Source organism: Anabrus simplex, chromosome 7, assembly GCF_040414725.1.
Source record: "Anabrus simplex isolate iqAnaSimp1 chromosome 7, ASM4041472v1, whole genome shotgun sequence".
NCBI lineage: Eukaryota > Metazoa > Arthropoda > Insecta > Orthoptera > Tettigoniidae > Anabrus > Anabrus simplex.
Genome location: NC_090271.1, coordinates 329,748,392 through 329,892,570, shown reverse-complemented (window position 1 = coordinate 329,892,570; position 144,179 = coordinate 329,748,392).

Sequence of the window (144,179 nt, the reverse complement as noted above, 5' to 3'; positions counted from 1 at the left end):
GGCAAGTCCCAGACTCTGTGATATTGAGAGCATTTGAGGAGTATTGGAATCTTACAGAGAAAATCTCGATAGAACAGGGAGAATATGAGGAAGGTTCTGAGGAGGAAGACTTTGACAGCGAGGAAGACTTTGACGGCGAGGAAGGGATAAATAGCTTAGTCGAAAATTCAGTGGAGAACTACCAGGAAGCTGAAGGCATCAACCAGTATCCGTACACCAGAAGATGAACAACTGCATAAGAGAGGAAAGGAATTTACGTTCAAAGGTCATGTTTCATCAGACGTCAAACTTAGAAATTTCGCCATCTGGAGTATTTTAAAGGAAATTCCTTGTCACTGTGCGAAATTAATTCGTGTCTTGGGGGAAATATGAACCCATGACCTTTGTGCCCTAAGAACATTATGCATAATGTAACAATTAAACTAAAAGTTGGATTCTTGATAGCATGGATTTGACACGTGACGAGGGGGTGATTACCTTCGGTCCCACGCTCTGGGGTACGTGACGTCAGCCACACGTGTCAACGGCGGAAGAATCTCAAGTCATTTTTGTGAACTATTTCAAAGCGCGTGTACATGGCGTGACCAAGCCAAGTCAAAAAATATAGTGCCTATCAAAGGGGGTCAATCATCTCACAAATCGAACCCGTAAAAGTTTTAAATGTCCATGAACACTACCGCCAGAAATGTAGCAAGCATGTAGTCACTTTCAAAACTCTTCAAATTACAGTTTAGGTAAGTCAGAAAATTTATAGAAATTTTCTTGGCGGCAAAGGGAGAGATCCGAAGAGAGGGGGTAACTGCTATAAATATGAAGGGACGCCATGACGAACTCTCCTTCTCCGGCGTTTGTGATACAAAGCGGACAAAAATTTTTTGAGCTGCTCTGCGAAATCAAACAACGAAAGTAGACTGAGTTCAACTGCAGATTTTAGCCATTGCGGCTAAGTCTTGACTCCGTGAGGAGATAGTTTTCTTGAGTGAAATAATTGTACCAGATAGGACGGTCAAAGTACTGAATAAATTCTAATGTGATTACGTAATTCGTGTGCGGAAACAATTATAGTCCATCGTGTGCGCTCAACAAACAAGTGAAGGGTATTTTCTTTTTTTATGCTTTATTCCAGGAAACCTGAAGAAAATAATAATAAACTGTGAAGCCATGAATGTAAAAATGGCTAAATAAAGTGCCAGGGTCGTAGGTGAGCCCTATGACGAACACTGGCGTGACGACATGAGGTAGGTGACTTTCCATCTTACTACCTCTAATATCTTGTCTCGTGATCTCAAAAAGTGTATTTGGATGGGGATATACGACGCAGTGGTCACCCCTACTAAGTTTTGTAAATGTGAGAGTACGACTAAAGAGTCATTTGTTTTATTTTCCACTTGGATAAAAAAAATTTTTTGAAGTCTTGCGAGTGCCGTATGATGTTGTAAAAAGTTATTGAATAGGGTTCCGAAGTGATATCACGTCCAATGTAGATCGTCATCCGTGTGAGTGTACTGCCTATATTTTGTGATGTCAAATTAAGATGTTCATTCGACGTAAAATTTTTCTGTCTGCAATTTGACGTTAATAATAATAATCCATGGTCACTCATTTTCAATCGAGTGGAAGCGCGCTGTCGGGTGAGAACCTAGGGTGATGAATTTGGTCACGGAGAGAAACGTTTTTCTATGCCCATTTTAAACTGTGTCTGACTGACAATAAAAAGATCTAGTAGAATGTTTCAGTCATTTTGTTCATAAAAATCAAGTTATTAAATACGATCTCATTTATGCGAAGTTATTCATGAGTAATGCATTGTGCGATATTAGACGTCGGGATTTCTAGTGAGGATTTTATTCCAGTTCTTTGTCGATGATAATTGTGGAGCTGGGAATCAGAGGTTAGTTTTGTTGATATGAGATTTGTGAATCAGGTTGGACCTGTCATTGAAGCCGGGACACGGAAGCCCGAGGAATGTTTTATATGAGTTGAGATGAGATGTGCGAATCAGGTTAGAGTCCTGTCATTGAAGCCGGGACATGATAGCCCGAGGAATATTTTATAATGTTGAGAACGGAAAGAAATTCATAGAAATCCATAGCGGTAATAATTGGCGACGCGGATAATTAGTGTGGGCATCTTGAAGCATAACCTGTGCATTTTGTTGGTTAGAATATCGTATTTGTTAAATTATGTCGGCAGAGTTTAAAGGGAGCATTTTGAGAAGCCAGTCAACTGTGAATAAACCAGGTGTTTCGTGTAACTGCCAAGCGAACTCGGGGGATGAGAGACCTCAGCCATGATAACTGGACAGGCGTGGAGTTGAGATGTACTGTATTCTCGGCCAGGGAAACGTTAAAATGCTGGATTTAGTTGAAATTCATAGCCGGTAATGATCTGAGTATTGCGAAATACTGTAATTGGGGACGTAATGAACATTTGAAACCACGAACTTGGAGTATAAGGAACAGAGTAACCAAATTCAGGGTTGTCCAAAATATAGAGCGATGGTCGTGATGGTCGGTTTGTCTGTGAGGGGTGTGTAAAATTTCATAAATGGTAATGGCGAGAGATGGCATCGTAATTATATGGCGAGTTGTTTGGTTTGTACGTAGATTATTAGGATATCCAAGTGTTAATTACGGTTAGGACTAGATTAGATTTTAAAGGTGTGGGATCACGAGACAGGATATATAGCTGGACATGAATTATGTAACAAATTCTTTTCCAGGCAGATAAACATCGCAATATTGAATTCACATCACAGCTGCGTAGAAATTTGTGAAGAAACCAGAGTCCGCGGAGATAAAATTTGTTGTTCGTTAACATTTCGTCAAATCATTTAAATTTATTTAATTATTAAATTCAGTGAAACCGCATTTTGAAATAACTTTAATCAAGCGAATAACTTGGAGATGCATTCTGGAAATTTTAGATTGTTTTTTCTGGGAGAATATTAAAATATAAAGTAACGTTTAAGGGGACATATCCGAAGGAAATGGATTTTTCTGCCACAAAGTTTGTGAGCATTGCTATTGTTGTAATTATTGAATTTTGATTGATTGAGCAGTGAATGTGCTGGGGATAGTAATGTGGAACTTTGGTCATCAACCGATGTAACTTAATTGTGTTTAGCCTTCAGCCTAGAAACTTGGATGGTCAGGGGGCATCAACCTCAGTGACTTAGATTAGGGCCATATGCCATTGTAGCATCATTTCCTTGCGGTCATCATCCACAATGACTTTAAAGTAACTTAGAAGATTAGATGTCGGTCCATGACATAGACGCAGGTCACATCGATTCAATTAAGGGTCCATGCCGTGGAACCACTGTGTGGCACACACCGATTGGACGGCCTTAATTATACACAGAGTCCAGAGTTCGTGTTACGAGGGCTGGGCCATAACGAATCACTATGATGGTACATGTGGTCTCACATGGAAGCCGAATTTAAGGATTTCCAGACTTTCCTTTCTTAAATGCTTAATAATTGAGACAATGGTTTCTAGTATGAATGCCCGTCAGGCAGTTACGTTAAAGTCTCACACCAGTGTTCTGACGTTTATGTAAAAATGATTGTGGTGTCCAGTGGACACAATTGACTTCTATGATGCCGTTGACATAGAATGTTTCAGAATTTTCCTGAATAAATAGGAATCTTTTAAATAGACCTTTCATTCCAGTAGATATATTAGAATTACTGAACCCTACCATTACCTCAGCAAGTGACGAAGAACCCGACACGACCCAAGAGACAGATCTCATGTACTTTGCTGATAGGTAAGAAAGGTAGGTATCCCTCAATATGGACCAAAGGGTTCAATATATATCTATTAAATTACTCAATTCTATTCCTTTCTTTACAACACTTCTACAGAAAGCTTAATGAACACGCCATTTTCGTAAAGACCGTTTAATGAAAGGAATAAACAATTGAAGAAACCTGACCCATGTCTTCTGTTAAAAATTTAGTCAAGGTATCGTAAAGAAGAGTACAATATTTTCATGACTCGTGGTATATAAGTTAGATCCGGGTTGGTTACGTGGTTGTGCAGAAATGAATACACTGTACTTTTGGCCATGCATTCTGTTTTACGCAGGATAGAATGCTTGAACTAAAGACGGTGTGAACTATTTAGATAGATATACTCTCAGGAGGAATGTGGTAACAAATTTCAGAACGTCAGGCGTCGCCTCTGGTTTGATCCTTACTTCAATTATGGAGATAGTTTAGTCATTTCAAAAAAAAAAAAATCTCGAATAATTCATAAATTTGATCACGTTTTCTTTCAGTTACCGTTATTATTTTAGAATTTGCTTTACGTCGCACCTACACACACAGGTATATTGGCGACGATAGGGTAGGAAAGGGTTAGGAGCGGGAAGAAAGCGGCCGTGGTCTTAACTGTGGGACAGCCCCAGCATTTGGCTGGTATGAAAATGGGAAACCAAGGAAAACCATCCTCAGGGTTGCCCACAGTGGGATCTGAATCCATTATCTCCTAAATGCAATCTGACAGTTACATACCCCAGACTGCGCGGCCTCGCGCCAGGTCACAAGTATTATTACAGATATGAATAGATCTCGCGTAGAAGAAACGAACGGCACCTCGCGGTACATGCTTTCAAGTTACGTCCCGACTTATATTAATTTTGTTTTGAAATTATGGAAGGAAGTCTTCTCTGGAACACACGGATGTTTACAGAGAGACACGCAACAATAGACATATTCTGTGTCAACAATATTTCCACATCATTTTAGTTAGTTTTAAGTTCGTTTGGATTTGGCACAGATAGGAGGATTTGCGGCATCACAAGGTGTGAACTAAGTCAGCGCCTAGACGTCAACGTCATGATGAATGGTATGAATAGGTTCTCCGCGTTCCCAAGAGAGTCGACAGCCTTCGCCTTTCATGTTCACGGTAAATTTGGTGCAGATTTATTAAAATATTTTGAAATTCAGATTATTTGAAACTTAAATTCTGCTACGTTTGCTTCTACATATTTGTTTGAGCAGCTGTTTTCGGAAATGAACTATGTCTAGTCAACATACACATCCTATTTCGCTGATGAAGATATTTTCGCGCTGCTGAAAGCATCTTTAACTGAAACAAATCCTGACTTCAGTGAAATAATAGCAAATGCAAATATGGTAAAATATTGTCATCTATTATGTATTTACTCTAGTCAAAATTACCAATAAACCGTAATAATTATGTGTCTAATACTGCAACCGATTCATTTGGAAGTACGTGGTGTTTGCTGGATTTTCAGGTTGCTTATCAAGTGGTTCGGACTTTGCCTATATCTGCCTTGAGGAACGTGTGGCTCGTGCAACCTTGGGCGTGCTGAGGCGACTGCTAACCATTCAGATAGAGTTCGTATATTGGGGCTCTGGTATTCTAGAAATGGATAGTACGACGAGAGTATCACCCTCAAATATAGAAGTGTCCCGCTGTATGCGAATCGACTCACTCAGGTTTATTAATATTAATGTTATTTGCTTTACGTCCCACTAATTTCTTCTACGTTTTTCGAATACGCCGAGGTGTCGGAATTTAGTCCCGCAGGAATTCTTTTACGTGCCAGTAAATCTACTGACACGAGGCTGACGTATTTGAGCACTTTCAAGTACCACCGGATTGAGCCAGGAGCGAACTTGGCAGGTAGCAGTCAGAAGGTCAGCGTCTCAACCGCCAGGCAGGTTTATTGCTTGGCTTTGTTGAGAGTTCGTTTCTTAAGGAGACGCACTGAGGTGAATCATCCCAACTCTGAGATGGAATACTGAAGTCTTCACGTAAGAGGCGAAATCGCTACCTCCACAAAACAGGGCTGTGATCTGTGGATTAGTGATAGTGTATCGGCCACTGGTCCGTCTCCGTTGTGTAGGGGTTAGTGTGAGTAGCTGCCACCCCCGGTTCTGCCACGAAAGTTAAAATTGTTACGAGGGCTGGAAGGGGTCCACTCTGCCTCGGGTGGTCAATTGAGTAGAGGGGGTTCAATTCCCACCTAAGCCATCCTCGAAGTGCCGGATGGTATCTAACATAAGCCCACGGCCGCTTCCTTCCCTCTTCGTTGTCTATCCCTTACAATCTTCCCATCCCCCCAGTAAGGCCTCTATTCAGCATAGCAGTGCCTGGGCGAGATACTGGTCTTCCTCCCCATTTTTATCCCCAGACCGAAAGTCTCACGCTCCAGGACACTGCTCTTGAGGCGGTAGAGGTGGGACCCCTCGCTGAGTCCGAGGTAAAAACCAGCCCTGCAGGGTAAATGGATTAAGAGGACGTAATAATTCATGCAAATCTCCATATCATACGATATAGGCATGTAAAAGGTCTGTGGTGACAGATTAGGAGTTGACCATTCAACAGTGTTATACTCTCTCTGTCATCTAGTAAAGTAAAACGGAATGGCCAATTGACATGCAGACAATCTAAAAAGTCTGTAACAGGGTAGCCAAGGCCCCACGATTATTATTTACCAAAAGGGACAAAGTAAAACAGTTTATTCTTTACTCTGGGTTCGGAGCATTACGAAGTATAACACCAGCGGTGATGGTGTTTTTACTTATAGTGGAAGCTCATCTTAACTCTAATCAGGAATAAAACCATGAATGTAAAATAAAGCCAAGCATTACAAAAGATGTTCAAAATACTCTCTATGCTCTCATACCTAATGCTGTAGGGGTCGGAAGAAATCAAGAGTTGATCAGGAGAAATCGGACATACCAAGCAGGTGGCCAGCGTCACGTTGCTGTCTACTTGCATTCGGGAGGTAGTGGATTCGAACCCAGTGTCGGCATCCCTGAAGATAATATTCCGTCGTTTCGCATTTTTACACCTCGCAAATATTGGTGCTGTACGTTAACCCTCTATGGCAAAACTCCTGGGAAGAACACATCCACAGTTGTAGCCCTTCAGGTAAACAAATCAATATTGAAAACATCCTACGAATGGACCTCTACATTACCTACTAAGAAATATTTTCAACATTACAGTAATACTTATTTGATTAAATATCATGTCATTGTTTTGGCGTTCAACAAAATATGACTCAGTACCTTGGTATAGGAAAACAAAATATTTCCGATTCAATAAGGAAAATGAGAATTGACTTCTATGGCAATATCCTAAAAATGGATCCGAAAAGTATAACTAAAATTATCTTCGACTATTTCTGCAATAAGAAAACCGAGCCGAACTGGTTTAAGGAAACTGAGAAAGACCTACGAGAGTTCCAAATTATAGAAGAGGTGCTTGTAGATGGATCAGTGAAGAAAATAACCAAAGATAAAATAAAGAATTTTGAGGAGAGTGTGAACCCCAAACGGCTATACAGAATTTCTGAAGAAGAGAGGTAGGCAAGATCTGAAAGGATGAAAATGTACTAGGAGGACAGGAAAACACGACTCACTAACCATTGATTGATCTGTCGTACCCCAAAGAGGGTGAAACGGACAAGAAGAAGAAGAATAAGAAGTATGAGAATATATTCTTTATTTTTTACAAAAAATTACAATCCTTTTCTTAATCATCGTTGTCCGGTCGATTAGATTAGCAGTTTGCGTTTTTCTACCACTACGAGCGCTAATGTGAGTCAACGCAGAGTTTAACTTAAGCCCTTATAAGTACATGCGGTGTGAACATTTTTCAAAAAGCAAAGGAACACCTGAGGGTGTTGAACCAAGGAACGCACTACAGAAAGAATTATGTAAATAAGTTAATTTGGAATCAAAAAGAAAACGAGTAAAGAAACATAGGCTTTTGTAACGGAACTGCAATTAGGCCGGAAGTGATTTACAAAATTTGTATTTTTAGTTTGATAGAGCTATCCAAAACTCACAATTTGACACTTTTGCGGGCCCTTAGCCCTTCAATTTTCGGCACAATTGAGCAAGTTGCTCAATGTTACGTTTTTCGTAGTAGGGGACCTCTACATTACCTACTAAGAAATATTTTCATCATTACAGTACAGTAATACTTATTTGGTTAAATATCATGTCATTGTTTTGGTGTTCAACAAAATGTGACTCAGTACCTTGGGATGGTAAGTATTTTACAGGAGAGCACTTGCGGCTCTTTTGTTCACCCGCAATGTGCACTGATAAATATACTTACGACTTTGTTTAGAATACATGATAACTTTCGGCAGTGTGTAACACGAGTGAAGTTCAAGTGGCGCTCTGATAAACATTTGTATCACATCGGGAAGTGCAACGATTCAAGTGGCCGTGAAGCGCGGTTAAAAAGATGTACATTTTTTTTTTTACCAAAGAGCGTTAAGAGACTGGGAAGCAGGCAGTTAAGGCCACTTAGGGCACTTAGGGTAGGCTATTACCTTCTGAACTTCCTGCCCAGTACCCAAAGTGGAAAGTATGTTTCCAGCAACCTATAAAGGGTTAAGGCGACGGTCGATTTCTTCCCTCTCCTAGCCCGTTCCTATCCCCTCGTCGCAATAAAACCTGCCTGTGTCGGTGCGACGTAAAGCAAATTGTTTTAAAAATAGGTCGGACATGTGAGATGGCACAAGTAAGTCTCGGTTAAGAACTGTGTGGTCTCCAAACCTCATCCTGTGGAGCGCCCCTTTTAGCTGTCTCTTACGACAGGCTGGGGGTCACGAGAGTGTATTCTACCGACCCACGTTCTCAAGCTGAGTGTCTCTAGGGTCCCCCGTTTAGTAGCATTTCACGCCAAACAGAGGGTACCGTTAATTTATAGCAATTCCTCACCCGTAGTGGTTTTATGGCTTCAAATTAGTTAACTGTGACTGACAGAGTCCAGAATTGTTATTGGTAGTATATTGTTAACCATCTCATCCTGTCAACTTGAGGCAGGGAATTACAACCATTCCGTTTAGTCCAGTCATTGAAGCCTTTCCGTTCTCTCAGGTCCCTTACAACTGTCCACGTGGTCTTGCTTCAGGCAGGCAGCAGTAAAATTAAATATCATACTGTATTATTTAAACACAATATTGTGTTAACCTGCTCACTAATCTTGTGCTGCGGAACAAAGGAATATACTTTTAAACCGTTTGAAACAAGCAATTAGAAGTTTATAAATACACCAGGAAACTGCCTATCCGAGGATGTAATGGCGTGCACGGTTCGCATGGAAGGACGCAGGTTCGATTCCCCACCAGGAAGTCGAACAACGTTTAAACGAGATTTCCACTTCTGTAGTGGCACATGATTCTGAGGTTCAATCAGCCTGCACTAAAAATAAGTAAAATTAATTCCAAATGGCAAAGGCGATCGATCCTGGAGTAAACAATCCCACTTTGTGCCTGGATTGCGGACAGTGGGAGCCTCTACCTGGCTCAGTCCGGTGGTATTTGAAGGCACTCAAAAACGTCACTTTCGTGTCGGAAGATTTACTAAATTCCGGAAACTCCAAAAAACCGTAACAGTAGTTAGGGGGACGTAAAGCAAATAACATCTATGGTTACAATATCGACAGTCGCGGGATGAAACGTGCTTGCTTTTGAGATATGGAACTTCTCAAGAGAACGCAGAACGGTGATATACCAGTAGAGGCTGGAAAATTAGCGTATAAAACATGTTACGTGATTGTTATGTTTAAAGAGCTGAGATTTGCTTCGTGCGAGGAACGGACAAAATGTTAAGGCGACACTCCGGAAATAAAACGATATTTTTACTCAATGCATGGATTTTCACGAAATTTGTGGGAATGTCACGTACATAAAAGTAGAGATATCACGAACATTTCTTTCATATACAATTAATAGTTTTCCAAAATAATTTTTTGAATTTTTTTCCATTTTTTCATGAAATTCAATTAACATATGAATGTAAATTCGTACTTAGGTAGATAATACTTCTTTTAAAAGCACTACGTATCGATTTTTCTGTACATAATTTATATAAGAAGATATATCGTACTAAAGTTTGTGTAATTTTTACGTTCTAAAATTTTGTACTTAAAAATCCCTTAAAAAACAAACCCCATGGCACTACAGCCCTTGAAGGGCCTCGGCCTACCAAGCAACCGCTGCTCAGCACGAAGGCCTGCAGATTACGAGGAGTCGAGTGGTCAGCACGACGAATCCTCTCGACCTTTATTCTTGGCTTTCTAGACCGGGGCCGCTATCTCAACGTCAGACAACTCCTCAATTCTAATCACGTAGGCTGAGTGGACCTCGAATCAGCTCTCAGATCCAGGTAAAAATCCCTGACCTGGCCGGGAATCGAAACCGGGGCCTCCGGGTAACAGGCACGCACGCTACCCCTACACCACGGGGCCGGCTAAAAATCCCTACTACTTGAAAAGATTCTGCAATCAAAGTTCTATACGCAGGTTTCTTAATATAGCTGTGATACATATACCTTACAAAATTTTCTTCCATTTGGCAGAATATTATGGGAGAAAAATGGGATTTAAATATAAAATTACAATTGGCAAACAAAGCATTATTACAGTGATGAATTCTTTGAATTTAGCGGAATAACTTCGTGACAAGGAAACAGAAACTCAGTCCATTCAATTTCAGTCATAAAACAATTTCACCAAAATGACCAGAATATCCATTTGTATCTCCGGAGTGTCGCCTTGTTACAGTTATCGAGTATGAGACTAATGAGGCGTATATTAATAGAAATTGAGAGCTAGAGCGACAATAATGAAAATATATGAAAATAATTGCATTTGAGAACGTTGAGTGAAAGAAATGTAGGAAAGTAAACGAATATGAATTACACAGATGAATAACGGAAGAACGTCAAAGCAGAGGGCGGAATTATAAATGAAAGGAAAGTTGGAGTAAAATATAGCCCGTAGGCTATCACGTAGACAAACGTGGTTACATTAGCCTTAAGCAACATGTCTGGAACATTATGATGGATTGTGATTGTGGAAAGACATAGCAAAATCTAGAAGACTTGGTTACATCTGGAGGAGGTCAACTGTTGATGATGGTAAGAATAATAATTTCGTGTGGCTATTTCTAGCCGAGTGCAGCCCTTGTAAGGCAGATCCTCCGATGAGGGTGGACGGCATCTGCCATGTGTAGGTAACTGCGTGTTATTGTGGTGAAGGATAGCATTATGTGTAGTGTGAGAGTTGCAGGGATGTTGGGGACAGCACAAACACCCAGCCCCCGAGCCACTGCAATTAACCAATGAAGGTTAAAATCCCCGACCCAGCCGGGAATCGAACCCGGGTCCGTCTGAACCGAAGGCCAGTACGCTGACCATAAAGCCAACGAGTCGGGCATGATGATGGTGATGGTGATGATGATGTTAGTGATGCTGAAGACAATGATGATTAATTGTACTGGTCATTTGAATTACTTGTTATACTACACAATTACAGTATTTAAAAATATGTAAATACGTTTTAAATAATGTCGTTCAAGGTAGGATATTTTTTACAACTTGCTTTACATCGCACCGACACAGATATGTCTTATGGTGACGATAGGATGGGAAAGGCCTTGGAGTGCGAAGGAAGCGGCCGTGGTCTTAATTAATACGCAGCCCCAGCATTTTGCTGGTCTGAAAATAGGAAACCACGGTAAACCATCTTCAGGACTGCCGACAGTGGAATTCGAACTCACTATCTTCCGCGTGCAAGCTGACAGCTGCGCGCCCCTAACCGCACGGCTAAATCGTCCGGTGAACGCAGGATTGTCTTTGACTGTAAACCTATGAATACATTCATATCTTCAGGTAAAATAAATTATTTATATTGTATAGTTAACTACTTCTAGTACTCCCACCTTATCTTGAAGAAAGTAAGACACAATTGAATTTATAAGATTTGCAAAATGATTTATTTTCTTCCATGGTTGACAGCTTGAAATTATTCTAAGGCAAGCAAGCTTGAAGTCAGGGAATTTTTTTTGTGTCTCTAATCATAATATTTGTTTTGGCCCTGCTAATCTCAAGAATATTCCCCCTAATGGCTACCGTCAACAGCTCAATTTTGACTTCCACCTCTTGACACTCGCAGCTATTACGAGGATATCATTGGCCTACCTAAGGTTGCCGATGGTTCTGCTTCCCCTCAAGATTTCGCCGCTCCAATCCTCCAACTCAGGGCAGATGTTATAGAGTATGGGAGATATGATACACCACTGCCCGGCTCCTGCCTCGATCTGAAAGGTATTGGATATGGTGCTGCTTAACTGTACATTTGCTGTGTAGTCCGGGTAGAGCTTCTTGATGAGACTTATTAGGAGGTGGGGTGTTTCCATTTCCAATAGTATATTCCAGAGAGCCTCCCCTTTTCATTGAGTCAAAAGCATTTTTTCAGTTCATAAAGCATATAGATATTATGTTGAACTCTCTAGTCCTATCGATGATCTGTAGAAAGTTCAGGAGGTGATCTCTGGAACACTTTTCTGGCATGAAATCATTCTACTCTTCGGCTTCAACAAAACTAATGGCAGGTGAAGTTATTTAATCTGACATTGATAATGTGAAGGAGGACGTTACTGGCATGTAGGACCGGGATCATCGTCCCGTAGTTATATTCTATTAGTATTGAACCCATGACTTTGTGCCCTAAGAATTTTAAGTATGAAATTTACTTTATGAGGAACCATGTCAATGGTGATGAGGAGCTTGAACATAGTCTTGATATCACGGAAGCAGCACGTGGCAAGGGGGTGGCTACCTTCATTCCCACGCTGGGATACGTGACGTCATCCGCACGTGTCGTACGTGGAAGGATACAGAAGAAAGTTCAGGGTTAATAAAATATTTAAATGAAGGAATTGGTGGTGAACGCAATATAATGAGGGTCCTGTATTTATATATAAGACAATTGGTCTTTAGCAAGACAGATTTCAGACTGCTAAGCCATTTCGGTGGATTATTTCAGAAGGGCGCGCGTGTCTAGCGTTCCCACGCGAAGTTGACAAAAAATAGTGCCTATCAAATGAGGTCATTTAACCAGTTAATTTAATAAGTATAAATTTTAAATGTTCAGGATCACTACTGCTAGTGAGTTAACAAATATATGGTTACATCCAAAACTCTTTTAAATACGGTTCATTTAAGTCGAAAAGGTTACGCAAATTTTCTTGGCGGCGAAGGGAAAATGCCTGGAGAGAGGGGCAATGGCTATAAATATAGAAGGGACGCCATGTTGAAACCCCTGGATTGTGTTATTGAATCTTCAGCGAGAGAGTTAGACTGTTCTGTAAATCAAGCGACAAAAGGTAGACTAAGTCCGACGAACAGATTTTGGCCGATGTGGCTGGGGTCTAAAATCCAAGTGTATTCAGTTCGATAAAAAGACGGTCAAGATACCGCAGAATTATTAGAAAGTTGTAAAACATTTTTTGTGTTGTAAAAAGTAATTCGTGTGCTGGCAGTAAATACCATCAGACGAGTGCGGTCGACGGAGACACGTGTGAAGGGTGTTTGTTTTCTTTTTATGTTTTATTTCCAGGAAAATAAATAAATATTTAGATGTACAGCCAGGAATGTAAGGTCGCGAGTGAGCTGAAAGATGGAATCTGACCTAAACCTAAGGTGGGTGACTTGCCATCTTACTACCTACTATATCTTGTTTTGTGATGTCAAACTTATGTGCATTTGAAGTGGGTTTTTATGACGCAGTTGGTCACCCTATGTTTTTTTGGCGAATGTCAGAAATATGACGAAAGGACATTTGTTTTATTTTCTGCTTGGATAATTTTTTGAAAAATATTGCGAGTGTCGTGTGACATGTAAAGTGTTATTAGTGAGGGTTTCGAAGCGATATCACGTCCAGAGTAGATCGTCATTTCGGTGAATTTATTGCCTATACTTTGTAATGTCAAATTAAGATATTTTATCTGACGTAAACATTTTCTGTTTGAATTTGATGGAATTAATGTAAGAAATCCATGGTTACCCATTTTCAATCGAGTGGAAACACGCTGTCCGGTTGAGAAATGTAGAGTGGTGAATTTTGTCACGAAGTGAAACGTTATTTTATGTCCATTTAAACTGTGTCTGACTGATAATAAATAATAGTAGAATTTGACAGTCATTTTGTGAAATCTAGTTTTGGAAAATACGAGATCATTATGTGAAGTGTTCATTATTAATGTATTTGTGCGTATTATGCGTCGCGGATCTAAGTATTTTTATTCCAGTTTTTTGCCAGTGAGAGCCGTCGAGTTGAGACGAGAGTTCAGATGTGTCGTATGAGTTGTGATAGAATTTGTGAATCAGGTGATTGGAAGCCTGTAAATGTGCCGGGATATGTATAAGCCCGAGGAAGATTTTGTGTAATGTTTCGGATGGAAAGTAGAACTAGAGAATCTACGCCGGTATGTACAATTATTGTAGGGCATTTTGAAATATAATCTATGTGCATTTTGTTGGTCAGAAATATCGTATTTTGTAATTATACTTGTGAAGTTAAAAGTGTCATTCTTAGAGCCAGTCAGGCAAGACGAAAACAGATATTTCATATCACAGGGGAGCGGGGGTCGTGTTTCAATGCCGTCAGCTGATAGGAGCTCGCAGCTCGAGAGTAACGGGATTTGGGTAGTGTGTTAGAATTGAGATCGCATTTCTTGGCAACGGAAATCATTATTTGCGAGATCTTGTTGAAAATATCATCCGGCAATAACGTGCAAGTTGCTGGATACTGTGAATTTGTTCAATTGAGATTGTAATGTACATTTGAAACCACGAACTTAGAGTATAATGAGTAAGGTTAGCCAATTTCAGGGTTGTCCAAAATATTGAGCGATGGCAATGATGATTGTTTTGTGTGTGAGGGGTGCACAAAGCTTCACGGAAATCTTATGACAAGATATGACATCGTAATCGGTTTACCTTGTACGACGAGTTACTTAAGGTTTGTACATAATTATCAGGGTTATCAAAGTAGTAATAATGGTTAGTATTAGATTAAATTAAAGTGTGATGTCACGAAACAACATAAATACTGGAATTAAATGATGGAAATTTTTTCCAGGTACAGGAATAAACAACCGACCATATACATCCAACATGATTAAATATGAATTACGCCAAGACCTGTGTAGGGACATGTGAAAGAAACCGTTCGTCCATGGAGATAGAATTTGTTGTTCATTAAGATTTCATTAAATCATTTAAATTCATTTAATTATTAAATTCAGTGGGAACCGTATTTTGAAATAACTTTAAATCAAGCGAATAACTTGAACATGCATTCTGGAAATCTTAGTTTATTTTCTGGGAAATATGTAAATGTTAACGTAACGATTAAGGGGACATATCCGAAGGTAATGGATTTTACTGCCACAAAGTATTGTGAGCATTTTTGTTCTTGCATTATTTGACTTTGATTGATGTAGCAGTAAATGTGCTGGAATTAGTAAATTGGAAACTTTCGTCATCAACGGATGTAACTTAATTTTGTTTAGCCTTCAGCTTAGAAACTTAGATGGTCATGGGGTCATCAACCTCAGTGACATAGAGTAGGGCCATATGCCACCGTAGCATCATTTTTCTTGCAGTCATCATCCACAATGACTTTAAAGTAACTTAGAAGTTTAGATGTCGGTCCATGACATAGTCGCAGGTCACATCGATTCAAGTAAGGGACCATGCCGTATAACCACTGTGTGGCACACACCAATTGGACTGCCTTAATTATACCCACAGTCCAGAGTTCGTGTTACGAGGACTGGACCGTAAAGAATCACTATGATGGTACATGTAGTCTCACATGGAAGCCGAATTTAAGGATTTCCAGAATTTCCTTTCTTTAATTAATAAATTGAAACAATGGTTTCTAGTAAAGATGCCCATCAGGCAGTTATGTCAAAAGCTCACACCAGTGTTCTGACCCTCTGTGTAAAATGATTGTGGTGTCCAGTGGACACGATTGGATCCAAATGATACCAATGATGAATTATTAATCATATGAATAAATAAGAATATTTTAAACAGACCTTTCATTTGAGTAGATAGATTAAGATTACTGAACCCTACCTTTACCTCAGCAAGTGCCGAAGAACCCGATACGACCCAAGAGACAGTTCTCATGAAATTTAGCTGATAGGTAAGGAAGGTAGGTATCCACCAGTGTGGACCAAAGGGTTCAGTATTTATTACCTTCTTTTATATAAGGATGAAAATTGACTTGTATAATTTGTTCGGTCATTTCCCCGTCTTCCATTTCAACTCCAACATCACCCATTGCTTTTAGGGTTTCTGCTGTTATTCCAGTACATTTGTGGTTTTGAAACTGTTTCCACTCTCTCTTGCAAACTGATCTTTGAATATTAGGTTTACTTCCCTTTCTATCCGGACACATTTGCATAGGTTTTCCCAATAGCATCTCCATGCCATGAGAAATGTTTCCAAGATCACTTCTCGTCTCTGGATTATCATCACCAGAGGGCGGATTTCTATGACCTAAAATGTATGAAATATGTAGGCATTTATGACCTAAAAACATAAAAGCATGACCTATAAAATTCAAAATATGACTTAATGAATATCATTTACGTTAAATAGAAACACTTTTATTACGATTGCTACGGGCTGCAATTAATTTAGGGTTTGAAAAGTTTTAATTCTTCGAAATCTTTAATCCAAAATCAACTAAAATGATGAATATTTCATGAACTCATTAAGGTTACACTGCACACTCCTAGGCAAGGACGGACTCTGTGGAAGACATAAACACTACACTTAGTTCCACGCAGGTTCACAAGTCCGCTATTTTTGCAGTACATTTTCTAATTTTCTACACACCCTAGATGCTATTGTTCCTTTCGCATGCTTTAATTCGTGTTCAATGCACTTTACAACATCCAATGCATCGCTTAGTTCTGCACCTGAAACTTCCAGTTGCCTGATTACTCCAGATAAGGAATTAAAATTGGACTTTATGTAAGCCAGGTCCGCTTTCAATGTAGTGCTTGAAAATAAATCTTGAGTGGTTTTTATGGAAGACGATTCTGCAGGATCAAAGGACTTCACTGTCTTCTCCACGACATCTAAGTTGTTGCAATAATACACTGCGGCATGAAGACATCACGTTATAACTGGCTGGGGAGGTAGGGTAGTGAAGGCGCTTCTCCTTGAAATTTCTGAACGCGAAGTGGTGCTTTGACAAACACTTTTTTACAGTTCGATATTAATTTATCAACTTCAGGGTAGCTACTTCTAATTTCTTCAGCTGCCCTATGCAAGGCATGTGCAAGACATGTCACATGTATCATTTTCGGGTAGAGCATTTTAAGTCCCTTGGCCGCCTTCACCGTATACGGAGCAGCGTCAGTTACAAATAGAAAATGTTCTCTCTCTTTGCCCCGTTTGGCCACAACAGATTCATTGAATTGTCGAAGAGGACTACAATGGTGGAATGGTTTGTCTTCTCTCACATGTCAGAAGGAACGTATCTCCAGGGCGGTCTTCCTTCAGCGTGTCAACGATCACATTTGCTACATATCTTCCATCCACATCTGTGGTCTCGTCTATTGAAACCCATATCTTACTGTCTCCCACGCCACGCCTTATTATATCCAAGATCTCTTCATAACAAGGGGTCAGGTAATCCTTCCTGAGAGTAGATTCGTTGGGAACAGGATGCTTTGTATATTTTTCAAGAAACTATCTGAAGCTTCGGTTGTTAAATTTCCTTAAAGGAATATTAGACGAAACCATCATCTTGCAGAGATCTTGTGAAAATTGTGCACACTGTGAACTTGATGTCGGGGTTTCGAATAGCAGAAGTTGCCTGTTTCCGAATGCAGAATATCTAGTTACACAATTCTTATGTTTTACAGTATTACAGTGTTGTTACACAGAAAAGCATTTTTCGGCAGTAACTTTTAACTCACACAATTTACAGAATAATATCACTCCATCCGTACTGAATATGTTTTCAGCGAACTCGCGAACAAAACTTCGCAACTTCCCACAAATTGAGACTTTCATATTGAGGCATATTGAAAGGAACTGGATGACTGAAGCTCCCCAATGACCAAGGTCATTCAGTGTGTTAAAGGTGGAAGAGGGAAGGACGAAGGAGAGAGGTAAGAACAATGACAAATAACTGCAGAATTACCTCTGCTTCCTTGTAAACAATAGCCCGGTTTCCAGGAATTGACCCAGCTAGCAAACAATAGCTCCTACCTGTTAGAAACATTCCATACACTACTTTAGAATGGTTCTTCAGTAGTGTATTCCAGTCTATCCTGAAAAAAAATTTCTAGAGTTTATTCTGATTTTTATAAAACTAAATTCAAATGAAAATTACCAAAATATGTTGTTATAATGATGTTTTGTTCGAAATATGCCATAAACTAAAGACAGCCTAAATGTGCATTTATATACCCAATAAAACCTGTTTAATTTTGATTATCCTGCTTGGAAACGTGTTGAAAATACAAGACTATAAATATAATGTTAAGGGAAAAAATATGACTTGTCATAGAAATCCACCCCCTTATAATCACTTATGACTTGGTAATAATAATAATAATAATAATAATAATAATAATAATAATGTTATTGATTTTTACGTTGCTGTAACTACGTTTACGGTTTGAAGACGCCAAGGCGCCGGAAGTTTGTCCCGCAGATTTTTTACATGCCTGTAAATTTACGGACGCGGGGCTGACGTTTTTGGGCTCCTTCAAATAGGCTTACCATCGGACTAAGCTAGGATCGATCCTGCCAATTGGGACTCAGAAGGCCAGTGCTCTGCTCAGCTCGGCAGTTATGACTAGAATTTTCGCTTTGAACTCTATAGTTAATTTTCGTGAATAGCTTTTGAGGCTTATTGCGACCGGCGTGTTGTTTTGACTCAGTGAATAATATATTCCTGACAACGACAGGCTTACGCAGAAAATCTTCTCACCCATCAAAAACTACAAGACTGGAAGCATGTGGCTTAATGAAGTAAAAAGGGTCTCGGCTTCCCCTGGGATGTCTGATACTGATGTCTCAGTCCGCCTTAAATTTTGTAAATTGATAAATTCGTCGTCTTCTCTACCCAAAGTTGTTAAATCTCGCAAACCGCTTTCGCGGGTAAGAAAGGAAAAACGAATAGCAGGACTCAAGAGGTATTGGGAACAGGAGCAACCATCCAAAAGGAATTACCTGTTGTATGCATAAGTCTTTTCCGGTTTCACTAAGAGAAGAGTACGCAGCATATGAGTATGACTCATAGGTCAGTTTGTTCGTCTGACGTTAACCTACCAACACACACAAGTTGAGTCCAACAACACTAGCGTCTGTGTTGTATCGTTCAGTGATCATGACGACGTTTGTGCCTGCAAAAGAATATTTGCGGCACGCATTGCTTTTCTTATTTAATCAAAAGAAGACGACTGTGGAAAGTCATCGTTTGCTGGTAGAAACATATGGTGAACACGTTCCATCGATTAGAATATTTGAGACATGGTTTTGACGATTTAAACGTGGTGATTTCAATGTAAAATACAGCGCGCTCTGGTAGACCACAGAAGTGCGAAGACGAGCAGTTGCCCCGCGAAACTGTTTATGCACAACGCTATCGCCAACAAATGATTTAAATCACGCATTGTAATTCGATAATCGTAATCGTTCCTCTGTATTGCATTCAGACATTATCTCAAAATGTATAAAAACTCACCGAAAAATTGAGTTTCATTTACCTCAGAACCTCTTTGTAAACCACGTGTGTGGCATTGCATTTTGGGTTTGAGACGACCAGGCTACTGGCAGAGACAACGTCTCTAACATATTAGGTTTTGAAATGTACTGTTAACTTTTCAAATGCTATTTGTTCTGGGCGTCGACCTAGAAATATATTTTGCCCCTACTTGCACCATATGTGAGGAACCTGCGTGTATTTGGTGAATGACGGAAGTGTAAAGTGTTGAATGTGAGGCCAGGCCAGGGATATTAATCATTTACAATTATAAATCACTGACCCGGCCGGGAATTAAACCCAGGACCACCGGTTGACAGACGGACGCGTTGCCCCCTACACCGTGGGGCCGGACTACTGTTAATATACTCATTTAAAATTTACTTATTTTTACAATTTCTTTCACCCCCTACGTGTATTTTTCGAAATCAAAAAATAAGCGTTACTTTATATTTAAGGGAGATTCTAAAAATCAATTTTCACGTCTGTAACATATTCAGTTTGAGATATAAATATCCCAATTAAAGAATTCATCCCCATTATTAGTCCCCATTAAGTGAATTTTCTAAAAAACGAAACATACGTATTTCTTTGTTTTTAAAGGAGGTTCCAAATACCAATTTTTACGTCTGTAACATGTTAAGTTGGGAGATGTATTAATTTTAAAATTTCACCCCATTTTCATTTCTTTTAAACCACTTTAAGTGTATTTTCTGGAAACAAAAATGCGTTTGCTTTATTTTTAAAGGCGTTTCCAGATACCACTTTTCACACCTGTAACTTCTTCAGATTTTGAAATATAAATATCCGCATAAAAACGATTCAACACACTTTTTTACCCACCTTACGTGGATTTTTCAAAAACAATAATGGGTGTTTCTTTATTTTAAATGGAGATTCCAAATACCAGTTTTCACGTCGTTATAAGTTTGTCAGATATAGATATACTCATTTTTAAATTCATCCCCGTTTTCAGCCCTTTATCGACTGGATATCCAAAAATCCTTCCTAAGTGAACACGTACACTGTAATACAAACGTATCCCCAAAATTTCATTTCTTAATGTGCAGTAGATTTGGCTCGGTGATGATGAATCTCTCAGTCAGTCAGTCAGTCAGTCAGTCAGTCAGTCAGTCAGTCAGTCAGTCAGTCAGTCAGTCAGTCAGTCAGTCAGTCAGTCAGTCAGTCAGTCAGTCAGTCAGTCAGTCAGTCAGTCAGTCAGAATATCGATGGCCTAGATTGAATACCTCGTATCTCAAAAAGTTCTTCCTGTCCATTATTTCCCTTAAGACTGGTCACGCCTCCCAGCCACATTTGGATATGCAGTCCTTCAGAACAATGTTCGTTGGGTTTATTTTCCTATGCTGATGCGTAAAGGAAAATGAACCTTATAAAAATTATACCCCAGGAGTTAGTAATACGTCACGCAGACATACTTTCCTATAGTACGGTACGGTAAGGTTCATTTTTCTCCACACGTCGGCATAGGAATAAAGAACACAACGAACATTGTTCTGATGGACTGCATATTCATGTGTGGCTGGGAGACGTGACCAGTCATAAGGGAAATAGTGGATAGGAAGAACTTTGTGAGATACGAGGTTTTCATTCTAGGCCATCGATATGCTATTTTATATATACATATATTTTAGAGTACATTGAACATTCTCGGATGTGGAATGTGATAATGGGTCTCAATGTTTATGTTACGAAATGAGGAGAAGGACTAAACCGCATACTCCATTCATGAATCAAAGCATAAGATGAGTAAATTCATGATGTGGGTACAAGGTCTTCACGCCATTAACTTAATATCCTATCGCTTGCCTCTTCTTCTAAAGGGGAATTAGCTATCTTACACTGCACCGTCCACCAGCTAATAATCTTATAAATAATAATGAAGAACATTAATTACACTCTCCAATACATGCATAGGTTAAGTCCCTCGCAGAACGTTCGACACACATCCATTAATTAAAATCAAATACTGAATTTATCAACTCATGAGAATAATAGCTGACATGATCTGGTTCATTATCATGAGGTTTCGTCCCGTAATATATCACTGAGTAGCGAGCGTACTATACAGGGTGTCAAAATAAGGTGCGGCCAAACATTGAGGACACATTCCTTACACGTAGAAGAAGAAAACCTATATGTATATGTAAATAAACGTGGGTGTCCGTGTACTTCATCTTTCAGCCAAAACTACCTACCGTAGACCATTGGTGTTTGTGTGGTAGTAGCCTCGAGTTTTTCATCGTGCACTATGGTGATTGCGTGTTGGCAGCTGTGGTGGTGTGAAAGATGTGGGGGGGGGGGGGCGGTTGAAATTGGCAGACTGCATATAAAAATAGACGCGAGTGCTCATATTTTTCACCATGGGGCCACAAATACCCACCACAAACCAGTGGAAGTAAGTCTCCCATCGTGCACTTGAGCGGTTGTGTGTATGTAGCTGTGGTGGTGTGGGAGATATGGGGCTTTAAATTGGCCGACTGTATATAAAAATGGACGTACGTGTCCGTATATTTCACCTTGCAGCCACAACTAGTACAAGTACACACAGTACGACGACAATCGAAGATCAATGGAGTTTGTGTGTGATAGTAGACTCGAGACTCCCGTCGTGCACTATAGGGTGTCAGTAGCTGTGGTGGTGTTGGAGATCCGGGGGTTGAAATTGGCCGACTATACATATAAATACGCGTGTGTGTCGTCTTACAGCCACAACTACTCACCGCAGACCACTTATGTTTGTGTTTGGTATTAGCCTCGATTTTCCCATCGTACACTGTAGTGGTTTCGTGTCTGTAGCTGTGGCGGTGTGGGAGATGTGGGGCTTGAAAGTGGCTGACATCTACATTGCAAGTATTAAAATGAGTGAGAACGTACTGGAAGAATCGCAGTGAGAATGTGCTCTAGAAGGCTGTGATGTGTACGCCGTGGTTCTATTTACCATCTTTGATTCGTCTCGCAGGAGTATGGTGATGTCAGAACCATAACGGTTTGCTGCTTAATTCTTGAATATAAAGCAGATACTTACTGAAATAGCTCCTTAACAATAACATTGAGGCAGTAATTCTAACCGGTAAAGAAAATGGAAAATCGGTACCAAGAATTCCATTGGTCTTAAATGATTTGTCATTTTGTTTCAAACGATTGCAATCTCCTGTGAGATTGTTATTGTGCTAATGGCTTTACGTCGCAACAACACAGATAGGTCTTATGGCGACGATGAGATAGGAAAGACCTAGGAATTGGAAGGAAGCGGCCGTGGCCTTAATTAAGGTACAGCCCCAGCATTTGGTGTGAAAATGGGAAACCACAGAAAACCATCTTCGGGTCTGCGGACAGTAGGATTCGAACCCACTGTCTCCCGGATGCAAGCTCACAGCCACGCGCCCCTAACTGTACAACCAACTCGCCCGGTTCGTGTGAGATTAGCTTAGAGCAATGAAGTATGTCTATTAATAAGGATCAGGGTCAAACGTTCCACATTTGCGAAGTTAATTTGAACCGAGCTCGATAGCTGCAGTCGCTTAAGTGCGGCCAGTATCCAGTATTCGGGAGATAGTAGGTTCGAACCCCACTGTCGGCAGCCCTGAATATGGTTTTCCGTGGTTTCCCATTTTCAAACCAGGCAAATGCTGGAGCTGTACCTTAACTAAGGCCACGGCCGCTTCCTTCCCGCTCCCAGCCCTTTCCCGTCCCATCGTCGCCATAAGACCTATCTGTGTCGGTGCGACGTAAAGCAACTAGCAAAAAAAAAAAAAGAAAAGTTAATTTGAAGGATGCCTGTTTCTCATATGGTCAGCTCTACGTTGCTTTCTCCCGTGTCAGACAAGCAGAAAATTTGTTTGTGCATGCGGCAGACAACAAGACGTCATATGTAGTGTATAAGAATGTATTTTTATGAAATGCCTTAGAATGTAAGATATTTATGTAGCACGAAAAATGAATAAAAATAAAAGAAGAAACTGAGAAAGTGTGGTCTTTTAATGCACGTCTCCGGTATCAGATAAAGAGAAAACCCAGCGAGGCGGGTTATCTTTAGCTAGTATATTATATCGATATCGATATCGATTATATCGATAAAGGGTCCGAAAGAGTTTTTTGTTTCATGTTAGAACTCACTTTTTGCAACTCAGTGCATTAATCATGGGAAACATGAGTGGCGGCTGGTGGTATCTGAAGCTGGGCGTTACACCAGCATTTTCAGTGTCACATTTTTATAGCTTACTGAAATAACAAGAAACTCTATTGTCGTTACAGAACAGTCTACATTCCTACTAAAACTGTAATATATCTGTCAATTTATTACAAGAAATAAGAGGCTAATTATGCACTGTAACTAGTTACTCTTAGTAATAATATTATTGGCATTATGTCCCACTAACGATTGTTTACAATTTTCGGAGTTCTTTTACGTGCCAGTAAATCTACTAACACGAGGCTGACGTATTTGAGCACCTTCAAATACCATCGCACTGAGCCAGGATGGAATCTGCCACATTGGGTTCAGAAGGCAGCGCCTCAACCGTCTGAGCCACTCAGCCTGAAACAGTTTCTTTTGCCTCACTCGAAATGAAAATTTGCTGTCCTGTTTTTCATTGAAGCAAGATGTTGGTAATATTGCGGGTGGTCTGGTATGGCGGGGAAAAGAAATTACCCAGCAAGTTGGCCGTGCGGTTAGGGTCGCGTAGCTGTGAGCTTGCATTCGGGGTAGAGTGGGCTCGAACACCACTGTCGGAAGCCCTGAAGATAGTTTTCTGCGGTTTCCCATTTTCACACCAGGCAAATTCTGTGGCTGTGCCTTAATTAAAGCCACGGTCGCTTCCTTCCTTCCTTCCTTCCTTCCTTCCTTCCTTCCTTCCTTCCTTTCCTCTCCCATCGTCGCCGTGAGATCTGTCTGCGTCGGTGCAACGTATATGAAACATGTAAATTAAAGAATGGAAATGAATATTACCTTTGCGAGAGGAAAGAAAGTAGGAATGAAATAATCCCCACCGAGCTTGATAGCTGCAATCGCTTAAGTGCGGCCAGTATCCAGTATTCGGGAGATAGTAGGTTCGAACCCCACTGTCGGCAACCCTGAAAATGGTTTTCCGTGGTTTCCCATTTTCACACCAAGCAAATGCTGGGCTGTACCTTAATTAAGGCCACGGCCACTTCCTTCCCACTCCTAGCCCTTCCCTGTCCCATCGTCGCCATAAGACCTATCTGTGTCGGTGCGACGTAAAGCAACTAGCAAAAAAAAAAAAAAAAAAAAATAACATATCCCCGCAGAGCGGCGCAATCTAACGGGGACATTTGGAACTGGACTTGCTGGTCTCGTGCAACTCCCTGAGACCGACACTGGCGAACATGCTACCTAATGCTATGCAGGCTTGGGCTCGCCCTTGCTGAGGTACATCGCACTGCGCTGTTCGCTAGGGAGTTGCCGTAGGAAAGCAAACCCCCTGAGTTTACTTCGAAGCCATCAGTGTTTGTTGGCCCGTTACGAAGCATTAGTACAGCGAACGACTGAAGATGGTTGATTTTAACATGCTTTCCAATAATGTTAGGTTTATTAAACTAAAAATTAGAAGAAAAGACGACAAATGAAGTGCAGAATTATAGGGAGTTGTGCAACCTGGAACAATACCACGCACCTCTCCTGGGAAACATACAAGAAGAGAACGAACCGCCATACCATGTGAATCACTTTCTGACATGAAATGTTCAGAATGTCCTCCGTTAACATTGATATCCAGCGTCGAACCCAGTCCTCGATGCGCTGATGTATCCTTCGATATTTTATTTTTCTTCGTGTGAGGAATGTGTTGTGAAATTTCGGCCGTACATTGTTGTTACAATCTGTATAGAATAGAACTGGCCCTCTGACCGAGCGATATAGGTACGCGGTTTGAGTCTTGTAGCTATTAGCTTGCATTCAGAGGATGGTGGGTTCGAACCCCACTAATGGCAGCCTTAAAAATTGGTTGTCCTTTCTTTGTACCATTTTCACGCCATAATTAAGCCGAATTTAATTTCCTATCCAGTCCGAGTGACATTTCGGTCAGCGTTTTAAACAACTCTTCCTTATAATCAGACGTTATAGAATCATCTCTAACAGAAAGCAACCTTCAAAGTGCTCTACTTCAAAGTTCCGAAACGTATTGTCTGTCGGTTTCCCTCCCTTAGGAGATCGCTAGTAGTACAAATGTTGAGACTGTAATGATTTCTGCCACATATATCGAAAGATGGGTATAATATTAATGAACCTTCACTGTAACTTGTTGTCAGCATAGATTAGTAAAACAAAATGTGTTTATTTCAACTAACGAGCTAATGGATAAATATTACGTAGTGACCTATTTATATCGGCGCGGAGCTCAAACAGAATATATGCCTAACATAGCATTGTATTATCTAATCATAAGAGACTATCTTCCAGACATATGTCCGACTCGTTGGCTGAACGGTCAGCGTACTAGCCTTCGGTTCAGAGGGACCCGGGTTCGAGATTTTAACCTTAATTGGTTAATTCCAATGGGGCGGGGGCTGGGTGTATGTGTTGTCTTCATCATCATTTCGTCCTCCTCACGACGCGCAGGTAGCCTAGGGGTGTCAAATAGAAAGACCTGCACCTGGCGAGCCGAACCCGTCCTGGGATATCCCGGCACTAAAAGCCATACGACATTTCATTTTCCAGACATATCTACTACGAAGCTGTGAATTATTCCTAAAACTTCAGTATGAAAAAGGATTCGAACCGTCGTTCTATTTTCAATTGTCGAAAACCTTAACAATTTGTCTATAATAACAATGCACTCCTGATTCTCTAGGCACACTACTAATGCAGGCCTCGTTCACCTGCACAGCTGATTTCCGCATCATGCCTCTAATTCATGTTCTGCAATGTTCATTTAATTTCCACCACAACAAATGACTTACATGACCTATCAAGTGGTACATACATTGTAACAGCACGCAATAAACAACATATTTGTGGATTTGTCCTTCCATTTTGGCTCAGCGATCCTAAGTAGTCTTTCCTGTTCAAGTTTGGCTCGTTTTACATTGCTGTCTAACAGGTGGCAAGCAGAGTAATATCGACCTTAAGACTGATACCACACTGCGGCAAACAAACCGTCTGACGCAAAATGTTTGCAGCGGTTTCGAACAACTGCAACATACAAGTGCACAGCACACAGTGAGTCACGAAAGCTGTAGGTTCATTCCATATATCAGAAAATAATTGAATATTTACAGGTTACATGTTACATGTTAGACATCTGTCACGATATTATCCGGTACTGAAAATTTCTGGAAATGGATCAGCACTTAACTGAAGAGGTAATCTGAAGTTTGTCACCCTAGATGTATTGACGTTTCCAAAAGGAGTAAATTTTGAATGTTTGCATATATATTTTCCCTTAAAAATGAAGCCAAACAATTAATTAAAATTCAGTTCTCACATTAAGGGCAAATGAGAGTGCCAGCATTTCCATTCTGTTCAATTCACCTCAGTACTTTATTGCCGTCGTCGTCGTGAGGTATTCAGTTCTGTGAATGTTTATCCCTATAGTAAATATTCTCCATTTTACTCCGTTTTGAGCAGTACGTTTAGCCTTTTCATAGCTTCATAGATTGGACTTCTCAAAAGGATGATTTTATTAAGGTCTTCCTTGATATTTCTCAAAGTTTATCTTCAAACACTTAATAATAATAATAATAATAATAATAATAATAATAATAATAATAATAATAATAATAATAATAATAATAATAATAATAATAATAATAATAATATTGTTTTAAGTACTTTTGACGGTTTATGGAGACGCCGAGGTGCTGGAAGTTTGCCCCACAGGAGCTCTTTTACGTGCCAATAAATCTAACGACAGGAGGTTAATGTATCTGACTACCTTCAAATACCACCGGGTTAAGCCAAGATCGATCCTGCCAAGGTGGGGGTCAGAAGGCCAGCGCCTCAACCGTCTGAGGCACTCAGTCCGGCATATGAGTGTAGAAAAATTGAAATAACACATAAATTAAGACATGGAAGACATGGATGTCCACTTGAGTGAAAGGTTTAATACATGACAACTACGGTAATATTATTGTTCACTGAAAATGTTACGTTAATAAATTATGTTATCATCAGCTTTTAACAAACAGCTGTTATATGACCGGCGAGCACAAGGTTCATGTAGAGTTCGGTGCCCGTGATCGTTAGATAAGCCATGCTACAGCACGTTGCGTGTCTGCCTCTCATCTGCCTTATTCTGTACGAAATGTATCGTGAGGGTAAAGCGCACCACGAGACAAAGAATATCATGAATCACATTCCGAATTGATAATCTGTCCACGAATGTCATTGTTCATAAAATTGACTTCGTAAGTTATTCGTGAATTTAATTCAAAGAACAATTCAGAACAATACAGACAAAAATTTTAAATATTAAATTAAACGCGAAAAAATACAATTTTAATCTTGTAATAATCGCTGTGATATACCCTGACCGTACAGCCAAGGTAATTATGAAAAACTTAGATATCCCTTAATATAAGTTCCATTCACCTATTCTACCACCAAATCAATCAATCAATAACAACAACAAAAACAACAACAATAATAATAATAATAATAATAATAATAATAATAATAATAATAATAATAATAATAATAATAATAACGGGCGAGTTGGCCGTGCGGTTAGGAGCGCGCAGCTGTGAGCTTGCATCCGGGAGATAGTGGGTTCGAATCCCACTGTCGGCAGCCCCGAAGATGGTTTTCCGTGGTTTCCCATTTTCACACTAGGCAAATGCTGGGGCTGTACCTTAATTAAGGCCACGGCCGCTTCCTTCCCATTCCTAGGCCTTTCCTGTCTCATCGTCGCCATAAGACCTATCTGTGTCGGTGCGACGTAAAACAAATAGCAATAATAATAATAATAATAATAATAATAATAATAATTACAGAGGAATTTCTCTCCTCTCATTCGTATATAAAATCTTCTCTAAAGCTCTACTTAATAGATTAGAGAAACAAACAGACCACCTGATCGCAGATTATCAGGCTGCATTCCGAAAAGGGAGATCCTGCGCAGAACAAATCCTAAACCTAAAAACAATACTACAGATTCGCAAAACCAAACAAACAGTAATCACCTTTGTTGAATTCAAAAAAGCGTATGATTCCATAGATCGGCAAACCCTGTTCAACATACTAGAGGAATTTCAAGTCGACAGGAAAACGAGGGAATTGATTAAACAAACTCTGACCAACACAATATAAAAAGTTAAGTTCTTGGGAGAAATTTCTGAACCGTTCGAAATCCAAACTGGTGTCCGACAGGGAGATGGACTATCCCCACTACTATTCAATTTAGTTTTGGAAAAAGTGATTCGTGAATGGAGAAAAGAAACTAAAGGCATAAACGTTGGCAGACTTCCTAAAGACAAAATTCACCTTGACTGCTTAGCTTTCGCAGAAGACCTTGCGATCCTTTCGAACAGCAGACAAGAAGCAATCCAATCCATAGAAAAATTGAATTAAATAGCCGCAAAAACCGGACTTCAAATTTCATTTGAAAAGACGCAGTTTATGGAAGGAACTAAATCAAGATTTGACAATCAACCATTAATTACCAATTGTGGAATAATTTCCCAAGTAGACAAATTCAAGTATCTAGGTGAAATTATTCAGCCAGCAGGGTTAAATCAGGAAGCTAACAACTAAAGAACTGCTAAACTGCAAAGGGCTTACAAAATCACACGGAACAGGTACAACAAAAGATGTATATCAAAAAATGCAAGCCGTGTGCGTAGAGGCGCGCGGCTGTGAGCTTGCATCCGGGAGATAGTAGGTTCGGATCCCACTATCGGCAGCCCTGAAGATGGTTTTCCGTGGTTTCCCATTTTCACACCAGGCAAATGCTGGGGCTGTACCTTAATTAAGGCCACGACCGCTTCCTTCCAACTCCTAAGCCTTTCGTATCCCATCGTCGCCATAAGACCTATCTGTGTCGGTGTGACGTAAAGCCGCTAGCAAAAAAAGAAAAAAATGCAAAATTACGACACTACAACACAGTCATCAAACCAGAGGCACTTTATGCATCAGAAACACTGATCATTGGCGGCAGGTCACAAATGAAAAGCATTGAGAAACAAGAGAGGAAAATTCTCAGAAAAATCCTAGGACCAAAGTTCGAAAATGGAATTTGGATGAAAAAGAAACCACAGGAAATTTTTCAGTTCACAGAAAAAATCACAGATACCATCAGAAAGAGACGACTAAAATTCTACGGACACCTGCACAGAATGGATAACAACAGGGTGACAAAGAAAATTCTAAATCCAGCTCTAACCCTGAAAATCCGCAACAATTGGTTAGCTGAAATTCATGAAGATCTAAAAGAAATGGGTATTGAGGACGAAACCATTCAAGATAGAATGAAATTTAGAAGCTTAGTAAACAAACATAAATTTGCAGAGAAACCAACAAGAAAAAATACAGGTTGGACAGAAACACGCAGAAAGGAACATAGTGAAAAAATGAAGAGATATTGGGAAGAAAAGAAGAAGAAACATTGTGCAAAATAAGTTCAAACGCGCTCCACAGTTGGGCACAACGAATCAAAAAAAAAAAATAATATTTTAACTCTTTGGTTGATTGGCCAGCATAGCGGTCTTCGGTTCAGAGGGTGCCCTAAGGTTCTATTCCCTGCCGGACTGGGGACTTGAGTCGCTTCTGTGTAATTCCGCTAGCTCTGTGATTGCCATAATGTCCCATATAAAATACACAACCAAACACCATATAAAATTTCATCATAGGATTTCATCCCTTGCAGTAGTTTAGGGTTGACATTAGGATGTGCACTCCACCGAGAAACTAGGTTAAGAATATACTGTACGTAAGGCACATATATCGCCCGCTACTCCAACAGAGTGTAAAAAAACAACGGATAAACAATTATTAATAATAATAATAATAATAAATGTACCGTGGGTACACCTTCTCCGGCCAGTTAAACTGCGCGCCTTCTATAGGGCCATCTATGTAAACTAACCTGAACTGATGTAGTACAAGATTGTTTGGTTTTCAACTGTTTGATGTCTCTACCATCGGTCTATGTGCCCCTCTGGCGGGATCAGCGATAATTGATTCTTAAGGGAAAACCGATTTTTGCTATCGCCTAACTTTAGTTTTTGAAGATTGTTTTGTTCATGTATCAAATTTGTCAACACTTCTGCTGGTTCCTTCTCCAATATCAACCAACCTATCATAATTTTGTAAATATTTTCGCTAGCCTATTATAATCAGGTGTGTGCACAATAATACAAGGAGCTGTCTGGCCGAGGCGGTAAAGGCATGGTCCGTTCTCCCGGAAGTACGTGGGTTCGAATCCTCGTCAGGAAGTCGTAAAATTCAAGAAACGAGATCTCCACTTCCGCAGGTGCACATGGCCCTGAGGTTCACTCAGCCTACACCAAAAGTGAGTACCAGGTTATTTCCTGGGACAAAGGCGACCGGGCGTAGAGCTAACCACTCTACCCATCAAGTGCCGAGGTTACGAATAGTGGAAGCCTTTACCTTCCACAACTCCAAGGGTCTTCATGGCCTGTACGGAGATGACTTTGCTTTTTGTACAATAATACAACCTATCAGTAAAAGGTTCTGGAATCTTCCCCTCAAATCTACTATAAAAGCTGGGCGCTTTAGGGCCGTATTGTCTTCTTCTTGCTCCAGTTAATTGAGTGCGGCGTGTTCTAACGGAGGCAGGGCCGCGAGTGGCATTCGGAAGACCCAGCAAAGTAAGGTAATGGCAGAATTTTCATAAACATGTGATAGCTTCCGCAGATAGCTTGACGGAAAAGTTTCAACCTCTTTCAGTTCATGTACATTTCTAAATCTGTTGGTTTCAATATAGTATTTTTTTTTTTGCCTGTCTAAGGACTCTGTTCTATTCCCTACTGCAAAATCTGTAATGTACGGGACCAAAGAGTGATTACCCTCTGTTGATTCCCATTCAACTTGGTATTGGGTGACTAAAGTTTCTAAACATCTAAAATTCTTAACGCACTCTTGGTGTTTAATGTTTCTCATTTAGTCACCCTGGTGTAGAATAGGTTTAGCCTCTCTATCTTTGGGCTAAAAATCCACTTAGGGTTTTAAATATTTCTAGAAGTGTTTCGCCTCCTTGCATTTTGTCTATGGCCGGTTACAACCAACAGTTTCTTTTGTCATTAAGGCTATTTAGTATAGGCGAAAGTACCCCATTGTGCTCTGTAGAATTGAATCCTGTGTGAAGTCCCTTGAGGGACAGAAAGTTATAAACTGTTGAGCGATGGACAAAGCCACCTTGGTGCCACCTTGTGTATTTTTTATAATGAAGAGCAACCGATATGTTGGAAGTGCGCTATTAGAATCTTATGCCTCTGAGTGGCTGGACGATGATATAGTTGGAGCGCAGACTCCCCTGTTGTGTGAAGCATAGGAGCAAATACCGCTCTTGTAAATAAGGTACCTGCCAAGAACAATTCAGCTCTTTTCTGTGTAAAGTAGCATTTGTAATTCTCCCAAGTTTTGCACCTGATTTTTTGGTCTTTAAGTATATTGTTATTGGAGCGGACTAGCTCAAAGAGTTACTGTTCTTTCAGATTTTCTATTTATCAATTTTAAATTAGGAAAGAAGTAAAATTTCACAATTTATTGTGTTAAGTTATGCTCTAGTTAAATCCTTGTCCACCCATTCACCCCAGTCGCTTCTTACACCTCTGCAATCCACGGCAACCCCGTATCATTACTATTAATAATGATAGTAATATAAAATCATTGATGACCTTAAGAGCTTAAATTATTTTGACATTCGCAATCGATTAAACTAAAGTATCAGTTCTTTATGGCAACTGAATTTTTGAAATAATAATATAAATAAAGTCTATGCATATGATACACTATTGTTGTTGTTGTTCCTCTTATTATTACAGCTGGACGGAGAGACTCAGATAGTAGAGGGCCCAAGCTGGCGAGTTCAATCCTGGCCCTGTCCAGTGGTATTTGAATGTGCTAAAATAACAAACTCCAGCACCTCAGTGTATCCGAAAACGGTATTGTTTCACTCATTCCTCTAATTTCGTATTGATTTGTTTTACTGACTGATGTATAGAAACGTAAGGAAACGAGAGAAATTAGTATCCTACCTCACTCCTTTCTGGATAACTTTCCACAGATATTTCCCCTATAAACATCGAACCCACTGTCTCGCGGATGCAAGCTCACAGCCGCTAACCGCACGACCAACTCGCCCGGTCCCCTGAGGATGGTTTTCGGTCATTCACCATTTCACACCAAGCAAATTCTTGGGGTTATGGCCCAGAGTTTATTTCTTTTCAATTTGCTTTACGTCGCACCGACACACATAACGACCACTTGTTCGGTACACCGTCCAGTCCCAGTCGTTCCCCATCCTTGCGTCGAGTCACCGAAGACCTTCGAAGTTCATAGTGCGATGTTAATTTTGAAAATAAATACTTGACCTCCAACATGAGGTGTATGTTGTGCAATTCATTAATAGGATACGAATTGCGGGTGTAAATGAAGTACTAGAACAAATATTGTGATAGTTGTGACATGGGGACTAAACAAAATTTTGCAAATAAAATTAGAATGTCTTGTTCTGTAAATCCACCAATAGCCGGCACCCTTGTCTCGTTTCTGTACGGGATCGGGTATCAGGTAAGATGAATCTGTCCTGGCAGGTTTTTTATGCCCTTCGTGACGTCAACCTCATCGGAGGATTTAATGTGATGAAATTAATGACGTGTTATATGATAGTAGGAAGGGAGAGGGTGAAACTCGGTGCCGGCACATAGCCTTCTCCTGTCTATTAGCATCAAAAGTCGACTCAAGGCTTAACGTCCCCATCCGACGGATGAATCACCATCACCTGCGCCATATGCCCTCACTCCATATGAGCACTGCGGACATACTCGCTTAGTGTTCAGTTTCTTTTTGCAAGATCTTGAAAGTTTTCATAATTGTTGTTTATACTATTTGCTGTTTGTTGAGCCGTAAACACAGTAACCATTGCGAGTTGTCTATTGAAGATAAACATGTCGTATCACCAGGACAAAACCCAAGACAGCTATTCTCTCCGAGGATCGAAACTAAGTGAAGAAACGTAGGAAGAATTGTGTCACTAATTTCTAATAGTGAAGATGAGAGAATAAAGTAATTGTATAATATAAATTATATAAGAAAGAAGAATGTTTTCAGCTTGAAGCAGTGAAGCTTCGATAAAATTTAGAAGTCATTGTGTAATCAGTGAGGAGGTCTCTTGAGGCCAGAGACATCATAATTAGTAGGGCGTTGTCCAGTGTTCCTCAACCTCTCATGACGCTGTCAGTGGAAAGATATTAGTAGACGGGTAAGTTTGAGTGTTGTTTTTAAAAGGAGGAAAGATCACGATATTAAGATAAAATTTGAATTTAAAAGGACGAATTGGGGAAATATTTTATTTATAGGATAATGACTAGGGGATTCCAATAGTTTACTAGGGGAGACGTTCGACAAATTTCGAAATACTTCGACGTTATTTAAGAGAGGACTAGGCAAACAGCTGATAGGCAGTCTGCCACCTGGGCGACTGCCCTAAGTGCAGATCAGTGGTGAGTGACTGATTGACTGTGCATATTGCAAATTCAATGCTATTGGATTTACGTCCCACTCACTACTTTTACGGTTTTCGGAGACGCCCAGGTACCGGAATTCAGCCGCACAGGAATTCTTTTACGTGCCAGTAAATCTACCGACACGAGGCTGACGTATTTGATCACCTTCAAATACCATCTAAATGAGCCAGGTTCGAACCTGTCAAGTAGTTAGGGTCATATGGCCAACTCTCAACGGTCTGAGCCACTCAGTCCGGCCACAATTAGACTCGATATAGCAAACAAAATTCTTCTTCTTTTTATGATTAATCTGTTTACCCGCCAGGGTCGGTTTTTCCCTCGGACTCCGCGAGGGAACCCACCTCTACCACCTCAAGGGCAGTGCACTGGAGCTTCAGACACTAGGTCGGGGATACAACTAGGGAGGATGACCCGTACCTCGCCCAGGTGGCCTCACCTGCTATGCTGAACAGGGGCCTTGTGGATAGGGGAAGGGGGGATGGGAAGTTTTGAAGGAATAGACAAGGAAGAGGGAAGAAAGCGGCCGTGGCCTTAAGTTAGGTACCATCCTGGCATTTGCCTGGAGGAGAAGTGGGAAACCACGGAAAACCACTTCCAGGATAGCTGAGGTGGGAATCGAACCTAATCTACTCAGTTGACCTCCCGAGGCTGAGTGGACCCCGTTCCAGCCCTCGTACCACTATTCAAGTTTCGTGGCAGAGCCGGGAATCGAACCCGGGCTCTGGGGGTGGGAGCTAATCTCACTAACCACTACACCTCACAAAATTCTTCCTAGACGTGGATTTGGTCCTTCCAGACCAATCAGAATTGTTCCAGTCCACTCCGGGGAACAAAAAAATCCGACAATTTAGAGCTTCTATTTCCTGTTCACCTAAAATGCGTGTTGATACATGAAGTCTGAAGAGATATATATTAATTGAATAAAATGATCTTCTCTGGAAGGCGTAGGAGCTTCACAAAAGAACATTTCCAAACATGCTGCAAGTAGCCATGCGGTTTGAGTCACGCAGCTATCAGCTTTTATTCGGGAGATAGTGGATTCGAATCCCACTGTCGACGGTCCTGAAGATGTTTTTCCGTGGTTTCCCATTTTCACACCAGGCAAATGCTGGGGCTTACCTTAATTAAGGCCACGGTCGCTTCCTTCCCACTCCTAGCCCTTTCCTATCCCATCGCCGCCGTAAGACCTACTTGTGTCGGTGCGACGTAAAAGCTGTTTGTAAAATAGATTAAGAATAAGGTTACACCTTTATGAACACTAATAGTTTATGTGTTTTTGTTCATTTTTAATGCATATTTTGTCCATATTCTTTGCACTTGCCGTGCACATTTGCACGAAAATTTAATATTTCATTGTGCATACAAGTCCAGCCTCTAATTATAATTAAACATGTGTATTCCTTTAAATTAATAGATATAAGATTTCGATCTCAAACTGGTTTTACTAGAAACATTTTTGATTAAATAGTAGCACTATGCTTTTAGATTAAGAAGAAATGCAATACTCTTTCTTTGTTATATCTGCAACTGTATTCCGGGAGGAAATAAATGTAAGCTTATTGTTGGAAAGTTGGTGACAGTGCATTAGCAGGAAAAGCAAGGTCCCCTACTGAGAGTAAGATGGCCATTACAAGGAGACCTCAAGTCTGGAAGGTGCTGCCATGTCTCGTGACTGAGTGTCGTAATATAGCTTTTTATAGCCCGTGACGTATGGTGACGTGCGGTGAGCAAATCGGCGCTCGCCTAGGACCTACATGACAACTAAAGCCGCTTATGCGGATTGCAGGATGTCTACACCTAGTGCCCCTGACGTATGTGGATTTAGGGTGAAATTATGGATACCTGTGTTTCATTCTCTAATATCAATGATGTAAGGACTACTACGAGATGGAAACTGAGAACAGAGTACATAACAACGGAATCCTTCAAAATAATATTTATTACCAACAAGCTGTGTTTTGTGATTGATGACGCAGACTTGTTATTTAAATCAACGGATTGTTACAGATAGATGCACTAATAGAGTTTACATCAATTTTCCCGATTATACGGTCTAGTGAAGGTACGAATAGAGGAAATTATTTCAAACATTAATTCTCCTACCTACGTTTCACTCTAATGAATATGAAACCTTTGATTTTGTTCTCTTCGTGTACATGCCGTTGGATTTGTAGATACCAAATTTTAATCTGAAACACAGAAAAATCACTTTTAACTTGCTCAGATCCAAGATCAAAGCTGAACAAAAATTATTTCACTTTCTTTCTCAACACATAATGATCTAAATAACACAGAATTAGATGTGTAAAGGAAACTGACATCAGAGTACTAACATGAAGTGTTGCAGCATTTCGAATAACACGGAATCCTTCAAAATAATATTTATTACCACCAAACTGTGCTTTGTGATTGATGATGCACACTTGTTATTTAAACAACTCATTGTTACAGATAGTTGCACTGACAGAGATCGCATCAAAACTCCCGAATTATACGGTCCGATGAAGAAGAGCGTGGGCCCAAATAATTGAATCTCACAATTGATACGGTACACTGCATTTAAAACCATTATTTGGCTTCATAAAGTGTTATATACTGTCCATGATTCATTAACTTTCAGACTACAAAGCTCGAAGATCAACACCAAGCGTGGTCATCCTGGACCTCAGGAAGGAATTACTTCAGCAAGATCAATAAGATCCGCCTCTGTAGTGTAGTGGTTAGTGTGATTAGCTGCCACCCCCGGAGGTCCTGGTTCGATTACCGGCTCTGCCACGAAATTTAAAAAGTGGTACGATGGTTGGGACGGGGTCCACTCAGCCTCGGGTGGTCAACTGAGTAGAGGTGGGCTCGATTCCCACCTCAGCCATCCTGGAAGTGGTTTTCCGTGCTTTCTCACTTCTCCTCCAGGCAAATGCAGGGATGGTACCTAACTTAAGACCACGGCCGCTTCCTTCCGTCTTCCTTGTCTATCCCTTCCAATTTTCCACCCCCCCCCCCTCAAGGCCCCTGTTCAGCATAGCAGGTGAGGAAGCCTGGACAAGGTACTGGTCATCCTCTCCAGTTCCTCCGACCCAGAGTTTGAAGCTCCAGGACAATGCCCTTGAATCGGTAGAGATGGCATCCCTCGCTGAGTCCGAGGGATAATCCGACCCTGAACGGTAAACAGATAAAGAAGGAGAAGATGATCGATATTAAAAATAGAACTTCAAGAAAATTACACATTTAATCAACACGTTCACGAATAATAGAAGTAAAAATTTTGCGGAAACTGAAATGTCCTTCTCTAATATGTTTCTCTTCGTATTTCAAAGCTTTAGAATATTTGCATTCCAGCTTTCCACAATGTTCCCTTTGCGACTCATTTTTGAGTGATGCGCCTATATGCCCCGAAGGTACCCGAACAATATTTTGAAGTACTCAGCACCTGTATATATATATATATATATCGATTTGAAGCCGCCTGGTAGCAATGATCGTTAAGGCGTTGAAGTCGAAAGGTCTGACACCCTGGTTAGCCGGTTCGAGTCCCGTTGGTTGAAAATATTTTCACCATCAGAATGTTGGCCGGCAGGAGAGGTGGTGGCATACAATTTTTTAACACTAGATTTCGTGCCGAAAGCGTGGATTAAATTCGAAATCCCTCCACAGTTCTCATATGACGCTGTTGATGGTGATTCGTCCGTCAGATGGGGACGTTAAGCCTTGAGCGGACCCCTTGCTGCTATTCGACAGGAGTAGGCTATGTGCCGGCACCGGATTTCGTCCTCTCCCTACTATCATATATCACGTGATTCATTTCATCTCATTAACTCCTCGGATGAGGTTTACGTCAGGAAGGGCATCCGGTCATAAAAACCCGCCACGATAGGTTGATCTCACCTCATACGCGACCCAGTAGAGAAACGGAACAAGGGTTGGACAAACAAACAAACAAACAAACAAACAAACAAACAAACAAACAAACAAACAAACAAACAAACAAACAAACAAACAAACAAACAAACAAACAAACAAAATAGTATAGTGTGGTTTTCTGGGTAACTGTGTATTGAGCAAACCCACAAACAACCCGTCCCCAAAGGCAGAGGAATCAACGAGATGTGACTAAAATTTCTAATTCGGCCGGGAATCGAACGCGAGTTCTTCTGAACGGAAGATCGTAATGCTGATCATTCACCATAGGAGCTAGGCCGCTATCCCTTACGTGAGCAAAAAGTTAAATCTTTGAAGTCACATAATCAGCCAAGTTAATACAGAACGCGATAGAGTGCAGGAAAGCGATATATGTTACCTACTGCCACCACTTAGCATATTGGAGATTGGCACTCTTCAAACTGTTAGGGATTCTATTCTGAACCGCCAGGTTTGTAGGGAGAATCAAAACATCTTGATAATAACCTCAATTGCAAGCTCCGGGATAGTCTAGTAACTACAACTGAGGGCATAAATAAATTTTGATGGAAAAATGATGATAGAATAAAACTGTAATGTTATGAAGACCTGGGCTCTATTTCACAAAAGTTACAATCCTATAGGTGACAGGAGGTTGTCAGAAGGTTTATACTTTGACAATTTTGTGTTTCATAAGAACCTACAAGTTTCCAAAATTGTCATGACTATTTTGTAGGCTTTTACGGCAATTTTACAATTGTGTGTTTCATAAAACTTTTGAACTGACAGGTAAAGGGCTGACAAATTTGTCAAATTGTAGGCTTCATATAGTGTTATGAAACAGATATCTGTCATTAGTTTATTAAATATATTTATATATTTTTAGAATTATCCTTGTGGAGGCGACAGGAAATCCTTCAACTGTAACATGTAATGTATATATAACAAGGGAGTTTATTTTCGCGAATGTTATGCAATTTAAAATTTATTGTGATAATGGACTCTAGTAACAGTGGTAGCAAGCGTAATGAAGAGAAGCAAAAGATTAACATAACCTTCAATTTCAGTGACTTTCCTCAAAGATAAATTTCTTATCAGCAGGGCATCAGATGAATGAATTATACAGTTCATTCCATAGGACAGCAATTGCAGTCATAAACACACACACAAAAATCATTCTCACTTCAAGAGCAAATTTTGTTTCCTCCACATTGGCTGCTTAATATCGTAATTTATTCATACGTAAATAATTGCCATTCTGCTTGAGTGAAGAGGAACACAATGTAAATTTCAGTCTTGGATTTTACCGCTTCGTATTAACAGTCGATCGTTTGTTCATCGCGTTCAATGATCGGTATCGCTCTAGAGTAAACCTCATATCTGACATAAAATTGGCGTTTATGAAACAAGTTTTACAAGTTATAATATTTTTCCTGTCACACGAGGGAAACTTTTAGCATTTATGAAATAGGAAATTGTCATGACATATTGACAAACTTGTCAGATCTGACATAACTGTCAAAATTGTCGTACCTGTCATATTTTATGAAATAGGGCCCTGGTGGTGGTGGTGGTGGTGGTGGTGGTGGTCATCGTCGTCGTGATTACTTTTAAGAGGAACTAAAACTGACCAACCACCTTCTCTTAACACACCACTAATGAGAAATTAAAATGGAAGTCAAAGCCAAACGGAAAGTCAAAGTATTGATGAAAGAGAGAAAAACCCCTAAGGTTGTGAGAAAGCAATACCCTCAGGGTAGGAAGAGAACGAGAACTGACTGCGGAAGGCCAGACATGAAAGCTGAAATTGAGGAGCGTTACACAAGTAGGTGGAAACAATAACTGACTTATCTAGGAACCGTCTCTTCCAACCCACAACCTTGGTCGCCTTTTTAGTCACCATTTACGACATGTAGGGGACGCCATTGACGTGTTCTACCGCCTCCATCCACAGGCGTATTCTAAAGCTCTCTTGATAAAACTACGAGGTAGCTATTTTGAGTGATATCGCAGTATTCTTTTCACTCGGCTTATTCTACAGGTGAATGTAGTTTTAGTCAATAATTTCTCGCCAGTGAAGCCAGTAAGCGCCGTGGAATGAGGTAGATGTCCAGATTGTAATTAGATTATACTGCTGCAAGTTTCTGGAACAAGTAAAACACAGGCTGCGATCAACACGCGACATTCGCTCCTAAGCCGCAGTCACGCAATGTCTAATGTATCGGAAGGTGTCGCTGGAACTGGAACTTCATCACCTTTTAACAGGTGGGACGATGCCTCTGCTGATTTAATTTCTCTTCAGAGTGGAAAATCCTTCTGGAAAGACAAATAAACCAGGAGATCTGGTAAGTATATTCCATGACTGAAGTCAATTATTGTGCATTATTTTGCTCGAGTTTAGCAAGCATACAACTGGAACCTTTGGTTAACGTATAGGCTAATTACTACAACTGTGTATCTTAAATAATCCATACAGGTAAATAAAGTCTGAAGCATGTTCTAGGAAAATGTACTTCTGAGAGCCTTAAATTTTAATAATCTGCCTAAACGGTTAGTCTGATTAAATTATGGAAACCGCGAGTGTACTTAAAATTCATTTTCCTAGAAAGGAGTTTATGAGTATTTCTTTTGTATTTCTAACAGTATTCCAGAAATACAACATATCCTCTCCTAAGGTACGGGCTTATTTTCTTAATTACTTCTTCTTTTTCTTAATCTGTTTACCCTTAGGGTTGGTTCCTCCCTAGGACTCAGCGAGGGATTCCACCTCTACCTCCTGGAGCGTGAGACTTCGTGTCGGGGGATGAAACTGGAGAGGATGACCAGTACCTCACCCTACACCTGCTATGCTGAACAGAGGCCTTGTGGTGGTGGTGGGGGGGATGAGAAGATTGGAAGGGATAGACAATGAAGAAGGAAGGAAGCGACTGTGGTCTTAAGTGAGGTACCATCCCGGCATCTGCCTGGAGGATAACTGGGAAACCACAGAAAACCACTTCGAGAATGGCTGAAGTGCGAATGAAAAACACCTCTACTCAGTTGACCTTACGAGGCTGAGTGGATCCCGTCCCAGCCCTCGTACCACTTTTCAAATTCGTGGCAGAGCCGGGAATCGAACCCGGGCCTCCGGGGATGGCAGCTAATCACGCAAACCACTACGCCACAGAGGTGGGATTCTTAATCCTTCTTTTGCTAATTCTTAATTTTAATTGTTATCTTATGGCATGCGTCCGCCTCTGTGGAAGTGGCCATCCTGGAAGTGGTTTTCCGTGGTTTCCCACTTCTCCTCCAGGCAAATGCCGGGATGGTACCTAACTTAAGGCCACGGCCGCTTCCTTCCCCCTTCGTTGCCTATCCCATCCAATCTTCCCATCCCTCCACAAGCCCCTGTTCAGCATAGCAAGTGAGGCCACCTGGGCTAGGTACTGGTCGTTCTCCCAGTTGTATCCCCGACCCAGAGTCTGAAGCTCCAGGGCACTGCCCTTGAGGCGGTAGAGGTGGGATCCCTCGCTGAGTCCGAGGAAAAAACCGACCCTGGAGGGTAAACAGACTAAGAAGAAGAAGAAGATCTCATGTGATGCACGGATAAGGTGAACGAAGTGCTGTCTTTGTTGCTATGCCCCGGAGCGGGGAGTGATGAGTCAACGGGAGGCAGATAAGATGGGAGCACCTGTCGGCCAACCGATGAGGGAAACTCACTGTAGAAGGTTTTCTGTGTTTTACTATCACATTATTTCTGTAGCGGGCCATGTAGAGAAAGAAATGTGAAGGAAGTCAGAGGAAAATGTTCGCCTATGTTAAAAGTGAATAAGCTGCCTGAACGGTTGGTCCTATTAATATCGGAGCGCCTGGATGAGTGCCTCAGACGGTTGATTAAGGCGCTACCTTTCTGAGCCTTGGCAGGTTCTATCCTGGATCAGTCCGCTGATATTTGAAGGTGCCCAAATACGTCAGCCTTGTATTAGTGGATTCCATCATCAACACCACCATCATCATACGCACTTTCCAGTTGTTGGCCATGTCTGTTTAGAATATAAGCGTCTCCATCTCTTGCCTTCCCACAACTTTTCCATCTTCACCCTTCCCCAATCCCCTCTTCTTCTCTATACACACTCTACCTCTCCTTCCATCCACCTGTCTCTTGGTCGTTTTGCTGTTACCTCCATTTCGTTCATCCTCCTGAGTATCCTGAGTATCCTTTCCTCTGTCATTCTCTTCATGTATCCTTATCTTGTTCTGTAGTGGCTCCTTTTATTATATCTCAAACCTTTTTATTTCTTATCTTACCCATTCTTGTCATTCCTACCCTCACCTTCAGAAATTTCATTTCACTTGCCCATATCCTAATCACAGCTCTGTCTCATTTAGTGTGTCACGTAAAAGCATTCCTGCGGAACGAAATTCGGGCCCCTCAGCGTCTACGAAAGCCCTAAAAGTAGTTATTGGGACATAAAACAAATAACATTATTAAACATTGCAGCAGAGCAGGTGTATAAAAGTTCGATTCACTGTTAATGTCCTTTCAAAAGGCAGAAGTATTCAGTTAGCAGAATGTAAAGATTGTTGGTTACAAGAATAATGCTTTCTTTCTTTTTTTTTTTTTTTTTTTTTTGCTAGGGGCTTTACGTCGCACCGACACAGATAGGTCTTATGGCGACGATGGGATAGGAAAGGTCTAGGAGTTGGAAGGAAGCGGCCGTGGCCTTAATTAAGGTACAGCCCCAGCATTTGCCTGGTGTGAAAATGGGAAACCACGGAAAACCATTTTCAGGGCTGCCGATAGTGGGATTCGAACCTACTATCTCCCGGATGCAAGCTCACAGCCGCGCGCCTCTACGCGCACGACAAGAATAATCTACAGATAGAGGAGGTGACTAATACTAAAATTTATCTATGACAACAATGACATTCACAAGATACAAAATATGAAAACTAGAATAGCAGCTAGAATTGATAAGGTTTCGGGGGATATGCTAAAGACAATGGGTTGGGATATAGTACCATATTATTTGAAGTACTTATTTGATTATTGTTTGATGAAGGAGGTATACCAAATGATTGGAGAGTTGCTATAGTGGCCCCTGTGTATAAAGGAAATGGTGATAGACATAAAGCTAAAAATTACAGGCCAGTAAGTTTGACATCCATTGCATGTAAACTTTGGGAAAGCATTCTTTCTGATTATATTAGATATGTTTGTGAAATTAATAACTGGTTTGATAGAAGGCAGTTTGGGCTTAGGAAAAGTTATTCCACTGAAGCTCAATTGTAGGATTCCAGCAGGATATAGCAGATGTCATGGATTGAGGAGGTCAAATGGACTGTACGGCGATTGACCTATCTAAGGCATTTGAAGGGTAGATCATGGGAGACTACTGGCAAAAATGAGTGCAATTGAACTTGACCCAAGAGTGACTGAATGGGTGACTATACTTCTAGAAAATAGATCTCAGAGAATTAGAGTAGGCGAAGCTTTATCTGTCCCTGTAATAATTAAGAGGGGAATTCCTTTATGTTTTCTTATATATATATCAATGATATGTGTAAAGAAGGGGAATCAGCCATAAGGCTTTTTGCAGACGATGTTACTCTGTACAGATTAATAAATAAGTTACAAGATTGTGACCAACTGCAAAATGACCTCGATAATGTGTGAGATGGACAGCAGGCAATGGTATGATAATAAATGGGGTTAAAAGTCAGGTTGTGTGTTTCACAAATAGGAAAAGTCCACTCAGTTTTAATTACTGCGTTGATGGGGTGAATGTTGCTTTTGGGGATCATTGTTCTTACCTATTACTAGTTGCATTACGTCGCACCGACACAGATAGGTCTTATGGCGACGATGGGACAGGAAAGGGTTAGGAGTGGGAAGGAAACGGCCGTGGCTTTAATTAAGGTACAGCCCCAGCATTTGCCTGGTGTGAAAATGGGAAAAAACGTAAACCATTTTCAGGGCTGCCGACAGTGGGGTTGGAACCTACTATCTCCTGAATACTGGATACTGGTCGCACTTAAGCGACTGCACCTATCGAGCTCGGTGAGGGGATCATTGTAAGTATCTCGGTGTTGATATAAGGAAATCACATAAATGGGGTAATCACATAAATGGGATTGTAAATAAAGGGTACAGATCTCTGCACATGGTTATGAGGGTGTTTAGGGGTGGTAGTAAGGATGTAAAAGAGAGTGCATATAAGTCTCTGGTAAGGCCCCAACTGGAGTATGGTTCCAGTGTACGGGGCCATCACCAGGATTACTTGATTCAAGAACTGGAAAAAATCCAAAGAAAAGCAGCTCGACTTGTTCTGGATGATTTCCGACAAAAGAGTAGCGTTACAAATATTTTCCAAAGTTTGGGCTGGGAAGAATTGAGAGAAAAAAGACGAGCTGCTCGACTAAGTGGTATGTTCCGAGCTGTTAGTGAAGAGATGGCGTGGAATGATATCAGTAGACGAATAAGTTTGAGTGGTGTCTTTAAAAGTAGGAAAGATCACAATATGAAGATAAGGTTGAAATTCAAGAGGACAAATAGGGGCGTATGTTCGTTTATATTGAAGGAACCTAGCGTATGGAATAACTTACCAAGGGAGATGTTCAATAAATTTCTAATTTCTTTGCAAGCATTTAAGAAAAGCCTAGGAAAACAAGAGATAGGGAATCTACCACATGGGCGACTGCCCTAAATGCAGATCAGTTGTGATTGATTGACTGATTCTTCTTAACTCTAATAATCTACACAGTACCTCTCTATACTAATATATACGTAACGGGTAATCTCAGAAACTACAAGACTATTTTGGAAATGCCTTTCACTATGTGAAGGATAATATCATTCTGAGGAACATAGGCCATGTATTATTCCGGAATATCAAAGGATTCCTGCGAGATTCGTAATTTAAGGGAAAAATGACAGAAAAATTACATTTCAAAGTTTAAATGTTTGCCTTTCTGCGTTTTCTTCACGTGCAAACTATTTGACTGATAGAGCTCATATTTGGGGCTTATAGGTGATACCTTCGGTTAAAACACAGGCTACTTACTATCACAATATCTTTCAATTGGGTTCTGTAGCGAAAGATGATGTTCATGCTAGATGTTTATAAGGGACTAACAGCCAGTTCATGAGCCCCAGCGAAGTAAGTAAAAAAAAAAAAAAAAAAAGTACCTTTAGATGCCCTAAAACTGAATACGCTGCATAAATGGTTAGTCCTATTGAACAATGGAGCGTAGCAAGTGTTCTTGACTTCTATTTCCCAGACAAATGTGAATGTTCTTCCTATCTCTAAGAATATCTTTAAAATTTTTCTGTGTTTTGACGCATGCTTCATCGTTGGTCTTTTTGTCTTGATTTTATGATCGGCAGTTGGGAAGGGGGGCCTGACTATATAATGAATATGAGTATACACAACTCAGTTCTGACTGGCAAAGGACAAGGGAGCCTGAGATTATCATGAAAACTCCGCAACTGGATTGTGACCGTCTCGGTTGTCCTTTACGTCGCACCGTCGCAGATAGGTCATGTGGCGACGATGGGAGAGGAAAGGTTTAGGAGTGGGAAGGAAGAGGCCGTGGCTTTAATTGGGGGACAGCTCCAGCATTTGCGTGGTGTGAAAATGGGAAACCACGGAAAACCACATTCAGCGCTGCCGTCAGTGGGGTTCGAAGCCTCTATCTCCAGGGTGCAAGCTCGCAGCTGCTCCCCCCAAACCGCACGACCAACTTGCCCGGTCATTAAATTCCCCGAACCCGGACATCACATGAAGAATGGCTTATGGCGACCTCGCAGTTATGTAAGGCAAAGAGCCAACAATTTGATTAAATCTTACAACGTGTAGACTATTTCATTTAAAATTTTGTATACAGTGTAGAATTCCGAGGCGGAGCGCAGGCATGTCAGCTAGTTCATAATAAAACAAGTTTGGTGGTAAATAGTTACGTTAATTAGGGATTAAAAGCCAAATAATCATGCATATACACGTGATACATGTAATAATAATAATAATAATAATAATAATAATAATAATAATAATAATAATCATAATAATAATAATAATAATAATAATAATAATAATAATAATAATAATAATAATAATAATAATGACTTAGTAGTTGTAGCTAACAATGAAGGAATTGAAAGAATCAAAGAACATACAAATTACTTGGAACAGGTATAATGAAAGAACTATATAAAAAGGTAAAATTACGACATTATAACACAGAAGCACTTCATGCATCTGAAATGATTAAAATTGGTGGCAGAACTCGAATGAAGATGATAAAAAAACAGGAAAGAAAGAATGAAGAATTCTGTTCCATTTGCTCGAGCTACTACCATGATGCACTAAGAAAATGAAGGCGAGACTGCCTAGATGAAAGCAGCGCAGGATGACGTTGGCGGCCCATGAAGACCAGTAACCAGATGAGACGGTCCCAAATGTTCCCAAACACCTAAGGGAAATGCAAGGAGCTGTGCCCACATGTCCATCCACCCGGACATGAGACGACAACGGGAAATGCAAAGCAAAGTTTTCTTTAAGTCAAATATACAAGTAAGAATTTATTCATTCTTTTTGTTAAAGTGCTACTCTAGTTAGTGTCAGTGTGATAAATATATACGAGAAGACGGTTACCAAAGTTAGGTTAAAGGATGTTAGGTATTCATCAAACCTAAACGTCAAATCCATATGTAGGGTATAGTCAACCAGTGATAATAAAGAATCCGTTCGTAATGCTGTCAATGTGATATCAGAGGAGGTTAATTTTTAATCTATTGGTGAATTTCATACGACGTTGAGATAAATGTAAGACATATATGAGAACTTATGACACCGAGTATCAGTAGAAATGAGATCGCATGTAGGAAATGCTTACTATATAGAAAGATGTGTTAATATCTTTTGGAATTATGAAAGGATTGAAACTATGACAGAGTAGTTAAGTTCACGGTCCATGATGACAGTGAGAAATACGTCGAGTTGGAATGATATGATGCATATACAGTGAAGTGAAATGTGATATTTATATGAAATGTGAAATGATGGTTCTTTAATATGAATAATTATATGAGGTTATGGTAATTAATGTTGGTGATAGTTATTGTTCTTCGTGAGTATGGTCATAGTTGTGTGTTAAGGAGAATAATATTCCAAGTAACGTATTTTTGAGGTAGTTAATGAATATAACGAATATGCTGTGTCTTCAGTTGACCATTTATCCATGAGTAAGCCATGAGTAGAATAGGATACGATCTCAATGCCGTCCGTATGTTGATATTTCTATTAATGATTACCAAACAATTCATAATGAGGAGGATGATGTCAAATTAGCCTACATCCGTGTATTTCTTCTAATAGCAAGATTTTTCTCATATGTTCGGGAAGCTTTGAAGTTTATTCGAATGCATTACCCAATATCACTGGTGACTTAACTCAACAAGAGTTGTTAGTTGAAAGTGAAGTCTTCTTACAAGGTAGACCACCCAATTACCGTATATTTTGATGGAATGACGGTCAGATACACCTAATAGCACAGTGTTATGACACAGATATGCACATGAATTAATTAATGATCTAGAATTAAGAGAATAATTTGCATAATTTTCTAGATGTGATGTTTGATCATAATATTTTAAGAGTATACATTGACTTAAAGGGAGTTGTCGATTCTTATGCAAGAAGATATGCCAAGAAATACGAACATGTTTTGAAAACACGTTATCTGTCAAGTATTTTAAATATTCTGAAGTTATTTTCCCAGGTTAATTTATTTGTGTATTTGGACACAAATAGTTAGAATCAAGAAAAGCTAATGTATTCCCATGAATTAACGAAAATGAGACGAAAGAAAATAGTACATTCAGATTAATTTTTCAAGAATTTATTTAGGTAAAGATGTGATTCCAATTCTTAGTTGATTCATTGCCAAATACGAAACTGCTTCCTACATTTTCAAGAAAAGCTCTCAATCCTCAACAGCGTACATAGTATGTTATGATGTAATTTTTTATTCATTTTTATTAGATGCATCTATCACTTTTATCTAATACCTTTATCTAATATCTTTTATTTAGCTTCTTTTCTTTTCAATTAGATTTTCAGACTAACATCTTTCAATTAAGATCTTTTAAGGTCGTGTTTGTTTTACTTTTAAGCATCCTAACTGGATATTTTATTTCTACCCAAAGACTTTAACTTTATATTCCCAAAAATGAACTTCAAGACATATGTAACTTATAGTTCAACATTCATTACCTTTTATCTCAGAGAGAGAATATGATAATCTTTTACTCGTGATTGGTTTTAATTTATAATAAATGAAGCTTGACAAATGTCAATCTTTCTTTTAATGACTTTTAGAGTAATTGGCTAGTTGTAAGTGCTAATATCTTTGTAATTTCACAATCTGCAAGTGGATACTAGCTAGGAATACGAGTAGGAGACGTACTTCTGCGTAGGTTAGATATTTCCACGAGTATAGATCGGTGTTCTTTTTCTCATTCGGAACCCATAGCCCGTAATCCATGAACGGCGACAGTCATAATTATATTTGAGCTAGTCTGGATCTTGTGCGTCCTTACCTGGACGCGGGAACTGCCCGAGGTCTTTTGATTTGACGCCCATAGGCGACGTGCACCTCATGATGAGGAAGAAATGACGATTCAGACGACACATTCTCCCAGCCCACATGCTAGCGAAATTAACCAGTAATGGTTAAAATTCCCGATCCTGCCGGGAATCGAACCCGAGATCCCAGTGACCAAAGGCCAGCACGCTGACCATTTATCCCTGGATCCATGGAGTGTTGTCCAATAACAGACAGGAATCAAATGCATGTATTGAAAAACTCCACGAAATTGCATCCAGAACAGTACTCAGACCTCATACTAGAAATCCCACCACATGAAAATACCTCTTCGGTACCAATATGGATAATCAATGAAGGCCAAATATGGGAAAATATCCCAAGTGTCTAAATTCAAATACCCGGGAGAATTCATTCACCTTTCACGACTGAATAGTGAAACAAACAAACAAAGGATCTTTAAACTACAAAGCGCATACAGGCTCACTTGGAAGAGATATAATAAAAAATCCGTATCTCGAAATGCAATTTTAGGCATTATAACACTGTAATCAAGCCTGAAGCACTTTTTGCATCTGAAGAACTGATCATTGGGGGCAAATCTTTGATTAAACATATAGAAAAGCTAGAAAAAATCTTAAGGGGCATTTTTGGACCAGTCTGTACAGGGGGAATCAGGATGATAACGGAAATCTCCTGATCTGTACCAACACTCAGTCGAAATCTCAGACACAATTAGGAAAATGCTTTTGAAATTTTACGGACATCTTCTCAGAATGAGTAATGAAAGTAAAAAAATTGGTTTGTCGACGTTGGAAAATATTTTCAGGAAATAGACATCACAGATGACATTGTATGAGACAGACCTAAGTTCTGAAAATTAGTCGACAATCACCGCTTTACACTCCACCAACAAAACCTGGCCAGAAGATCGCAAGAAAAGCTACAACTAGAAGACGATGATTTTTTGGAGAAGGAAAAGACAACGACATCAGCTAAATAATTTCAAAAGGGCTCCTTAGTCAAGGCATAATGAAGAAATAATAATAATAATAATAACTATATACAGAATAAGAGATCACCCGAATGGCGAATCGTATCACTACGTATCTGAGTTCTTGATTTTACTTCGATCAGTTTATTTCAGTCATGGCACTCGTAACGTAGAGGTCTAGTTCATTCTATCTCTCTCCATCGTCTTAGCCTCCTTTCTCTCCAGGTTCTGTATACTGCTGTAGAATATGGCAGGAACAGTCGTATTTTGAGGTCTTCAGTATACTATAGTCGTCTCACGAGAAGTCGCGTAGATGCGGGGTAAGAGGTACGAGGCTCAAGTATGGTTGTCGCTCATGTGCCTGTCTCAAGTCTCAAAACCTGACAATAAACAGCGGTTCCGATCGCGGTGATTCTTCCGAGTTGAAGTAATGTTGTGACGTGCTAGTGAAACTGTGCTTTAATTACACATTTACTATAATTAATAACACTACTGCATTATGAACAGTTTAGTAAGAAATATGCATGAGCTCGCATTGTTTGTTACTTGTGCCGCACCTACAAGCTGCAGCGACTTCTCGTCAAACGCAGATAATAGAAGGACTCCATAGCAAGTTGGCAGATAATACTTGACGACGCTGTTCTCCTAACTCTCAGAGCATATTTAAGAAATCGATCTTTGACACCTTCGATTTTCTCACCGTAACTTACTATGGGGAGATAGCGGAGTCGAATAGCATCACTGGTGTTGTTAGAGATAGGGCTGACAGATGCAAATTGGTCTTGTGTGATCCGTAGATATATGAAATTTATGCCGGTGGTTAAGGGCTCACCGTTATGATAGAGAATATCCCTCGCTGAGTTTTTCCCTCCTTTTCTAAACGTCAGTTCAACGGTCTTCTCTAAATTAATTGTATATGGTTGTTTTCCACCTATCTGTCTAGTGCTTGTACTGCTTGGAGATAATGTCTGTTTGTTGAACCTAGTACTATGTCATCTGCGCAAAGGGGGAAGGGGGGAGGTGTTTCCGTCGTACATTTCAGTATGTTGGCTGTGAATATATTGAACAACAAAGGGCTTAAGGAGCCCGTTAGTTTGCACAAAATTGACTGCCAAGATGTTCTCTAATGACCTGACTAGTGATGTGTTTTCCCGATTATATTTCTTATCTTCTTTATCCGAAATTCTCTGTTGAGCAGATAGAAAGCCTTCTTGCAATCAATGAACACTGCGTAGTCTTTCCCCTTCGGATACCTCAGGGCTTCACATTTCTTCCAGTAAGCATCTGACAGTCTGTACTGTGCTTCTGCTTGGCATTCACGTATGGTTGTTATTATCTACAGCTTACGTGCTGATATTTTCATTTAGATCTTAAAGTTATTATTCTCCAGTGCGACACTCGTGTATGAGTTTGGGTCACTCATGTCCCCATTTCCTTTACAGTATATAATATCTTAATTGTCGATATCCGGTAATTTTAGTAATGATAATAATAATAATAGTTATAGAATGAACAGCGTACATTAACTGTAAAATCAATACAGAAGAGGGATAATACCGTATTAGCGCAACCACACAATCTCTCATACTTCCCCTGTCACACGAAATATTGAGGGGTATTCAGGAGGAAGTCTCTGCAAGCAGACTTAAATTTTGTGTACAGTCCTACAGTTCCTCACATCAGCTCAAAGTGTATTCCAAAGTCGCGACCCTGTCACAACGGAGAATTTATTGTACATAGAAGAGTGATTGACGTGAATGGCGGGGGACATTTTGAATAATGATACTGTATAGCGGAAGATTTTCATGCAAAGCTCAATATACTGACGACAGTACGTGAAAAATCCGGAATTCTATGGGTTTCAGCTAGGGAAGAGCTGTGTAGTTAGGATTTACATGAGCATCGTAATTCTAATAGAAAACAAACTGTTTTCCAGAGTTCAATGCTCATTGCAATTTCATAGTGTAGCTTGTTACGTCAACGAGGACCACGTAGCTTTTTTCAAGTACTTTTGGCATACGAGTTTGCAGACGTTAAATTCTCACGTCCTGTTTCAAAATGTGCTTATGACGTTTGATTGGGTATAGCGTCACGTACATCTTTTGAAAATAGTTCTTACTTGTGCAAACAAGTCAATAGAGTCACTTACCAAGGTTCTTCACTATTTTACTGAGCGGAATTTCAGTACCATGTAAAGTCACTGGAGAGATATTTTAATTTTTACAAATTGCATTTGGCAATCTCTGTGAACCAACTAACAGTTAGAGTGTTGGTGGTGGTGATGATTAATATTTTGACAGGAAGAACAACTCAGCAACTATCCTCTAATAATAAATACTGTCTTTTAGGGGTTGATAAGTGGAGACTTATCATTTTGGTACATATTTAGTTGTTGTAGTTCGGTGTTTATTTCTCTTATTACATTCGATATACCTTTAATATTAATGCGAGCATAAATTTCAGTGCCATCCGCATAAGGTTTGTGGTATCACACTGTGATATAACACATTCAATACGGTCTATAAGATACGTCGTGAAACAGTTTAAAGCCGCATGTCGAAAAAGGATTCAGGTCTTTTCAACAATGTCTGGATATTGATCATAACAAAGGTACAGCCAAAGTGGGGGAATGTGACTATTATCAAATGTTTTACGTCCATTGCTTGTCTGATGTTCTCAGTCACTTTGACTAAAGGCGGTTTCTATGCTATGGACCATTTGGAAGCCAGCCTACAACGGAACCTGAAGAGAGTGAGCGTGGAGTTCTTCCAGTATTTGATCATCTACCGACCCTTGTAGTGCTTCGGAGAGAGCAGGAAGGATGTAAATTTGAAGGTAATCGGATCGAAGTTCCAAATATTGTTTCTTAGAAACTGGAATAACATGAGCGTACTTCCAAATTGAAGGTAATGTGCCATTCTTGGGGAAACAATAAAAAATATTCGTAAGGATAGCGAGAACAGTGGATATTGATCATAACAAAGGCACAGCCAATGTGGGGGAATGTGACTATTATCAAATGTTTTCCGTCCATTGCTTGTCTGATGTTCTCAGTCACTTTGAGTAAAGGCGGTTGCTATGCTATGGACCGTTTGGAAGCCAGGCTACAACGGAACCTGAAGAGAGTGAGCGTGAGAGTGTGCGTCAACGTTATAGGAATGTTACCAACACCATTTTCCTTGACTTTAATGGAGTACAAGTTTATTACACCCTATCTTCCGTAAAATATGTATATAAACCGTCAAGTAGGATGCCAGGTACCTGGTGTTGCATCCGTATGTTGCCTATGCTTATGGTTCGGAGTTGCCTCCAGGCACTAACCATATTTAAGTAACTTATTGATCCACAAATGCATTTACATTTCAGATTATGTTTGATTTGTTTCGTTTTACCCTAATTATTCTTGGTAGGGTGTGTATAGGTACTTTAAGGCAGAACCAGATTCCAAGAAGGACATTCAAGGAATCATTAATGAACAAGGGGAGTGTGTGTGCAAGGAACTGCAGAAAGCAGAAGTATTCAGTCAGCAGTATCTAAATATTGTTGGTTACGTGTATAATGTCCAGATATAGGGGTGACTTATACTGACAATGTATTGGAATTTACCTACGATAACAGAATACATTTACAATAACATACAGAGGTTGAAAACTAGAAAAGCAGCTAGAATTGATAATATACAACGGTTTGCGATATATTTCCAGAAGTATCGGTTGAAGGACCTATACCAAATAAATGGAGAGTTGTTATTGTAGCCTCAGCATGTAAAGGAAAGGGTGATGAATATAAAGCCGAAAATTGCAGACCAGTCCGTTTGAAATGTTTTACATGTAAGCTTTGGGAAAGCATTACTTCCGAATAGAATATATCAGGCATGTTTGCGAAACTAATAGCTGGTTCGATACAGGGCAGCTGGCGTTTAGGCAAGGTTATTCCACTGAAGCTCAACTTGTATGATTTCATCAAGATATAGCAGACACCTTGGATTCGTGAGGTCGAATGGACTATATTGCGATTGACCTATCTAAGGCATTTGATAGGGTAGATGATTGGAGGCTACTGGCAAACAAGAGTGCATTTGGATTAGACAAAAAAGTTAATGATTGGCTATATCTCTAGAACAAAGAACTTAGAGAATTAGAGTAGGTGAAGCATTATCTGATCCTGTAAAATTAAAGAGAGGATTTTCTCAACCCAGAAACAATGGAACATTTTCTTATATAGATATATTGTATAAGTAGAGAAACAGATTCAGAGATAAGACTTTTTACGGATGATGTTGTACTGTCTTGACGGGGGTAAAGTATTTTATGGGGATCACTCTAAGAACTGTCCGGCTTCATGGGTAAATGGTTTCCGTGCTGGCCTTTGTGCTCAGGAGTCTCGGGTTCGTTCCCGGCGGGGTCGGGATTTTTAACCATAATGGATTGATTTCGCTGACACGGGGGCTCTGTGTATGTGTGGTCTTAATCATCATTTCATCCTCATCACGACGCGCAGATCACCTAGGGCGTCAAATCAAAATACCTGCATCGGGTGAGCCTAACATGTCATCGGACACTCCCGGCACTAAAAGCCACCGAGCTCGATAGCTGCAGTCGCTTAAGTGCGGCCAGTATCCTGTAATTGGGAGATAGTGGGTTCGAACCCTACTGTCGGCAGCCCTGAAGATGGTTTTCCGTGGTTTCCCATTTTCACACCAGGCAGATGCTGGGGATATACATTAATTAAGGCCACGGCAGCATCCTTTCCATTCCTAGGCCTTTCCTATCCCATCGTCGCCATAAGACGTATCTATGTCGGTACGATGTAAAGCAAAAGCAAAAAGTGGCAAAGATTTGATGAAAATTGCGAGTTACATAATTGATTCCATGAATTATTGTGATCTCCATTATGGTATTTCTCGTACACTGTGCACACAATATCTCCACGTCTCCTTTAACCCTCAGGGTGTCTCATTCCATACCACTGAAAAAGTATGCAACATCCTCTGTATGCCATTTTATTGTTAGTGATTATCTATATCGATTTGACAGTTCAAAAGTTCGCAAAAAAGAAGAAAGCAATAAAAGCCATACGTCATTTCATTACTCTAAGTATTTAGGTGTTAATATAAGGAAAGACCTTCATTGGGGTAATCACATAAACGGGAGTGTAAATGAAGTGTGCAGAACTCTGCACATTGTTACGAGGGAATTTAGAGGTTGCAGTAAGGATCTAAAGGAGAGGGCATATACGTCTCTGGTAAGAACTTAACTGGAGTATGGTTCCAGTGTATAGGACACTCACCAGGTTTACTTGTTTCGAGAAATGAAAAATCCAAAGAAATGCAGCTCGATTTGTTCTGGGTGATTTCAAGCAAAAGAGTAGCGTTACAGAAATGATGCAAGTTTGAACTGGGAAGACTTAAGAGAAAAGAGACGTAATGCTCGACTAACGGTATGTACTACGACTGTCAGATAAAGAGCCAGGTACGTAGGCTTCAGTTTTTCAAACTAGACGTGTAACGTTCCAGACGTTACAGTGTAATTATGTTAATTTTATTATGTGTAATTAATTCAGGAATTTAACGTCATGATATTTATTTTGGTATGTAATTGTATTATAATTCATGTTTAATCATTTGCTCACTATCATTTCATTACTTTGTAACTACGACTTGTAAACGAGGGCTGAATATCCTAATATTCACTTAGATTCTTGCGACATTCGTTTAAAATTAACTTGCAGTAGATTTCCTCTATCTTGCCACATCACCGAGGAAGAAGGAAGGACAAATTTAGACACCAAGTTCTGGGAAAAGCGAGCACGTGTTCAAGCGTTCTAACGTAAGCTACCGTATTTCGACCAGAATTATTCAAACTGATCACCGCCTATATTTTCAAAGGAGCGTCATGTTGCCATGGATACTGAGTGAAAGGACTAATAGAAGAACAGTTAATATCATGGTTAAGACCTGTCAACTCTAATATCTAGAGTGGGGAGAGACGTGTCATCTGATTGGACCACGTGTAGCGACCTGTAATTAGCGCCAGAGAAGGTTATAAAAAGGCGTGTTGGAGCTCTTGGCTTCAGCTTCTACGAGTCTTCTACGATCTTCTACGAGACTTCTACGTGATTCTGATCGATATTATTCTACATTATTCTACTTGATTCTCTACTTGATTCTTCGTCTCGATACTTATAAATTCTGAATGAGGGGTGTATAGCCACTCTCATCAGGAAGTACGTAAAGCTCGGCTACGAGACCGGTTTGAACCAGTCTAAGTCAATAGGTAGTATTAAACCAGATAGAAATGAAACTTCAGAGCACATTTTCAGTAAAGTTGGAAGGATTCTTAATTGAGTATCCTCTCCATATAACCCAAGGTGGTTCTTCTAACTATGACTTAGGGCTTATCTCCAATATATGGGATAAAGCATAATAGGGAGTGTTTGTTTTGAAGTCATCTTCCAATTAGTGGTGGGTGCAATTTGCAAGGCAGGAATGGTACTTAGCTGCAGATGACGAGATCTCAAAGACGACCGGTGATGTTCCAGCTACAAGGATGGAAGCTTTCCAAGGACCAGCAGAACAAGACTACATGGTGAGCAAGCGAGTTAAAGATATTGCAAGTTTTCGCGAAGTAGAGTCATTCAATTTTTTATTAAATTCATTTTCTATTTTAAATTCAGTTCTCGTTAAACCGTCGTCATTTATATTAAATATAATAAATAGTATTTTTCTAGTTCACTTTAATCAATCTGCCTTAATTAGCCTTTTGATTTCTAATTCTCCTGCTTAATGATTAGTGCACTATCACCCCACCCCTGTGATAAGAGTCCGTCCAAGCTTGATTATAAATTTTTATCTTTAAGTCCTCAACTTAAAGATTGGCGCCCTTAGCTTGAATGGTTGCATTTCTCGTTCGATGATTGTTCTCCGAGAGGGGAAGACACATAAATGCCGCTCCAACGTGTGGCGAGAAAATCATTAAGTACGGAGCAGTTAATGACAGTAACGATATCAGAATTCGTATTATGGGCAAAATTTGGATATCCACGTTGCATTAGGAGTGTTTCATTGTGGGAAGGGTCATGGCTGATCAGACGAAAGAGGAGAGGATGTTGCGCAGTGGACGGGCGATAAAAGGCAATAACGTATTGAGTTCAGAGGAAGAGTTGTGTAGTCTAGTAGAGGAAATTGAAGATAGAAGTGTAAGTAGTATGGAGAGTGAAGGCAAGCAGAAAGAAGTCAGTATGGAGTCAGATGATAGTAGGATGGGGGGCGAAGCGGAAGTAAACACTAACAATGAAAGTAATAATAATGATCTGTTAATGGGAATGATGCAGTTAATGTTAAGTAAGATAGAGGACAGTAAAATTGAGCTTAAAAGTGAATTAGAACAAACTAACACTAAAATTGAGAATATTAAATATGAGCTTAAAGAACAGTTAGAGCAAACTAAAGCTGAATTAAGCAGGGAGATGAGGGAAAATAAGGAGGAAGCGAATCGGAGAATGGACGAACACAGTAGGCAGTTACGCGATCTGGTGGTAAAAAATGAACATTTTAATAAGCGATTAGAGGACCAGGAAAGGGAATATGTACGGCAAGGGAAAGAGGTAGAAGAAAAGTTTGCGGAGCAGAGAAGTGAATTCCTGGAATTAATGGGGAAGGAAAACAACTCTACTAGGGAGGAAGTAATGAGGCAGGTCACTAGTATTGATAAGAGAGTTGAGACTCAAAGAGGGGAAATACGGATATTTAAAGACCACGTCCAACAAGAGATTGACACGGTAAAGCTTAGAATAGAAGATGAGACCCGGGCAAGTGAAGAAAGGTTTGCGATAGCTGAAGAGAATAAGATTGAAATTAGGACATTGAAAGAGAAGCAGGTTAATTTGGAGAGCGAAATTGATAGGAGAGACAAAGAGGTAGAATGCCGGATGGAGAAAGCAGAAAATCAGTTAAAACAGGTGGCAAAGGATAAACAGGTTTTCACGGGAAGGCAATGTCTAGGAAATAGCTACATTAGGGAAATTGAACTACCTAAATTTAATGGGAAACAAACGAACCCGCTAGATTTCCTTAAGATGATTGAAAAACGATTTGAAAAGCGTCTAGAGGAAGGGTCTATGGACTGGGAAGACGTTATGGAAAATATTTACCATGCTTTTGTAGGAGAAACTCGGTCTTGGTTCATGGTATATAGGCAAACGATGACGAACCTGAAAGAATTCAGAAATAAGTTTAGAGAGAAATTCTGGAATGAAGCGATACAAGCTCGGGAGAGAGAAAGGGTGGTATTTGGGAGGTACAAACAGCATGAGGGAGTTACTATGACCGAGTACTTCCTGGCACATGTCATGATTTGTCAGAACTTAGATGGTATAACCGAGGAGTCTGATGTAGTAAGACTACTTTTGAGACATTTTCCGGACAGGGTGAGAGAAGCGGCCTGCATGCAAAAAGTTGGAACTATGCAGGAGATGGAGAACCTACTAGGCAGTTTTGATGCGTTAGGTAACCTTAGGAGTAGAACGGAGAATATTCAGAACTTTAGTCATCACAACGGAATGAGACATAACGGTAGAATACAGAATCACGAAGCTCGCAATCAGTTCAGACCTCAGCAGAACAGCAGGAGCGGAGCACCTGAATATAGGACAGGAAATTCCCAACGGAGGCCAGAGCAATGTACTAATGAGTCCAACGTCAATACACAAAGGGAACCTTTAAACTAACTAGAGGCTGTAATGTTAGGTCAGAATTCCAGCCTAGTACGAAGGTAGCGAAGTGTCTTGCCATGAAAGTGTTACCATATGACCTAGATGTTAGAGACGATTTGTTGTATGAACCCGAGCAGAATAATGGAGATTCAAGTAATAAAGTAGTCAATCCCGTTGTTAAATTGAAAGTCTGGGGGGCGTGGGTTAAAGTTTTGATTGATTCTGGTAGCCAAATATCATGTATTAGTTCTCAGTGGTATGAGTCATTAGTGAAACAGGGTATTCAGTTGGAGGAAATGCCTGTTAAGTCTACTTTCATCATTACGGCTGTTGGAAAGAAGTCTAAGCAAATTTGTAAACAAGTAGCTGTCCCGATCTGCATTAATAATTCTATTAGCGTTCAGATATGTTTGGTAATTCCGCATTTGATATTTGATCTTATCTTGGGATCTGACTGGTTAACGTTAAAATTGGCTCAGTTAAATTACAATGATCTAGTGCTAAATTTGAGGTGGAATAATGAGGATATCAAGGTCAAGTTTGAGGAGGAAATTCAGAGGAAAACGGAAGTTAGTACAGTGTGGAGAATGAGAGAGGTTTCTAAAGTTAATGAAGAGGCTAGTGAGGGCCTGAAGTTGTGTCAGTTGTGGATTAATGAGGATAAAATATGTGGCTTGAAAGAAGCCGTAAGTAGAAATCAGTTGAATGAAATCCAGAAGGACAAGTTATTTGAAGTGTTATGTGAACACGTGGAGATTTTCTCCGAGAAACCTGGTGTTACCCATCTGTATGAACATTCTTTTTCTGTGCTGGATAAGACTCCATTCAGCGGACCGCGGTATCCGATACCACACAAATATGCCAAAGCCGTAGAGGATCAAATTCAAGCTATGTTAGCAGACGATGTGATTGAATTATCAAACAGTCAATATGTTAATCCCTTAATTGTCGTGCCTAAGTCTGATGGATCAATACGTTTGTGTATTGATGGAAGGGGGATGAACAGACGTATTGGGGCTGATCAGTTGAGATCACAAACCATTGAAGAGTTGATACAGAGTTTTCAGGGTAAGAGTTGGTTTTCTACGTTAGATCTTAGGAGTAGTTTTTGGCAGATACCTTTAAGATCAGAAGACAGGCCTCTTACTGCTTTCAGCTATAAGCATAGTTTGTACCAATTTAGGCGTGTTCCTTTTGGGACCCGTACGAGTTCGGCAGCTCTTATTCGCGCACTAAGTATTGCCTTGGGAGATGATACTGGAGATTATGCTACTATTTATATCGATGATTTGGTTATAGGATTTAGTACCTTTGAAGAGCACTTGGACCACTTGGAGAGGGTTTTTTCTAAATTAGAGTATGCTGGTTTTACTCTGAAACTTGACAAATGTGTTTTCAGTAGACGAGAGGTGACTTTTTTGGGGCACCGTGTATCGGCAATGGGAGTGACGCCTGAGAGCACAAGAATTGAAAAAATATTGAATACTACGACACCTAGAAATATTAAGGAGCTCAGATCGTATATTGGTGTATGTAATTTTTTCAGACGATTTGTAGTGAGATTTGGTAACTTACTAGAGCCATTTAGAGAACTATTGAAAGCTGGCAGTAAGTGGGAATGGACACAAGATCATGATAGAGCTTTCCTAAAATTAAAAGAAGGATTCAGGCAGGCGGTTGTTTTGAGATACCCCATGCCCGATAGGAAGTATGTGTTGCTGACGGACGCATCTCACTGTGGTATCGCTGGTGCACTATGTCAAGTAGATGATGATGGTAATTTAGGGATTGTGTCTTTAGCTTCCAGAGGTTTAAGTGCTGCTGAAAAGCGTTATACTATAACGGAACTTGAATTCCTAGCTATCGTATACTCCCTCAGTAAATTTAGGATGTATGTTTTAGGTACCGAATTTGAAATTAGGACGGATCATCATGCTCTTTCTTTTGTATCCAAGTGTAAATTATCATCTAACAGAGTTAGTAGATGGATACTCGCCATACAAGAGTATGATTTTAAGGTAACTCACATTAAGGGAAAGAATAATGTCCTTGCTGATTTATTGTCACGTGATCCGAAGTTGAGCGAAGAAGGTAGCCTTCTAGAGCCACGTGAGGGCATTATTATATGTACATGTCTGTCTAAGGAAAATGAAACTGCTCTAAATAGACTACGTAACCTATTGGTTGAACAGTCGGTAGACGAAGAATGTCGGGAACCTTTGTCTGTACTTCAGGGAGGAGAGCAGCTCACTGTGTCGCATGGTAGGCACACGTACAAACTGGTTAACGGGTTTCTAGCCAGGAAATGTGGCGAGGATCTCTGGGGGATTTGTGTACCCAAAGCGCTAAGTGTGGAATTGATTTGGTTTATCCACAAGGAATTAGGACATTTTGGAGCTAATAAAGTTCTGTATGAGATCCGACAGAATTTTATATGGGACAAGATGGGAAGAGATATAAGAAAAATTCTTTCCACTTGCGATCTGTGTCAGCGTAGCAAAGTTCCTAACCGCTATTTAGAAGGACCTCGTCAGGCAGTAATCTCAGAAAGACCTGGTGACTTGGTGTGTACTGATTTATTTGGACCTGTGGTAAAGGGACAGTTCGGCTTCCAATATATTTTAGTCATTATTGATGCCTTCTCGAAATTGGTCAGATTATACGGTATGAGAAAAGCCACTGGAAAATCTTGTAGTCGTATAATCAAAGAGAAGTATATCCCTGAATTAGGTACTCCTCTTAGAATATTATCAGACAGTGGACCGCAATTTATTTCGAGAAAATGGAAGTCCATAATTAGAGAGCTAGGTATTACACAGGTTCATTCATCTATTAGATACCCTCAGGGCAATATGTGTGAACGCGTTATGAAAGAGTTATCTCGCATGTTTAGATGCTTAGTGTTCGATAAGCATACAGCCTGGGTGGCTCATTTATCCCGCATAGAGACATGGATCAATGCAGTTCAACATGAAAGCACTAGATTGACGCCGTCACAAGTTCACTTTGGTTGTAAGCCTCAGAATGAACTAGTGAGAGTGTTAGGTTTGCCTGAGGAACCACCTCGTAATGCTGAATTTTACGTCCGACTGGCACGGGAGAACCTGATTAAATCTGGAGATAAACGTAAAAGGCAGCAGAAACGTAAGGTACTGGATAACTTTGAGGTAGGTGATATGATTTTGGTGAGAGTTCCAATGTTGTCAAATAGTGAGGATAAGGTAACAAAGAAATTTTTTCTTTTATATCAAGGCCCTTATAAAGTACATAGAAAACTAGGACCCTGTGCTTACAAGTTAGCGGATGGCGAGAGCGTAATGAATGGTTCATATAACATTAGTAGTTTACGGAGATACCTGTCGTGTGAGGTGGCTGAACCGGATTGTGAGATATAGGTCAGTAACTCGGGGAAGTTGCTACTTGTTATGTCAGACTACGAGCGGAATGAGTTTACGTCTCAATTGTGGTGGTATTTCCTAGTTGTGTTTGTAAACAAGGGAGGTGTTTGTGTGGCGGTAGATTTACGCTCGTTCATTGAAGATAGATCATCTGTTTTCCGTATGTGAGGCCATGAAATTTTATATATTTGTTTTCTGAGATGTTACAGAAGGCTAATTAAAGCTGACGACGGCAAATAATTAATTTTCCCGTATGTGCATTTCTAACTTGCAATAATTTTACCGTGAGCTTAAATCACGTGTGAATTCGTGTGAAGTGTATTGCATCCTGCTTCAAGATAAGGTTGAAACATTCGAAAGAGTGATAAAAGTGTAAATTGTTTGTATCATTTGTTTTCCATGGTTTTAATGTAAAAGATTGGAAGAGAACGTGTTACTGCTATCTAGCAAAGAATGTCGGAGAGATGGGGAGTAAAAGGACAAAAAGACACTCGGCAGAGTTTGTAATCTGAATTGTATATATATTATGTTATATTCTCTAGGATAATCTTGTTTTTTACAAAAATGGAAAGTTGCTTGTGTTGGGCATAATTTAGCATCTAAACCTCAAGATGAACTGAAATAACAGACATTCGCAATGGTAAGCAGTCTAAGAGAGATATGGAAACAGTGAGAAATAATTAATGGTATGAAAATAATGTCGCTCGTAATGGGCAGGTAATAGAGGTATTTCAAGTCAATGTGGGAGTAAGTGTGTGAGTTCTCAACTCATGTGATATTTGTTAAGAACTCATGGGGGCGTATGTAACGTTCCAGCCGTTACAGTGTAATTATGTTAATTTTATTATGTGTAATTAATTCAGGAATTTAACGTCATGATATTTATTTTGGTATGTAATTGTATTATAATTCATGTTTAATCATTTGCTCACTATCATTTCATTACTTTGTAACTACGACTTGTAAACGAGGGCTGAATATCCTAATATTCACTTAGATTCTTGCGACATTCGTTTAAAATTAACTTGCAGTAGATTTCCTCTATCTTGCCACATCACCGAGGAAGAAGGAAGGACAAATTTAGACACCAAGTTCTGGGAAAAGCGAGCACGTGTTCAAGCGTTCTAACGTAAGCTACCGTATTTCGACCAGAATTATTCAAACTGATCACCGCCTATATTTTCAAAGGAGCGTCATGTTGCCATGGATACTGAGTGAAAGGACTAATAGAAGAACAGTTAATATCATGGTTAAGACCCGTCAACTCTAATATCTAGAGTGGGGAGAGACGTGTCATCTGATTGGACCACGTGTAGCGACCTGTAATTAGCGCCAGAGAAGGTTATAAAAGGGCGTGTTGGAGCTCTTGGCTTCAGCTTCTACGAGTCTTCTACGATCTTCTACGAGACTTCTACGTGATTCTGATCGATATTATTCTACATTATTCTACTTGATTCTCTACTTGATTCTTCGTCTCGATACTTATAAATTCTGAATGAGGGGTGTATAGCCACTCTCATCAGGAAGTACGTAAAGCTCGGCTACGAGACCGGTTTGAACCAGTCTAAGTCAATAGGTAGTATTAAACCAGATAGACATGAAACTTCAGAGCACATTTTCAGTAAAGTTGGAAGGATTCTTAATTGAGTATCCTCTCCATATAACCCAAGGTGGTTCTTCTAACTATGACTTAGGGCTTATCTCCAATATATGGGATAAAGCATAATAGGGAGTGTTAGTTTTGAAGTCATCTTCCAATTAGTGGTGGGTGCAATTTGCAAGGCAGGAATGGTACTTAGCTGCAGATGACGAGATCTCAAAGACGACCGGTGATGTTCCAGCTACAAGGATGGAAGCTTTCCAAGGACCAGCAGAACAAGACTACATGGTGAGCAAGCGAGTTAAAGATATTGCAAGTTTTCGCGAAGTAGAGTCATTCAATTTTTTATTAAATTCATTTTCTATTTTAAATTCAGTTCTCGTTAAACCGTCGTCATTTATATTAAATATAATAAATAGTATTTTTCTAGTTCACTTTAATCAATCTGCCTTAATTAGCCTTTTGATTTCTAATTCTCCTGCTTAATGATTAGTGCACTATCACCCCACCCCTGTGATAAGAGTCCGTCCAAGCTTGATTATAAATTTTTATCTTTAAGTCCTCAACTTAAAGATTGGCGCCCTTAGCTTGAATGGTTGCATTTCTCGTTCGATGATTGTTCTCCGAGAGGGGAAGACACAGACGTTAAATATTTTCTTGCGTACTAGCAACAGATTTTAACGGCGGAAGATGTAGTAACATTTTTATTACGATGGTAATACGATTACTGAAAGTATAGTGAAATTTATCGCGGTGGTGTACGTTTTCCCAAGTGTTTTTCGTTTTTTAACGCTATTCTTTTTTTAATTGTATTACTAGAGCCCAGAATCGGACTCTTATTAAGCTATAATGTGGAAGTTCAGGTCAAAAACAGAATTAGGACCGAAATCTACTCATGCGAAGAAATCTTAAAATAAATTAACTATGTAACGAAACTCAGAAAATGTTATAGAAATAAGAAGTCTGGAAATGTAACCAGGAAGCAAAAGTTAATATTCAGGTTATGTACCTTATTAAATAACTTGTCTAATACTATTCACGAGGATACGCGTTATGGCGAAAGTAAAGTTTACACTCGTAATTAATGCCACTGTATGCAGAGTAGGATCACTAATTTTACAATTAATAATTCAATTTATGTCCGCCTCTGAGGTGGTTAACGTGATTAGCTGCCACTCCCGGAGGCCCGGGTTAGATTCCCGGCTCTGCCACAAAATTTGAAAAGTGGAACGAGGGCTGAAAAGGGGTCCATCAGCCTCGAGAGGTCAACTGAGTAGAGATGGGTTCGATTCCCACCTCAGCCATCCTAGAAGTGGTTTTCCGTGGTTTCCCACTTCTCCTCCAGGCAAATGCCGGGATAGTACCTAACTTAAGGCCACCGTTGGTTCCTTCCCTCTTCCTTGTCTACCCCTTCCAATCTTCGCATCCCCCACAAGGCCCCTGTTCAGCCTGGGTGAGGTACTGGTCATCCTCCCAAGTTGTATATCCGACCCAGAGTCTGAAGCTCCAGGACACTGCCCTTGAGGCGATAGAGATGGGATTCCTCACTCAGTCCCAGGGAAATAACCGACCCTGGAGGGTAAACAGAAGGAGAATTAAATTTATTGTTGCTAATTTAATAAGCAATTAGTTTCTTTTTTCCAAGATGATGTTGGAATAGTGACTGGCAAGCATTTATCTCACTTTAGTGTAGAAAGTTTTTATGAAGTTAAAGAAATTTAACCTCATTAACGTCGTCATTCGGCGGACGAATCAGCATGAACAACGTCGTAAAGTTTTACTCCATGTGTGCGTCGTGGATAGATATGGAATAAAACCCAAGTTTTTGACATGCACTCTAATCATCAGGCAATGTGTACTATTACCTCTAGTACCCTAGGGACTAACATTCAGAAGGTAAAACAGTGACGGATTATTGGGACTCGAACTCATAAATAACTGCGAAGTAGCATCAAACGACGCTGCCGTAATGTTTACGGATATCTAGGAAGCTCCTTGTTGTATAGCTTGCGTGAAATTCCCATAGTCAGTAGCAACAACTTGCTAGCTTGGGAAATCTTTAAGAATTACGTGATAGCTGGACAAGAAGCATGATATATTTTATAAATATATGCATAGATTACATTATAACAATTTTTTGGGGGGTATAGCATCATGCAGATGTAGATTCATCTTTATGTGTAGCCATCTTGATTGTTACAGTAGCGTCCCCGATAGGAGCAAAGTCCCAAATAAGAGCGTCAACTTCCTCTCCTACTTCGGCATAGCTAAACTGGAGAATATTCTGCCAGACTGCACATGAACGACAGTCGTAGCACGCGTTTTCAACCGAACTTCCACATAAATGTTCAAACTGCCACATAAATTCAAACCGTATTTTTATCTGGCTGTCGTAGTGCAGACCCTAAGTGATATGTTCCGAGACGGAGATGGTGTGGAAATACATTGGTAGACGAATAAGTGTGAGTGTGTTTTTGGAAGTATGAACGTAAAGTTGAAATTCAAGAGAACAAATTGTGGCAAATATTCGTTTATAGGAAAAGGAGTTAAGTATGGGAATAATTTACCGAGGAAGATGTTCAATACATTTCCAAATTCTTTGCAATTATTTAAGAAAAGACTAGATTGACTATAACTCCACCATGCCGGTTGCAAGACTGGGGCCTCATCTCGCAAGTGATGAGGAAGGAGGAGCAAGAGGAGTATAAACCTCGTTAAAAAATCAGGGTCCATCTGGCTCCGGAAGAGAAGAAACTGAAGAGGGCCACTGGCACATCAGATCTCGCTCTTACACGTGCCTTAGGTGAAATCCAAGCTCTCCTAAAGGATCTCACAGTTCAGCAGTCAACATTCAACGACAGACTTCAAGCTCTCGAGACCTACGACGACGACGATCCAGAACACAACACAACAGTCATGGAGCCACCACAGAACCTCGAGCAGCACCAACTACCCGAGAATCCTCCACAGCAGCGGCAGGCCCAGCAACCATCAGTGTGGCGACGTCTTCGCCCAGCAGAACTCGCCGCCGGCTGGACGAACCCAGACCCCAACCGGGTCCTCCAACTGGCCCGGTTTCTCGAGCAACAGCTTCTACTCATCCCTACTGGGAGGGATCGCCACTATATAGAGTCCGTGCTGTGGGGGCTATCAGACTGGGACACCCTAGATGCAGCGCAGAAGACCTACTTTGCGACCAGGGCCAACCTGTTATACGTGGCCGTGAGTCGCGGGTGTGCCCACGCCATACAACTGGACCAGGCAACGTCCGAGACCCTGGCCTGGGTCCCGGACGGGTTCACGTTTCAACAGACGTCTCGCCAGCCCCAGGTCAGCCGCGGACGAGGACGAGGACGGGGCCGCGGCACTCGGGGAGCGAAGGCCACTACCTCTACAACATGATCCAGGAAGGGAGGAGAAACGCCCGTCGGGACAGCAGGAGCCCGTCCCCGTCACCGGCAGGGCCTCTCCACCGTTCTCTAACCGGCCTCGACGCCATGGAGAACAATCCACGACCTGGACTACAACGGCCGACGACCAGGCATCGCAAACCCAGGCTCAAGACTTCCGTATGCTTAATCAGATAACCTCGTATTGTTTCCTTTTGTTCTTTCTATGTGCTATTGTAGTAACTTTTGTTATGCTTTTGTATGCTTTCCGGACGTATTAGCCACTTATGTATATAATCTAAATAAATAAAGCACGGGCAGGTATCTCTTTCAGAGGACCTGTCGCCTTATACCTTCGCTGGCTTGCAGGCTGCGCCCAGTGCTTTTCCTGTTACACGCGATAGCCGCTCAGGCTATATAAGGCGCGTGACAGGGGTGCTCTGGGACAGTCATGAGCCAGGGAAGGTGAAGGCAAGAAAGTACTGCCCGGGAGGGGGCGTCAGGCGGATTCTCGCGGGAGTCGACCCGCAGCCACGAAAGGCGAATGCCTTTCTGTGCACATTTATTTATGATATAGACATACAGAGGTAACAGAGATGTATAGGCATATAACATCGGGCCTCGGCCCGTTTTCAAGGTATACAATGTCACAGTTGAATCAGTATATACAGAAATCTGGTCACACATCAAATTCCTATCACAAATCTCGCGCAGGAGAGCCGCGACAGCATATAATGCTGCCGCGGTCTCGGCACAATTGTTTCGAGTATAGGATCGAAAGGCCTGAGCCCATGCGATCCGTAACTGAGGACAGACATAGGCAATACTCCACGGAGTGGCATCAACATACAATGTCAAGTCATGAAAGGAAGAACCGATTCTCCGAGGAGATTGCAACACAACACTAGTAAATACTCGCCGAGGCCAATAAGCCTCTCTCGTCAAGACGTGCCTTATCACAAACATGGGGAGCCTCAACACGTACGCGGCCCAAGAGAGATATCCTGCCACTCTGGGCAAATCGTCACTTTGCACTCGCGGGATTAATTGCACATATTGTTGGATGCGGCGTTGCACTTCGGGAGTAAGGGTAATCACTTGCAGATTTGTGTCAATCACTGCCCCTAGATAAGTAAGTGTAGTCGTTGGTACTAAAACAGACTTGTTATAATTGATGGTGATTCCAAACACAAGCTCCATGTAGAGGAGGATATCCTGAACGGGAATATCAGCACCATATATCAACAAGTCGTCAAGGTAGCAGACCGATTTGACCTGGAACTGGTCCTCAATGACTTCCATTACGGCTGTCGCCCACCGCTGCACGATTGAAGGCGCCAAGGTATGCCCCATCGGAAGCCGAGTGAGGGCATACTGACGACCCCGGTAGTAGATGCCGTAGAACCTACGGTGTTGTACCCGGATGGGTATCTGGAAGAACCCGGATTTCAAATCCAGCTTGATCATGTTAGCAAAGGGGGGTATCTTAGCTAAGGCTGCTGCTGGTGAGGCCAAAGAAAATTTTGGTATGTTATAGTAGGCTGTCCATTTGCTAAGATCGTGAGTCATCCTGTTTAGCCACCAGGAACAGAGGATGTGCTTGCGAAATGTCCCAATCGACAAGAATTCCATGGCTGCAAAGGTCAGCCACCACGGCGTCCATCAGTGAAGAAGGTCGTGTGGGCATGAACACGGGAGGCGCTGCTGACGGTTTCGGAAGACTCTTCCTGGTAGTGAAAGCAGCGCTATCAATATCAGCACAGTGCAGGACTAAACGTGTCTACTGGACTGTCGCTTAAAAATTTACTGGCATGGTGAGGAAGACTTGACTGGCAGAAACTGCGATGTGGAAGGCAACTGGAAACCACCACATTATTTGCCCTAATATATCAACCATGGATAGTACGAATTGTAACTTAGACACTACTGTTAATGGTACTCGGACACCAAGATCCGGTTGAGGAGTAAGTGAGGTATCCCAGGTCTGAAGCAAACTTCAGAAGTTGGAAGAAGGGATTAAAATAGGGACATGGAATACAAGTACAATGCTAAGAACAGGAAGACAAGAAGAACTCACACGAATTATGGATGAAAGCAAAATAGACATTCTGGAATTATGTGAAAGTAGATGGCCTGCCAAAGGTGATTTTCACAGTGACCCATTCAGAATTGTGTACAGTGGAAATGAAAATAGTGGACAATATTGAGTACCTGTAATATTAGGAAAGAAGTGGGCAAACAACGTGCTAAATACATATCATGTCGATGATAGACTAATGAGGGTGAAAATAGCTGCCAAACCAACAGATATGGTAATAATACAGGTATACTTCCCTACCACTGGACATGACGACGATGAAGTTGAGGAAATGTATAATAAAAAGCAAGATATAATTTAACTAAACAATGACAAACATAATCATAATGGGAGACTTCAATGCTGTGGTTGACAGCAGTATTACTAGAAAAGTTGCTGACAAATTCGGCCTAGGACGAACAAATGATAGAGGAGAACGTATGATGGACTTCTGTGAAGAACATGACATGATCATAATAAACACTGTATTTAACATGCATAATAGAAGACGTTACACGTGGAAGGATTTCGGAGATAATAACAGATACCAAATTGACTACATTCTGGTTAAGAGAAGGTACAGAAATCAGGTAACGTCATGCCATAGCTACCCTGGCTTAGACATTGACAGCGACCATACCCCAGTATTAGCAAAATGTCGAATTAGGCTGAAGAAGTTTAGGAAAGCAAGAAGCAAGAAATTGAATCTAGAAAAGTTAAATGATCCATTAACACAAGTAGCATTCGAAGAAAAGACAGACGCGATCATGTACAGCAACAGCAAAAGAGATTGGGACGCTGTCAAAGCTTTACTTACAACGGTAGCAGATGAAGTGCTAGGAAAAAAGACGCTTGAACCCAGGAAGAACTGGATGACTGAAGAAATACTAAATCTCATTCAGGAAAGAAATAAAGAACACCGGAAAAATACACCAGAAAGAATGATAATTTATAAGAAACTAAAAAACTTAGTTACACAGAAGTGCCGAGAGACGAAAGAAAGATGGATGGATGACATTTGTAAAAGCATAGAACATGATATGAAAATCGGAAATGCTGACAGAGCATACAATCAACTAAAAAGAACGCAATTCAAAGCTAAAATGAAATACAGTGAAATAAAAGGTACGGAAGGAAATCTGTTTATAGAAGATGAGGAGGTAATGAAGAGATGGAAAGTGTATTTGGAGGATCTATATAATGGAGAAGAAATTGACATAGTAGATGAGTACATCATAAAACAAGAGCAGGTTTCACAAGATGAACTAGGTTCTCCCATAATGAGAAGTGAATTCGAAACAGCACTGCAACAGCTGAAAAACAAAAAGGCTCCTGGACCAGACAAACTGCCTGCTGAACTGTGGAAAAACTCTGGAAAAAAGCTGAAGGATGAACTCTTCAAAATCACCAAGTACTGCTATGAAAACGGAGATATGTCAGATAATTTTGTAGAAAGCAAAGCAGTACTTCTGCACAAAAAAGGAGATTCAACAGAATGCTCCAATTACAGAATACTGCACCCTTTTGTCGGTAGAGCTGCGGTTCCTCTTGATATATGCTGTCTCCGGCTGCTAGAAAAAATATACTTACCGCATCGTAGAGATTCTTTCTCGGGTGTGCTCAGTTCCAGGTCGCCTGTGGGTTGGTGCATAGGGGTTGCCTAACTAAGGATTACCAGTAAATAGTCTAAAATAACCACCATGACACGGACTGATTATGTAATAAATAAACTTTATTGACAAAGCAAGAATTTAGTAAGTATGCACAAGGCTTGAACCAAAGCTCAATCAAGTTTAGTGTCACCGTTGAAGATGCAATATAAGAATACCTGCAATTAATCATGACTAATCTGAATGTGATCAATAAATTAATTGATTAATAGAATAATTAATTAAAAATGATCCAAATAAAATTGTCAACAAATATAAGTGAAGTAAGCCGTTGACCAAAATGCAACCTCAAGTACACCAAAATAGTGCGTTTAACAATAATATCCCAATAAAGTGTCATTTACTGATTCAACTAGATCGATATAATATGGTGTGTTTACGATAGATATCATAGTGTCATAAACAAGAACTCTACTAACGTGTAATCTAGAACATTCCAACATTCCTAGGAGTACAATCTCCAAACTCTATGTCCATTATTTAACATTAAATACACTCATTGAAAACCTGAGGATAGATGTAACACAAATAAACCGCTGTGCAGCGTGACGTAATCATACTTATGAACTCTGCAAATTTAATTTCTAAACCCTGGATCTTACTGAACTTTAAAAAGATAAAACCTCATCTTTTAACACACTCAAAAATATGCAAATTTATGCATCAAGGCCAGTATTACTGTCAGAACCAACTTATGGCAATTAATCATCAAAATCAATTACATCGCTTCCTAATAAAATACAATTTAATTTACGACAAACATTCGTTCAGTAAGTCCTACAAATCTGTTGTGTCGTGTTCCGTGACGTAATAACACGAACCTAACACATCCTGTACTTACGTTACACGAACTGCCGTACTATTTATAAATGAGTGAACAAATCACCTATCACACTAATGGACTTAAAATTACGTAAACTAATAATATTACCTTGTAGTCACAGAGAATAATCTAACTTACACATCAATAAAATATACTCGTCAGGGTTGAGAGATGATCAACGTACGAGTCCACGTGATATTTACATTTCCTATACCGCTGCTTATTCATGCACGCACTCATAATCGTAAATGAATTTAACATAATATGATGTAGATTGCATCGTCACCGATAAACATGTTATCTTGCCCAGAGTCCTGCAATTTCAACTCTCTGGTTAAGAATATTGATTCACCATGTCCAATTATCAGTTTCATGGCTCCCCTACTCTATTCACTACAAAAACAAAACAAGGAGTAATTAAAATTAAATCAACTCAAAATCAACTCACAACAACATTACGAAAAATGAGGTTCACAAACTCCTATTTAAAACCAAAGTTCAAAACACTTATTATAATGCGATGTTGGCATATAAAATGGGATTTAACTATCCTCATGAGTACTATTGCAGACTTAACCTGCTATCTTTACCTATACTTATCTAGTACAATATGCTATGCCATGTCGCCACATTTATTAATTCGTCGTGATAATAGATATTACAAATGCATTTTCACTTCACGGGGCATCTGGTCCTCCCGCTCATTTTCATACCTCGGCTTCACATTGCCGGCACATATATGCACATTGTGATATCAAGCTGTCAGAGCTTGCATATCGCTCCGTGTATTAAGCTCAATGGCTTGACTACTAACTCTCAGCTCCTCGGCTGACCATTATATTTATCCGGCTCATCGCCTCATTATCATTCCCTCATTTCTCACATACTGAGATAATTGCCCGTAGTGGCTTATCCATCATCACATAATTATCTTAACACACATATACTGTCGTCTGGGCCTAATGACATAGCATATTTTGACGCGTGGGCCTAGATTCACCACGATTAATCTTCCAATGATCACTTCCCAAATTAATGCCTCTATCAGACTACAATAAAATTCAATTACATTCTCCAAATCAAATCTGAACAGTTAACTAAGCAAATCATATTCCTCCTGTCCATGTAATCAGCATTCAGGAGAAATTTAGAATCAACTAATTAAGATGGTTGCAAAATAACCATAACAAAAAAAATGAGTCTACTTTAATGTCAAAGAAAACTTCCGTCTGGTGACTAGCGAATCAAATATCATACCCTGCCACTGCCAATAAGCATAATATTGACCTCAAATCTAGTTCAAATGTAGGCCTAAGCATTTAAACTAATTCGGTCCAATCCGACAATAACATCGACAAAAAAATTAATAATAATAATAAGAAAAAGATAATTGAAATTAAACACAAACTACGTGCATAAATCAGCATTTTTACCTCTCCTCTGTGCTACACCAAAAATATGAAATTACAATACCTAAACATCTACTTAGCAGCTCGCGTAACGCCTAAGGAAATAGTACAATCAGTGAAAGATTACATGAGATTTTTGTTACTCACATTCTGCCATTAAGCTTCACCCCACAGGGGCATCCATCTGGTTGAAGTTAGAACATGTTGCAATACATAAGGCACATCTTCACAAAATTGATGTATACCTCCATGGTATCAATTTCCTTGGGCACACGACACTTTTCTTGCAACTTCAGCGGCTTAAATACTAATAATTATATACACTGACTGAAAACACATATAAAAGATTCACTTTTATTTTTTTTTTTAACACCACGCCCGCTTCTCTGGACATTCCTGCGAGACGATTGTGTGAGTGTGGCCCTCGCTCCCTCAGTGAAAGTTATTTACACACTGGACTGCGGCCGGCGATAATCCCTCTGCAGCAAGTTTGTTGTCCTACTAGTTGTCAATGACCTGTGGAATAATCCATCCATTGACTCTACCACTGCTGTTATTTCTTAATGGCTCCTGCTAGTAACATTTCCCGTACAGCCTATTCTTGTACGAAAGAAGTTCCTTTGTTTACCCATTACTCTCAAAATGTTACAAAGTAATATATGGCAAATAAAATTAGTGACTAATTGGCTTATCACTCAATTAGAATATCTCTATAACTCTGACCGCAATTACTCGTTCTAATACAAGACGGTGTCTTTGAATGCTCGGCTAAGTTGCCTTAAAGTTTACATTTCACAAATGTCGCCCAATGTTCAAAAGAGAGAAATTCGCTGACACGTCTGGTCTGTACGATCCTTGGTGAACAAGTGTCCCTTCCTCTTGGCGGCAGAGACCTGCTTCGATTTCTGGCGGACTGATATTTTCAGAATTTCAAGAGCGTCCTTTAATACACGCAGCTCGATGCGGACCGTCCTTATCATCTAAATTTATACTTAAACTGCTGGTGGTTCCATCACTACCCTGTGATCACCGAATTAATCATACAATTATGCACAGTATAGGTGGCGTGGGTGGGAATATTTCTTTTGTCGCACCGCCGGCTGTCGTACGGTTCCGGCGCGAACTTCAGGTACTCTCGTTCCCAGACATAACTTCTGCTAACTTAATATTTACTGCATATTAACAGGATTTAGCATACACACTCACTATGATCCCCAACCTAAAGTGTCACTCTGATAAACAAGTATACAATTATTGTCCGATTCTATGACGAAAATAAATATGAGGAAGCGCTACATTTGAATAATACAAATTCAGCTCCCTGATTGGTTGACCGGTTTCTAGCGGGTAACATTGGACTGTTCCTAGTTCACTTTCGTGGGGGTGGTTGGAAGCTCTTTCTTGTCTTCAGATGGAAAACTACCACTCCTTGACCTCAATTTCAAAGTACCAACGCGTCCTCTCCCTCTTTGTGTGAAGATAATTGCTTTATTGCACCAAAACAAACCGTGCTCCGAAGTGCTCTGGCCGGCTTAAACATCTATTGTGATTTTTCTGCTTCCTGCCAGAGTGTGAGAACATATTCTCAACTGTGTGGAAAAATTACATTATCAATATCAGTAGCAATATGTTGATATGATGTAATTAGGCTCAATTAATTGGGTGCAACTCCTCCCTTACTAAAAATAGAAATGTTCCGAAAGAATATGAGGAAGATTTCTAGATCTTATGTCATTCAATCTCAACTTGGTTACAAAACTGCAACCATAATTGAGCCTCAACTCTGTACCTCGCTTAGTTAGTAAATTCTCTTCGTAGTCGCAAATTTTCTTCTTCTAGTTGTCTACGTTCCTCCTGTAACTCGGCGATAATTGTCTCCATGATTTCTCTCAGCTCCGTGGCCTCTTGCAGACATTCTGGGCAATCATCACGTCCATCTTCTTCTCGCTTCTCTACGGATTTCGTGATTGGTAGGTCTCCGTCATTCGGTGATATTTCTTCCTCATCACAGCTCAGGTTGAATTGGTCATCATCTTCATCTTCTTCTTCTTCTTCCTCCACTGCAGAAATATCGTCATCATCCTCTGCCATGGACCAATCTTCGTCAGCCGTCATCTCCTCTTCCGTAGATGAGTCCTCCTCTTCTTCACTCTGTGAATAATCTACCAGGTTCACTTGTGGAATTCCTCCGGGTGGTGGTCGATACAACTTTAAGCTTCGGGCATTAAAAGTCATCTCCTCTTGACCATCTAGGCTGACTATCCTGTATGCGTTATTGTGAAGTGACTCGGTTATTCTATACGGTCCCACATATAATGGTGCGAATTTAGCATAAAATTTCGCCTCCGGTGCAGATGAGACTGGACGACGTAAAAGAACGTACTCACCTACTCTAAGTGGGCGATGGAATCTCTTCCCTCTTAATCTTCTCTGTCGACGTTGCGCCTGTTGCTGCAAGTGTTCGGCAACCCTCCTTACACATACGTCAGGAGCTGGCCTAGGATCCGCTGGGCAATTAATAATTGCTGTCCACGGTCGAATAGGGTATTCATTTAAATGGGTGACTGAGGGTATAAATCCCGTAGCTTCGTGGATAGTATGGTTTATACAGTCCATGATGACTGGTAGCAATTGAACCCATTTACTGTGTTGATTCGGTATGTAAATTCTACAAAATTTAGAGATGACCTTCATTACTCTTTCCGAAGGATTACTTTGAGGATTACGAATTGAGCTCATGACATGCTTAATTTCGAGCTCCTGTAAAGCATTTCTGAATTGAGCTGATGTGAACTGAGTTCCATGATCAGTTAGCAAACTTTGTGGCTTACCCATGTTCGGTATAATGTTTCTGGTAAGACATCTTAGTACAAGCTTAGTGTTAGCCTTTTGGATCGGATATAGAGTCGTGTATTTCGAAAATACATCCATGGTCACTAAAACAAAACGGTTCCCACGGGTTGACTTCGGAATAGGGCCGAAAATATCCATTGAGAACAGCTTTTTAGGTTCCGTAGGCAATATAGGGATAGGTTCTTGTTTAATGAGATAAGGGTTCGCTTTTACTCGCTGGCATGTGTCACAAGTCACAACAGTGTCCCTCACTGACTCTCTTAAATTTCTCCAAGTAAAACTTTCTTGAATAGTGGCAACTACTTTGTCGATACCGCCATGTCCGGTAATTCGGTGTACATGCCAGATAATTTCGTTTTGAAGTTGAGATGGTATTACCACTCTCAATTTTGTGTGATCTCTATCAACATATTTAACGAGCAAATTATTAATGAATAAATATTCCTCAGCTTGCTTCTGGATGTCGCGGTAGTTTGGATCTCCCTGCTGAATTCTGTTCTGGAAAAAGTCGATCAGCTTGCTCAAAGAGTTTTCTGCCTGTTGAAATTGATGTAATTGACTTAGGTGTCGTAAGACTTCATGATCATCCGGTACTAAATCGACATAATTTACATGTTCAAGTGGCTCGCTGGGGTTCCTACTTAAAATGTCAGCTACAATGTTATCCTTGCCAGGGCAATGTTCAATTGTAAAATTAAATTGCTGTACATACAGCGACCAGCGTGACACTCGTGGACTAGAAATAGCTGTTTTTAGCATAAATGTCAAGGCTTTATGGTCGGTCCGAATCTTTACTGGAAAACCATAAATGACCTTGTGCCAGTGTTGTAAGGCCTGTACTATCGCTAGCATTTCCAGTTCGGTAGTACTGTAGTTAACTTCATGCTTCCTCAGCTTGCGGCTATAAAATGATATGAATTTCTTTAAGTGAGGCGGTTTATCATCCTCTTGGTATAAAATTGCTCCAATTCCAACGTTGGATGCGTCAGTTTGTAGCACAAACGGTTGTTCGAAATCCGGGTATGACAATTTAATACTCCGTGCTAACAATTCTTTCGTCCGCTGAAATGCCATTTCTGTCTCCTTCGTCCACTTCCATTTGTTATTTTTGTGGAGCATATCTTGCAGTGGTGCCACTACCTCAGTATAGTTCATACAATGGTCCGAAAAGAAATTACAGAGACCCAAGAATTGTCGTATGTTCTTAACTCTTCTTGGCCTCGGAAAGTTCTGGATAGCTTCTATCTTTACAGGGTTGGGGCGTATTCCCTGGCCATCAATCACATGTCCTAAAAATAGAATCTCTGATTGGCAGAAATGGGATTTCTTTAAGTTAACCTTAAAGCCTGTGTCCATCAAATTTTTAAGTAACTTCTCCACATATTCTAAATTTTCCTCGAAATTTCTACTAGGAATAATAATATCATCAATAAAACGAGTCGTCACCTCCTTAACTTCGTCCGTAAGATTTCTATCTAGGGCACGGAGAAGAGCTGCCGTACTGTTGCGTATACCAAATGCGAGTCTATTGTAGGTATAAGTGTGCTGGTCAAATAGGAATCCTGTTAACAATCGGGATTTTCCTCCAGCTGGATATGGTGGAATGAACTAGTAAGATCAACTCCGGTAAACATGCTCATGCCATTGAACTTCCTAATGACGTCCTTGACAGATGGTATCTGATCGTATTCTGGTATCAGTTTCTGATTGAGCATTCTCGCATCAACACAAATGCGGAGCGATCCGTCTGTTTTGACTACAATCACTAAATTATTTAGAAAAGGGGTGACCCTTTTTGATATAATTCCGTTCTCTTCCATTTCCTTAATGACGCGTTTCACCTCCGCGTAATGCTTTTCTGGAATAGGATATGGCTTACATTTATATGGACGCCAATCTGTGACATTTAATGCGTACTTGAAATTAGGGATCAGACCAACCTTCGAGTCAAAAACAGTCTTATACTTCACCAATAGAGCTCGTAGCTTATCCTTTTGCTCTTTGGTTCCGTTAAATTCGGCCACCTTGCTTGATATTAAACTCTCAATTTCCTCGTCCATTTCAGCACTGAAAATATTGGCAAATATGCTCTCATTGTCTAAAATTTGCGCAATATCCTCGTTAATGGGTTCTTCCTGGTTATTCACACTCACATCCGTTTTACAATTTATTTCGGGGTCTAGACAAACATGATCATCCCCTTCCGGTTTTCGGAATTTGACTTGGTTGTTGGCCAGGTCAATCACCGCATTAGTGGCCCTCAAAAAGTCAGCTCCTAGAATTAGGTTGTGGTTAACCTTCGACATAATCACAAATGGGTGCGTAAAAATAGAGTTTCCGATTTGCATTTCCAACAATGTTTGGGATTTGCATACTGTCGTTTTATCCGGAATAATCCCTCTTATTTTGACAGAAGATACAGGAATCTCTGGAAGTTTGTGACGTTCTTTTATATCTTCATACAGTGCTCTGGATATAATACTTATCGACGCTCCTGTGTCTGTGAGAGCTCTAATATTTGTGCCATACAACCTAACGTTTATGACCGGCAATTTCGGTATCTGTTTGGCCTCTCTTATTATAGGATCTTCCAAAAGATCTTGTGGCTGCACGACCCAGGAATCCACCTGCGCTACAACCCAATCACTCGAGTTGTCGGCCATTAGCACAAGCTCGTTCCGGTCGGATGGAGACATTGATATTACATTGGCGTTTTTTTTTTTTTGCTGCCCGTGGCCATTCTGTGAGTATGGCTGGGCTTCCGGGTTCAAAGACTGCTGCCTGCGGTCAGCTTGGTTGCGCGTTCTCTGATACTCGATACTTTCTGCGCCTACTATGTCCGGATTGAGGTCCGTTTGATTAATGGCCTCTCTCCAACGTTCCCTTTCTTGACGTTCTGAGTTCAAATCTTGGACATACCGTTTATTCTCCCTGTCACGATGATCCGGTTCTCTGTTACGATATCTGTACGATTGTTGCTGTTGATTTCTACCGTACCACCTTCCGCGTTGATTATACCTTTGGTAAGGACGGTCACGGTTCCGATATTCGTACCTATTCCTGTCACGTCTGAGGTCTTGTCTAGGGTAACTCCTATTATATTCATAATTATTCCGCACTGGCCTCTCGTTACGGAATTCTGCATTGTTAAGCTGTTCCCTATTATCGGGCTTCCTGCGTGGTATTGCTCCTGTATTCGGGCTATTCCTGTCCTGGTGACTATTGGTTTCCACGTTTTCGACTACAAACACTTTATGCTCGAGGTTCCGTGTTGGCCTAGGTGAATTTACACTGGTTGTGGCGTCTAACTGGCGTAAAATCTCTTCTGCGTCCTCCGGGGTCTGAACTTTCGAGGTAATTAACATCCTCTGAACCTCGACTGGAAGTTGCTTAATGAGCACTTGGACAAGCTCACTCTGAGATGGAGGATTGTCTAGCTCCTGCAATTTAACCAACTGATCTAGGAAGTACCTACTAAATTGCGTAGGCTGAGTGCTCGTATACTTTTTGGAGTAAAGTTCTAACCGTAAACTCTGCTGTGTCCCTAAGTTCCAAAAACGATTGAGAAATGCCCTCTCAAAATCTTCAAATGTACTAAATGAAGTGCGAAAGCCTATGAACCATGTCTTAGGACTTGACTCTAAATATTTCTCAGTTATTCTTAATTTCTTTTCCTCCGGAATCTGCATTTCCTGAAAATAAGCCTTCAGATCTCTAAGGAACATTTTAGGGGTCACGGAATTAGTACCGTTAAACTTCCGTGGTTGCTCGTCGCTCAATTTTAATATATTGACGAGGTTTGAGTGCGCTACAATTGTTTGAACATTCTCTTTACGAACTGGCTGAGTGCTCGGGTCGACACTAATCCTTTCTGTTACCTGAGGTGTAACAACAGGTGCTGGTTGTTGAAATGCTGTCCCGTCCTTCCTCATACCAGCCTTTAGAATAGCCTGCTCTTCTGACATAAACTTAACCAATGTTGCCAGATTTTCCGTCTGAGTTTGCAGGTTATTGATTTCACCATTGACAACCTCTCGTACTTCGTCACGCATTAACTCGTCACCAATTTTAAGCTCCTTATCAATGGTACTGGCCATTTCAGTCTGCCAAGCTGTAATTTCCTCTCTCATTCCTACGAGTTGTTTAGTCACGTCTTCCTTGTTCGCGATCCTAGCCTCCTCCATAACTCTTAATCCTTGGTCGAACTTCTCTAGCCCTTCGTGAACTTCGTTAGCTATTGAGGTCAGACTCTTTTGCGTGTCTGCCTCTAATACATTCATTTGGTCTTGGACCATAAGAATGTGTTCGGCCATTTTTTTACACTGTTCCTCGACCTGTTTCTTAGTGTCATCTATTTTGCTACTTAGTGACAACGTTACATCCCCTAGCTGTTTGATAAGTTGTTTATGTGCATGAGCCAAATTACTAAGCTCCTGCTTGGTTTCTTTCCTATTTTTATCACACTGTTCCAGTAGCTTTTCCTGATTTTCTGACAGTTCCTTACGCAGCTCCTCCTGGTTACGTGAAAACTCTGTCTGAATAACATCTAACTGTTCACTCAAGTTCTGGGTTAAAGTGTTCTGTGTGTCCTCCAATTGTTTATTTAAATTCAGAGTCAAAGTGTTCTGTGTGTCTTCCAATGATTTATTTAAGTTCTCCGTGAGTGTGTTCTGATCCGCCTTCATTTCACTCTGGACCGCGTCCACTTTACCATTTAGCATATTAATGCCCGTGATTAGCTGTTCCCACTGCTCATCAGTTACCACCATCGTAAACAAATATATAAAATACTGGACCCCCCTTTCACTAGGGCGAAACTTAATAGCTATTTACAACACAACACAACATTTCCTTACTTATCCTTACAATGGGATAAACAACGTTACTTTATCACATGACTACCATTATACAGTCACACAACTGCACAGTGTTTATAACTACTTATTTACCCTTGGAATGTTCTAAATTGTCCGTCTGTCACGACCTAACCATTCTTACCATCATAAGGCGATAATCGAGCTCCACTTTGGGACGCCATTTTTAAAAAGACTCATACATCCCCATGCACCCTTTTGTCGGTAGAGCTGCGGTTCCTCTTGATATATGCTGTCTCCGGCTGCTAGAAAAAATATACTTACCGCATCGTAGAGATTCTTTCTCGGGTGTGCTCAGTTCCAGGTCGCCTGTGGGTTGGTGCATAGGGGTTGCCTAACTAAGGATTACCAGTAAATAGTCTAAAATAACCACCATGACACGGACTGATTATGTAATAAATAAACTTTATTGACAAAGCAAGAATTTAGTAAGTATGCACAAGGCTTGAACCAAAGCTCAATCAAGTTTAGTGTCACCGTTGAAGATGCAATATAAGAATACCTGCAATTAATCATGACTAATCTGAATGTGATCAATAAATTAATTGATTAATAGAATAATTAATTAAAAATGATCCAAATAAAATTGTCAACAAATATAAGTGAAGTAAGCCGTTGACCAAAATGCAACCTCAAGTACACCAAAATAGTGCGTTTAACAATAATATCCCAATAAAGTGTCATTTACTGATTCAACTAGATCGATATAATATGGTGTGTTTACGATAGATATCATAGTGTCATAAACAAGAACTCTACTAACGTGTAATCTAGAACATTCCAACATTCCTAGGAGTACAATCTCCAAACTCTATGTCCATTATTTAACATTAAATACACTCATTGAAAACCTGAGGATAGATGTAACACAAATAAACCGCTGTGCAGCGTGACGTAATCATACTTATGAACTCTGCAAATTTAATTTCTAAACCCTGGATCTTACTGAACTTTAAAAAGATAAAACCTCATCTTTTAACACACTCAAAAATATGCAAATTTATGCATCAAGGCCAGTATTACTGTCAGAACCAACTTATGGCAATTAATCATCAAAATCAATTACATCGCTTCCTAATAAAATACAATTTAATTTACGACAAACATTCGTTCAGTAAGTCCTACAAATCTGTTGTGTCGTGTTCCGTGACGTAATAACACGAACCTAACACATCCTGTACTTACGTTACACGAACTGCCGTACTATTTATAAATGAGTGAACAAATCACCTATCACACTAATGGACTTAAAATTACGTAAACTAATAATATTACCTTGTAGTCACAGAGAATAATCTAACTTACACATCAATAAAATATACTCGTCAGGGTTGAGAGATGATCAACGTACGAGTCCACGTGATATTTACATTTCCTATACCGCTGCTTATTCATGCACGCACTCATAATCGTAAATGAATTTAACATAATATGATGTAGATTGCATCGTCACCGATAAACATGTTATCTTGCCCAGAGTCCTGCAATTTCAACTCTCTGGTTAAGAATATTGATTCACCATGTCCAATTATCAGTTTCATGGCTCCCCTACTCTATTCACTACAAAAACAAAACAAGGAGTAATTAAAATTAAATCAACTCAAAATCAACTCACAACAACATTACGAAAAATGAGGTTCACAAACTCCTATTTAAAACCAAAGTTCAAAACACTTATTATAATGCGATGTTGGCATATAAAATGGGATTTAACTATCCTCATGAGTACTATTGCAGACTTAACCTGCTATCTTTACCTATACTTATCTAGTACAATATGCTATGCCATGTCGCCACATTTATTAATTCGTCGTGATAATAGATATTACAAATGCATTTTCACTTCACGGGGCATCTGGTCCTCCCGCTCATTTTCATACCTCGGCTTCACATTGCCGGCACATATATGCACATTGTGATATCAAGCTGTCAGAGCTTGCATATCGCTCCGTGTATTAAGCTCAATGGCTTGACTACTAACTCTCAGCTCCTCGGCTGACCATTATATTTATCCGGCTCATCGCCTCATTATCATTCCCTCATTTCTCACATACTGAGATAATTGCCCGTAGTGGCTTATCCATCATCACATAATTATCTTAACACACATATACTGTCGTCTGGGCCTAATGACATAGCATATTTTGACGCGTGGGCCTAGATTCACCACGATTAATCTTCCAATGATCACTTCCCAAATTAATGCCTCTATCAGACTACAATAAAATTCAATTACATTCTCCAAATCAAATCTGAACAGTTAACTAAGCAAATCATATTCCTCCTGTCCATGTAATCAGCATTCAGGAGAAATTTAGAATCAACTAATTAAGATGGTTGCAAAATAACCATAACAAAAAAAATGAGTCTACTTTAATGTCAAAGAAAACTTCCGTCTGGTGACTAGCGAATCAAATATCATACCCTGCCACTGCCAATAAGCATAATATTGACCTCAAATCTAGTTCAAATGTAGGCCTAAGCATTTAAACTAATTCGGTCCAATCCGACAATAACATCGACAAAAAAATTAATAATAATAATAAGAAAAAGATAATTGAAATTAAACACAAACTACGTGCATAAATCAGCATTTTTACCTCTCCTCTGTGCTACACCAAAAATATGAAATTACAATACCTAAACATCTACTTAGCAGCTCGCGTAACGCCTAAGGAAATAGTACAATCAGTGAAAGATTACATGAGATTTTTGTTACTCACATTCTGCCATTAAGCTTCACCCCACAGGGGCATCCATCTGGTTGAAGTTAGAACATGTTGCAATACATAAGGCACATCTTCACAAAATTGATGTATACCTCCATGGTATCAATTTCCTTGGGCACACGACACTTTTCTTGCAACTTCAGCGGCTTAAATACTAATAATTATATACACTGACTGAAAACACATATAAAAGATTCACTTTTATTTTTTTTTTAACACCACGCCCGCTTCTCTGGACATTCCTGCGAGACGATTGTGTGAGTGTGGCCCTCGCTCCCTCAGTGAAAGTTATTTACACACTGGACTGCGGCCGGCGATAATCCCTCTGCAGCAAGTTTGTTGTCCTACTAGTTGTCAATGACCTGTGGAATAATCCATCCATTGACTCTACCACTGCTGTTATTTCTTAATGGCTCCTGCTAGTAACATTTCCCGTACAGCCTATTCTTGTACGAAAGAAGTTCCTTTGTTTACCCATTACTCTCAAAATGTTACAAAGTAATATATGGCAAATAAAATTAGTGACTAATTGGCTTATCACTCAATTAGAATATCTCTATAACTCTGACCGCAATTACTCGTTCTAATACAAGACGGTGTCTTTGAATGCTCGGCTAAGTTGCCTTAAAGTTTACATTTCACAAATGTCGCCCAATGTTCAAAAGAGAGAAATTCGCTGACACGTCTGGTCTGTACGATCCTTGGTGAACAAGTGTCCCTTCCTCTTGGCGGCAGAGACCTGCTTCGATTTCTGGCGGACTGATATTTTCAGAATTTCAAGAGCGTCCTTTAATACACGCAGCTCGATGCGGACCGTCCTTATCATCTAAATTTATACTTAAACTGCTGGTGGTTCCATCACTACCCTGTGATCACCGAATTAATCATACAATTATGCACAGTATAGGTGGCGTGGGTGGGAATATTTCTTTTGTCGCACCGCCGGCTGTCGTACGGTTCCGGCGCGAACTTCAGGTACTCTCGTTCCCAGACATAACTTCTGCTAACTTAATATTTACTGCATATTAACAGGATTTAGCATACACACTCACTATGATCCCCAACCTAAAGTGTCACTCTGATAAACAAGTATACAATTATTGTCCGATTCTATGACGAAAATAAATATGAGGAAGCGCTACATTTGAATAATACAAATTCAGCTCCCTGATTGGTTGACCGGTTTCTAGCGGGTAACATTGGACTGTTCCTAGTTCACTTTCGTGGGGGTGGTTGGAAGCTCTTTCTTGTCTTCAGATGGAAAACTACCACTCCTTGACCTCAATTTCAAAGTACCAACGCGTCCTCTCCCTCTTTGTGTGAAGATAATTGCTTTATTGCACCAAAACAAACCGTGCTCCGAAGTGCTCTGGCCGGCTTAAACATCTATTGTGATTTTTCTGCTTCCTGCCAGAGTGTGAGAACATATTCTCAACTGTGTGGAAAAATTACATTATCAATATCAGTAGCAATATGTTGATATGATGTAATTAGGCTCAATTAATTGGGTGCAATACTAAGTCTTGTTTCACATGCAGCAAAGTATTTACATGCATATTAAAAACAGAATCAAAATGAAAATTGAGCAGAATCTAGATGATGATCAGTTTGGGTTCAGGAAAGGAGTAAGAACGAGAGAAGCTTATAGCACTGAAAACCATCTTGGAGAGAAGAAATACATATATAGCTTTTGTATACCTGGAAAAAGCTTTTGACAATGTTCAGTAGAAAAGACTGTTCAAAATTATGAAGGACATTCATTTGAACTGGAAAGACAGAAAAGTGAAACTAAACCTCTATATCAATCAGAGAATAAACATCGAAAGTAATGAAAAAGTATGCAAGGTGAGGATCAGGAAAGGAGTAAGACAAGGGTGTTCCTTATCACCATTACTCTTTGATCTGTACATTGAAGAGGCCACGAACATTTTTAAATCGAAAACACCTGGCATTAAAATAAATGGAACAACTGTACACTGCATTAGATTTGCCGACGATATTGCACTTCTGGCTGACAATGAGAAGAATATGCAGATCATGCTCAACAAATTAACATCCATCTTAAAAGATTTCCAACTTAATATTAATGTAAATAAGACTAAGACTAAGCAAATCTAAAATAAAGCCAGAGGCACATCTCAGAGTCGGAAATATTTTAATAAAGCAGGTGCACAAGTTCTGCTACTTAGGATCAGTTATTACCGATGACAACAGATGCACTGTGGAAATAAAAAGACGAATTTCCCTGTGCAAGGAAGCCTTTGAAGAGAAGAAACAGCTCTTAATTAATAAATTCTTAGATACTGAACAAAAGAAATTTTTATCAAAATATTCATTTGGAGTGTGCTGCTACATGGGTGTGAAGGAGGGACTCTCTTGAAGGAGGACGTGAAACGACTAGAGAGAGTGGAAATGTGGCTATGAAGGAAGATGACAAGAACTAGCTGGATTGAAAAGAAAACTAATAAACACCCAGAAACATTTAATAACAACGATACAAGCAGAAAAGCGTCAGTTTCTAGTCACATTCTCCGGCATAATGACTTCATAAAGAACTTGTTCGAAGGCAAGGTGATGTAAAGAAAGGCAGGGAGAAACCACGGAAGAAGATCATTGAAGAGGTAGTTGAGATGATGGGATGCCAAGGTTATGGAGAGATGAAAAGAATCGCAGAGAGAAGAGATCAATGGTTGCAGCGACAAGGCAAAGCTTTTAGATAATGATGATAGGTGAACTAGATATAGGGAATCCGCCACTTGGGCAACTGCATAAATGCTGATAATAGCGATTGATCCTATAATTTTCGTAGTCAGTTGGATGATGAATACGCTGCACCAAACCAGACCCCATGCCGCAGTAGCTCCGAAGGTCTTTGGTCCACCAGCGACCGCTGCTCAGCCCGAAGGTATGAAGATTATGAGTTGTTGTGCGGTCAGCACGATGACTCCTCCCGGCCATTATTCTTGAATTTCTAGACCGGATGGATATGCTGATAGTGCCACGTTGAGATATCAGATTGAAAACGTCAGACGGATTACGAATACTGGATATAATTATCTGTCTTTTCCTGCGTATTTATTGTAGAGAATTAAACTTACTTAATTTTTGTATCAATGTCCGTCTCGTAGCCTGAACTGTCAGCGTACTAGCCTTCTGTTCAGAGGGTCCCGGGTTCGATTCCTGGTCAGGTTGGGGATTTTAACCTTCATTGGTTAAATCCAGTAGCCTTGGGGCTGGGTGTTTGTGCTGTCCCCAACATCCCTGCAACTCACACACCATATTTAACACAATCCTCCACCACAATAACACGCAGTTACCTATACATGGCAGATGCCGCCCACCCTCATCAGAGGGTGTGCCTTACAAGGGCTGCACCCGGCGAGAAATTGCCACACGTTATTATAATAATAATAATAATAATAATAATAATAATAATTATTATTATTATTATTATTATTGCATCAATGTATTTCAGATTTCTTTATTTCTTATTCATTTTACCCTCCAGGGTTTGTTTACCCCTCGGACTGCGCGAGAGATTCCACCTCTACCGCTTCAAGGGCTGTGTCCTGGAGCGTTAGTCTTTGGAACGGGAATACAACAGGGGAGGATGACCAGTACCTCGCTCAGGTGGCCTCACCTGCTATGCTGAACAGGGGCCTTGTGGAGGGATGGGAATATTGGAAGCGATAGAGAAGGAAGAGGGAAGGAAGGGGCCGTAGCCTTAAGTTAGGAAGTTAGGTACCATCCCGGCATTAGCCTGGAGGAGAAGTGGGAAAGCACGGGAAACCACTTCGAGGATGGCTGAGTTGGGAACCGAACCCACCTTTACTAAGTTGACCCCCTGAGGCTGAATGGACAACGTTCCAGCCCTCGTACCACTTTTCAAATTTCGTGGCAGAACCAGGAATCGAACCCGGGCCTCCGGGGGTGGCAGCTAATCTCACTAACCACTACACCACAGAGGCGGACTACCAATGTCTTTCAGATTTAAAATTTAATTTCACAGAAGATTGTACGCAGCATACCTTAATTCATTGATGTCAATATCTTCCATATTCCTGCATGTTGTATATCTAGGTGCGAAGTGGGTTAGCAAGAAATGCAAGGTCTGTGTGGACAGGGTTGACAAGGAAAATTGTGCTTAATTTCTCCTTTCTGAACATTGTTAGTCGGTCATATGAGGAAATCCAGTCTCCTAATTTCCTAGTGTCGGATGTCTTCGTAAATAAATCAACATTAAAATCCCCTTGTATAATGATATGTTTATAAGATGGAACCAGGTTAAGACGATATGTTTCAATTCTGTGACATAAGTCGTGACTGACATGTTCCGACGTTTGACAAGAAGAAAAAGTCGAATTTTCAGTTTTAACCATAAAAATCCCCAATTCTTCCTGTTTCAAACCCCGTTATCAGTTTCCCCCTAACGCTATTTTTAAAGTTCAAAAGGCCTGATTAAAATGATACTCATGCATCTTTCCCTCACGTTGTCAGACAAAATTAGTTTCAAATTTCTTTCGGACCACCACTTCAATAACACTGCTGGAATATATTTACCTTGTAGTAGGCCTACTTTGTGGCAAGAAGAAAAATGTATCTGAGGGAGTAATTTACATTCCAGGGCAGTTTTCAAGCAAGTATGTGTCTTAAAACTTTCAATTGCTATTAACTACCTTGAAACTTTTTCCATACATAAAATGTTCCTTCCGACACAGTTCTTATCGGATTCACCTGAAATTTTGGATAATGTTTGTATATATATATATAAGAATTAAACGTGGTTCCGTATTTAATTTTCAGTTGAATATTACCTTCATATCTTTCAACCTAAAAAAGCACGAAACAATGAATAATGAATAAGGAAACATTGAAAGATATATCTCCAATAGTCTGCACCTGACTGCAAAAACCCGGATTTATTCTTAAATACATGAGTATTTTTGACAAATTTGCCAAATTGTATCCCAATAAAATGAAAACTGCACAGCAAGGAGCATTTCCCAGGCCACATATAAAAATAAAGTAATTTGTCAAGAATTTTGCAAACAATTAACTAATCAAGTCCTAGTTTTGTGTGGGGTTATATCTTATTAATATGTGCTTTTGCTTTAAATTTGGTTTTGATAAGTGGTGAATTGTATAAGTTCATGAATCTCCTTAAGTGATCGGTAAAGCACTCTAATAAGTACCTTCTCTCCATTTGCAATTACTTCACGAGAATGAAATTCGGTAACTCACCGGTCGATGAGGTACACAATTTGTCATTTAATGACATGGCTCTGGAGGTCATCTCTCAACAAACATCAAGACCTCTCTGCCACTCATACTGGTGCGTTCACGTCGATAGAGTAAACGCAATCAAAATGAACCATTCTGCTTGTAATTGAGGAATACAGTCAACTTCCATTAAGTTTTATCAAATAGACACTATTTTGACTAAATATATTCCGAATTCCGTCGATATATGTGGAGAACTTTAGGTTATACAAAAAGTTACAACACTGTAGTTTAGTGGGTAAGGATACAGTGTAAGTTCTTATTTCAAAAGGCTGCTGTCTGAATGGGTTGGGGTGAAGTGAGGCGAGTGCTGTTCTTAGAGCTACGGCCTTTGCTTGCGGAAAGCCCATGATGACATGACTAACGGACATGTCTGAACTGAGACACAAACCTTACGTGCATTTGCTGGTGAACCGGAGCAGAAAACATCTCACACGATTCAAGTGGAAGGTATGGCAACATCCTCCATACAATCCAGGAGAAAGGACCTCGGTGGTCGACTATTCCGATACGATGAGGAGGTGAAAACAGCTGTCCCCAGGTGGTTACAATGCACTGCAGGTGATTTCTACGCATCCGAAATCGAAAAGTTGATTGTGCGTTCCGAGACATGTTTACAGTTCCTTTGGAACTATGTGGAAATGTGAACTTACATTGTATGTTGTCATAGCCGTGTGCCTATGTATAGGTGGTTTCATAAATGGCCTTAACTTGGAAGTGTAACTTACTTTTTGATTCACCATCGTAGTGTATGCTGACGAGATATTGAGTAAGGTAAGGGTGCATTCTGCCCGAAGGCAGGTCCAAACCTCGGCAGAGGTGTGCGTGAGCCGGAGTTTACGTACGGTAGGATGGCTACTTCCTTTCCGCTCCCACATTCCCTTACCCCCCCCCACCAACAGCGCGTGGCAACCCATCCCAATCTGGACCACGCCCAATGATGCTTAACTTCGCAGATCTCACGGGATCTCGTGTTTCAACACGGCTGCGGCCGTTGAATGATGTTGAGTAGAGAGCAAAATTCCCTGCAGTGTGATCCGAACCCACGACCATTGTACTTTGCGTCGCATGCTCCTTACACTGAGCTACGATGGTTTAGATCACGTTACTATGTTCTTCTGGAAAGAATCTAAGATACAGTTCTGGTACTATTGCCAGAATAATAGCACAGTGCATGCAAATCGCCAGTAGTGGACCAATCCGATGAATATTTAATTTCAACTGGAAGTGTGTCTTTGGAATTCCATTGGTGTCTGGTGCAATCCATCGTCGATCAGGATATCCCGTTGGTTGAGACGTTCCTCTAGATGACTTACCTTCTTCTAAATTGCTGGGCGTTACTCCTCGGAAGTCCTGGAGCTCTGATTCAAGGTCTTTTACAGTGTCACCTGTCGTGCTAACAGCCAAGGCTTGCTTCAAGAGAGCCTGTCCTATTTCTAATTTTTATACACGTTCCTTTGCTGCCTTAAATTTCATAACACTTCACTGATGTATTCGTTCACAATTAAATCGAAGAATATTAGACGAATTGTTAAATGCATGTAAACTTACTGATATGGCGAGTGAATTGCTGAACGTGTTGTGCAGCACGCACCATATCCTGTCGGAATATAAACTTGTTAAACTTAACAGTGGAGTTACTGGCTTCTCATAAATGATCTCACCGGACGATAGATTAGTCACCCTAGCGTGCACGCACAGGAGGATCCGTTAAGCCTGTAGAGATGGCGCAGAGAACGAGTTCGCATGCTCATCATTTCTACTGTACGTGAGCATAAGGCAGAGACCAGTAGGATTTTGCTATTTCAACATCACAAACCCACCTCCGCCTCGAACCTGACCTTGTACGCATCCAGGAGGAAATGATTCATTTAGCCTTCAGTGCACTCGACGACGTGCGTCATTGGAATACGTAATTCGTCAGACCACATTACGTTCAGCCAGTCAACTACTATCCACGTTCGATGACTTTTAGCCCATTGAAAACTCGCAACTTTAGGTGCCTGTGTGTACAATGGCCTCTTGTGAGGTGACCGACTCCAAATGTTCATTGCTTGCAGTTCCCGTCGCAATGTTTTCTCTCTAACAGGTTGGGATGGACCTTCATGCACCGACTGCAACAAGTCCTATCGGATTTGGACGCGATTTTGATTCACAAGACGTGAAAAGCTTCTCCGGCCCCTCTCATTCAAGATCGTTTTCCGTCCACAATTCTGACGTCGTGTAGTACATTGTGAATGGTCAGGTGCTACCTTTGAGTCAACATCCGCATGGTAACTATGCTGTTCATACCCCTATTTTTCAATATGACAACAGCAAAGTTCATCAGGCGGAAGGCATAGTATGTGACTGGATTTATGAACACTTCCCCTATCCTATTATATCTTGAATGGCCTGGAAAATAACCTGACTTGAACCCCATTGAAAATCTGTGGAACATGTTGGAACAGTGAGTAAAACGCCAAACTTAGCATCCCGGAAGTTTTGTGGAACTGCGCTATCAAATTCTCAGCGAGTGGCTTAACCTGAATGTGACGTAGCTCTACAACTTTGTGGACTCACTTACTAGGCGGATATCAAGTCCAGAGGCGGAGGTACGTGGTATTAAATGGTGCTTGTAATGATTTCTCTAGGGGTGACTAAGCTTTTGTCCCGTGAACTTACGATCATGACTTAAATCTGTGTAGGATTATTCAAATTAAAAGTCAGGTACCCATGGTTCGTATTCCATATAAAACTGGAGGATTCGTGGTTATGATCCCAATATCCACGGTTAAATAAAATTACAAGTGTGTTTAATATCGAGATGGAACATTCCACTTTTCCTTGGTATGGAAGTGGAATAACAGACGTTAGTAGAAACTAATCACAGTGCCTTCTCTGGAGATGAAGGCATGAAAAATTAGAATAAGAGAATAAGGCTGGGTGGAAGAATAGGCTGCGTAGGAGTAGCGGCAACTAGGTTTATAGGGTAAAACACGCCTTGAGCAGACCCCTAGGTACTATTCGGCAGGAGTAGGCTATATTCACCCTCTCCCTTCCTACTATCATACATCACGTTATTCATTTCATCTCATTAAGGCCTCTGGTGAGGGTGACGTCAGGAAGGGCATCCGGTCGTAAAAACTCGCTACGAATATCCATCTCACTTTGTACCCGACCCCGTAGAGAAACGATAAACACCTACAATCTGTTTTCCAGTCAGTGACAGGGTCAGGGATGGGATGAATGAAGCCCCATCTAGGGGCGAGGATAGGAATTGTGCCGGCTGACGAAGCCTGTCGCACTCCTCTGGGGCAATGATTAATGAACTGACATGTTAAATGAAATGATATTGGAGAGTGTTGGTGGAATGAAAGCTGACAGGAAAAACCGGAGTACTCGGAGGAAAACCCGTCCCGCCTCCTCTTTGTCCAGCACAATTCTCACATGGAGTGACCGGAATTTGAACCACGGTCTGGGATATACATACATTGGTACATAGGTACATACATACATACATACATACATACATACATACATACATACATACATACATACGTATATACATAATACGTCTTCCTGATAATGCATGGCAGAAGTGCTGGGCTGTATTTCCCATTGCGCGGATGCCTCCACTTTCTTGAGCTATCTGTAATCTGTGTCACGTTCTACTGCGGACTTCTTGGGCGTAATCCATTTTACAGATTTCCCTTTGTCCTCCAGAATGCATTTAAGGAAGCTTCTGGACCATTTAGACTTTTTTAAATTTTAACACAGTTTTTAAATTCCAACTGACTTGGTTGGTAGTGTGATAGACGTGTACGAGAAAAGTAGCGATAACATTTTCAACACTCTATAGGCGTAATACTGAAAGAAGCATGGAGGGAGGAGCATTGCACGTTGTTACATTCCTTTCTCCTTCCCCTTGCTTCCGGCTCACTTGTTCGTCCAGACCGCTCAGAATTGTAAGGTTTGGCTACTCCAAACAACACGAGCCGGCCAACAGGTTTATCTCCAGTGCACCCTTCTCCCCACCCAGGCAGGCATCAAGCCGACCTTCCTCTAAGAACTGTCACAACGCATCTTACGGTATTACGTCCATGGAGTTGCGAGCTATATTAATTTTACTGCGCCCCGACAACCTCGACTTCAACACAGAGAGGTGGAGGCCTCCCGTACTTGTCATGACGTCATAGATTATTGAAGGTAATTTCAAAGAATGTTTTCATCCTTGTCCCCCTGTGTGGTGTAGTGGTTTGTGTGAGTAGCTGCCCCCACGGAGGCCAGGATTCAATTCTCTGCTCTGCCACATTTCAAAAGTGGTACGAGGACTAGAACGGGGTCCGCTCAGCCATGGGTGGTCAACTGAGTGGACGGGCCTTCGATTCCTATCTGAGTCATTTTCCAAGTAGTTTTCCATGGTTTCCCACTTCTCCTTCATGTAAGTGATGGAATAGTACCTAAATTAAGGCAACGGCCGCTTCCTTCCCTCTTCTTTGTCTATCCCTTCCAATCATTCCATCCACACACAAGGCTCCTGTTCAGCATAACAGGTGAGACCACCTGGGTGAGGTACTGGTCTTCGTGCCTAGTTATATCCCCGACTCAAAGTCTCACCCTCCAGGACACTGTCCTTGAGGCGGTAGAGGTAGGGTCCCTCGCTGATTCCGAGAGAAAAACCAACACTGGACGGTAAACAGATTAAGAGATTTTCATCCTTGAACTCTTTAACAGTCGTTTAACCATTTGTTACCAATAATAGTTGATATTTTTTTTAAAGTCCAACTTACTATACATACCCTTTAGAATTTCGACTTTCCAAACGGGGCACTGTACACTAAAGAAGTGATAAACATATTATGCGTCATATAAGAAGCATGAAACATCTTCCACACGCAAAGTCTACAAGAAGAACAGCGAAATAAATATCAGCATGGGAATCTTCATGTTCATAACGTACATGCATCATATGCTTTAAATACTTAGTGTCATTTAAATAACAGTAGGAAGGAAACATGACATTCAGCTCAGGACGGGATTAAACATATAATTACGAAACCATCACAAACACACTCCGATCGACTTGTAGTGTCAATATACTGTATATTCTATACATAATAAAAATCCACAGCCTGTCTGCAGTTTTTCGACGGCGTCAGGTATGGAATGAATAAAGCCCCATCTAGCACCGAGGATAAAAATTGTGCCGGCTGCCGGATCCTGTCGCACTCCAATGATTAATGACTCACAGATGAATTGAAATGATACTAGAGAGTGTTGGTAGTATGGAAGGTGACAGGGAAAACTGGAGTGCCCGGAGAAAAACCTCTCCCGCCCTCGCTTTGTCCACAACAAATGTCACATGGAGGGACCAGGATTTGAACCATGGAACCCAGCGGTGAGAGGCCGGCGCGCTGACTCCTGAGCCACGGAGGCTGTTTAGATATTCTCTACATGTTTAATGAAAATACATCTTCTCCTGTGAGAAAATTCTGCGACATCGGCGTACAAGTAGTCAGTGGAACGTAAAAGGTTTTTCCACTCTCTCGCCGAGATCTCTATTCTTCGAAGGATCAGAATACTTCATTTTTGTTCTCTAAATATTATTAAGAGAGTATGGTTGCTCAATAGTACTTCCTCTAGAAACATAGATCTCCTCCACTATCAATACATATCCACGGATATTCCTACAGTGGCTCCGGAAAGTATTCGTCGCTGCGATAGAATAAAATGCAACATGATTTATTGAAATAATGCTGTCAATTTGGACAATGGACTATACATTGCTTATATGTATAAAGCATAGTAGCCACAAGGAAAAACAAAACACAGCAAATCTGTCCCTGTTAATTGTGTTAGTTTATATATGATATAAATATAATAAGAAGAGATCTGTATATACTGGTAGAAGAATGTATTATAAGAAGAAAATTGTAGATATTTGTATAAGATAGTATTAAGAGACGAATAGGTAATATCTAGATAGGGGTGAATAAGATGTAGTCGAATATGTTATGTTACAGATAATGCAGTGATAATAAGATGAGATTTATAGATATTGGTATTAAGAGATGAGTTGGTAATAGCTAGATAAGGATGAGGAAGAGTTAGACAAATGTGTTATATTATAGATAATGTAGACTTAATAAGAAGAAGCTTATAGATATTGGTAAAATATTGTATTAAGAGATAAGTAGGTAATTGCTAGATAAGGGCGAGGAAGGAAAACCTTGTTAAAAAGAAATTAGATAGGTGAAAGTAAGTTGAGAGAGGAACTGTAAGAAGGTGGTATAATCATTGAGAAATGTGCAATTAGTGAGTGGTTTTTAGACTAAGAGACGTAAATAAGGTAGAAGAACTATGAGAAGTAAGGAAACTGTTGAATTGTTGGCAAGTTCGGTGTTGTAAAAAGTGTTCAAATATTAACTGTAGGACATAGTGGAAGAAAATAAGCAATCGGTGTGTACACTGTAGAGGATAAGATGCAAATAAGGTAGAGGAAAGGTAGGGTGTAAGTGAAAAAAAGAAGACTGAAAGATATGGGATAGAGAATGGGAGGTATAAGTGCTGGAAGGGTGGGGTGGGACTTACCAACCTCAAGGTGAAAAGAATAAGCATGTCCGCACGTGGTGAAACAGGAGAGCCAAGGATGGGTGCTGGCAATGTGTAAGAAAGGAGACTCGGATACAGCAGGTGTGACAGTAGATAAGAACGTGACGAGTCACATGATGGACTGGTTTCCGCCTCATGTGATTCGCCACGCAGAGAATGGGAGGGAAGCGCATTTCCAACTAGGTGTAGGTGGGGTCAGACATCTGACCCTCGAGGCGTGGCTGGCAGTGGTATCACGGGCTGGACGGGCAGTTTCCTTACCAGGGCGTTTCCACGACCATCCAGTTCTTTTTTAATTAGATGTAGGTAGGAGAATAAGTAGTTAGCACGTTAGAGTAAATGCAGGGGGTGCCCTAACATGCGGTTAGGTTATCCGCCCATGTTAGAGGCAGAGCTCAGTAGATTTAGTTAGGGGTGGTGCCGTGCATGGTGTCTGGTATCCCGCCCGAGCGGTACGCCAGTAAATTAGCTAGAGTGTATTTTAACCATACAGATTGAGATTAAATTAGTTATAGATTAGTTGTAGTTAGTCTAGCTTTGGAATATTTCCTTTATTCCCTTATACCTATGGTTTGTAACTGTGGTGGGGTAATAAAGTTGTTATATCAAGATGTTACGTCCCTGTTAATCGACAAAAACAACAGAAGATACCGTGAAGTGGTCTCCAAGAAGTATTCGTCCGTGCATTCGTATGGCAATTTTATCGTTACTTTTGAAGTTCAGAAATTTGTTTAATAACTTCTGCCAGTCGTCGGGCCGTGAACTTCACCAACTTTTCAGTTATGGTTCTTGTGATACTATTCCACTCGTCCAACAATGCTGCATGCAACTCATTCTTGTTGGAAACAGGTATTTTTCATACATTTCGTTCCAAAACATCCCACAAATGCTCAATACGTCTGAGGTCCGGTGACTGAGGTGAAGTCTGCATATAACGTGGTGTGTTATAAAGCAGCCACAGCCTAGCATTAAGAGCCTTGTGTTTAGGGTCGTTGTCCTGGGTGAAAATGTAGTCCCTTGTCAGGTCCACACCTTCTACACTTCTGAAAATATGGTCTTTCAGAGTCTGAATATATCCACTGTGGTCCAAGATACCTTCAATTGGATTTATGCCCCAGAACCACTCGCACTCATGCACCCCCATACTTGTAGGGAGCCTCCGCCGTGTTTGACAGTAGAGTCAAGTTCCGTTCTTCAATCCTACTGTCCTTTTGTCTCCAAACCGTCACTCTCCCATCCGACTTGAAAATATTACATTTACTTTCTTCTGCGAAGACGAAACTTGTCCAGAATTCAAAGTCCTTATCTTTGTTGGTTTCTGCAAATGTACGTCTCTTCTTTCCATTCACTTTATCAATGTACGGCTTTCTACAGGCTGTCGGTCCATGAAAGCCAACTACGTAGGGGACATTCCTTACAATATTCTCTTTAACAGTCTTTCCTAATTCATTTGCTATCTGTACTTTTAGTTTCGAGGCACTCAGTTTTGGATCTTTTTAACTTGAGGGACCACTGGCCGCTTGTCTTTCTCTATCAACGTAGGTGGACGGGCTTTTCGGGGAGCATTTTGGTATTTTTGTATTTTAGCAAACATGTATATTACGCTTCTTTCTGTTAATTGGTCTGCAGAGATTTTCACTAATGTCTTTATAAGATTTAAATGCTTTAAACTTACGTACAGCAATCCGGCGTTCCTCCTCTGTTGTTTCCTCGTGTTTCCGTCCATTTCTTCCCTACACCGTGCATAAACAAAAACACACTGCCTGCACCTATTGACTTCGGTGTCTGCCTTGGATGGACTACGGGCTAGCCTACGATATTTGAAGTAGTGCATGCGGACGAATACATATTTGCGGGTAGTAGATGTCATTGATATATGTTTTACTGGGAATAACTTACCGAAAATTGCTCTCCACTGGCTTGTTTTTAACGAATATTAAATCCATACATTCTCAACCGTTAGATTATATTCACGTCCGCAAGGCATTATATATATTTGGACGTCATAATTAAAGTCATAACATTGTCCAACTAATTGGCTGATTGGTCAGCGTTGAGGCCTTCGTTTCCGAGGGTCCCGGGTTCGATTCCCGGCAGGGTCGGGATTTTAATCGCCTCTGATTAATTATTCTTGCCTGGGGACTGGGTGTTTGTGTTTGTTCAAACACTCACCTCTTCATATTCACCCACCACACTACACAAACAACCACCAGAGAAACACGCAATAGTGAGTACATCCCTCCATATAGGGCTGGCGTCAGGAAGGGCATCCGGGAGTAAAACAGGGCCAAATTAACATGTGCGACGCAGTTCGCACCCGCGAACCCACAGGTGTGGAAAAAATGGTAGAAAATGATAAAGAAGAAATTAAAGTCATAACATTTCGTAGGTTAACAGACAAATACTTCGTGGAGCCACTGTAGGTATACTTGTTAATTATACACGGCTGGGAACAAATGTAGTGAATTCAACAAACTATAAAAAAATAGATATACCCCAGAACTACTTTCCAAACATAATAAAAATATTCGTACTCTTCTAAAAGTATTATACAACATCAATAACAAAAATAAAATATAAACCTGAAATAATTGAATTTAAAATCTAACACGGTATACTGACTCACTAGCAGTAATCATTAACGTAAAAATTTAAAAACTCAACAAAATCCCATAAGAAAATATCACAACCAAAAAATCCCCGGTTAATAACCACGCTCTAGGAAAAAGTAAAGAGGGCACAATATAACTATATCTGATAACCCATCAAAAATTAACAAAACATAGTGGGATTAAAAATATGAACATAAATATTAATTTCAACATTGTAAAATTTGAAATGACTAAAAAAATACAATGTGATCGAATTATAGAAACCAATACTGATAAAACGAACGCCCCTTTTGAAAACGCCAACGAATAGATATTCTGAAGTATGGCTCATAATAAAAAAGACATAAACTAAGAAAAATACACTTAATAAATTACAGACCTAATAACATCGACAACAAGTGTTTACGCTTAGAACAAAATATCCATACACCTCCAAAAATTGCCCAAATCAACGTAATTCAAATTATACTTATTACCCATTCTTTTGCTAGTTGCTTTACGTCGCACCTACACGGATAGGTCTTATGGCGACGATGGGAGAGGAAAAGGCTAGGAGTGGGAAGAAAGTGGCCGTGGCCTTAATTAAGTTGCAGCCCCAGCATTTGTCTGGTGTGAATGGGAAACCACGGAAAACCATCTTCAGGACTGCCGACAATGGGGTTCGAACCTACTATCTCCCGGATGTAGCTCACAGCTGCGCGCTCCTAACCGCACGGCCAACTCGCCCGGTACCATTGATTTAGAAGTTTAATTGGGACACTGGTCTTGTAAACAAATATTAATATTGAACCGTTTGGCGGTCCATAAAGGATACCTACCTTCCTTACCTATCAGCAGGTAGCTTGAAATCTGTCTCTTGGGTCGTTTCGGGCTCTTCGTCACTTGCTGAGATAAGGTCTATTCAAGAAATAATTATTTAATTATTTATTTATTTATTTATTTATTTATTTATTTATTTATTTATTTATTTTTATTTGTTTGGTATTGCTTTGTTTTTATTAAAGGTATAACGAAGACATTTTGAAATCAATATATAATTTGGACTCATCTTGTCCAATTATCACCACAATAATTACAATACAGAGGAGCGGAATACTGGTTTGAGCCTTTGACTTAACTGCCTGATGGGCATCCTTACTAGAAACCATTGTCACAACTTATGAATGAAGAAAATAAAGTCTGGAAATCCTCAGATTCGGCTTCCATGTGAGACTGCATGTACCATCATAATGATTCGTGATGGTCCAGCCCTCGTAACACGAACTCTGGATTCTGGGTATAATGAAGGCAGTCCAATGGGTGTGTGCCACACAGTGGTTGTACGGCATGGGTCCTTACTTGAAAAGATGTAACCAGCGACTATGTCATGGACCGACATCTAAACTTCTAATTTACTTTGTAGTCATTGTGGACGATGACAGCAAGGAAAATGATGCTACAGTGGCATATGACCTTAATTTAAGTCACTGAGGTTGATGACCCCATGACCATCCAAGTTTCTAAGCTGAAAGCCAAATACAATTAAGTTACATCGGTTGATGACCAAAATTTCCACTCTAATAATCCCAGCACATTTATGCTCAATCAATCAAAGTCAAATAATACAACAACAACAGCGCTTACAATACTTTGTGGCAGTAAAATCCATCACCTTCGGACATGTCCCCTTAAGCGTTACGTTAATATTTGAACTTTCCCAGAAAAATAAATTAAGATTTCCAGAATGCACCTTCAAGTTGTACACCTGGCTTTAAGTTATTTCACAAATACGGTTTCCACTGAGTTTAATAATTTAATAAATTTAAATGATTTAATGAATCTTAATTAAAAACAAATTCCATCTCCGCGGACGAATGGTTTTTTCACAAGTTCCTACTCGAATTCTGACTTAATTAATTTTTATTTCTTTGATCCTGTTTATCGTCTTTTGTTATCGTGCAGCTGGAAGAAAATTTACATCATTTATTTCCAGTATTATATCCTGTTTCATGACTTCGCATTTTCAGTTTAATCTAATACTATCAATTATTAATACTTGGATAACCCTAATAATTAAGTACATAACAAAAATCTGCATAAGCAACTTGCCGTAAAATGTAAGCCAATTACTATGTCATATCCCACCATGACATTTCCATAAAGCTTTGTGCATCCCTCAAAAATAAAACAATCACTACTACCATCATTATATTTTGGACACCCTGATATTGGCTAACTTCGCTCATTATAGTCCAACTTCGTGGTTTCAGATATACATTCAGATCTCGGTAAATAAATTCATATCATCTAATAACCTACACGTTATTCCCGGATGAAAATTTCAACTAGTTCTCGTACATTACGATCTCCATTCTAAAGAATACATTCACGTTTTCAGCATGTAACAGGCAGCACAAATACCGCTATCTCCGTGCAGCAAACCCTCGATCAGCTGGCGGCATCGGAAACAAGCAACCCTCCTTGTCAGCTGAAACAAAATACCTGTCCAATGTCCACGCTTAACTAGTCTCACAAGAATGAAATCTTCGACTTCGCAAATAGAATTATAAATACAACATTCTTGACCCAAACAGATATGCACAGAGATTTATTTTTAAGATGCCATTCATTAATTACACACGTCGCAAATTAACACTTACGTGGATTCTCTCACACTTTACCCTCCCAAATACTATACAATTACCTTCCTCGGGCTTACGCTGGATTTCCGGTGTCATTTACAGGCTTCCAATCACCTGATTCACAAATCCTACCTCAATTCATACGACAAATCTAATCTCTTGTCTCAAACTCGACAAATCTCACAGACAAAAGAATGGAATAATAATCCCTAGAATCCACAACGCATAATTTCGCACAATACTTCAATAATGAACAACTTCTCATAACATGACCTCGCATACGAAAACTGGATTTTCACAAAAATGACTGACAAACTTTACTGTTATGTATTGTCAATCAGACACAGTTTAAACGAACATAGAATAACATTCCCCTTTGTGACCGATATTCACCGATTTGCATTACTAAACACGACAGCACGCTTACACCAGATTGAATGTGGGTAACCACGGATATCTTGCACTACCTTCGTCATAATTCAAACATAAATTTTGACGTCAGATAAAAACATCTTAACTCGATACTAAAAATACCGGCAATAACTTCACGGAAATGACGATCTACTTTCGACGTGATATCACTTCGTAACTCTCATTAATTACTATTTACAACACGTTAAACGACACTTGCTATAATTTATAAAATTTTATACAAGCAGAAAAAGAAAACAAATGACCTGCCTTCAAATTTCTGACATTCACGAAGCAAATGGGTGACCAAACTGCGTCATAAATACCCATTACAAGTACATATACGTTTGATATCATAAAACAAGATATAATAGGCAGTAAGATGGAACTTTACCTACCTTAACTGCACGTCAGCTTTCATATTTGGCTCACCAGCAACCCTCTGGCCATTTTATTTAGCCATTTTAATATTTCTGGCTTCACATTTGGTTTTATTCATGTTTAATTCCTGAAAGACAAAGCATTAAAAAAAGAAATGCCCTTCACTTGGTATCTTGGATGATCGAACTCGAATGATTGGATTTGTTGCCCGCACACGAAATACTTTTCTTGACAACACAATCATTATATTTGGACCAATATTACTTCGGTATCTTGACCGTCTTTACATCAGATTAATTCTGTGATAAAAGCTACCTTCACTTGGAATCAAGACCCCGGCCGCATCGGCCAAAAAAAGTATATATTTGTTGGACTTACGAGGGAACGGTACGAAGTCGGACGGCGAATTTCGATTTGATTTTTACATATTCGTGAAGGTCTTTTTAAGCTGAAACAGGTAGTGGAAGTCTAATTTTTCGCTGGTCTTTTTTAAGGGGGAATTTGGGGGCTCAAAGTTGGCGGTGCGCGCCCTCAATTGTACAGTACATGCTGGCACACGTCAGCGCTCACAGCCAGCGGCTGCCCTGCCTCGCCTTCCCTCTCCACACCTTCGGTTCTCCTCTGTCCCCTACCACATACGGCTGCCAACAGTTGTGTATATGAGACGGCGAGTCCTATTCTATTCGGTCAAGTTCTCCACGACTGACGGCTATTCCACATACAGGAGATCGCATTGGATTCTTTACTTTGTTATGGCCGCTTGCAACATTATTGCAGCTCTTATTAATGCCTACGGTGTTAATATTCAGGAAGCTACAGGGCTTTCTGATGAAGAGCAAATCATGTATACACAAATAAATATAACGTTTGATGCAATTTTGCAGCGAAAATGCGAATTTATTCAGGAGGAAGAAGCCGTTTTCGTTGATTCAGAAGACGAAGATGGCGTTGAGGAGGAGACAACAACACCGAAATAACGCAAACACGGAGATGAGTTTAACGAAGATAACAAGTCTCGTGATGGCCGAGGAAGACTCTGTCAGTGGAAGATTATGATTCCGAATCATTGTTGGACATGTATCAAAAAATAAAGGAACGAGGACCTATGAACGCCGTACGGAAGTATAAGAAGACTCGGAGACCATTTTATGGAACCGGAACCGTCAACCACGTTGAACACAATGGAGAAATTAGGAAATGTGCGATGCTTCGAGCTTATGTGAAAGAAGAGTTCACCAAGGCAAGGATGCGTTGGAATGGCGTATGGCTTTTAGTGCCGGGAGTGTCAGAAGACATGTTCGGCTCGCCAGGTGCAGGTCTTTTGATTTGACTCCCGTAGGCGACCTGCGCGTCGTGATGAGGTTGAAATGATGATGAAGACGACACATACACCCAGCCTCCGTGCCAGAGAAATTAACCAATGATGGTTAAAATTCCCGACCATTCCGCGAATCGAACCCGGGACCCCTATGACCAAAGGCCAGCAGGCTAACCATTTAGCCATGGAGCCGGACAAGAATGCGTTATTTATATGCCACAAAATCGGACAATGAGCGTTGGATTGGTGAGGGTAGAGAGTTGTTTTGCCCCAAACACTCTCTCCAAAGCGAGTCATACTTGACAAACCTTAAAAGGCGTTTGAAAATTCGGTTCCGAAAAGTAGCCAAACTAGTCAGTAAAAAGTTTAAAACAGACGAAGAAGTACGACACAAAGTGGCTAAAAAGTTTGTAACATTCATTAATGAATTGCAAGAAAAGAAAGAGATCCCGGATGCCAATATCTGGAATTCGGACCAGTCCCGATTTGAGTACGAAATGGCAACACAGAGAAGTTATGATTTTCGTGGTGTGAAAGACGTTATTGCAACGCTTGTTTGCCGAATTAGTTTTACGCACTCCCACACAGTGCAATATCACATTTCTAAAGCCGGAGAAATGGGACATTTGTTCTTGGTCGTTTTCCAAGAAATTAATGGAAAGTTTGGACCTAGAGTACAAGAAAGTATCAAAGCCTACGTGTATGCCTTTAAATATGTCGTACCGAGCTCGATAGCTGCAGTCGCTTAAGTGCGGCCAGTATTCAGTATTCGGGAGATAGTAGGTTCGAGCCCCACTGTCGGCAGACCTGAAAATGGTTTTCCGTGGTTTCCCATTTTCACACCAGGCAAATGCTGGGGCTGTACCTTAATTAAGGCCACGGCCGCTTCCTTCCCACTCCTAGCACTTTCCTGTCCCATCGTCGCCATAAGACCTATCTGTGTCGGTGCGACGTAAAGCAACTGGCAAAAAAAAAATAATAATAATAATATGTCGTGATTGATTGTTCATCTTCCGGGAAAATGGGGAAAGGGCATGTACGTGACTGGTTTCAAAACGTTTTCCATCCGCAATTACAGGAAGACGGAAGAAATCTTCTTCTCATAGATTCATTCAGTGGCCAGGGCAAAAATGCACAACTTGAATCTCTGACGAACAAACCTGTACAAATTGAATACATACAGAAAGGAACTACGATCTTTGCCAGCCGTGTGATCTTGGACTCTTCCTACAACTAAAATGTTTAGTCCGTCGAATGGAAAACATTTGCCGGGTAAGGAATTTACACGGCCAGTCAAAATTAAAACCCCAAAACAGACTTTTCATTATATCTAGTCAAATACTAGCGCATAACCAATTACACGCTGATTGTTTTGTACCAATGCTAAAATATGCTTTGAAAGCGGGTGGGTATTCCAGTACTGACAATATACCACAATTTCATACTGTCTCACAAACGAATTTTCATGATTTGACTGATACAAAGTGTGCCGGAAATGATTGTACCAATTTTTCGTTTATAAGGTGCGCACATTGTTGTCTTGTGTTTTGTTATTCACATTTTGTGTTAGATTTTCACTATCATACCATGAACAATGGTCCAATGCCAGACTGTGTAGAATAAAGTCATTTCTTGAACACTTGGAATGTCATGATGATGCAGGTGATATTTGATTATGTATTATTTGTATGTTAAGTAGTGATTTGTAAACAATTTTATTGTTTATTTATTCCATAATGAATTCATCTTTGTAAATAAAATGTCCCAACTAACGACAGTCTGCACCCGCAATCCCCTGTTTACAACTGTAGGCAGCCGTATGTGGTGGGGGAGAGAACCGAAGGAGAGGAGAGGGAAGGCGAGGCAAGACAGCCGCTGGCTGTGTGCGCTGACGAGTGCCGGCAGGTACTGTACAATTCATTGCGCGCACCGCCAACTTTGAGCTCCCAAATGGCCCCTTAAAAAGGACCAGCGAAAAATTAGACTTCCACTACCTGTTTCAGCTTAAAAAGACCTTCACAAATATGTAAAAATCAAATCGAAATTCGCCGTCCGACTTCGTACCGTTCCCTCGTTAGTCTATTTCTCTTCGATCGATTGACTCAACAGTATAACCCTCTCCCGTCAGCTTCAATGATACAATGCAGGGGATTTCAAGATGGCGACCCCTCTTATATTTATAGACTCTGCCCCCTCTCAGGCATTTTCTATTTCCGCCAAGAAAATTTGTATTTTTTTCGACTTTGTGGAAATGTATTTAAAACAGTTTTTGCGGTAACCAAGTACTTGCTAACTTGCAAGTGACATTGTTCATGATCATTTAAAATCGTCTCGTATCAAATTAACTGGTTAATTGACCTCATTTGATAGGCACTATATTCTGACGACTCAGCGTTGGTAAAATAGACACGCGCGACCTATGTGAAATATCCACAGAAATGGCTTATCAATCTCAAATCTGTCTTACTAAAGACCAGTTGTCTTACAGATAATTACAGGACACTCATTATACTACGTGCAATGCTAACTCCTTTATTTAAATATAGTTATTTAAGCGAAGCTTTCTTCTCTGTCCATCCACCTTTGACAGGTGCGGATGACGTCACATCTCATAGCGTGGGAAAGAAAGCAGCCACCTTCCTGCCTCGTGTCGCCTCTACGATATAAATATATATTAAAGCTTCTCAGTACGATCGACATGGGGCCTCATGTGGTAACGTTAAGACTCAAAATACTTGGGACACAAAGGTCATGGGTTCTATATATCTCTCCCAAAACTCAGAGGAAAGAATATTCTCATTCATCCGCAAAATTAACATTTCAAGCTAAACTCCTCTCTGAACCATAAGTTTTAAATTGCTTACATCGATCTTCTTAATAGTCTCCCCATTGCAAAAGCAATCCTTTTATAATTTCAGGAAAATATAATGACTGGCCGAAAATTTACTCGCTTTTCTGAAAGGTCCTGGTTGATAAATACGTTTGATTGGTAATAAAGTAACCAGTCCATCTGAGAACAAAGTATTGTATTGCAATTATTAAACATCATATGGCACTGTGTACATTGCATTCTGAATGCTCTCCCTGATAAGAACTACGTTTGAGTTGCAATGACTGCCTCAGCAAAACACTCACGTAACTGGTAGTGTGTGGTTAAGCCGTCACAAACAACTGTGAATCACAGAGGAGTTAAAGAATGCACCAACCCTACAGAATAGTAATGTCGACACTGAGGAATGATTAGTCACTCTGTGTCTCGGTACATTCCGTCGAGTGAATTGGGTTCTACCATGCGAATTCAATGATCTGTATGTATTTTTCAAAATTATTTATTAATATCATGCTCCATTACATAAAGTAATACAGGCCTACATGCTTATACTCGTGCATAGTGACAGTACTAATTAGTACCCTATATACAATTACTTGTATGCGTCTTTTGCTAATTATTGACTGCTAGCTGATTGTAAAATGTCAAAATTTTTATTCGTTTACAAATTTAGAAAATTCCTTTAGGAGTTTGTCCTGGAGTTCTTGTTTCTCCACCGGTTATGGGTCCACTGAGTTGATAAATGAAATGGTCGTCTTGGAGAGTAAAACAAAGTGAGACTTTGTGTTGTTCCAAATAGCCTTTTTCGCATAATAATAATAATAGTAATAATAATAATAATAATAATAATAATAATAATAATAATAATAATAATAATAATAATACCGAGCTCGATAACTACCGTCACATAAGTGCGGCCAGTATCCAGTATTAGGGAGATAGTGGCCTAAATTAAGGCCACGGCAACTTCCTTCCCACCCTTAGCCCTTTCCTGTCCCATAGTCGCCATAAAGCCTATCTGTGTCGGTGCAACGTAAACCCTATTTAAAAGAATAAAATAAAATAAAATAAAATAAAGAAATAATGTAGTGGAGAGAAGTGTTGTGTGTTACAGGAATGTTGGGAACAGTAAGAACAACTCGTGCCCGATTGTAGGAAATTAAACTTTCACAATTAACACTTTAAGGACTAGTTTTCAATCCTATCAGCCATAGGGTAGAGTGTGAAATATATAAAATAACTGAAAACGACTGATAATGGAGTCAAATCCATAGTTTTCGATATCGCTGGGAGAAACGGTGACACTCTGAATGCCGTTAAAGTCATAGTTCAGCTTCAGCTCCTCTCGAAATGGAGGCTGAGGAGGGGTTATAAAGAATGTCAGAAACGACCGAGGTTATGGATATATGTATGACTAACTATGTTCCTGAAATATTGTTGGCGTAAGATAGCACTAGCAGCCCTAGGGGTGGGGGTGACTTACAAAAATAATCGAAAATGGCCGATATCAGCGTCGAATCCATAGTTTTAACGGTCTCTAACATGAACTGTGACACTCTGGATGCCGTTAACTCCACGATCCACCACCATCGGCATGGGAGTTCACAACGGTGAAAAAGAAAAAGTAGAAATTTAGTGAAGAAAAAATGTTGATTGTGTAGTTTTCGAAGTGCCCTAGGCTGATTGGTGACAGTTCCAGTTGCAGTTGGAATCACGTATATCATTTTTTCTATAGCGCGACCAATAAATGCATACAGTTCTAACTTACTTTTATTAGTTGATTGAAAGGATAAACTAATTCCCAGAAAATATAGTTTGCCAGAAGGAAATATAACGTGAAACTAAGTAACATCAAATTAAAACTTAAAATTATTAGAGGACCCACAGCATTCATTATAAATAGGTCAGATAACTCGTCTTGCTATGCCTGTCCTAGTCATATTGTTATGTACGCCCTTTTCAACTAGTTTATGAACATTTAATAAGAAGCGTGTTATGAAATACCGCAGTTCTTGGTCAGAATTCATCCATTCCGACGTCATCAAGCCGTCTATTTGGTAAACATATATCCTTTTATATTCGTTTTCTTGATGTAAAGCTTGGTATTTTGTCGTAGAAGAAAATTATATTTTAAATTGCAGTTCTATATAGAACGGTTGTCCTATGAGCTCATAGGTTAGTCTCCAAGGAGCATTTGCAGCCAGGCAGAGAACATTTTTTTAAGTTACGCGGCCTTCACTCTTTCTAGTGTAGCTAGGTTATACATCAATAGGTGTTCCCAGATAGTGTCTGAAGTGTGTGTCATAATGGGGTCTGTTTGTACGTAGATTTTTCTCTTAGCAGCATGTAAGTTATTAGCGTCCGACTCGTTGGCTGAATGGTCAGCGTACTGGCCTTCGGTTCAGAGGGTCCCGGGTTCGATTCCCGGCCTGGTCGGGGATTTTAACCTTCATTGGTTAATTCCAGTGGCTCGGCGGCTGGGTGTCTCCAACATCCCTGGTAACTCACCGCAATAACACGCAATTACTTACAAATGGAAGATGCCGCCCAACCTCATCGGAGGTTCTGCCTTACAAGGGCTGCCCTCGGCTAGAAATTGCCACACGAAATTATTATTATTATTATTGTTATTATTATTATAGTTATTAGCAACGCTCTGCCATCCGTTGAATATATCTGGAAGCTGGCAAAGGTTAGAAAATCAAAGCGCATCTGGCAGGAATAGTAATATTCCGTAATCGGAGGAAGTTTATACTCTCTGCCTTGACAGGTAATAATCAAACATGCAATGGCATTACTTAGGATGAAAATCACATATAACAGAATATTAATGAAAGTGTTAGTCGCTTAGCAACCCGCTAAGTACAGAATGTATTGCGGGTTAGGGTAAGCCTTCGCCTGCAATTATTGGAGTGATCAGTTAGTGACTTGATTTTATAATATATTACTCGAAGTTGGGTGAACTTACCAATGTTTTATGATTCACCTTCAGGTAATTCCGGAGAAAATAAATAAGAAAGTGAAAGAAATCGGTCCAATAGAACGGACGGGTGGATTTGCCTAAGCTGTTTTTTTTTAGGAAACTCTTTTAATGTATAGATAAATATAACAATATCTCTAAATTTAAGAAAGAGTTCGTAAACTACCAGTGAACATCACAATAAAGAAATCTACAATATTTTACTTCAAGCAGGGAACGCAAATCATAACAGTAAATATTAAATAAATTATTCGAGCAGAGCCAGGCACTACAGCTGGTTATTTCTATTTTTAAAATTTGCAGTCTTTCGTAACATTCAATTGCCTAAGTGCGGTACTGAAAGTAAGGACGTATTCTACGTCTCATCATGATTCTTGACCATTTACAGTAGTGAAGGAGTATATTGGCATTGCTGTCAGACTTAATTCAATGATATTCCTAGGAAAAAAATCCAGATTGAAGGTGTGCTGGAAATGAAAAAAAAAGTGTTCCATTCATATACAATTCCTTGTCAATTGAGGTTATATGTTCCTACTTAAATTTTATGTGCATTTTGAAAATTAAACTTAGTGAATTTCAAAATTTATTACACGTTGGCCTGCTGAAGTTTTCAATTTATTGTACTGAAATACGTGCTAACATGCTTTCCATCTTTCAGTGCAAAAGTGTACTCTGTAACAAACAAACAAGAAAACAAATATACAGTACATACAAAAATTCTTCATTATGGACCGCTATGACTTTCAGAGTTCAATTCGAAAGTCTCTGCGAATTAAGTAAGCGACCCCACAATCTTCGGTATCCAGACAGCTCTGTAGTTTCAGCTCAACAATTCTTATCATTAAATCTTCCAAAACCTAAGTCCAATTATTGTGATCTTGTTCTCTCTCTACTTCTTTTACATTCAATTGCGAAGTCCATTATTCTCCTAAGCCATTCGCAATTCGTATCACGGAAACCGAATACGTATAGCTGGTATGGTGATGTCGGAAGTAGAAATGAACACAATTTAGTGAAGAAAGCTCTTGCCGTCGAAGAGTCGACCGAAGAGAGGAAGACTGCGTCTTAAGGCAACATGGAAACAAACTGCTGAAGCTGCCTTAAGGTAAAGAGAAGTGCCTTTAGTACTGGTGCATGAACGTCGGACATACTCTATCCGAATCAAGACGAGCTGACCTTGTGTGAGCTCGAGAGTGTCAGTTTTACTGGTACATACACAGCCAAGAAAGAAGAAGAAGAAGAGGAATAAGAAGAAGAATTCCTAACTTACCTCTTATCTCCCCATTTCGAGTACAATCCTGTCATCGAACCCTCCTGTTTCTACAAGGAATCATCCTCGGTACTTTTATTTCAGTCATTTCTATAACGAATGAGTTAGATATACTTAATTAGCCATGTTTTTCTGCTGTACAATAAACTTGTTCTGAGAACAAACCATCCGAAAGCTGACTTCTGCTGAACCTTGATTCACTTTCACTTAGTTCATTACCATACTGGGAGAAATCACGTCGAATTCCACTGTTAGCAGCTCTGAAGATGTTTTCCATGGTTTCCTACTTTCACACCAGGCAAATGCTAGGCCTGTACGTTAATTAAGGCCACGACCGCTTCCTTCCACTCCTGGACTTTTCCAATCCCATCGTCGCTATAAGAATTCTCTGTGTCGGTGTGACGTAAAACAACTTGTAAGAAAACAAAAGAATACACGTCCTAAATATTTGGAATGATCCTCCTATTCCAGTTTATATTCCGGACCGCGTATTAAATCCTCTAAGATTCTTCTGTACCGAAATCACTTCAGTCTTGGATATGCTAATTTTCATATTATAGCCTAATACTCGTTTTACCTCCTTTCAAGCTCGAGTATATCATATTGCAAGCTTTCAGTGCAGTTAATAATAATAAAAACAATTATAATAATATTATACCGGATGAGTTGGCCGTGCTATTAGAGAGTTTGGGGCAGCTGTGGGCTTGCATCCGGGAGAGAGTGGGTTCAAACCCCACTGTCGGTAGCCCTGAAGATGTTTCTCCGTGGCTTCCCATTTTCACACCAGGCAAATGCTGGGGTTTACCTTAATTCATTTTCATTATCCTTTATTACTGTTCATGTATAAATAAATGTCCACGATAATTCAGATCGAAGCTCGGTCAGCCAGCTACTGTTCACTTTCAACATTGTGTGCCTAAAATTGAAATTACATCCACGGACTTCCACATTTACCACGTCTAATTTATTAAACTGTCCCATCGTATAGCATGTTATATTCAGTTCCTGTCAGGGTCGATGACCATAGGTGTTAGGCCTCTTTAAACAACAAGCATCACCATCATCATCAGTTCCCGTCATTGCCGAGCTGAGTGGCTCAGACAGTCGAGGCGTTGGCGTTCTCTCTCTTTCAACTTGACAGGTTCAACCCTTGCTCAGTTCGTGCTATTTGAAGGTGTTCAAATACGTCAGCCTAGTGTCGGTGGATTTACTGGCATGTAACAAAGCCCTTCATATCTAAAAATATCAGCATAAACCTGACGAAGCAATTAGTTAAGACATGTGTATGGAGCGAATTTCTGTACAAAGTGACACCGGGACACTAAGGGTGGCAGAGTGGAAGAGGGTAGAAGCCTTTGAACAGTGAAGCTATAAACGAAAATTGAAAATTCCTTGGATAGCTAGAGTTTTTAATTAGGAAGTAATGGAAAGAGTTGGAAAAACTCCGAGCTTGTCAATGAATATGGGAAAAGATGCAATACATGGACTTGGCATATAATCAGACATGAGAGGGCTCTGTAGAAGGAACAAATTGTAAGGGAGGCGTAGACTGGAATATATTGGCCAACTGATGGAGGAGCTGGGATGCTAATTGTTATGGGGATACCCGTGGAGCAGAAAGAGGTGAAGGAAGGTGCCGAGGTGAATGGGTCAATCTACAATATCAAAATTAATTTAAAACTTGAACTGAAGGTTGTATTTCCTCAAAACAACAAACTTAACAAATTTTCACTTAGTGAACATAACATGTCAGGTACAAAAGCCGTCTTGAAACAAGACTTAGAAAATCCAAGATTAGTGAATTTTACAGATTGGGCTTCAAGCTCCAGATTTATCAGTTTTGAGCTGCAGGTTCAAGTTTACAAAATTTACAATTCATAATGAGGAATAATTTAGGCAAGGGCAGAAATCCCCCAATTCAAGAACACTTTGCTCCAGTAGTTACAATCTCTAGCCTTCCAGAGGCACTCCTCAATATTACCGATCTTTAGGAAAGACCTTACATGCTCACCAAATTGAACAAAACACTTCCCGCCCGCTTAAGGCAACATTACAAAACCTTACAATCTCTGACCTCTGTAGGCACGATTTACAATATAAATTACTTTTACACAGGGATATCAATTACCCAACCTACTGGGCCTTCAGAAAAAAAGAACCGGTTAGATTACTGGCCCGAACGCAAAATGAATGGAGGCGTACACTTGCACTCCTATATAATGAAATATTAGAAACCTAACAGGGCTCTTGGCCCGATGAAACAGGGACTGGTCCCAAGCTACTGAGGTGACTCGCATGGAAATAAATTTAATACATTGCAGGAAAGAAAACATTTAAGAAATCGTACTCACCTCAAACCAAGATGAAGGTGAGCTCGAGAGGGTAACTCACTCTCTATCCCCGATTTACAGCTAAAGACTTTATGAAATTTTACATTAGCCGAAAGAAAATTTACATTTTAGAAAAGTTTGTTACATAGTTAAAAATTTGTACCTTGCCCTCGGATAAGTCTGCGGATGTAGCTACAGAAAATAGAATTTAGGTGGCCATTACTTGACTGATTTACTGCCTGCCGATGAAAGAGGCTTCCCGCCTCCTGCCTTAACACACACACTCAGAAGGACGACGATTAATGAGACAAGGAAACTTGAAAAGCCGCAACTTATATACCCTCAGGGAAGGTTCGAGAGGATTCTGGACCAATCCGGACACACCCTCTCATTTTTATTGGCCGAACCCAAAAGTTGCACTCAAAACCGAACAAGAATCCTGTGATAGGCTAAATATTAATACAGAAAATTTTCATTGGGCAGATTCAAAACTGGCGGAATGAGACAGAAGTGTTGCAAACCTAGAATTATATAAAAAACAAATGAAAGTTGAGAAAACCTATAAACACACAGTTTCTTTCAATAACAACTTCCTGTACCTTGCACCAGAGTGCATGACCATAGTTTTTTGGTAGTGACATCTGTGGAAAAGTGTCCAAACTTCTTGATGTAAACAAACACACAGCAAATAAAACCAGTCAGTTCAGGCAACTTCAGAATAACACAATTACTTAATATTTCAGTAGTGACATCTTCTGATTAAAGTCTCAACTTTCTGGTGTGTCAATTTCACATTTTGGTCAATAGAGGAGTTCTTTAAGACGCTTATTTTGAAAGTGCAGAGTTGAGGTGTACCTCCCGGTACACTAATCATATGTAGAACTGAAGAGAATGGCAAAAACCCGGAACCTTTTGAGAGCTGCTGCCAACTGGGGTCGTAAACTTTTGTAGTATTAACAAATCTTCCGTGGTACAAAAATTCCGGCAATTCGGTGTCTGCGATAACCGTCAGAAGTAGATAGTAAGACGCAAACATCAATAACATTATTATTAGCTCCTGTCAGCAACATAGACTTCCTATCATCATCTCCGCAAGCCTCTCAATGTCTTTCACCGCTCAGCATAGTGAGTTATTTTGTCAGGTAACCTCCACTTATCGATTCGCACCACGTGACTCCATTATCTGTTTCAACTCCCTCTCACACACATATAGCTTCAGCTAATGGGGTCATTCGTGGTTTCATTCCCCACAATTCATTCAGTCTTCCCACTTGCCTTCGTTCCAACCTGTTAATACTAGCAGTCATTCTTGTTACATTCATAGCGGTTTCCTGCTGCTCGCAAGTTACATACTCCAAAATTAAAAGGGGATCTGGAGTAGAATTCCGAGGGCCGTAAAAGTCATTTATGTTACAGGGTCCAAAGGTGAACTTTTACATAAGTTCGCATTTCGAAACTAATGTGTGAAACTCTTACGCTTTTTTTTAATTTAAATATATTTTGTTCGACAACACTATAACACACTATTTACAAGCGACGTCACTGTATCTTAATAACACACATATCAGTGGTATTTAGAGCGCTGACTGGGGACGTGTAGTCTTTAGTGACGAGTCCCGTTTCCAACGGTGCCCTGACGAAAACCGCAGACATGTTTGGAGACGTCCAGGCCAGCGTGGGTATCCTGCCTTGACTATCGCACGCCACACAGCCCCACAACGGGGGGTGATCGACTTTAATAGCCGTACCCCTCTGGTAGTCATTCCTGGCACACTGACACCACAGCGGCATGCCGGTTGTGTTACCGTTCCTTCAGCGACATCCAGGCCTTGCTTTCCAACAGGATAATACCCGGCTGCACATGGCACGTGTTGCTATGAACTGCCTTCAAGCTTGCCCTATTCTTCCTTGGACACATCGGTCGCCGGATCTTTCTCCCATAGAGCACATTAGGAACATCCTGGGAAGGCGATTGCGAACATCCCGGATTGTCGCCGATTTATCCCAACAATTGGAGACCATTTGGCACGAAATTCCGCAGGACACCATCTGGGAACTTTGTCAGTCTATGCCACGTCGAGTGATAGCTTGTATCCAGGCCAGGGGTGGACCGACACCTTATTGACGTCCTCACTTTGTAACGCCCTAACTCTGCAATAAGTAATTCGATTGTTCTGCACTTTCGGTCGTTTGTTTGTCTATGTCTGTTCCTCGCATACGCCGATTTTTATCGCCATCGGACAATTCCTTCCTGGTGCATCGTTCCTTTGTTATACAGTGTATTGGTATAAAACCACATTTTTCAGCCTTTCAAACTTTCCTTGACAGTTTTGTTTGTTTTTGCATGTTTCAAAAGTCACAACTGTCATAACAAGAAGCGTCAAAAGGTATAGGCACCAGAATTCTTTAAGGAAACAAAAAAATCTATGTGCAGGAATCACAAATAAAAACCGCTTGCTCACATGCTGAGCAATCCACATAAGCCCATCTGCTAAAAACTGTGCATCTAATCCGCATTTCTCCCGCTTTAGAGTCTTTAAGCTTCTCACTAAAGAAGATGCATTCTGCATTATCTTCTCCTGGTGTTGAGTCTTCAGGAGGAAGATGTAATTCTCATTACCCGGATGATATGGACACTTCAGTGTCTTCCGAGTCAGAAAATTCTCTGAATGGAAGTCGTCTTTTTACACGCAGAGATTATTGTTGTAGCTTAGGTCTAATTTTTGTCTTTCTCTTAAATATAACCGAGTTTCCATTTAAAGTTGATTGCTTGTTTGAAGCCCTAGAAAAGTTATTCGACGTTATCTGATATCCTGACGTGCTAGGTCTTGCATTTTGATGGGCATCTTCGGGGTTCTCCTTTTCTCGAGGCATTTCAAGTGCAGTCTTTTGAGGTGAACCTGTGATAACTGGCTGCTGATGCTTTTCTGTTACTTGTATTTTTTCAGAATGGGAATAGGTGCAATATCCTGAGGACTAGCATAATTGCTCTGTCCACTGTGATCAATTCTTGGTTGAACTGGAGTTTGCTGGTCTTTATAATTAAGATCATCACCTGAATCATCTGAATAAGTAACTGCTACCTCCTCCTCTTCCGTGTCCTTTCAGTTAATGAAATCAGATTCTATGAAGACATTTCGGTCCAGAGGATAAATCCCTGTGACTTTGAATCCATTGACAGCAATGTCACCTGTCTGAGTTTTCAGATAGGCCTTGACAAACAACTCAGGAATGTCATATTGTGTCAACGGACGCTGAATTTTACGCAGTTTACTTCGGACACATTCACTTCTGGCCCATAAATGTTCTATCCAGAGACTGCCACTTGTGACTTCAATGAGGTGGCAAACACAATTGTCACATGAATTCCTCTCGCCCTTGTTATGACCTATAGGTTACGTGTATGGGAGAAATGCCAATCAAGATTTAAAGATACAGATGATTCTGCTGAAGGTTTGGTTTTTTACAAAAAGTGATCAAGCTACTGAGTGAAGAGTTCAGTTTGCACCCAGCCAGAAGGGTGACAAGCCCCAAGCTGATCGCTCCAATTCACACATGGAAATATTAACATAGATGGGATGTATTACCCCCTGCGCTCATTGAAGCAACTACTGTTACAAGGGCACCTCTCTCCGCTGAGGTAAGTGCTCCTACTTGGCGTTTCTCCCTTTAGGCCTATAATTTTAGGCATTTTGCTCTGAACAACACTTAGTCCTGTCTTGTCCACATTATTAGTTCTATCAGCCGGATAACCAAACTTATCATGCATGAATTCAAGAATGTCATAGAAACAGTCAACAATTTCTCCGGTGAAGCCAACAGATCGAGCAAAGGAGGTACCGGTAGGTTTTCTCAAGGAGATCACATATTTGTACCGGTTCATGAAGGAGTCGAACCATGCAGAGCCAGCCGAAAAAGGATGATCAATTCTATTTCTTACGCATAATTGGAAACCTATTCCTCTCAGATCATTCCTTGTCAAGTCATAAAATGTTTTCTCCATCTGCAATAAATATAGCACTAGGTCGTTTCCTAACTCAGAGGAGGCAAAATAGGCTTTCGTCTAGTTTACTAAAAGTTACAATTTCTGTTGAATGTTCAGCTTTAATGCCAAACGGTGCAATGTGGGTCTTGGAACACTGTAATGATTAGCAACTTGTCGTACACTGAATTTTGTTGTTCTCACGGCTGTAACTGCGGATATCATGACCTTTTCATTCCACTTTTTACGGATTGCCTTCTGCGAAGGCCCTAACATTGTCCTTGGCATTTCTAACCAGCGACTGGTCGAAATCTGCACACATAAATATTGTAATTGTAATATGGAACATGTCTGTCCCTTGATGCCACCAATAGCCTAGGCGTATTTAACCCTAACGTATTCCCGGACAAAAATTAAAAAAACTATAAAGCTACTACTATCCACTGTACAATAACAGAAACGAAATAACTGTACCTTACCTAATCACTGAAGAACACAAGATGAAATTTCCGTCGGAAAAAAGTTTAACTCGTGGAAAATCTAAACCCTCCTCACAACAACAGCTCTCAAGCGACTGCGCTACATTCTCTGACAAGGCTGCCTAGCATCAGAAACGAAATGGTGCCACCGCAATATGTTCGCGCCATTAGAATAGCTGGAACTTTCGTGTCCCCTTTTCCAACCAACTACCTTCCCCTTATCAATCAAAAGTGTGTATTCTTTTTGTAATAAATTATAAAAGTTGATTGTAAATACTTACTGACTTCCCCTCTATTATAATTACATCTCCTATGTAGGCCTGTTATTGTATGTTCACTGTTATTTCAATATTACGTAGGGATGTACTGATTTGTTCTTCGATTCAATCTCCTATTCAATTGTTGTTATTATTTCACTATATACTCGTTGTACAGTTGGCAGGGAAATATTTGTGCTGTTTCATTTAAGACTTTGTTTATTCTATGCGGATAAAATCCAGGTAACTGATCTTTGTAAAATTTCCTTTGTGATCTGTTGTGAAATGAGTTCTACCTTTCGATACTTTCGGTGCTGTACTGCTCCTAACATGTTGTGTCTTTTGCTGAATACATCATCAGTCCATCAATGATCTGAATTGAGTGTGGCAGATTCCCTATTAATTATTTACCACATATTTACATTTATATATAATTGTTTACCTAATTTTCTTAAACCTCTTCAACGAACATTGAAGTTTATCGAACTATTCCCTTGATAATTTATTCTAATCCGTTATTCGTCGTCCTATAAATTGATATTTGCCCCAATCTATATAACATCTGAAGAACCGTATTGCAAATCTATTCCTGAGCCTTTCGGTGAATCTTCTACCTGGCACACTAGCAAAGTCAACAGTAACTTAGAAGACAAAATACTGTGTAGCCGACATACTTTGTCCTTGTGGCAGCCTCCGCATGGGGGAAGTTGTAATAATAAAAAATAATATGATCTCTCCTACTTTTGTAAGCTACACTCAAACTTATTTTTTTATTTACGTCATTTCTCCGCAAATATTCCTATCTGTGATTTCAGATCATTACTCATATCATTTATATATATACGAAACCATAAAGGTCCAATAATACAGTACCATATGGCTGATAAAACAGGCATGAGGGAGTTTTTAATAAATAACAATGATCGGTGGAAAACGGTAAATGAAAATGTAAACAGACTCTGGGATGGGTTTAAAGTAATTGTTGAGGAATGTGAGAATAGGTTTGTAGCTTTAAAGGTGGTATGGGATGGTAAAGATCCACCATATTATAACAGAGAAGTAAAGAGACTACGAAGGAGGTTCAGGCTAAAAATTAGAAGTGGCTGTGGAAGTAAGAAGAAACTGAAGGAACTTACTAGGTAATTTAATCTAGCAAAGAAGTCAGCTAAGGATAACATGATGGCAAGCATAATTGGCGGCCGTACAAATTTTAGTGAAAAATGGAAGAGTATGTATAAATGTACTTTAAGACAGAAACAGGTTCCAGGAAGGATTTTCCATGAATCATTAATGAACAAGGGGAATGTGTATGCGAGGATCTTCAGAAGCAGAAGTATTCAATCAGCAATATGCAAAGATTGTTGGTTACAAGGATAATGTCCAGATAGAGAAGGTGACTAATACTAAATAAATATTTAAATTTACCTATGACAGCAATGACATTTACAGTTAGATACAAAAGTTGAAAACTAGAAAAACAGCTGGAATTGATAGAGTATCGGGGGATATACTAAAGACAATGGGTCTGGATATAGGACCATATGTCAAGTACTTGTTTGATTATTGTTTGCATGAAGGAACTACACAAAATGAATGGAGAGTTGCTATAGTATCCCCTCTTTATAAAGGAAAGGGTGATAGGCATAAAGCTGAAAATTACAGGCCAGTCAGTTTGACATGTATTGCATGGAAGCTTTGGGAAAGCATTCTTTCTGATTATATAAGACATATTTGCGAAATTAATAAGTGGTTTGATAGAAGGCAGTTTGGGTTCAGGAAATGTTATTCCACTGAAGCTCAACTTGTAGGATTCCAGCAAGGTATAGCAGATATCCTGGATTCAGGAGGTCAATTGGACTGTATCGCGATTGACCTGTCTAAGGCATTTGATATGGTAGATCATGGTAGACTACTGGCAAAAATGAGTGCAATTGGACTTCGAGTGACTGAATGGGTCGGTCTGTATCTAGAAAATACAACTCAGAGAATTAGAGTAGGCGAAGCTTTATCTGTCCCTGTAATAGTTAAGAGGGGAATTCCTCAAGGCAGTATTGTTGGACCATTATTTTTTTCTTATATATATATATCAATGATATGTGTAAAAGAAGTGGAGTCGGAGAGACCTTTTGCAGATGATGTTATTCTGTACAGGGTAATAAATAAGTTAAGAGATTGTGCGCAATTGCAAAATGACCTCGATAATGTTGTGAGATGAACAGTAGGCAATAGCAGGATGATGAACGTGGTTCAAAGTCAGGTTGTGAGTTTCACAAATAGGAAAAAACCTCTTTTTTACTTACTGCGTTGATGGAGTGTAATTTCCCTTTGGGGATCATTGTAAATACCTAGGTATAATTATGAGAAAGTATCTTTTTTCCTTTTTGCTACTTGCTTAATGTCGCACTGACACAGATAGGTATTATGGCGGCGATGGGACAGGAAAGGCTTAGGAATGGGAAGGAAGCGGCCGTGGCCTTAATTAAGGTTCAGTCCCAACGTTTTCTCGATGTGAAAATGGGAAACAACAGAAAACCATCTTCAGGGCTGGCGGCAGTGGGGTTAGAACCCACTACCTCCCGGATGCGAGCTCACAGCTGCACGTTACTAACCTCACGGCCTACTTGCCCGGTGGAAAGATCTTCATGGGGGTAATCACATAAATATGATTGTAAATAAAGTGTACAGATCTCTGCACATGGTTATGAGTGTATTTAGTGGTTGTAGTAAGGAGAGGGCATATAAGTCTCTGGTAAGACCCCAACTAGAGTATGGTTCCAGTGTATGGGACCCTCACCATGATTACTTGATTCAAGAACTGGAAAAAGTTCAAAGAAAAGCAGGTCGATTTTTTCTGGGCGATTTCCGACAATAGAGTAGCGTTACAAAATTGTTGCAAAGTTTGGGCAGGGAAAACTTGCGAGAAATGAGACGAGCTGCTTTACTAAGTGGTATGGTACGAGCTGTCAATGGAGAGATGGCGTGGGAGGACATCAGTAGACGAATAAGTTTGAGTATGTCTTTAAAAGTAGGAAATATCACAATATGAAGATAAAGTTGGAATTCAAGAGGACAAATTGGGGCAAATATTCGTTTGTAGAAAGGGGAGTTACGTATTAGAATAACTTACCAATGGAGATGTTCAATAAATTTCCATTTTCTTTGCAATCATTCAAGAAAAGGCTAGGAAAACAACAGATACGGAATCTGCCACCTGGGCGACTGCACTAAGTGTAGGTCTGTAGTGACTGATACTCTCCTGCGGGACCCCATATTAATCACCACAAGATCAGATAACGCTTCACCTGCTCTAATTCTCAGAGTTCTATTTTCCAGAAATGTAGCCACCCAATCAACCACTCTTTTGTCTAATACAGTTTCCCTCATTTTCGTCAGTAATCTCCAATTATCCATCCTATCTACCTCTATTTGATCATCCGAGGTTGGAATTCTTGTTCATGCAAGTGTCCTTGTAGTTTTCTAACTTCTTGCCTTCACTGCCATTTTATTTCTTCCGCTCGGTACCATCTACGGTTTTCCTGTCTCTGCCCAGCACATTTAGAATATGTCTCTTCCACGGTCACCTTAAGTTTCTTTTACTCTAATAACGGTGGCGGAGCTAAACAACCATTTCAAGTCCATCTACCTCTGTTTAGGTCTTCCTAGAAGTCGTCTGTTTTTTGGATTGTGCTCGAGGGCTGTTCTTGCAAGCGACGCTACATATCTTCTGACAACGTTCCGATACCATTGTATTCTAGCTTCTAGCAATTATGTCGAAATCAATCAATCAATCAATCAATCAATCAATCAATCAATCAATCAATCAATCAATCAATCAATCAATCAATCAATCAATCAATCAATCAATCAATCAATCAATCAATCAATCAATCAATCAATCAATCAATCAATCAATCAATCAATCAATCAATCAATCAATCAATTAATCAATCACTACTGATCTGCATTTAGCGCAGTCGCCCAGGTGGCAGATTCCCTAGCTGTTGTTTTTTAGACTTTTCTTAAATGATTGCAAAGAAATTGGAAATTTATTGAACATCTCCCTCGGTAGTTATTCCAATACGTAACTCCTCTTCCTATAAACAAATATTTGCCCCAATTTGTCCTCTTGAATCCCAAATTTGTCTTCATATTGTGATCTTTCCTACTTTCAAAGACACCATTCAAACTTATTCGTCCACTGATTTCCTCCCACGCCATTTCTCCGCTGACAGCTCGGAACATACCACTTAGCCGAGCAGCTCGTCTCCTTTCTCCCAAGACTTCCCAGCCCAAACTTTGCAACATTTTGGTAACGCTATTCTTTTGTCGGAAATCGCCCAGAACAAATCGAGCTGGTTTTCTTTGGATTTTTTCCATTTCCTGAATCAAGTAACCCTGGTGAAGGTCCCATACGCTGGAGCCATACACTAGTTTGGTTCTCACCAAAGAAAAATATGCTCTCTTCTTTACATCCTTACTACAACCCCTAAATAACCTCATAACCATGTGCAGAGATCTATACCTTTTATTTACAATCACATTTATGTGATTGCCCCAATGAAGATCTTTCCCTATATTAAGACCTAGGTATTTACAATGATCCCCAAAGGGAACTTTCACCCCATCAACGCAGTAATTAAAACTGAGAGGACTTTTCCTATTTGTGAAAATCACAACCTGAGTTTTACCCCCGTTTATCACCATACCATAGCCTACTGTCCATCTCACAACATTATCGAGGTTCGTTTTGCAGTTGCTCACAATCTTGTAACTTATTTATTACTCTGTACATAATAACATCATCTGAAAAAAGTCTTATCTATGTATACACTTCTTTACACATACCATTGATATATATAAGGAAACATAAAGGTCCAATAATACTGCCTTGAGGAATTCCCCTCTTAAATATTACGGGGACAGATAAAGCTTCACCTACTCTAATTCTCTGGGTTCTATTTTCTAGAAATTTAGCCACCCATTCAGTCACTCTTTTGTCAAGTCCAATTGCACTCATTTTTGCTAATAGTCTCCCATGATCTACCCCCATCGAATGCCTTAAACAGGACAATCGCGATACAGTCCAACTGACCTCCTGAATCCAGGATATCTGTTATATCTTGCTGGAATCCTACAAGTTGGGCTTGAGTGGAATAATCCAAACTGCCTTCTATCAAACCAGTTATTAATATCGCAAACATGTTTAAAGTCTCTCATAGTGCATTGTCACTGCCGGTGGCTTCACGTAGCCTACGCAGTGACCTCCACAGTATGCACTAGCCATGCGTCTTAGTAGGTGTACTAGGTACCAACTGACGAGCCCAACCTAGCACACGGGGGCGAAACGCTGGCAACCAGGAATGAGTTAGCTGGAAACTTTATAATATCCAATAAGGGACCATTTTGATTGGTATTATAAATTTACTCATTCGGGACAAATATTTCAGATTCCCCATGGGAATCAACATCTGTATCATCTGATGGCCAAGCAGGCATCAATTTTCGGTAGTGAGACAAAGTCTCTCATAGTGCATTGGCACTGCCGGTGGCTTCGAGTAGCCTACGCAGTGGCCTGCACCGTATGCACTAGCCATGCGCCTTGGTAGATGTGCTAGGTACCAACTGACGAGCTCAACATAGCACACGGGGGCGAAACGCTGACAACCAGGAATGAGTTAGCTGGAAAATTTATAATGTCCAATAAGGGACCATTTATATTGGTATTTACATGTCGTACATAATCGGAAAGAATGCTTTCCCAAAGCCTACATAGAATGCATGTCAAACTGACTGGCCTGTAATTTTCAGCTTTATGTCTATCACACATTCCTGTATATACAGGGGCTACTAGAGCAACTCTCCATTTATTTGGTAAAGTTCCTTCATGCAAACAATAATCAAACAAGTACTTCAGATACGGTATTATATCCCAACCTATTGTCTTTAGTATATCTTTACATACTCCTAACTGAATACGTCTGCCTTTTGTAGATCCTCGCATACACACTCCCCTTGTTCATTAATGATTCCTGGAATGTCCTTCTTGGAACCTGTTTCTGCCTTAAAGTACCTATACATACCCTTCCATTTTTCACTAAAATTTGTATGGCTAAAAACTATGCTTGCCATCATGTTATCCTTAGCTGACTTCTCTGCTAGATTAAATTTCCTAGTAAGTTCCTTCAATGTCTCCTTACTTCCACAGCCATTTCTAACTCTATTTTTTTTTCCAACCTGCATCCCCCTCTTTACTTCCCTATTATAATATATTGGATCTTTACCTTTCTTTACCTTTAAAGGTACAAACCTATTTTCACATTCATCAACAATTGCTTTAAACCCATCCCAGACTCTGTTTACATTTTAATTTACCGTCTTATATAGGGTGGATCAACTGCGCTTTCTTTTTTATTAATTAATTAATATTATTTATTGTTCAACAGGCGACGTACCTAAGGTGTTCCGGAGGTAATCGTTTGAGATTTGATGCAACTCTCTGACTCCCAGTGACCAGCGATCTAGCTTTATTCCATTCGAATGAAGAGTTTGCAGATGACTGTTCGTAACCTGCCAACATCGTTCGGTAGATCTTTGACGTAAGTTGCAAGGGAATCTAACGATTACAGATTACACCACTTGAACCAAGCAGCAACCAAGTGCATATCTCTGTCAAGTGTTAAATGTGGCGCAAATTAGCGAAAACTGATGGTAGTAATGGGCGGTGTTCCTTAAGCAAGAATTATATCATATGCCTCCATTCCACAGTCCAAGAATTCAGTCAGCGATAGGTTGAGTTCGAAGTATGGTTTTCCAGGCATTCACCAGGTGTTTGAGTTCATTTCATGTCAGACATTACGCACAAATGTTGTGTGATCTGCTGCAATAATTTCCTTCCAACCACGTCTAAAGAGGAGACACGTTTCGGTGCATTTGCTCAGATTTTAAATGCAATTGCTGGAGAACACTAACGTATCGACTCTCAAGGTATATTTCCATTTCGTACAAGTATGGCGACAAATGCTACAAAAACGGAAAACCAAATAAGGGCAAAATTTATCCCAGTGTAATAGCAGCTGACGAAAAGAACGCAGTACGCGATGACCACAGGGATGTTAAAGTGCAACTGAACCCTACTGCATTACATTGTGATAATTCACATCACGTTTGAGGTAATTGCAAACTGAATATCAATACTGTGATGACGTACGAGTTCAGAAGCCGGAGGTCAGAGGCGTAAGGTCTAACCTTGGAATCCATGAAGAATATTACATTCATCGCTGACGAGGTGTCTAATAGTATGAAAATCTTACATATATACGTACATATGTAAAATGAAATGGAAACAATGTTATTTCATTCCTGCACCTCTGTTGTAGGCGTAGGTGGATCATCAACTGTACTTCGTAGCTGTTCGCCTGTAGATTGTAGCCCACATTATTTGCTTCCATATTCAGTATGTCTTGTTTATGTACTATTTTATTTTGTTGAAGTTCATTACATTGGTGCAGAGGAAATTGAAACAAAGAGACGCCGTGGGACAAGCCCACCCAAAAATCGACCCGATAGGGCCCCTATGCTTCCCGTTTCCCCCTGTGGACGGGGGCAGTAGAATAATATCCACGGTAACCCTTGCCTGTCGTAAGGTACGATCAAAATTGTGACCAGGGTCTTTCATCTTGGGAGCCTAGGTTGGCGACTACAGTTCCCCAAGTTGAACCTGGCATTGCCTCCACTTAATTATGTTGGTATCCTCAACTTCATATTTCCTTAAGGGTGCTTAGGCTGTGTGCGTTTACGCAGTTTTACCCAAAAGTATCCTTTGAGCTCATCAGTTGGATTGGCACTGCTTGACAGTGGCAGACCAATTACGTGGTCCAGCCGTGATAGTAAACAGGTTATATTCCTATGAATTTTAGATCGGCGGCCATGAAAGCCATTTTTGGAATTCATGTTTTCTGTCAAGCCTCCCTCTGTCCACAATCAATCAATACTGATCTCCATTTAGGGCAGTCGGCCAGGTGGCAGATTCCCTATCTGTTGTTTTCCTGGCCTTTTCCTAAATGATTTCAAAGAAATTGGGAATTTATTGAACGTCTCCCTTGGTAAGTTATTCCAATCCCTAACTCCCCTTCCTATAAATGAATATTTGCCCCAGTTTGTCCTCTTGAATTCCAACTTTATCTTCATATTGTGATCTTTCCTACTTTTATAAACGCCACTCAAACTTATTCGTCAACTAATGTCATTCCACGCCATCTCTCCGCTGACAGCTCGGAACATACCGCTTAGTTGAGCAGCTCTTCTTCTTTCTCTCAATTCTTCCCAACCCAAACTTTGCAACATTTTTGTAACGCTATTCTTTTGTCGGAAATCACCCAAAACAAATCGAGCTGCTTTTCTTTGGATTTTTTCCAGTTCTTGAATCAGGTAATCCTGGTGAGGGTCCCATACACTGGAACCATACTCTAGTTGAGGTCTTACCAGAGACTTATATGCCCTCTCCTTTACATCCTTACTACAACCCCTAAACACCCTCATAACCATGTGCAGAGATCTGTACCCTTTATTTACAATCCCATTTATGTGATTACCCCAATGAAGATCTTTCCTTATATTAACACCTAGATACTTACAATGATCCCCAACAGGAACTTTCACCCCATCAACGCAGTAATTAAAACTGGGAGGACCTTTTCTATTTGTGAAACTCACAACCTGACTTTTAACCGCGTTTATCATCCACTATTGTCCTTTTACAACCCGACGGTATTAAATTTTTGAGACCTAAGGAGTCCTTCATTTTCACACCCTTCGTGGGTCTTCGCTTATTTTTCCGATACATTATTCCCTCTTCTCCTCTGATTAGTGCTAAAAGAGGACGATTTCCCAGTTGCACTTCCTCTTAAAATAATAATAACCACCACTACCACTCTACTCCCCGTTTATTGATTATAGTATACACTGCATTATACCTAGTTTAGAATATCTTTACAGTGGGTAATTTTCAAATTAATGTAATTACAATAGGTTGTTACAACGAAGATGTTTCCAGTTATTGAACTCTTGGTGTTACATCACCGACTACGTGATAATAGATACATAGCATAACATTCACACGTCGATGCACAATATCACAGATTTCACATAAGCGGAGTTCATTAATAAAAAACTCCAGGCACCGTTAATTAAAACAAATCAACACTTTCTGTGCTGCGCTGTCGTGGCGCTTCGTGGAAACACGCACTAATAGCACTGAACTCTTGATCGACTTACAAGTCATTGGAGGACTAATAAACAACATATTTAACAACGGCACATTGGTGTAAATTAAAATAAACTTTACCTGGTGAAACTCAATACTAGAAGCAGTAAAATTACGTTGTAGGAACAGGAAAAATAATAATAATAAATTAAAATAATACTCAGAAGAAGTAATTAAACGTTGAAGTTAACAATGACATAGATTTTAAGCTCACATACATATAAACAAAGACTGGACGCAGGGTATTTGTTCTCTCCGCTACGGCCGAACTTACGTCGCGCGCGGCCGCCCTGCTTTAAGCGTGTATGCGTCTTATATGACATCTTACCTTATAAAAGATGCTGGAAGTGTCTCGAAGAAATAGACCCAGTTATTTGTCTTGCACAAACAGCACATCAAACACCAATCTCCCTATCATAATGAGGGACTTCATAAACACTATTGGGATTTTTTGCACACGAATAGCGAGAGTTATGACTGTTCACACGACCATTAAGGTGAGACCAGGCCTCATCCGAAAAGCTGTGAGTCGAATAAACGATCATTCAATGATGCAAGATACTTCTCCCATTATTTCACTCTTGTGGCTGGATCGGCATGTTTTGAACTATTGGCCCATGTAAACCTGTACGGTTTAATGTGCTACAGCTTTGAAGGTCTGTGTGCAGAAGAAAACGGAACCAATCTTGTTTTGCTAATTTTGTGACTGATTTATTCGGTGACCGCTCAAGATTCGCACCAATGCCATCTGTTAAAACTGTTCGTGTGCGCGGATGTTTTTATTGAGCACTGAGACAGTGGTTTCAAATTTACTTACCATTACGTGAATTTGTGCTCGTTAAGCTGGCACTTCACCAGGAAATCGCTGAACAAATGCATCGCGTACCCGTCGAGCCGACTCGTTCTTAAAATAACTTTTACATAGGAAAATATGGTGTTGCAATGATAACTGTCTCACCATGTTAACAAATGAGATTCAGACTGGCGACTGATGCTTGCGAGGTCGGACACGTGCACGCTGCTTGCAGTGTCAAGAACTATGCGCGCGCCTCCTATACTGCAGCTTACGTATGTGAGAGTAGAAACGCCGCTTGTACGGTCTTAGTTTTATGAGAGATCCTGTACTCATCAATGTGAGTAAGATAATAATTTTAAATACTTTGAAAATACATAATGGTAATAAAAGATATACATTTTTACACCTTAATATAGACGTAACTATTGTTTACAGTTATGGTTGATGTACCAGTTGGTACACCTCTACGCCGCACTTTGAATTTTCCGCCTTAAAGTACTCCCCTACAGCAGAAACTCTGAACTTTAAAAAACTAAATTATCTCAACAGTTTCTCAGAAGATGTCACTGTGTTAATTTCGAACTGCTTTTGTTTACTAATTATCAAGAAGTGTGGACATTCTCTCACAGATGTCTCCACCAAAAACTATGATCATGCACCCTGGTGCGAAGTGATGGAACTTTTCTTGAAGATATTTTATACTCATAAGTTTTCCTATAACTAAATTTCGTTCTTTCATTTGTGGGTTGGCAATATAAAACTTTTCTTTCCGCCAGTTTTGAAGTTAGCCAATCAATAATTTCTGTCATTAATTTTCAGCCAATTGCGTCTTTCTTCTCCAATTTTGGTGTGTAACTGTAAGCTACCCAATAAACGACTGTGGATGTGTCTTAATTATTCATGAAAGGTCTCGAATCTTCTCCGAGAGTATAAAAACCGCTGATTTTCCTGGCTCTCCGCCACTTCAATGACATCTAGCTTAGTGTACGGAAGTAAAGCAGGGGGCGGGTAGCGCCTCTTCCTTCGGGCAGCAGCTCTTCAACAAAGGTAATGGCCGTTTAACATCTTTATTTCTTGCTAGCTCAGCAGTTTAACCCTCGGGGAAGGTCCGAAACCTTTTCAATGTCTAAAAATGTAACTTAGTGCCAGCTTATGTAAAATTTTCTTAATACTTTAACTGTAAATCGGGGATAGGGAGTGCTTTACCCTCTCGAGCTCACCTTCATTTTTGATTTGAGGTGACTACGTTTTCATAACCGATTTTCTACTCTTAATGTATTAACATTTTCTTATACCTCCCTAGTTGGGAATAGCCCCTGTGTCATCGGCCTAGTGCCTCTTAGGTTTTAAAAAGTGTATTTAGGAGTGCTAATTCACGCCTCCTTTCCTTTTTGCATTTAGGGCCATTTAAATTAAACTATTATTTTTCTTTTAAGGCCCTGTAGGCTGGGTACGAGATACCCCTGTTTATTTCTTGTAAGTTGTGCCTCGATGGCAAGTGATTGTAAAGTATAGTATTGCCTTTAATAGGCTTGAAAGATTGAGAGCGGGTCAGCTCTTTTTGGCGTTATGAAAGGTGCCTCTAGGAGGCTTGACATTACTAGGTGGGAGCAAGTGCTCCATGTAATTAGGGGTTTTCTGCCCTTTGGTAATTTGTGGTTGTGAGCTGAGAGCTCAGGAATTATAAAACTTGGGGCTCGAAGCCCAGATCTTGTAATGATTCCCTAAAACTTGCGCTTTCGTGCTCTGGTTTTTAAATTATACCTTGTACCTGATTTTTGGTTTGTTGTTGATTTGTGCCTTGTTGAATTTTGAAAGTCTATATGAAAATTGTTAAGTTCTGAATATATAACCTTTATGGAAATTTTAATTCATCTTTCGGACTTGTAGTTAGGCCCATTCCAGCACGCACCTTCTTTCACCTCTGCATTCCACGGGTAACCCCGTAACAGTTAAAATAAATGTTTTCATTAAAAAATTGAATTTTAAAACTGTACTTGCATAAAGAATGTAGAAGACACAGGTTTAACTGCTGTCAGTTGGAGTTGTTTTACATTGTTTGAAGAACAAAGAAGGCACCATTTATTTACAAATTGTTTAAAAATCAAATAGGTGACGCATACTTTTACTGCTCCTAACCTCAGTAACATTGATCTACCAATTAGTTCCACGGTGCCAAGGGGCACATCATGCCGAACAAGAGGGAGACCTGCAACCAGAGGGCGTCCCACGCCATTGGTTCGTGTCACAGATCGCAGAAGGGAACATTCCAGAAGTAACGAACAAAGTCAACTTAGACTTCAGAAAGATAGAAAAGCTGAGCGCAATCGCATATAAGACGGATTCAATACTCACTGGTAACAGTTAGTGCAAGATAACAAGCTTGTGTCAACATACCTACTTCATCCCTAACGAAATCATCAGTGCAAGAAGGAAACAACATAAACGTCCAAAATCATACTGATCTGCCCGTCTTATCCCTAAAGACAATGGAGTGCAAATACGTAGTGTTGGTGATATGGACAAATTGTGTATAAATTGCCCTGCAAGGTTGTCTGCAGGGGAGTTCATTGACAATTCAGCTACCATATGTTGCCACAAGGGAACTGTTAATTTAAAACTCATATAAGTTCGCGAAGAGCTTCAAAACGTCATAGAGCAGAATTATGTCTATACTGAGAACTACCTAGAAAATATTAGACAATTAAACCATGCTCTACCGAGCTCGATAGCTACAGTTGCTTAAGTGCGGCTAGTATCCAGTATTCGGGAGATAGTGGGTTCCAACCCCATTTTCACACCAGGCAAATACTGGCGCTGTGCCTTAATTAAGATGACGGCCGCTTCCTTCCCACTTCTAGTCCTTTCATCTCCTATCGTCACAATAAAACCTATCTGTGGGTGTGCGACGTAAAAAGCATGCTCTGGTATTTGCTTCAGTTCAGATTAACTCGGTTCACATTCCTGGCAGAGGTCTATATTACTTTAAATTACATGGGCATGTGTGTTTTCGACCTGCTGTACGGGTTGCACCAGTTTACTCTGGGAGATTTTACTACTGCATTACAATATCGTACAGAGAATGAAGCCAATAAAAACGGTCGTAAAGAAATAATTGCTCCATTGCAAAACTTGAAACAGAAAACAACAAAACTCTACGAAGATCCCGGCTCTATCTACCGACCCTTAAACCCCAAGATACCCTCAGTTCCTTTGGCGCCTCACACCAGAATAATACCAGGAAGAACTTGCTTAAGTCCCAGGCTTTAAGTGTGCTGGCATGTTTGCGAGACATAAAACTTAAATATTATATTAACTGCGCCTATTAGTACGTCGAACATAAAATATACATTTTTGATCACTACATGATGCAGCTGCTGATGGTGATGAGGCTTCTTGTTGAAAGGGACCTAATATCTTTGGAGAATCCAAAGTGATGCAGCTCGATTTGTTCTGAGTGATTTCCAACAAAAGAGTAGCGGTACAAAAATGTTACAGAATTCGGGCTGAGAAGACTTGGAGAAAGGAGACGAGCTGCTCGACTAAGTCGTATGTACCGAGCTGTCAGTGGAAAGATGGCGTGGAATGACATTAGTGGACGCATACATTTGAATCGTGTCTTTAAAAGTAGGAAAAATCGCAACATGAAGATAAAGTAGGAATCCAATGGGACAAATTGCGGCAAATATTAGTTTATAGGAAGGGGAGTTAGGGATTGGAATAACGTACCAAGGAAGATGTTCAATAGATTTCCAAATTCTTTGAAATCATTTAAGAAAAGGCTTGGAAGAAAACAGATAGGGAATCTGCCAGGTGGGCGACTGCCCCAAATCCACATCTGTAGAGATTGATTGATTGATTGATTGATTGATTGATTGATTGATTGATTGATTGATTGATTGATTGATTGATTGATTGATTGATTGATTGATTGATTGATTGATTGATTGATTGATTGATTGATTGATTGATTGATACACACAATGCTTATGAACAGTTGTTTAGATATAACTATATACCTGATTTTAAATTGCTATCACTACGGTACTGGCAATGCATTTCATCCTCGAAGATCCAATGCGCCTACAGCCAGTGAGTTGGCTGCTGTTTTTATCACTGATAATGGAACATTACCAGGCAATGCAGATTTTGTCGTCTATTCTAAAAGAACAGGTGCAATTACTATACTATCTTACTTGAACACCAATTCTGATCTATTGTGCTATCCATTACTTTTCCCATGAGGTGATTCCGGATGTACTTCAGGTAAATCACATGTTCAAGTTCATACTACTGCGTTGAGAACAGTCACAGCTGGGTTACAGGACTAATGCTATCGTTTAACAGTTACGGATGGTTTCAGTGTCCATCATGCTTCAAGTAAATTATTTCAACAATGTTCTAGGATGTCATTCATTCGTTCTCATCAAAAATAACTGAGATATTTTAGTTACGTAGGTTTGATGAACTTTATTGGCACTGATGCTCAGCAAAGAGGGGCAGTCGGGGAATTCCTGTTTTCAAAGAAGTTCTGTAACGTAAAAAGTTTGAAAACAAAATATTCCTATCTGACAAAGGCGATATCTATTTTCTTAACATCTACTTTTTAAGTGCTTTACTATTAAACATATTGTATTTTTAATTTTAACGAGATTTACATACTCTTCGAAAAAAAAAAGATTTTGCAATAATAAATATTTGCATTCAAAAGTGCTATTTGGTGAATGATGACGATACTGTGCGAAATATTCGCACAAGCCAGCTAATAATAATAATAATAATAATAATAATAATAAAAATTTATTGCAGCCAATGGCCATACACGCAATAATACACAATAATTAGGTTACATAGGTAATTAAATTCCACAGGTAACAAGGTACACAGTCAGATAGTCATTGTCAGGTAGTCACTAGCAGTCATAGTGGGGATCGACATCCGTTCCGATGGTGGGACCTCTTATAAAACTCCCTTGGAGCTCCTTTAGGTTAAATCCGCTCTTGGGTCGCATAGCGTTACACATAGCGCGGGTAGGCCCATTGCTTGTTCTATTTGTGGGAGTGCGTTTAAGCGGTTGTTTTTCTTAGGACCATATTGATATTCATAATGATAGAAGGCTGAACCGATGTCTCATGTGTGCGGTGGCTTTTAAGGGGCGAGAGAGATAGATGGCCTAACTGCGTTTGCTGATCATACTGGGAGACGACTATTCTAGCGTTCACTGGTGTTCGTCTGTTCATGTCTTCCATCTGTGGGAGGACATTTTTAGGGCTGAGCTCCGCCTCAAACACATATTGCAACGCACAGTGATGTGAAGCCATTCGCAACACTGTACTGAGATAGCATATTGTAGGCCATATTGCCTAATTTGCAACACTCTGTTGAACATGCCTCGTCCGCTTGTAGGTGCATGCGGTTCCTCTTTACCAGTCTTTAGCGAGTGCGGTAATGGATATTGTTCTTGAGGTGCAGTTGATGAGGTGGTACCTGGTGCATTTTCCACCACAGAACCGGCAGGTATATTCTTCGTCTGGTCAGTGGTATCCAACGGTTTGGCATAACTTTCCGTGGAACCCGTGGACGGCGAATCGGGTGAAGGTGTGGCGTAGGTTGTAGTCCGGCCCCTTCCATTCGTCGTTTCTCACTACCTCCGATGTAATAAATAACGGAATAAATAAGACAGTATTAAAAAAATTAGCATGCAGCAGTAATTGTGGTCTACACCGCTGTGTTCAGGATCATTATTATTATTATTATGATTATTATTATTATTATTATTATTATTATTATTATTATTATTATTATTATTATTATTATTATTATTATTATTATTATTATTATACATACATACATACATACATACATACATACATACATACATACATACATACATACATACATACATACATACATACATTGCATGCATTATCATTATAGACTGTTACGCCTTTCAGCGTTCAGTCTGCAAGCCTCTGAAAATTCACTAAACGTCGCCACAATCCTCGATTTGCAAGTAGTGTTGTGGCCTCATTTAGTTCTATACCTCTCATCTTTAAATCGTTAGAAATCGAGTCTAACCATCGTCGTCTTGGTCTCCCTCTACTTTTCTTACCCTCCATAGCAGAGTCCATTATTCTCCTAGGTAACCTATCCTCCTCCATTCGCCTCACATGACTCCACCACCGAAGCCGGTTTATGCGTACAGCTTCATCCATCGAGTTCATTCCTAAATTAGCCTCTATCTCCTCATTCCGAGTACCCTCCTGCCATTGTTCCCACCTGTTTGTACCAGCAAACATTCTTGCTACTTTCATGTCTGTTACTTCTAACTTATGAATAAGATATCCTGAGTCCACCCAACTTTCGCTCCCGTAAAGCAAAGTTGGTCTGAAAACAGACCCGTGTAAAGATAGTTTCGTCTGGGAGCTGACTTCCTTCTTACAGAGTACTGTTGACCGCAACTGCGAGCTCACTGCATTAGCTTTACTACACCTTGATTCAATCTCAATTACTATATTGCCATCCTGGGAGAACACACAACCTAAATACTTGAAATTATCGACCTGTTCTAGTTTTGAATCACCAATCTGACATGCAATTCTGTTGAATTTCTTACCTCCTGACATCAATTTAATCTTCGAGAGGCTAATTTTCATACCATACTCATTGCACCTATTTTCAAGTTCCAAGATATTAGACTGCAGGCTTTCGGCACAATCTGCCATTAAGACCAAGTCGTCAGCATAGGCCAGGCTGCTTACTACATTTCCACCTAACGGAATCCTTCCCTGCCATTTTATACCTTTCAGCAGATGATCCATGTAAACTACGAACAGCAAAGGTGAAAGATTACAGCCTGGTCTAACCCCTATAAGTACCCTGAACCAAGAACTCATTCTACCATCAATTCTCACTGAAGCCCAATTGTTAACATAAATGCCTTTGATTGATTTTAATAATCTACCTTTAACTTCATAGTCCCCCAGTATGGTGAACAACTTTTCCCTCAGTAGCCTGTCATATGCTTTCTCTAGATCTACGAAAAGTAAACACAACTGCCTATTCCTCTCGTAGCATTTTTCAGTTACCTGGCGCATACTGAAAATCTGAACCTGAAAGCTTCTCTGTAGTCTGAAACCACACTGGTTTTCATCCAACTTCCTCTCAACGACTGATCGCACCCTCTCTTCCAAGATGCCAGTGAATACTTTGCCTGGTATACTAATCAATGAGATACCTCGATAGTTGTTGCAATCCTTCCTGTTCCCTTGCTTATAGATAGGTGCAATTACTGCTTTTGTCCAATCTGAAGGTACCTTACCAACACTCCACGCTAATTTTCCTACTCTATGAAGCCATTTCATCCCTGCCTTCCCACTGTACTTCACCATTTCAGGTCTAATTTCATCTATTCCTGCTGCCTTATGACAATGGAGTTTATTTACTATCCTTTCCATTTCCTCAAGCATAATTTCACCAACATCGTTTTCTTCCTCCCCATGAGCTTGGCTGTTTGAAACACCACCATGATGATTTCCTTTTACATTGAGAAGATGTTCAAAATATTCCCTCCACCTCTCCAGTGATTCCCTGGGATCTATTATGAGTTCACCTGAATTACTCAAAACACTGTACATTTCCTTTTTCCCTCCCTTCCTAAGATTCTTTATTACTGTCCAGAAAGGTTTCCCTGCTGCTTGACCTAGCCTTTCCAGGTTATTACCAAAATCTTCCCATGACTTCTTTTTGGATTCAACAACTATTTGTTTCGCTCTGTTTCTTTCATCTACGTACCAATCCCTGTCTGCCTTGGCCCTTCTTTGGAGCTATTTCTGATAAGCCTTCTTTTTACGTTTACAGGCTGCTCTCACTTCATCATTCCACCAAGATGTTCGCCTTTTCCCATCTTTACACACAGTTGTTCCTAGCATTCCCTTGCTGTTTCTACTACAGCATCCCTGTATGCCACCCATTCACTTTCTATATCCTGAACCTGCTTACTGTCTACTGTTTGAAACTTCTCACTAATCATATCCATGTACTTCTGTCTGATTTCCTCGCCCTGGAGATTTTCTATCCTTATTCGTTTGCAGACAAATTTCACTTTCTCTACCCTAGGTCTAGAGATACTTAGTTCACTACAGATCAGATAGTGGTCTGTATCATCGAAAAATCCGCGGAAAACTCGTACATTCCAGCAGATTTCCAGAATTGAAAGTCTGTTAAGATATAGTCTATTATGGATCTGGTACCCCTAGCCTCCCATGTGTAACAGTGAATAGCCTTATGCTTGAAGAATGTATTCGTAACAGCTAAACCCATACTAGCACAGAAGTCCAGCAAACGCTTCCCATTCCCATTAGCTTCCATATCTTGCCCCACATTTACCAACCACCCTTTCGTATCCTTCAGTTCTATTCCCAACTCTCGCATTGAAATCGCCCATTAGCATTATTCTATCCTTGCTGTTGACCCTGACCACGATGTCACTCAATGCTTCATTAACCTTGTAAAATTCATCCTCATCTGCACCCTCACATGGTGAATACACGGACACAATTCTAGTCCTAATTCCTCCAACTGACAAATCTACTCACATCATTCGCTCATTTACGTGCCTAACAGAAACTATGTTGCGTGCAATGGTATTCCCGACAAAGAGCCCTTCCCCAGACTCTGCCCTTCCCTTTCTAACACCCGTCAAGTACACTTTATAATCTCCTATCTCTTCCTCGTTATCTCCCCTTACCCGAATATCACTTACTCATATTCTTCTTCTTATTATTATTATTATTACATTACGTTTTAATTTCCAGGTAACATTGGCGTCATGGAAGGGGAACCTAGCTAATAATGAAGAGGAACAGGCGAAGGTGAAAGTGAGGATTTTTGTCGCCAGAGGGGAAAAGGTTAAGGTTTTTGTTTTTATTTATTTCATACCACCAACAGAAATGTTTTTCCAATTACAGATGTCTTAGTCACTATACATTAATTATTAAAAATAAAAAATATCAGAAAGAACTTAATATCTAAAAATAAAAGTATACAACATTATTAAAAGTAGCAAACGGAATTTACTTCACTTTAATACTTTTTCAAGTTCGAAGTGGATTTATGACCTAAAATATTTAATATCTAAAAATGAATAAAATAAAATTAGAAATACGGAAACATAAAATAAACTTAGTAGCTACAAAATAAATAACTCTAATTTTAAACTGACACCAGTTAAAGCAACTGACACATAAAAAGAAAATCATGGAAAGTAAGGCATGAAATATATGTTTGGTAAGAGATGAGTTGTGGTAATCAGTATGAATAGTACACTAAATCGTAAGTACAAATGGACGCTAGTATTGACAATTTGTTTGCAGTTTTCCCTACATTTTGTTTATCTACATTTACGTTATATAAATTCAAATACAATAAAACACTCAAATGAAACACAAACTAACCAAGAAATAAGTATAAATATAGTAAATATATACACCTATAGGGCATACCTTCAGAAATAGTGCTTTAACTGAACTCAAAGTGCCCAGCATAGTGCGATCTTTACTTTAACTGTGTATCTTCTTCAATAATTTTACATAATAATTATTGTATCTAAGAGCAAAGTCTAAATCAAGATCAGGAAATTTATGAACGTGACGTTATATGTAGTGCACATTCTGAACAGCGGTGAGCTTCTATAAAATACTGTTTTAGAAATCGGAAGAAACAAGAGATGTCTGTGTCTTGAACTGCCTTTCCGGGTATTGAACGAGAATTGTTTTAGAAAATAACTGTTATCTACCACGTTATTGATAACTCTATGGAGGTATTTTTGATCATTTATTATACGACTATTTAATAATGAAGTGAAGTTAAATTCTTTCAGGAGATCTGTATAGTGAATAATGCCGCTAGGGACAAACCTGTTATATTTTTTAAAGTAAAGATAACGTAAGAAACGTTTTCGAACTTTCTCCACATGGTTTTGATAGTATTTATAAAGGGGAGACCAAATTACCGACGCGTACTCAAGTTTGGACCTCACAAGTGTGTTGAACAAAAGTGTGAGGGCTTGAATATTCTTCAGGTTTCTGGTGTGTCGGATTAAAAAAGCCCAGTTTTTGTAGGCATCATTAATTGCTTCATAAAAGTGTGGGTTAAACGACAAATTGTTAGTGATGTGTACTCCTGGATCATTAATTGAATTAACCTGAGTCAGTAATTCATTGTTGATAAAGTACACGTGTTCTTTAGGGGATTTGCCATGTGTATTTTAAAGAAGCAACATTTCTTTATGTTGAAATATAAATTATTTTCTATACTCCATTCGTAAAATTGATTCTAGTCCCTCTGTAGTTTGTCGATGTCTCCATCACATTTTATTTATTTGTAAAGCTTTACATCATCTGCATATAAAAGGCAGTTTGAAAACTTAACCTTAGAAGGGAGATCGTTGATATAAAGGTTAAATAGCAATGGACCCAGGTTTGAACTCTGTGGAACACCAGGATATACAGAAAACATTTCTGAAGTACAATTGCGGTATGATACATACTGCTTTTGTATCTAAGGTAGGATGAAATCATTGTTAGCATTGGCGAAGTCATTCCACATTCAGAGAGCTTTTTCAAAAAAATGTCATGATCAATTTTGTCAAAGGCTTTCGAAAAATCCAAGTAAATTACATCAACATTTCCTCGCCTGTGTATAACATTAAAAGAATACTGCGTAAAATTAACAAGACTGCTTATTGTTGATCTACCAGGCATAAAGCCATGCTGATATTCACTTATAGCCCTCTTTACATGAGCGAAAATACGACAATATAAAATCTGTTATAAGATTTTGCACGGAGAGCATAAAATACAGACAGGTAGATAATTCTCAATCATCTTATTGTCCCCAGATTTAAAGATTGGACAAACTCTCGATATTTTCCAGGCTTTGGGAAATGTCTGCTTCTTAAGTATCAAATTATACACTCTCAGAAGAGGAATGAGTAACACTTCAGAACATGCTTTTAGGATGTATGGAGGTATCCCATCAGGGCCACATGATTTTTGGACTTTAATTTCGTAATAGCTGCTTTATATTCGCTTGTGGTTATAAATTCAACTCCTAGGGAATCATATACCAGTAATCGCGGTGTATCCGAAATAACTTAAGAAGCTGGAGAAGAAGAGTATGCAGATTTAAAGAACGTTGCAAAACCATTGGAAATACTTTGACTATTATCTAACGTAATATTATTAAGTTTCATACTCTGCAAGGGTGGATCTTTTTGAGTTCGCTTATTTTTAATAAAATTCAAGAATGATTTAGTGCATTTCGTGATGCTTTTTGAATTTCAGGGATATAACGATTGTACGCTTTGTTGATTAAGGTTTTAACAGATTTCCTCAGTTGTTTGTATACATTTTTACTGTGATCAGAAAATTTTTGACGTCTCCTATGCAATTCTTTCAACTTAATATTATGGATTATTTCCGAAGTAAACCAAACCGGGTATTTAGTTCTCGAAAAAAAAAAGCCCTTTTGGAGACCGTGGCTTCAAATACAGAATTTACTTTTACGTAAAAGTGTTCTACTGCTTCATCTACATCTTCAGTTTTCCCCAACTCAGACCGGTCTGCTTTTCGAAACATGTTATATACACCAAGAAAATTTGCTTTCTGAAAATCGTACGCTATAAGGTAAATCCGGGACAGATGCCGCCCCGGTAGAGATGCCGCATACACTGTAGCTAAAGGTTCCCATCGTTACAGCTAGATGGCAATATGTGTGGTTTTTCAGTTTCTAAGGAAGAACTACTGTCTGCGAGTGTGACGAAATTTGCTCGTATATCAACCCAATTATAGCCGATATCATGAGGCGAGTACATGTTTCCTTCTGACAAAGTTTTTGCGTGTGTTAATTTATTGTATATTAAGTTGGCTTCAATGCTTAAATCAGACGTTTTTATTACAGTAGACGTCAGAAGCATAACTGTAGTTGAGAGTAAGCTAATTTTGGGCCATGATAGCCTTGAGGTATGAAAACAGGAGGGTGCGGCGTCTCTCCCTGATAGTTGAGAGAGTTGCCGCACAACAATCCGGCTGAGATGCCTCATTGCTATCAGATTCTACAAGCGATCTGGAAACATTCAATACTATTCAGAGTGTGCCGGTATTTTATTCGAATATTTTATCGTCTCACGATTCTGGATATACATAATCTATTTTTATTAATTTCATTGGTAACATTATTTTATTATATAAAATTATATTATTTTCAGCAATAAAAATTTGCGACATGCCTGCTCAGTATAAAAGTAAGGGCACTGTTAAAAGACCTCAATGGACACAGGAAAATTTAAGAGAGGCTGTTAAAAGACTGAAAGCCAAGGAAATACTGATCAGGGAGGCAGAATGATACTACAGATTTCCGGAACGAACACTGAAACTTAGAATGCAGTCACGGAATCTGGAAAAGGGCTCTCTGGGTCCAGCAGGTATAGCTACTTCAATAATCACCGAAGTCAAAATGATATCCAAAAAAGGATTACTGTATCCAGTGTTTGAGTTACAAACAGTGACTGCATGAATCTTACTCTACATATAACGACTGTTGCAGCAAAATTGCTATAGAACAAAGTTTTAAGAAACAATCTGTAAAAACTTGTAAGATGATAAACATCAGTTTTTGATTCAAGAATCCCGCCTTACACATGTTTCCAAATTACTGTGTCAGGACAGAATTATATTCATTATGATTTTGATGTTTCAATTATATAACACGAGGGTCCCGTGGTGTAGGGATAGCGTGCCTACCTCTCGCCCGGAGGCTCCGGGTTCGATTCCCGGCATGGTCAGGGTTTTTCTCTCGACCTGAGGGCTGGTTCGAGGTCCACTCAGCCTACTTAATTGGAATTGAGAATCTATCTGGCGGTGACATGGCGGCCCCGGTCTCGGAAGCCCAGAATAACGGCCGGGAGGATGCGTCGTGCTGACCACACGCCTCCTCGTAATCTGCAGGCCTTCGGGCTGAGCAGCGGTCGCTGTGCAGGCCAGAGCCCTTTCAAGGGTGTTAAGTGCCGTGGGGTTTTATATAATACAGTGAAGAATCCATTGCACAAGCACATTTATAGTAAATCGAAATTAAAATATGGTTAATTTAATGTTGTAAATTATCAGAGAGACTTTTTTCCATTGAATGATTATATTATGTGGATATAATTGTCTTGTAGTATGTGTTACCCTGATTTGGTGGATTAGCAGAGGTGAAAGAAGATGCGGGGGTGAACAGGTCTCAAAATACGAAATTAAAGTTAAGATAAAATTTAACAAGGTTATATTTTCTTTTCAAGATTAAGAAATAACAAATAGAACACGTACAGAGTAGCAAAGTAAAAAAAACGTGAATGTACAATGACAGTGTTACAGGATTTGGGCTCCGAGAGCCAGACACACAATTCTTGAGCAATGAGCCCAGCTTTACTTATATTCAAGGTTCAACAAAGGGGCAGAAAACCCCAATCATGCCTAGGAGCACTTGCTCCTCTTTACACGGTAATGCCTCCTCGAGGCATACAGCAACTCAATTTTCAAGAAAGAGCAACTCGCTCTCAAAATTTAAGCCTGTCAAAGGCCACACCAAACTCCACTTTCAAGTTGTCCTCGAAGGACATGAAAACAGGGGTAAAAATACCCAACCTACTGAGGCCTATTAAGTAAAGAAACAGGTCAATTATATGGCCTCTAAAATACCAACTTGAGAGGAGGCGTTCTTGCACTCCTAATACACTTTATATAAAACCTACTTGGCACTAGGCCGTTACTGCAAGGGCTAATCCCATACTAGAGAGGTGACTTATAGAAGAAGACAATTTACATTACATTAAGGAAGAAACGGTTGAGAAAATAAGTTCACCTCAACGCAATATGAGTGGGAGGTCGAGAGGGTTAAGCACTCTCTATCCCAATATGTAGTTCAAAAGATAGAATTGATACGAAGTGTCTTTACATTTTAGGGGAAAAGTTACATGGTAGAAAGGCTTCGGACCTGCCCCGAGAGTTAAACTGCTGAGCTAGCAAGAAAATAAGTTATTAAACGGCCATTACCTGGTGGCTGCACTGCTGCCCGAAGAAAGAGGCGCTTCCCGCCCCCTGCTACGTACTTTACGCACTGATAGATGTTAATGAAGTGGCCAGGAGACCCGAAAATCAGCAGTTTATATACCCTCGTGGAAAGTTCGAGGCGTTTCAGGAATGAGAACACCCTCCCACAATAATTTTATTGGTTACCCACGAAAACCCCTACACAAGATGAAGAAGAAACACATTATTGGTGGAAATTTAATTACAGAAAATTATGATTGGCCAGTTTCAAACCTGGCAGAAAGAAAGGGTTAATATTGCCAACTTAAACAATAACTGAAATAAATTTAACAAAGAACAAACTTATGAATTCAAAATTTCTCCAAAAACATAGTTCTTTCACTTCGCACTAGGGTGCACAATTGTAGTTCTTCAGTAGTGCCATCTGGAAGAGAATGTCCACACTTCTTACTACAGGCAAAACAAAAATACATCGAAAACGACCCAGTTCAGAAACTTCAAAATTTCCAAGTAGTGACATCTTCTGAGAAACTTGAAAATTAACACAGTAGATAAAGTTCAGACTTCCTCCAGTAGAGGAGTTTCAACTGGCGCAAAGTTTGAATTAGCGGCATGGGGGTGTACCACCCGGTACAGACCTCCCCCCCCCAAAAGTACCTCCAAGGGGTAACACCGAAGAACATAAACTTTTGTTTCAAAATAAGGTCCAAGTTATGATGTTGATATAGAAATTAATTGCAGAAGCATTTATAAAAAAAATTCTAAATTTGGTTTGATTCAGTTTCAGAATTCTTTATAGTAACTTTAGATGTAAAGTCTTTATGCTTGTAGAGGTTGAATTCAGAAGGAAACTTTCAGTTTTTAAAGTTGAGGAAAAATTTTCTAAGTCCACCAGATATTGCAGTTGGGTTCAAAACTGTAGTAATTGTTGATATTAAATGTCTATGTAGCTGATTACATATATCCAAGGTTGATTAATTTAGACGGCCAGACCGGCCGCTGCTGCTTGTGTCCAGAGGAGGCCGCACGGACCCCTGAAGTACCCTGAGATACCGCTCGCCAGCACTATGAGATGATGAGTAGTGGAGTTGAAGCACGCCACGCCCGCGGCGAACATGCAGGTCGCGGGCCAGTTACAGGTTGTGCACCGCACATCAGCCTTGGCCGGGAAGAGGACTCCGGCTCGCCGTACACTGGTTGGCTTCACTGGAGAAGGGCGGGCCCATACCCTGCCTCAGTAGCGGTACGGCGCCGCGCTGCTGCGGGGGCACTGAAACATTAAAGCTATGCGGCAGAATTTTGTTGGACCATCATCATTTTTTGAGGGCACAGGCTTTGTGGAGAGGTTGAGGGGCCAGCGGCGTGCAGATATTCATGGCATTTATAAGCCACTGTGTGTTGTGGAGCAGGAGACGGGAGCGTGGTAATGGCCGTGGCAAGGACAGGATGGCAGTTTAACAGTGCGGGGAAGGTTTACAAGAAATAATTACACACAAAGGAAACAGATTCCAAGAGCAGAAGGCCTTAAAAGTGAAACCCCTCAGAAAAAAATATAACCTTCATATTTCTTTCAAAATTATATGAAGCAAGTTAACACAGAAATTACACCGGTTTCACCTGTGACAGGTGAACCCTAAATATCCTCTCGGTGGCTGGATTGCTTAGCAATAAGGTAACGGGAGTAAGGAAATCGAGAATAGTACACGGCCCATGAAATCTGGGGGCAAGCTTGCCCGCGGGAACAAAATTCTTGACCATCACCTGGTCGCCTACCTTCAAATTGGTGGGTCTCCGTCCACGATCATATATTTCCCTAACCTTTACATGAGACACTTTAAGATTGGCTTTAGCCTTCTTCCAAAGATCTTTAATGTTATCGGGATCTATTGTCTCAGGTAGAATGTCACTCAGAGACCAGAGGTTATGAGCGGCGCGTTGGGAACAAACTTGAACATCAACGAAGCTGGAGTAAATTTATGTGATTCATGAACAGCCGAGTTCAAAGCAAAAGCTAACCAATGCAGGGACGTGTCCCATCTATAATGATCTTCATGATGATAGGCAATAAGCGCGGACCTGAGATTACGATTAACCCGTTCAGCCAGAGATGGTTGAGGGTAATAAGCAGAAATAGATTAGATGTAAAAGCCTTAGCATTATCAGACACAATATATTGACACGGACCAAAAGAAGCAAAGATTGAATTTAGACAAGTAATGGTGGACTGAGTGGTAGCCAGCTTAGTCGGAAATAACCAGGAAAATCTTGTAAAACCATCTACACATACAAAGATGAACTTGTTGGCATTTCCCTTTGACTGGGGGAAGGGTCCTACATAATCAATATACAGGCGTTCCATTGGGCGCGAAGCCTGATGAGAAGACAAAAGGCCTACCTTGGTGGACATGGTGGGTTTACTAAGCAAACAGGATTTACAAGCCTTTACTAGTTCACGGATTTCACCGTCCATACCCTTCCAGATGAACCTTTCACGAATCTTCTCACGAGTTTTAAATATGCCTAGATGCCCCCCTAATGGGGTTACATGATAGTACTTAAAGATCATAGGTACAAGAACAGCTGGAACGACAACTTTCATCATCTTATCATGCCTCGAAGGGCAACATAAAACACCATTCCTCAGTACATAAGGGACGACGTGTTCCCCAGAAGAATGGGTTTCCATTATCGGAGCCAGCGTCGGATCTTCACGTTGGTATTTCTCGATATCTCTAAAGAGCATGGGAGCATCTGTTAAGATGGCATTAACCTCAGATAGTATGGACTCGGGAGGTGATGAACTATCGACCGATTCATGGGTCGCGATGTCATTGCGACAACATTTTCAGTACCTCTGATATGCCTAACGTCAAATTGGAAGGCAGAAATTCGGATGGCCCAACGGGCTATCCGACCAGTACGACGCGGCCTACCTAAGACCCAGCTTAAGGCTTGATTATCCGTCTCCAGGTCGAATTTGACATATTCCAGATAGAGATGGAACTTTTCTAAGGCAAATAAGACTGCCAAACCTTCGAGCTCATAGATGGAATACTTGGCTTCTTGAGCCGATAGAGTCCTAGATGCATTGGCGATGTTTCGCCTCCCTAGTTCAGTCTCTTGAAGAAGGACTGCAGCTACCGCCGACGACGACGCGTCGGTTTGGACGATGAATTTCTTCGAGAAATCTGGTATAGCAAGGACAGGGGCATTACAGAGAGCTAATGTCAGGTCTTCAAAAGCGGCTTGTTGCGAAGGCCCCCACTCGAATTTGACGCCTTTCCTACGGAGTAAGTTCAAGGGCGCCGCTCTATTAGCGAAATTTGGAATACATTTCCTGAAGAAATTCACCATACCAATGAACCTGGCATTACCTTTTATGTCCTTGGGAGGTTTAAAATCACGGAT